A 144,179-nucleotide genomic window follows, 5' to 3' on the forward strand; every position below is an offset into this window, starting at 1 on the left:
TAGAGCAATGCAAAACTAAACAGAAGTTCTAAGAGCTTGGAATTGGCTTAATCATTTAATAAGCAAACTTCTTAGCCTAGAACATTATGTCTTATTGTAAACTATCCATTATTAATATAAAATAATGACATTTGAATAAAATAAATTTTTATGGATTATCTGCCATGCGAAAATTTGTTTGTAATTTAATGCTGTCTTACTATGAAAGGCATTTTTTTCTTTTCTGTCAAAACTAAATCCATTAGTTCAAACCTAAACATGTAAATTCTATTTTTAAAAGGTCACTACAAACAGTGCCATGGTAACCTATGGATCCAAGCTGAATCAGGTTGGCATTTTTTTAAAACAAAAATGTCTTTAAATAGAATAGCAATTAAATTGCTTCTTGCATTTACAATTTAAGATAACACTATAGAGTCTCACTATGTATATGACTCACATGACTCAGAGGATCTACCTTTATGACACCTCTTCCTGAATGTACTGTACATATTGAGGACTGTATCAGAACAAGAAGTTGCCAAATAATGAGAACTTTTTACATTTGAATATTCAATAAGTAGAGTTTTTTTTTCATAACTCTAATCTTTTTGAGATCTAAAAAAAAAAAATTCTGGAGTTAAGCATTAAATAAATCCTAAGGATTGCAAAGCTCTGTTAACTTTATAAAAAACGTTTTAAAGTACAGACTTCTTTACACACTTGCTACTACTTGAATTAAATCAATTTCAGAGAAATAGAGAACATTCCTAACATACCATTAACCTTTGCTGCTGTGTTCGTTCTATTCATTTCAATGAAACAAATCTCGTTTTGAAAGACCATGAATAGAATCCTTGGACAAATTCTTCTCTATACCGTTCTGTTTTCTACTCTTGATTCCAAAGTATTATGATTTATTTTGGCAGGTAACTTCAGTCACAGAGATAGATAGGGTATAGGATGTTGCTATAGACTAATTAGAGAAGCAATATTTCCCTATTAAAAGCATCTTCTCTTCTGCAACACGCACTACTGATAATTTCACTGCTAATATGTCATTGCATTCTTGACTATATCAGAATCATAGAATCAGAAAATATTTATCTGAAGGAAAATATTTAATTATTTTAACTGATATCCTTTATTAAACAGATGGGGAAGCAGTCTCTGAGATATGCAATTATTTGGCCAAAGCCATCTGGCCATACTGACAGTAATAGATACAGGACTAAACGCCATTTTCTGATTCCCATCCAGTAAACATTTGCCTCGTTACTCTGTTTTCAGCATGATTATCAAAAGTACTTAGCTTGAGATAGTGATTTTGATCTTCTCTTTAAGTTTCTTGTCTACCTAGCCAGAAGAATATACCCAGGTACAGCAGGATGTATCATCATTTTGCAGAAATTTCACCTTGTCCTGCAAGGATGAAATCTGGCCGAGTCTATTATCCATACACTTTTGACCACAGAGCTGCAGCTGACCTGAATGCCTTTTGGACTAAAGCAAGTCCTTGTTACTTCAGCAAGCCAGGGTCAAATTTCATACAACTTTTCTGCTGGAATAGTTCCTATTGTTGGTAAACTGCTAACAGTGCACTTGTTTGGGGGCTACCTGCACTACCAGATGTGTTCTTAAACACTGGAATATTTCTGATAACCATACCCATGTTTTCATGAAAGAATGCGCAATACCAGAAGGTACATATGGAACCCCTAGGAATAAAAAGTTTATAATTGTTAGGGACCTACAAGTTGGACATATAGTAGTCTGGGTCCAGGGTTTTCAAAGTCCCCCCAATATAGCCTTTCACTGAGCTTCCCAGTTTAGTCCAAATAATTCAAGTTCCATTCAGTCCTTGTTTTCAGATGGACTTCCTGAAGGCAAACAGTTCAAACAGGCTGCTTGCCCATGACACCAGTTCTGTCCCATGATGCAAGGATGACATCTTTAAATGTCTATCATGGAAAAAGCAGGAGCTGAAGTCAGCCCCTATTCAACTTCAAGTAGAGAATGGCTTCAATCAGAGAATGGTTTGTAGAAATTCAAAGCACTTGCAACTCCTTCAAAAGCATTTGAAAAAGTTGTACAAAGCAGCAGGTTAGGAGAGCTGCATGGGAGGTTTCCTTCTGGAAAGGGATCCAGAAGCAGTTTCTGAAGGGCAAAGATAATTAAAGCTCCTCCCTCCTCTTCCCCAAGAGTCTCAAGTGTTTCTATCCCAAGTGCCATGGGTTTTGTTTTCCTGCCTGTACTACTTTTCTGGCTGCCAAAATGTGATATACCAGAAATGGAATGGCTTTTAAAAAGGAAAATTTATTAAGTTGTTAGTTTACAATTCTAGGACTGTGAAAATGTCCAAATTAAAGCAAGGCTAAGGCATCCAGGGAAAGATACCTTGGTTCAAGAAGACCAATGATGTTCAGGGTTTCTCTGTCAACTGGAAAGGCACATGGTGAACTTTCTCTCCAGGCTTCTTGTTTCATTAAGATCCCCCAGTGACATTTTTCTTCTCCATCTCCAAAGGTCTCTGGCTGAGTGGGCTCTTGTGATTCTCATGACTCTCATGCTTTCTCCAACAATGTTTCCTCATTTGAAGGATTTCAGTAAATTAATCAAGATCCACCTAGAATGGGTGGAGTCACATCTGCCTGTAATAAAAGGTTAATACCCACAATTGGGCATCTCCCATCTGGAGATAATCTAATCAAGTTTCTAACCTACAGTCCTGAATAGGAATTAAAAGAAAAGGCTACCTCCACAAGATGGTCAGGATTAAAAACATGGCTTTTCTAGGGTGCATAATCCTTTCAAATTGACACACTCTTCCCTCCGGGCCCTGAAAAAAGGCATGTTTTTCACCATATATAAAATATATTCAGACCATCACATTATCAGAAAGACTTAAGCCATTTCAGTAACAATACAAATACTATAAAAAGTCATAAACAGTATAAAATCTCATCAAAGTCAGCTACAGGCATGGTCTGGCCTAAGCTGGCTCTAGACCTATAAAACTCAGAACAAGTTATCTGCTTTCAACATACAGAGGAGGGATAGTCATAGGATAAATGCCCCTATTTCCACAGGGAGAAATTGGAAGGAACACAGGCGTCACCAGACCCAAGCAGTTAAACAGCCTGCAGGGCAAACTCCATTAGATTTCAAAGTCTGAGAGTTATTTATCTTCAGTGCTTTAGAAAGTAGCAGTTTCACCCTTTCCGAGGGACTACACAACAGCCCACTGCTCTCTGGATGCAACCTTGGTGGACACTGGGGAGACCACCTTTTTTCTTAGCTCCACCCTCTCCAAGCATAGGGACAGTACCCGGCCTCTGCCATCTCTGCTCAACTCCTCCATTAGGTGGAAGCCATGTTTCCCCAATCCCCAAGAAATGTACACTACCCCTTCCAAGGCCTGAGGCAGCACAACGCTTTCACTGCAATGAGCTGGTAGGCCCATCAAACTCACCCTTTCCATGTACTTGCATGGGTCCATTCTCCTGGCCCAAAGCTTCTTGACTTCAAATCCCAGCCTCCATGGTTCTGCCTCTGAAGACATTTTACCTTCACTTTTTCCCTTTTCTGAGCCCCCCTGTTGAGACTAGCAGCAGTTCTGTTTATACAGGTCCCAAAGCACTCTTGTTGACTTTCTATGTAGTAAGCAAGGATCATGCCCATCAGACAGAAGGCGTTTCCACAAATCCTTCCTGGATAACTCCATCTCCAATCCTGGCTTTCTCTGAAATGGGTGGCTGTTTCCACATTTGGTTAAATCCTGACATGGGGCACCATTCTCTGTGACTTCACTTTCTGGAAGCCCAGAATTTTCCAGAACATCAGCATCAAATTGAAGTCTTTGTACCCAAGAGTTCAGTTCTCAGCTTATCTCTTTTCTGCAGCATTTTGCTATAAACTGCAAGGAGAACCCAGGCTGTGCTTTCCACATTTAATTTGGAAATTTCTTCTGCTAAATATCCAAGTTCATGGCCTTTAAAATCTGCCTTCCAGTCAAAGTCATTAGTCAATTTCGCCAGATTATCTGCCATTTTAAAACAAGAGTCACCTTCCTTCCAGTTTGCAATAACACACAACTCATTTCTGTCTAGAGCCACATCAGAGTTATCTTTAGAGTACATATTTCTATCAACAGTGTCTTCAAAGAATTCTATGCCTTCTCTATCAGGCTCTTCACAATTCTTCTAAAATCTTCCACTTATCCATTTAAAAGCCATTCCAACATGTTTCATATTTGAAAACCAGAGCAGCACCCCACTTCTCTGGTACCAAAATCTGTTCTAGTTTGATAGTTGCTGGAATGTGATATACCAGAAATGGAATGGCTTTTTAAAAGGGAAATTCATTAAGTTGCTAGTTTACAGTTCTAAAACTATGAAAATGTCCAAATAAAACAAGGCTATAGCAATGTCCAATCTAAGGCATCTAGGGAAAAATAACTTGATTCAAGAAGGCCCATGATGTTCAGGGTTTCTCTCTCAGCTGGAAAGACATATGGTGAACATGGCAATGTATGCTAGCTTTCTCTCCAGGCTTCTTGTTTCATGTAGCTCCCCAAGGGGCATTCTCTTTCTTTATCTCTAAAGGTCTCTGGCTGCATGGGCTCTTGTGGTTCTCATGGCTCTCAAACTTCCTCAAAAAAAGCTTTTTATTTTCTCCAAAAATAAAAATCCTTTTAAAGGATTCCAGTAAACTAATCAAGACTGACATGGAATTGGTGAAGTCATACCTCCCTGTAATCAAAGGTTAATACCCCAATAGCGCATGTCACATCTCCATGGAGATAATCTAGTCAAGTTTCCAACCTACAGTGCTGAATAGGAATTAAAAGATGCTACTCCACAAGATGGATCAAGATTAAAACATACCTTTTCTAGGTGCCTAATCCTTTCAAACTGCATTCCCCAATCCCCAAGAAATGTACTCTACCACCATTTTTATAAAATCTTTGAGTCCCCTTTAGATCACTATAACTTCACATTTTTTCAGTCTAAAAAGTTTGGATGCATGAAAAAACAAACACTTTTTTCTTACACTTTAACCATGGTTAAGTCAAGTCCAAATCTCCAAACTCCCTTTTCAGCCAAGATGTCCTGGGATTACTGTTAAAAGAAAGATACATCATGTCCAAGGGACTGGTCAGAGTAAAATCCTGTGATTTTAAGCTGTTCAAACTATCTATATTATTCCCCACCCCCTTTGCCTTCATCACGACAAAATAAAAAGTCTAACCAGAAAATCAGTCTTTTTACTTATACTTTTATGTGCCATATGCTTTTATCATATATCTATTATCATTTAAACAATTCTATACTATTACATTTCTTTTACCAATGAGGAAATTGAAATTCAGAAAAGTTTATGACTGTTCCAAGGTTACATAGGTAGTAGGTATTCCAGTGTGAACTCAGTTCTGACTGCACCCAAATTCTGTGTATGTTCAAAAATCTTTAAATTGCTTTATAGAGTGAACTAAAGGCAAAAGAGGAATGAGTTGACGATAGGGAGAGATGTCAGAAGAAGCTTAGAACGTACATTCTGAAATTTGCTGCCCTATTTGAAGTAGGATATGTCTACTTTGATCATGGATAGATAGATCAGGTCAAAGAGAGAGGGAAAAGAGTCAGAGGGAGATTAGATAGTTTGAAAGATAGATGATAAAAGATTCTGAATGACATTTTGTTTGAATAAAGGAGTATAGTTTTTAAGGAAAACATTTTTATTGTTAAATATAATATATACAAAGAGAAAAAGAAAAAGCAATGATTTTCAAAGTAACTTCAATAAATAGATACAAAACAGATTTCAGAGTTTGTTATGAGTTACCATTCCATTATTTAAGATTTTTCTTTCTAGCTGCTCCAAAACACTGGAGGCTAGAAGAATTTTTTTGTGTGTGTGAAAAATAACATATATACAGAAAAGCAATGAATTTCAAAGCACATTGCAAAAATTAACTGCAGAACAGATGTCAGAGTTTGGTGTGGGTTACAATTTCACCATTTTAGGTTTTTACTTCTAGCTGCTCTAAGATATTGGAGACTAAATGAAATATTGATACAATGATTTAGCAATCATACTCTTGTTAAACTCTACATGTATAACTCCAAGGCCAACTTTGAGCTTTTTCTCACTCTTTAGAAGTATTTGGGTTATGCACATTCTAACTTTTTCAAGTTGGAAGGGGCTGTCAGTAATATGGAGTAGGGGGATGGAACTATTTGATGTTCTGGAGAGGCTGCCCACTCTGCATTTCAGGACTTATCCAGGGATCTATCTGGAGGTTGTGGGTTTCTGGAAAGTTACCCTAGTGCATGGAATCTTTATAGAATCTTATATAATATCATAGGTGTTCTTTAGGATTGGCTGGAATGGTTTTGTTAGAGTTTGGCAAGTTATGGTAGGTAGCAATGTATAGCTGAAGCTTGCATAAGAGTGACCTCCAGAGTAGACTCTTAACTCTATTTGAACTCTCTCAGCCACTGATATCTTATTTGTTGCACTTCTTTCTCCCCTTTTGATCAGGATGTCATTGTTGATCCCAAAGTGCCAGGGCCAGACTCATCCCTGGGGGTCATCTGCCACACCGCCAGGGGAAGACCCTCATCCCGGGATGGCATGTCCCACATAGGGAGTAGGGCAATGGTTTCACTTGCACACTTGGGCTTAGAGAGAGAGAGGCCACACTGAACAACAAAAGAGGTCTTCCAGAGGTGACTTTTAGTCATATATAGATAGGCTAAGCCTCTGTGCCACATACACAAGCTTCACAAGAGTAAGCCTCAAGATCAAGGGCTTGGCCTATTAATTTGGACGTTCCTAATGTTTGACACAGTATCTGGGGTTTCCCCAGTGTCAATGTGTAATAGTTCCACATTGTTTCTCCCATCTCTCAAGAAACTTTGCCAATACTTGATTATCTGCTTAATATACTCTGGGATGTGTCTAGGCTTACATTAAGCTATACAAGATTACAGGCTCTCATTTTTATTCTGGGCTGTGTTTGGATTATTTAAATGAGCTATCCAGACAGGTTGAGTTAGATTATGTGCCACTGAAAATCTAGGTTTTGGATAAAATAAACCTTTCTTCCATTGGTCTCAAAGAGTAGATGAAGTTCAAAAATATAGGCAATGTCCTCCTTACCCATGTATTCTGAATTACCTTAGTCCTCACCTGGTCAGCTTTGTTCTTATCTCTAAATGCCAGGTTTTACATATATAAAACAGCCCCTCAAAATTACCACTCCAGACTAAATGTGACTGCTATAAAAGCTTATAGTCTAGGTTTACCCAGTTTTCTTATAAGTATTTTATAAATGAGACCATATAATACTTGCTCTTTTATTTCTGGCTTATTTTGCCCAACAAATGTCCCACAGGTTTATTCAAAATCTTGCATGCCTTGCCTAAGACTTACTTCCAGAGGATCTCTGTTGTTGCTCAGATGTGGCCTCAGTCTCTCTAAACCCAACTCTGCAAGTGAAATCATTGCCCTCCCCTCTATGTAGGACATGCCATCCAGGGGTGAAAGTCTCCCTGGCAACATGGGAGAGAACTCCCGGGGATGAATCCAGACCTGACATCATGGGATCAACAATCACATCTGACCAAATGGGGGAAAGAAGTGTAATTAATAAAGTATCAGTGGCAGAGAGAGTTCAAATAGAGTCGAGAGGCTACTCTGGAGGTTGCTCTTATGCAAGCTTCAGGTAGACCTTGCTACCTATCATAACCTGCTAACCCCCAACCAGGACCATTCCAGCCAATCCTAAAGACACCTAGGGCAATTTATAAGATTCCACAAGGGTTCCAGAAACTAGAGTAACTTTCCAGAAACCTAAAACCTCATATGGGTCCCTGGTCCAGATAAATCTTGAGACATAGCCCAGCCTCTCCAGAACATCAGATAGTTCCATCTCCCTACCCCATATTAGTAACAGACCCTTCTAATATCAAAAATTTCGAATTACTATAGCCCAAACAACCCTGATGAGAGGTATGGAAACATCAAAGGTGATGGTGGAGTTATACACAGAAGATAGGACTTAACAAATGAATATGAATGCTGAATCATTAAAATGATATCTCTTTTGGTCTCCAGTATTTTAGAGCAGCTAGAAGTAAAAACCTAAAATTGTGTAATTGTAACCCATGTCAAAGTCTGAAATATGTTCTACAACTATTTGTGGTGCTGTGATTGGAAATTTATAGCTTTTTTCTATATATGTTATTGTTCACAAAAAAAGAAGGAAAAAAAGTTGATCATGATGATAAAAAAGTAAGCCCTCTAGCCTCCTATATTCTGGCACACCTAGGAGGAAAAATATGAGAGTATTGTGTGGTAGCCCATGACAAACTCTGGGATCTATCCTATAACCACTTTTTGAAGAGTGCTTTGAAATCTATTGCTTTTTTATTTCTTTGCTTTGTATATATGTTATACTATACAATAAAAAGTTTAAAAATATCTTGCATGCCTCACAACTTTGTTCCTTTTTGTAGCAGCACAATATTCTACCACATTTATACACTATCATTTGCCAATCTATTTCTCAGTCAATGCATCCTTCAACCATCTCCATTCATTAGGAAGCATGTCTAATGTCCAAAGTCAACTGTACATCAACACTCTCAATTCTAGATAATTTTACCATTCACAAGAGAAAGATAACCAAAAAATACACCCTAGCCAAATAGAAAATCTAAGCCTTCCCATAACTCTTGTCCCTCCCCCCATTATTTACCCCTGGTGTTGCTGTGGTACTGTTGATGTTTCCCTGTTAAACATAGCCCATAGCATGCAATAACAGTTTTCCCCCTATACCCTGAACTTATACACTCTTTGTACAAGATTCATAGCTTTGAAATAGCTCATGCAAGAACTTATTTATATTTGTAGTGATATTTGGTGGGACACATGGATCTATACAAACCTTTTCAATCAGGTTCATCTTCAATATGGTAATTTTATTTATTGACCCATTAGTAAATGGCCTTTACTACTATCTATTCCCTTACATTTGAGTTAACCTCATTAGCTAACCATTCACCCATCTCTAGCTTCTGAGTATCTCTAGGTCCCCTGTATTCAGTATTATAAGCCTTTGATTTAGCTTTACCATGCAGTCTCTATCCTTTTGTGTCTGGCTTATTTCTCTCAGCATTGTGTTCTCAAGGCTCATCCATTGTGTCATGTAATTCAGGATGTTATTTCATCTTACTGCTGCATAATATTCCAACATATGTATATACTACATTTTGTTAAGCCACTCATCTGTTAATGGGCTCTTGGATTATTTCCATCTTTTGATGATTGTGAATAATGCTACTGTGAACATTGGTGTGCAAATGTTTGTTTGTGTCACTATTTTCAGCTTTTCTGGGTATATACCAAGTAGTGGTATTGCCAATTCATAGGACAACTCAATATTTAGTTTCCTAAGGAATTAAGTGGCCTTCCATAGTGGCTATACCATTATACATTTCCACCAGCAGTGCATAAGTGTCCCAATTTCTCCATATCCTCTCCAACATTTGTAGTTTCCTGTTTGTTTAATAGCAGCCATTCTTATAGGTGTAAGGTGCTATCTCATTGTACTCTTGAGCTGGATTTCCCTTATAGGTAATGAAAATGACTGTTTGTTCATGTGCTTTTTAGCCACTTGTATTAGCTCTTCAGAAAAATGTTTATTCATATCTTTAGCCCACTTTATAATTGTGTTGTTTGCTCTTTTGTTGTTGAGTTGTATGATTTATTTATATATAATGGATTTCAAACATTTATCTGATGGGTGATTTCCAAATATTTTCTCAGATTGAGTTAGCTGCCTCTTGAACTTTCTGATAGAGACTTTTGTGACACAAAAGCATTTGATTTCGAGGAGTTCCCATTTATCTGTTTTTGTTGTTGTTGCTTGTGCTTTGATTGTAAAGTTTAGGAAGCTACCTCCTATTTTTAGGTCTTGAAGATGTTTCCCTACATTTTCTTCTAGAAGCTTTATGGTACTGGTTCTTATATTTAGGTGTTTGATCAAGTTTGAGTTAATTTTTGTATAGGGTGTAAGGTAAGGGTCTTCTTTCATTCTTTTGGCTATTGATATCCAGTTTTCCCATGCCCATTTACTGAAAAGACTATTTTGTCCCAGTTCAGTGGATTTGAGTGCCTTGTTGAAGAACAGTTGACCATAGATTTGGTGGTCTAATTCTGCCCTCTTTTTTTTTTATTAATAAAAAAAATTAACACAACATTTAGAAATCATTCCATTCTACATACACAATCAGTAATTCTTAATATCATCACGTAGATGTATGATCATCATTTCTTAGTACATTTGCATCGATTTAGAAAAAGAAATAGCAAGACAACAGAAAAAGAAATAAAATGATAATAGAGAGAAAAAATAAAAATAAAAAATAAAAAAATAAACAAAAAAATATATATATATAAAAACTACAGCTCAGATGCAGCTTCATTCAATGTTTTAACATAATTACATTAAAATTAGGTAGTACTGTGCTGTCCATTTTTGAGTTTTGTATCCAGTCCTGTTGCACAGTCTGTATCCCTTCAGCTCCAATTACCCATTATCTTACCCTATTTCTAACTCCTGATGGTCTCTGTTACCAATGACATATTCCAAGTTTATTCTCTAATGTCGGTTCACATCAGTGGGACCATACAGTATTTGTCCTTTAGTTTTTGGCTAGTCTCACTCAGCATAATGTTCTCTAGGTCCATCCATGTTATTAGGTGCTCCATAAGTTTATTCTGTCTTAAAGCTGCATAATATTCCATCGTATGTATATACCACAGTTTGTTTAGCCACTAATCTGTTGATGGACATTTTGGCTGTTTCCATCTCTTTGCAATTGTAAATAATGCTGCTATAAACATTGGTGTGCAAATGTCCGTTTGTGTCTTTGCCCTAAGTCCTTTGAGTAGATACCTAGCAATGGTATTGCTGGGTCATATGGCAGTTCTATATTCAGCTTTTTGAGGAACCGCCAAACTGCCTTCCACAGTGGTTGCACCATTTGACATTCCCACCAACAGTGGATAATTGTGCCTCTTTCTCCACATCCTCTTCAGCACTTGTCATTTTTTGTTTTGTTGATAATGGCCATTCTGGTGGGTGTGAGATGATATCTCATTGTGGTTTTGATTTGCATTTCTCTAATGGCCAGGGACATTGAGCATCTCTTCATGTGCCTTTTGGCAATTTGTATTTCCTCTTCTGAGATGTGTCTGTTCAAGTCTTTTTCCCATTTTGTAATTGGTAATTCTGCCCTCTTGATTCTAATCCATTGATCAATGTTTCTATCTTTGTACCAGTACCATGCTGTTTTAACCACTGTGGCTTTATAATAAGTTTTAAAATAAGGAAGTGTTAATCCTCCCACTTCGTTCTTCTTTTTCAGGATGCTTTTATCTATTCAAGGTTTCTTTCCCTTCCAGGTGAATTGGGTAACTAGCTTTTCCAGGTCTTCAAATTAGGTTGTTGGAATTTTGGTTAGTAATGCATTGAATCTGTAGACCAATCGGTGTAGAATTGACATCTTAACTATATTTAACCTTCCTATCCATGAGCAGGGAATGTCTTTCCACCTATTTAGATCTTCTTTGATTTCTTTTAGCAATGTTATCTAGTTTTCTGTGTATATGTCCTTTATCTCCCTAGTTAAGTTCATTCCTAGATACTTGATTCTTTTAGTTACTATTTTGAATGGAATTTTTCCTTAATTGACTCCTCAGTCATTTCTTGTGTATAGAAAATTACTGATTTTTGCACATTAATTTTGTATTCCACTGCCTTGCTTAACTTGTTTATTAGCTCAAGTAACTTTGTTGTAGATTTCTCAGGATTTTCCAAGTATAGTATCATGTCATCTGCAAATAATGAAAGTTTTACTACTTCTTTTCCAATTTGGATGCCTTTTATTTCTTTTTCCGGCATGATTGCTCTAGCTAGAACTTCTAGTACAATGTTGACTAATAATGGTGACAGAGGACATCTTTGTCTTCCTGATCTTAGGGGGAAAGCTTTCAGTCTCTCACTATTGAGTATGATGCTGGCTATGGGTTTTTCAAATATGCCCTTTATCATATTGAGGAAGTTGTCTTTGATTCCTACCTCTTGAAGTATTTTAATGAGATAAGGATGTTGAATTTTGTCAAAGGCTTTTTCAGCCTCAATTAAAATGATCATATGATTTTTCCTTTTATCTTGTTAATGTGCTGTATTACATTAATTGATTTCTTGTGTTGCGTCATCCTTGCATTCCTGGTATAAACCCCATTTGGTCATGATATATAATTCTTTTTATGCGTTGTTGGATTCAGTTTGCTAGTATTTTGTTGAAAAGGAATAAGAAAGGAATTCCTTTCTTATAGTATTAAAGTGATGTTAACTTCATAAAATGAGTTAGGCATTATACTGTTTTGCTCAATTTTTTTGAAAAATTTGAGCAGGATTGGTATTAGTTCTTTTTGGAATGTTGATGAAATTCCCTGTGAAGCCATCTGGCCCTGGAGTTTTCTTTGTAGGAAGAGTTTGATGACTGATTGATTCTCTTTACTTGTGATTGGTTTGTTGAGATCTTCTATTTCTTCTTGAGTCAGTGTAGCTCATTCATGTGTTTCCAGGAATTTGTCCACTTCATTGAAGTTGTCTAGCTTGTTGGCATATAGTTATTCAGAGCATCCTCTTATGGTTTTTTTTTTTTATTTCTTCAGCGTTTGTGGTAATGACCCCCTCTCATTTCTGATTTGTTTATTTGCATCCTCTCTTTTTTCCTTTGTCAGCCTTGCTAGTGGTCCAACAATTTTACTGATTTTTCTCAAAGAAACTACTTTAATTTTATTGATTTTTTTCTATTGTTCCTTTGTTCTCCCATTCATTTAACTCTGCTTTAATCTTTGTTATATCTCTTCTTCTATTTGCTTCGGGGTTAGTTTGCTGTTCTTTCTCAAATTCCTCCAGGTGAGCAGTTACGTCCTTGATTTTTGTTCTTTTTTATTATAGGTATTTAGGGTAATAAATTTCCCTCTTAGCACAACTTTTGCCATGTCCCATAAGCTCTGATGTTGTATTCTCATCTTCATTCATCTCCAAATAGCTACTGATTTCTCTAACAATTCCTTCCTTGACCCACTGGTTGTTTAAGAGTGTGTTATTGAATCTCCATATACTTGGAAAAGTTCTCATTCTTTGGTGGTTATTGATTTCCAGCTTCATTCCACTGTAATCAGAGAAAGTGCTTTGAAAATTTTCAAGGTTTTTAAATTTATAAAGACCTGTTTTGTGCCCCCAGCATATGATCTATCCTGGAGAATGTTCCATAAGCATGAGAGAAGAATTATATCCTGGTGCTTTGGGGTACAACGGCCTACATATGTCTTTTAGGTCTAATTCATTTATCAAATTGTTTAATTCCTCCATTTCCATGTTGATCCTCAGTCTGGTTGTTCTTTCTATGGAGGAGTGTGGTATATTGAAGTCTCCTACTATTGCTGTTGAAATATCTAACACTAATTTCAGACTTGCTAACGCTTGTCCCTTTTACTGTGGAGCTCCTTGATTGCGGGTATAAATATTTATGGTTGTTATTTCTTCTTGGCGAATTGTCCCTTTTATTAATATGTAGTGCCCTTCCTTGTCTCTTATGATGTCTTTACATTCAAAGTTTATTTTGTCTGAGGTTAGTTTAGCTACTCCTGCTTTCTTTTGGTTACAGCTTGTGTGTTACATCTTTTTCCATCCTTTCACTTTCAATCTCTCTATATCCTTGTCTAAAGTGAGTCTCTTCTAAGAAGCATGTAGCTGGATTATATTTCTTAATCCATTCTGCCAATCAGTGTCTTTTAATTGGTAAGTTTAGTCCTTTAACATCCAAAGTTATTGTAAAGGCATTTCTCGAATCCACCATCTTATCCTTTGGATTTTATTTATCAGATCTATATATTATTTTCCCTCTTTCTCTTTTTACCCTTTAAGTTAAGTCTTACTGGTATTCTTCAATTCTGTGTCCTCTTCCAGATACCACTCTCCTGTCTTTTTTTTTTTGGTCAGCAGAACTACCTTTAGTATTTCTTGTAGGGCCAGTCTCTTGTTGATAAATTCTTCCAGCATTTGTGGTTTCTTTTGTATGTAGTAGATTGTTTTTCTCTTGCTGCTTTGAGAATTCTCTGCTTCTCTTCAACATTTGGCAGACTGATTAGTATGTGTCTTGAGGGAGGCCTATTTGGATTTATTCTATTTGGACTTCATTGGGCTTCTTTGATTTGCATATATATGTCCTTTATAAGGGTTGGGAAGTTTTCCCCCATTATATTCTCAACTAATCTTCCTAGCCCTTTACTATTCTCTTCTCCCTCTGGGGCACTGATTATTCTTAGATTTGTGCTTTTTTTTTTTATCCATCATTTCCCTGAGATCTAATTCAAATTTGTTTCTATCTTTTTTGCAATTTGCTCTTTAGTGTGTTCAAAATCAGCTGCCCTTTCCTCTAGTTCATTTATTCTTTTTCTATCTCTTCAAATCTGCTGCTGTTGTATTATGGTATATTTTTTATTTGGTCTACAGCATTTTAAATCTATGATATCTATTTTTTTATTTATTCTCTCAAATTCTTCTTTATGCTCTTCCAGTATCTTCTTAATCTCCTTTATGTCATTAGCCATCTGCTGATTTTATTTAGTAGAGTTATATGAACACCTTTGATTAGTTGTTTCAAAGTCCGTGTCTCCTCTGGTGTTTTAACTTGGTCATTAGGATGGGCTATATCTGTTTGCATCTTGATATGCTTAGTGTTCTTCTGTTGCCTTCAACGCTTGTAAATATCTTGCTTTGGAAGTTAATTTCCTTCAGTAGTCTAAGATGTTGCATTTGTGGGACGGGATGTGGAGCAGGATGCAGGGCATAACAGTGTGGTGACATGTTGTAACACAGGTATAGGCATTGGTCGGTGGTGTTATGCAGGTGTCTGTGAACCTGGGGTGTGGGGTATGGGGTTCTGGAGGTGAGGTGCATGGGATGTGGGGGCAGGGTGCAGCTCAGGTAGGCCTTGGAGCCCAGGAGCAGGGTGCGCCATGAGGCACACAGAGGTAGGGTGCAGCAGGAGGGGGATGGGGGAACTGAACAGATGCATGAGGGAGGGGTGAGAATGCGAGGGAGAGAGGGATTATAAAGAGGCACCAGCAGCCTTTTGTGGGCTGATAGATATGTTCATTATCGTGATTGTGGTAAGAATTTCAGGGGGTTGTCAAGATGTATCAAATTACACACTTCATATATGTGCAGCTTATTGTATGTCACTTATAACCTGGAGAAATTTCCTAGACCTGCCATAGGAATTGCCACAACCTGGATGGCTTAGAACAACAATTTTAAATTTGCTAGTTCTGGAGGGCAAGAAGTCTGAAGTCAATATTTTGGCAGGGTAATGCTCCCTCTGGAGGTTCAAGGAGCCTCTCTAACTTCTTGCAGTTGCCAACAAACTGTGGCATTCTATAACTAGTAGATACACCACTCCAATCTCTGCTTCTGATATCAAATGCTGCTTTTCCCTTGTGTCTCTGTCTCTCTTCTTATAAGGACACCAGTAATACTTAATTTAGGGCCCACCATAATCTAAAGACCCTGGTTCCATATAACGTCACAGTCACAGGTTCCTGGTGGACATGAATCTTGGGACACCATTAAACCCAGTACATATCCCATGAAGCTGTTTTTAACAATAGTAAGAAAGAAACAGACCCTAATCTCAGATATAACCTGGTAAAATAGATTGAAGTTGTAGCTAGATCATGAAACATAGAAAATATTCAATAGCTATTTTCTTCATCATTATTTCAGTGTAGTTTCACTGGTTTGAGCATATCCTGAATTTGGAAAATGCTTCCTTTAGACATCTTTCTGTAAAAGAATTTTTTTAAAAAAGGCCCTCTTGTTTATATATAGAAAGGGCAAATGAAATTAGATTGAAACCCAAGTTTTCCATGTCTATCTTCAAATTGGGAATTGACCAGGTTATAATTGATTCCAGCACTCTATTGCATGGGAGTTACTTATACCATCTTCTGAAGCCTACTGAGATTTAAATTAACCAGCTGTTTCCAAGAGAGCTGATTACACTTGCATGTCAGCTTCAAGCACTTAATTAACAATTTTCGGGATTGACCCTTCTTAGACTCCCAGACTAAGAAAAAAAGTGTAGACATAATGACAGGATTTTAAATTTCCTGCATCTTAGCATCAATTAAGGTAAATGTCAGAGTATTTATTACTAGACTTCTTGAAAAGATAGTATCAATGCAAATAATATTGTGAGTAAAGAAATTCATGGGTTGACGCCACTGAGAGCTGTGCTATGCTGTCTCCACACTGATCTTGGGATTTGTTCCTGATGGTTTCATCTGCTCTTTCTGTGCTACAGTTCCCTGCTGGGGTCACATTCATGGTATTAAACAATACCTCCCATGTTACAAAACTCTACTTATCCTCCCAAAGCTCAGAGGTTCACACCCTGTTGAGAAGAACTTTTGGGAAAGATTGGTCAGGTTATTAAATTAAAGATACAGGGAAGGAGGACTTTTATAACATTTGCAAATAGATGGATAAAATTTAATAGTTTTGATTTTATGTAAAACATTAATATTTTCAAGCAAATAGAGCACAATAATCTGTTCATTTATTGCTCATGCAAAACATTAACTTTTGATGGAAAAATCCCTTTGCCCATATGACAGCAGACTGACAGTAAAATCAATCCTTATTATTCAGAGTGTCTGTCCAAGTGGATTTCATCTCATATTTTTCTAATATTTGAAGTCACTGTTTGTTTTTTGTTCATGAAAACTAAATAGATGTGGTATGTCTCACCATTCAAAGCCATCTCTCTCATTGCACTAATAGATGTCTATCTAGCTATTTGGGGTGCTGTCCCCTCAGGTTGAATTCACTATGTAACTTAAATTTTAAGTCAGATCATTTGAAATGTACCATCTAAGTCTTGTGAGGACTGAAGTCAGATATTTTCACACAATTTAGTAAGGAATAGAGAAAAATACAGTAATTTTATTTCATTAAACAGATTAGGTGATAACAAAATGTGAGGCATGTAAGAACAACATACCAGCTAGTCTCAGATATGACTTCCCCTGCAATACCATGTTGTGTAGGCACAAAGAATACAACACCATGTAGGTATAAAAGACATCCCAGATCCTGACATGCAGGGGTGCATACTAGAAGGGAGGACATTCTTAGAGAAAGAAAAGGGAATGAGGGAATTTAAGGTGCCAACTTCCCCTTGATGGCATTTTCCTTGTTGAGTTTTCCTGTACATAGAGAAGAGGTTCAGTAGTCATTCCACTTGAATCTCTATTCTGTTACCATCATCAACCCACCCCACCCATACCTACCCAGTACAGTTAAGCCTGACTCTAACCTCTACAATCTGAGTCCTGGTACAAAAAAGAGTTGAAACCCAAAAATGTTGATGCGATATTGAATGATGGGCTTCAAATGAGCCTACAAGTTTTGTTATTGAATAATTCCTTAATGTTGTACTGCTCCCAAGCTTCTGCAAAGTGAGCGTCAGTGACATTATCAGGATATGATAGGGGTTAGGAAGAGTGGATATTGTTTCTCTGCAAGGACTATATCTAGCAGTGCCAAACTCTAGGAGAACACTGTTTGTGGAGAGCATTTTATTAAGGTAGCACTGAGTGGTTAAGGGTTTTAAAGTTGTAGGAATATATGAAAGCATTGAATATATATATATATATATTCATTTCTCTATTACCTAGAACATGCTTCATTTTTCCATATATCTGACAAACAGTATACAATAATTAATAAATGAATCACTCAATAAATCTGGTACTATAACTTATTTGACTTGATTTCATTCAGTAAACATTTGTTATTGCTATTTATCTTTTTTAATTTCTCCCATTTGGGATTGCAGAATTTATCAAGCTATACAGAAAATAGGAGGAAGTGTAGAATTTGTAATGATTAGACTTTGGAACCTCTATACTTATAATGATGACCTCCATCTCAGGCACATTGGGCTCACTCCAAAAATTAAACCAAGTCTATTCAAAGTATAGGCCAAAATTACTGATTTCTCCTTCCTCTGAGACCTGATCCTACCTCTATCTGCCCCTTAGAAAACAGATCCACCACTTTTATTAAACCAAAAATCAAAGAATTATTCCTGAATCTTCTATTCTCAAACCACCGCATTCATTTTATCATTAAGTCTTACCAACTCTATTTCCAAAGTATATTCCAAATCAAATCACCTTCTTTCTACCGCTCCTGGATAGGACACCATTGTCCATCACATGGATAACTCTAACAGCTTCCCATCTCAGCCAGCAGCCAGAGTGAGCAGATTAAATGTAAATCAGGCTACATCATTCCCTTATTTCGAGCTCTCTAGCACCTTAGAATAAATTCCTTATTCTAATTTAAAAAGAAAGCCATGGTGTTGTCCCTGCCAACTTCCTACAACTTCCTTTTCATCATATACTCTAATCACATGATTCTTTCTACTATCTACTATGTGAAAACTTGTTCTCTCCTTAGGGTCTTTGTATTAGATAGTCTCTCAGATTAGAAACTTTTCTCCCTAATCTTTGTCAGGATCTGTATGTCATTCATATTTTAGTTTAAGTGTCACTTCCTCAGAGAGGTCTTTGCTATCCGACTCTCTAATAACCTCCAAATCACTATCACCCTTACTCAATTCTCTGCACAGTACTTATAGCTATCTAATATTTTTCTTGTTTAATTATCTTTAATTTTTGGCCTTCTATTTTAAAGTATGTTCTATGAGACTATGAACCTTGACTTTCTTGGTTAATGCTATAATCCCAGAGCATAGACAGGTGCATGGTATAGAGTAGTGTGCTGATTTGAAAAGATTTATGTATCCTAGAAAAGTCATGTTTTAATTCTAATCCTATTTTGCAAAGGCAGCCATTTCTTCTAATCCCCATTCAGTCGTGTATGCTGGAAATTTTAATTAGATCATCACCATGGAGATGTGACTCAATCAAGTGTGGGTATTAAACTTGATTAGGCGGAGACGTGTCTCCACCCATTCCAGATGGGACTTGATTAGTTTACTGGAATCCTATAAAAGAAGAAGTATTTTGGAGAAAGCTTCAGCATGATAAAGCCACAAGAATCAGAGAGTCCACCAGCCAGATACTTTTGGAGATGGGAAGGAAAATGCCTCTGGGGAGCTTCCTAAAGCAGGGGCCTGGAGAGAAAGCACACTGAATGCCGTCATGTTCACCATGGACCCTTGCAGCTGAAGAGAACTGCTGAATATTGTCAGCCTTCTTGAACCAAAGTATCTTTCTCTGGATGCCTTGGATTGGACATTTCTATGGACTTGTTTTAATTGGGATATTTTCTTGGCCTTGGAACTGGAAATTAGCAATTTATTAAATTCCGCTTTTGAAAGTCATTCCATTTCTGGTGTATTGCATTCCAGCAGTTAGCAAACTAGAACAAGTAGTAATCAATAAATATTTATTGAATAAATAAGTGGTTCAATTGCTCTTCAGAATAATAATGTGGGATTCCTAAACTTACAGGTAAGCATTAAAAATTGCCGTACAACTGTGTCTCTGTATTTGCCCTGAAAGTCCCCAGATCACTCAAAGGAATAAACAAGTCCAATTGTACATGTCTTTATTTCCTTTTACTCTTGAGCCAATGTTTTGCAACTTACAAGAAGACTATGTTTGATATGTAACCCTCAGAAACATTTTATTAGAATCCACTGTTCATCTGATTCATTCAATCACTAATAACTTGGCTGTGCAGGAAAGAGCCCTAAAGGGCAGCAAAATCAGGAAGTTCATCACCATCACATTTGAATATTCATGAGGTGTTCATGGAAGTAACTATTAACTGCTGAACACCCACATAGGCATAGCACTATGAAAAGAAATGTCTATACCATGACATAGGGAGAACAAGTCTAAAATGGAACACAAAGATTTAACTGCTCTGACTTCCTACAATCATTTTTCCTAAACCTGCTGATTATGGTACGCTATTAATAAGCTTGAAGTGAACTAGAGAAAAAAAACAAAAACACTCAGAAACATTGAATTCTGCATACTTGTATAGATTTACCCCTTTAGAAAATTGTAAAGAATCAAACAAATTTTCAATTTGAATCTCTTTTGGAGACAGATTTATGATACACTTCAACAATCCAAGAAAAAACTATCAACACTACCCTTTTTCTAGTAATCACACGGTCTCAGGGTATGCAGAGTATAAGGAACACTTTGAAGATAAGGAAGAAGTAACCCTTAATGTATCAAGAAAAATTAAGTCATTTTTGGAACAGCTGGTGGTTTTTAATTGGTACTTAGTTTAGAAATACAAAGTTGAATGTGCCTAATTTTATTTGTCCTTTTCAATTGACAAATCATTTTTCATCTCCAGTCAAATTGGTTTTGTTTTATCTTCACAAAGGTCATCATGGTATATTTACAACCAATCTACCAATTTCAGGTAATAAAAGAACCTAAAATCTTTGGGGGCCCAAACTGTGACCTTAAAGACTTTACTTTCTAAGCCAGTCAGCCTTTACTGACTATTCTGCTGACGTCTTTGGTAATGAATCACTATTCACTTTTGACTTTCCCATTCTATTCTTGGCCACCCTCCGCCTCTACCTTGAAATGTGACTTCTCCATTTTTCTAATCTCCATTCCACTCACTCATTGGCACAGCGCTTCTCTCAACAGAAAGTTCTCACACTGGGAAGTATTCATGTTTAATCACACATCTGCCAAGAAAAGGGTAATACTCATTGGCAAGAAAGATTTCAAAATATCAATTTCTTAGTGTCTTGTGAAACTTAAGATGTGTGTAAGGAAGGAAATCATTTGTGTTAATAATAGTTATTAATTTTGCTTTCTTAGCCAAAACAAGCAGCATGAAATTCATGAATGGTACTGATTTCTTTTGACAAGTTATTCAGTTAGAAATTGTTCCACAGTGAGGACTTTTCAGGATGCGAAAATTAATTGGCTCTCCATGAGTAACAGTGAGTATGCATAGTTCCATGCTTAAGGAAAGACTTAAGGCAGTTGAACTCCCCACTACTTAACAGTGGTCAGGCCCTATGCCTCTAATTCAAAAGAATTAGTTGACAGGAAATATCTTATTGTCATAATTGCTCATGGCTGGTGGTGATTTTCTAACAGAGTTAGCTTTTCACCCAAGGGCATCTTATTTCACATGAAGGGCAGTGACTCACAGGAGATGGGGAAAAAAAGGAAAACTGATGAATTTCCTGAATACCTCTGCCTATTACTCATATAATTAGTATTCTACAGTACACATGATTTTATTTTCAGTTGACAATTGAGTGACCAAAGAAAGGTGGTCATTAATCATGCTAAAGGTAGAGGAGGGGTGAAATACAAAGATTTCAGAGACAGTTTGGTTTGGAACCAAGATATGACATATATTAACAGTATGATATTTGAAAATTATTTAATCTCTGAGATTTGTTTTTTCTTTCGTAAAACACATATAATAGTAAAATTGTTTGCCCTATTAATTTAAGAGGATCAAATGAAGTTGCAGAGATTTTTGCCTATATTTATATCAATAAAGGTTTCTATCATTGCTATTATACACAATAATGTTGATTAATAATTTATCAAGCCATTTAAAGTTATAAAAAAGGAAACTAAAGGTAGAGAGGCTTGAATAATTTGTCCAAGCCATAGCTACTGAGTAACAGTCAAGATCAGTACCAAATTTTTAAATCCCAGACCTGTACTCTTTCCACAGGTGTGACTTCTTCCCTTGAGGTTTCTGATATTACTCCAGAGATTCATTAAAGACAATTATACTTCAGAGGCAGAATTGTCATTTAACTCATTGACTATCTCATCAGTTGAGGTAGTGGTGGTCATTCTGGAGAAGAAAGAATGTGTCCATATATTGGAATATGGAAGCAGGGATACTGTATTTTGATGGCTAGAAGAAGAATAGATATCTTCTAGAAAATAAAGAAGCATTTATTGGGTACTGTTTCATTTTATTTGTTTGGAAAGGAGGAGCTAGAAATTGGAGGTGGTTGCAATTTTCACCTACAAAGATTGAGCTTTCAACTTTTCCTATTATAGGAGACTGAAAGTAAGAAGGAGTTTTGGCAGAGATAGTCCAGGTAGCTAATGTAATGTGCATTTAATAGACAATACACACATAACTGATAATATCTAAATGGTTGTTTCAGAATTGCTGTTCAAGCAAGTCAACTATAGGCACACTTTCATTCATTGTGTTTCACAGATGCTATGTTTTTTTGGTAATCAGATATTAAGAAAGTGATATCATTTTTCCAACAGCATATTTTCACTTGGTGTCTCTGTATCACATTTCATTGAAATATGAAATGTGAAATATGATACATTGAAATATTCTCAATATTTCAAATTCTTTCGTTATTATGATATATGTTATATGATCTGTAATCAGTGATCTTTGATGTTACCACTGTAATTGTTTGGGGGTGCCATGAACCATGCCCATTTGGCAGCAATAAATGTATATATTCTGACTGTGCCACAAACCAGCTGTTCCCCATCTCCTTCTTTTGGGCCTTCATATTCCTTGAGACACAACAGTATTGAAAGCAGGCAAATTAATAACCTTACAATGATCTCTAAGCATTCAAGTGAAAGGAAGTCTTTATGAAGCTATAGCTGCCATACACAGTGATTCCTCGGATGGATCCAGGAAAATTAAATAGAAAACCTTCTAGAAACTATTCTCCATTCTCCATTTTAGATGTTATTAAGAACATTCATGATTCATAATATGAATATGGACAAGAGTTTGAAAGAAGTTGATTCCAACTTTTGAGGGATTTAAGACTTCAGTGAAAAAAGTGATTGCAGATGTGGTAGAAATAGCAAGAGAAATAGAATTAGAAGCCAGGCTAATATAAACTATTATATACCCCAGAAAAGGCATGTTCTTCTAATCCAATCTGGTACAGACAGACCTATTATTGGGTGGGACCTTTTTATTAGGTTATTTCCATGGAGATGTGATCCTGCCAATTGAAACTGGGTCTTAATCTGCTTTAAGAGAGGGATATTTTGAAGAGACACAGATGCTTAGAGATGCAGACAGAAATGCCCCAGGAGATGCTAAGCAAGGACCCACAATAAGTAAAAGAGCCAAAACCTGGAAAGAAAGCCCTGGGAATCAGAAGCCAAGAGAGAAGGGCATCAGGCATCACCACGTCCCTTCTCATGTAACAGAGAAACCCTGGGCATGATTGGCCATTCTGGAGTGTTGATGCCTTAATTTGGCATTAGAACATTTGTAAATGTTTATTTACAAATGTAAAAAATTTACAAAGTATATTTGTAACCTAATAACGCCCCTTTATAAAAGCCAATCCATTTCTGGTATTTAGCATTCCGGCAGCATTAGCAAACTGGAACAGAAGTGGAGCCTGAAGATATGACTGAATTGCTGCAATCTCATGATAAAACTTTAAGGGATGAGGAGTTGCTTATTATGGATGAGCAAAGAAAGTGGTTTCTTGAGATGGAATCTACCACTGAAGATGGTCCAGGATGAAGCATGCAGGACCTGAAGGTGAAGATGCAGGACACTGCTGGAATGACAACAAAGGATTTAGAATATTACATTAAATAGTTTGATAAAGCAGTAGGAGGTTTTGAAAGGATAGTCTTCAATTCTGAAAGAAGTTCTACTGTGGGTAGAAGCGCTACATGGGGCGGGCCATGGTGGCTCAGCAGGCACAGTTCTCACCTCTCATGCCGGAGACACAGGTTAGATTCCTGTTGTCTGCCCATGCGAGAGAAAAAAGAAGTGCTACATGCTACAGATAAATCTTTCATGAAAGGAAGAATCAATCGATACGGAAACCTTCACTGTTGCCTTATTTTAAGAAATTGCCACAGTCACCCCAACTTCATCAAGTACCACCCTGATCGGTCAGCAGTCAGCAACATCAAGGCAAGACCCTCCATAGACAAGAAGATTACAACTTGCTGTTGGCTCAGATGATGGATAGCATTTTTGGCAAGAAAAAATTTTGAAATTAATGTACATACATTGTATCTTTAGGCAAAATAATATTGCACCCAATAGACAACATTATAGTATAAACATAACTTTATATGCACTGGGAAACCAAAAGACTTGTGTGACTCACTTTATTGCCATAGTCACTTTGTTGTGGTGATCTGGAATCGAAACTGCAATATCTCAAAGTATGCCAGTAAATCCTTTAATAGATTTGATTGTGAGTGAGTTGATATAAATGGGGATATTTTGAAGTAAAAGAAATTACAAGCATTGCATAGACAGGGATATTTTAATTGCTTGTGGAGGGACACCTTTCAAGTTAGTTTTTTCATTTATCTGTTAACCACACTCCCCACCCCACCCCCAAAAGAAGAGAAAGAATAAAACATTTCTAAAGGAATGAATAGTGGTAAAGAGAAATAGTCCAAGTACCCCCTACAAACAGGAAAAATAACTGAGGAAGTAACAGAGAAAGTACCAATGAAAGACATTACAAGTAGCCCTGAGGAAACACTGAATTAAAGTCCAGATAAAAGAATCTGAATAAAAATAAGGAAAATGAGCAATAGACACATGACAGTATAGTGAATGAAAGAAAGTAAGAAGAGTTGAGAAAACACAGAAGAAAGTTAATGTTGAAGAGAGAGTAAAAGGCAACAACACAACGGCCAGCTCAGAGTCCAGCCATGAGTTCTAGTAATCCATTTCATAGTGTCTAAACTCTTTGGTCATAGTAACTCCACTCCCTATATGCAACTTTTCTGTAAACACATGAAATACAAGGCAGTCATGGCCTGACTATCCCTCTTGTTATAAGTTCTTCAAAACAGATATTTTATTTTTAAGAAAAACATAAGTAAAAAGTTTCATATACATGCTAAAATTCCTAATTCTGTTGAAATCCCATTTTCTGACATATTTTTTTAAAAACGAAGCAGAAGGAGAACCTTCCTATTTCTGTACTGATCATCTAAGCTATTCAGATAAACCATGTCACTTTACAGAAATAGAAATGTAGTCCCAAAAGAGTTTTTAATTTAATGTTATTCCAAAAAAATCTTACCAAAGCAATAAGAAATTACATGGCAGTAAAGAAGTCAAACAAAAGTGAAGGGAAAACAAGGACTATCATCAAATTAATTAGGAAAAAAAAAAGAGTCTGTGTCTAGTTGAATAAATCCAGCTTTATATGATCAACAGGTTTCACTTTTGGTAGTTGTAGGGGTGCTCTGACAGCATTTTTATATAGTTGAATATATAAACCAGTGGATATGGAAGAACTCTATTTCAATTTGCAGATATTAAGATCCATTTTGCTTGAAGCCAGAATGATGGCAATGCTCTTCCCAGCTACCTTAATGAATTTTCAAAGAGTCACCCCCAAAACGGTGCCTAATGGAAACTGTAGGTAGATATGAAGATAATTTTAGAATGAATACACAACAGCTTTAAGCATTTAGAGTCCTAATTATACAATGGATAGACCTGATTCTGTCCATATAAAATGATGGTTCTGTCTATGGCAGTGATCCTTATACCTTATTATGTATTTTAATCACCTGGGCATTTTGTTAAACTACAGATTCTAATTCATTGTTTGGGGTGGGACCTGGGAGTCTACATTTCTAACAAGCTACAGGTGATTCTGGTACTGGCTTGACCCACACAAACAGGACTTCTCAACGTTCAGTTTGCATTAGATTCACCTGAAGGGCTTCTTAAAACACAGATTCCTTAAGTCCACACCCTGTTTCTGATTCAGTAGTTGTAGGTTAGAGCCTGAGAAATTTTATTAAAGCATTCCCTTGTAATGCTGATATTGCTGGTGAAATCCACCAATCTGGTATGCAGGATTTGTAACAGACAATAGAAGCATCAAAGGACACAGCAGGAAATAGCTCTATTCATCATCCAAGGGTCAAACCAATCAGACTGCACCTGAGAAAGCACAGCAAGGCACCTGGGCAAATAAGCTCTTTCAGGTGTCTCAACCACTAATTAGCTCCAATGATTGCAAGCATTCCTCTGATATGGTGGGACACAATAGCTTCTGGAACACAGTCAGCAAATTGTTTCATCAGACAGTGTGGTAGATTGAATTGTATCCCAATTTAGGTATGTTCTTAATCTTAATTTGCATTCCTTTGGATTTGAACCCACTATAAATAGGATCTCCGAATAATTTTTTGGGGGGTTAAGATATGACCCAACCTAATGAGGGTGGGCTTTAATCCGCATTACTGGCGTCCTTCCTAAACCGAAAAAAAAATCAGAAATAGTCAGAGAAAGTCCTTGGAAGGAAACAGAATCTGGAAGAGAAAGGAGAGGACATTGCTATGTGGCAGGAGACAGGGATACAAGCTAAGGAACCCCAACATCACAGCCAGCACTAGAATGTGACAGATTTTGGAGCAGAAGCATCACCCCTTGCTGACATCTGATTTTGGACTTCTCCAAAATTGTGAGCCAATAAATTCCCTTGTTTACACCAAGTCATCGTGCCGTACTTGTCATAACAGCCTAGCAAACTAAGATAGGTGAGTATTGTTAGAGGTTTATAATTTTGCTATCATAGACCAGGAATTGGCTGCCATTTTATTTGTACTGTGTACAAAGAACCAGAGGTGATCTAGTAGCCATTTTTCAGAAAAGACATTGAGAGAGGGGGCGGAGAGGGCAGTTGCTTGAGATCACTCAGTTGATAGCACACTTGGAAGCAGAAAAGAACTCTGACTCCAGTGGTATAAAATTGAATGTTATTTTCCAGTACACTATAATTCTACCCCAATCATTCCTACTTAAACTAGGTGGTCCCTGAAGTGTAGGGTTACATTTTGTGTGTGGGGAAGAATTCACTCAATGTTCTACTGAAAACAGTCAGGTAGCAAATCAGGGATTATTTGCAGCCAGGATATTCAACTCACCCCAATAGCAAATAAAGGGGGAAATTGGCTTTTATCAAGACTCTATTATTTTCAAACACTATGATATGCTCTTTCCCACATATTTAGGTGTGATCCTCCTAACATATTTTTAAGGATGAACACACTGAACCTCAAAATTGAAATCACTCTGCCAAACTCAAACATCTAAGAAATAACAGAGCTATTCATTCTATCTCTAAGGGACAAGTTTAACCATTGTACCATGCTTTTGGAAAATAGCACATTGGAGGAAGTAATGAGATAAAGCTAAAATAGAGGAGTGGTCCAGTAATTTAGAGAGAAAAAAATGACAGCAAAGATTGATTTACTTTGCTCAATCTACCTATAGAATAAGGCAGAATAATGTATACAATATAATTGGCTGCATCTTTGTATTTCACCTACACCCATATATTCAGTCACCCACTAGATTTTCCCATATAAATTCATCATAGGCATATTGAACCAAAGTGTACAAAGCTGAACCTATTTTTCCTCTAGAACATTTTCCTTCTCTTAGGCTTTATTTTAGTAAATGAAAATATTTTATGCAAGGGTGAAAACAGGGAGTCATGGCAACTGTTCCTTCCCCCATACCACTTACCTACCTCTGTTACTAATACCTTTTAGTGTGCCCTTCATACTAGGTCGTAAAACATCTACTCCTCTCCGTCCTACTCCCTTCATCTGAGTTCAGGACCTTGAATATCAGAATATTTTGCTAGCTGATCTCTCAGCCTCTAGTCCCACCTTGTTCCAATCCTCCATAGTATTGTCATAATATTTTCCTAAAAGGTACATTTCCTTGACCACCAATTTACTCAGAGCAAATTCCAAACGTTCCACCTAGCTTGGTTTGCCTTTCATGCCTTTGTCCCAGTAACTCTGTCAGCGTTGAGTCTTTGCTCTCCATGAAGCATACTGAATTACATCAGTGCCCAGAACATAGCATGCTATGTCATGCTTCTGTACTTGCCTACGATTCCAGAGAGGCACATGAAGAGAAGGTTACTCTATAGAATCTGGGCAAATAACTTAAACTGACATCTGATTTTGGACTTCTCTAAAACTGTGAACCAATAAATTCCCTTGTGTACACCAATTCATCATGCTGTACTTGTCATAGCAGCCTAGCAAACTAAGATAGGTGAGTATTGTTAGAAGTTTATAATTTTGCTATCATAGACCAGGAATTGGCTGCCATTTTATTTGTACTATGTACAAAGAACCAGAGGTGATCTAGTAGCCATTTTTCAGAAAAGACATTGAGAGGGGGCGGGGAGGGTGGTTGCTTGAGATCACTGAGCATTTGTTTGCGTGAACTCAATTTACCACCAACGTAGTCACAACACTAGGGAAAATCTCTCTGTTAGTTTCCTTATTTTTTCTTTTCCCTTTCTCCATTTTAGAAAGGTATCTGCAGATAAGCCCTCAGCATTGGAACCGACTCTATAACAATGTTGGGATTTCAATAGCTTAGAAGGTCCTTAGAAACTGACAGGACAGAAACTAAACATCTATGGAGTTGGCCAGTTACTCTAAATCCATAAAGCCTAAAGGAGTACTTCTCAAATGTGAATATGCACATGAATTATCCTCAAACTCAAGTGGGGCCTAATTTCCATGTTCCTAATGAGATCTGAGGTAAGGTTATTGGTGCTGATACACAAATCACAATTTGAATATCAAAACTATTGTCTGCTATAACATACCTCCTGCTGGGCTGGCATTGTGTTTTAAAATCCCCATAATTATTATCCTTTTGCACACATCCTGTGCAAAACCTTTCTACAGTTGATGACATATGAAGTCATGTTTAAAGACAAATCCCTTACCTATTCAGTTATCACTGAGCAGGGACTCTGGGAGCCATTAATGAGATATGTACACTTTGGTTGGAGGGAACAAGGTGACAAAATGATAAATTTGGCACTCAGAGATAGCAAGGAGGCTATATATGCCTTACTATAGGAGTTTGAGGGGTGCAAAGAAAGAAAGGTGGGTGAGGAGCTCCAAACACAAGCATCATTTTAGTCATCATAGCAAAACACTCTGGAACATTGGTAATGGGCCCAGGTAAGCACTTTGCATGTGTTAAATAATGTACATAGTGTTTTAGAAAATAAGCACATTACCTATTTTGCAGTATAGCCTATGAGGGGCTCCAATTTAAAACATATATAAATTACTTTAGAAAACATTTAGAATGTTATTACATATTTACATTTAAAAAAAACTATTAATTTTCTGCTGAGGATGAGCCACAGACATAAGATATTGTTTTGCTTCAGGAATGCCTTTTAGCCACTGACCAGAGCCTCAGCTTAATATGCCTCTTTTCCAACTTGTTGATCCATGTCTCCCTAGAATAGATGGGTTACTTATTTTTGCCCAAAGGCCTAAAACACTTTGATCTCAAGGACACATTTTGTGCTTGGATGGTGTTTCATTTGTTCTCAGGATGACCTGAGGCTGAGTTCCTCCTTCAGACAGCACACTGCACTCCTTTCTGTCAGTGAACCACATTACAGGCAATATTTGTGCCCCAGTCTAACAAATATCAGTATAGAGGTGATCCAGCCCTCGCTATTTTTAAAAAGCACACACAGACATGCCTAATATCTTTGTTAGAAACTTCTTAAAAGATCAAAGACCACTGTTAGGCACAAAGCCCTGGGAGAAGCACCATAAGCTACCCTAGTGGCCAGATGCATTTCTGTCTCTTTAGCTAATCAACAAATATTTGCCAAGGGCTGAGACTGTGCAAGACACTGAATTTATATAAATATAATATATTTATATATATTATATATATAATATATTTATATATAATTCAGACTTTTGGATATGTGTATATATATATATAATCCAAAAGTCTAAATTTCAACCAGGCATAGCATATTAAACCATTTTTATAATAGGTTTTTTGTGTTGGAAGGCATAAGAACACCCATTAAAACTGGGTTCTCTGAAGACCACAAGACGAAAACCAGGTTTTCTAGTCTGTGTTGCAAGGTTCTCCACAGTCTGACTCTGGTTTACCTGTCAGAACTCATCTCCAGTTGTGCCTAAAGGTCACTGCTATAAAGGACCAGCAATACTGAACTATCCATTGTTCCCTGAGTATTCCAGGCCATTTCATATCTCCCACCTTTTGTGCAGACATACCCAGAATGTCTTCCTGCATGATTTCGTCCTAGTGAACTCCTATTCATCCTTCAAAGTCCATTTCAAATATCATATCTTTCTAGCTACGTGATTCTTCTTCAGATTTAATCATTCCATATTTGATGATGATGCTATAGTTTAAGTTTTTATTCTTACATTTGTTTACAATCCCATTGTGATTATTTGCTTACATGTCAGTCTCCTCTGTAAGTGTAGGTAGCTTATCTCTTTTCAACTTTATAACTTCAGAACGTGATATAATGTCCAAAGGTTTATTGGAAAAATGGAAATTTAAGTGCAGGACTTATTGGAAACTTCAGTAGAATCTTATTTCACTGTTGATGAAAGCATGTATCATAGTCTCTTGGAACTGGAAGAGATTTTGTTAGCCATGTAGTTCAGCAGTCTAATGATAGAGATAAGGAAGTCAAGACACTGGGTGCTTTGGTGACTTGCTAAAAGTCACGTTATTGGTTAGTGGCACAGTTATAATTAAGATTCAGGGCGGGCCGCGGTGGCTCAGCGGGCAAAGTGCTTGCCTGCTATGCCGGAGGACCTCGGTTCGATTCCCGGCCCCAGCCCATGTAACAAAAACGGAGAAACAGAATACAATAAAACAAGAAAATGTTTAAAAATGTTTCCCTTTCTTCCTTCCTTCCTTCCTTCTATCCTTCCTTCCTTCTCTCTGTCTTTCCTTAAAAAAAAAAAAAAAAAAAAAAAAAGATTCAGTTCTAGACTGTCCCACTGCTGCCCAAGCATTTATTGAGCCTCTAAGTACATGCAGGTCCATCTATCTACCCAGGTGACTATCTTATGAAATGCTTCATTTTCATGGATTAGGTGCTGTAATTAATATCTTCTCTCATGTAAGTATTGATTTTATCTTGAATAAATAGTGCCAGAAGAATGTTCTGCCCTCTCCTATTTAAAATGGCTAGGTAATGTGTCAATTCCATTTATCAGCAGGTGTCAGGGAAATTATCCATGTACTAAGCCCTAAATGGTGGTGTCTAACATAATGGCCCACTCATAGTCACCCATCACAGGCAGAGCATGAAGACATGGGTCATGCTACAGGCCCAGAGTCAGTAAGTTTTCCCTTTCCCTAAAGAACCAGGCATACAGAAGTGAATAAAAGGAAAGACCAGAAGCTGGCAGCATTCTGCCATTTGTTCTACACCTCCTTTGAGCATATGCAAAGTGGAAAAACAATATGGTACAAAAGCCTGATAATCAAGAGAAAATCAGAAAACAGTTCCTACTCATAGAATGCCTTGTTATGTGCATAAGAAGATTCTCTGATTTTCAGTTTTTCTCACATATAAAATGGGAAAGTTGGGCAACAATAGTTCTAAAAGGTAGCATAGTATGCAAGAGAAATTGTGTTTAATACTTTATGCATATAATTTCATTTTAAAATACAACATAGTCAGCCATTTATGTTATTGTCCCTATTTTATCTATGTGCGATGCTGAGGAAGTGCTAGAGAAAGGATTATAGCCAGGTTTGCCTAAGTCCAAAAATGACATTCTTAACCATTATTAAGCAACATCATCTCCAAAATTATATGATTTAATGGAATTTTGCAATCATCCTGAACGTAGATAGTTTATGACACAACAATGATACTCATTAGCATTCTTCTGAGCAAGTGGTTACTTAATCTTCAACTCACTACACTAGGATTATACAAATTACACTGATAAACATGCCAAGTACAACACAGCAATCTCTACAGCTCGCTGCTCTATTTGATAGCATCTGACCACCTCTGAGACAAAGAGATGGGCAGTAGTCTCTAGAAGTAAGTCCTGTACTGTGCATTTGCAATCCTCAAGTACCCATTTTACCTTCTATAAATTCCCATTTCATTTCAGAAATAAAGGCCATCCACATTGTTCTACTCACAAAGAGGGAAGGATAAGCACATATGTGCATAATTACATGCCATCCCCATATATGAGATGTGGCATTTGAATGGAGAAACATAGTGACAGAAAGGACATTATCAGTCACTGACTCGAAGCTTTAGAAAAGAGGTGACAGACTGTGAGTGGTTTGAGTTTTAAGAGTTTACAAAAGAACCAGTTTATATTTCTTTTCTAGAAATCTTTAACCCATTTTTAGATATTACCCACTGATGTCATAGGTATAAAAAGAAAGAAAAAAACAAAAACGACCTGGATTGGGATCTAAGAAGCCTTTTTCCTATTTTTGCCTAGGTTTTTGGCTTCTGTAGGATCTTTGTTAAGCCGTGTCTTTTCTCTGAACCTCATTTTCATTTATAAAATGAGGAGGTTGAACTAGATTATTTCTAAAGACTTTGCTGTATTCATGTGTTATGTAAGTGCATTGTTAAGTCTGTCACTGAAGGCAGTTCATCAACAGTGACGTACTGATTCATTCATTCAACAAATATTTACTGAAAGCCTAGTGTATCCCAGAAACTGTTCTGTGTGATTAAGATACATCAAAGAAAACAAAACTGACAACTAATGCTTCCCCTTACGTGACTGTGACTTTCATTTTCAAGTAATGTATACAAATCAGAATTCATGTGCTACTTTTGGGGATCAAATTGAATCAAGGAAATGAGATGCCTCTGGAAGTATCTGGAACATTCACTTTCTAGGAATCTGGTTTTGGGCATACGGTTCCTCAACTCCCTGCCAGTGCCAAGTCAAGAGAATCACACTGTAGGTGTGAAGCAGTACACTGTTTTCTAATTCCCCTGTGTCAGTAGTGTATGTGCCAGTTTAACCAAAGACTGCAGTCCACTCTCTTGTTTGGATGAGGCTTCCTTATGTACTGGAGGGCTCTTGGGTCATCCCTACCAGGGTCACCTTAGGTCCTTTCTTTGTCCAGTGTTCTGGCTTCAGTCAAATGTTCCCCTGAGACTTTGCGATTGTTCTTTAAAAGACTTTGTTCTTTCTGTTCCATATCACAAGGGGAGAGCTCATTCGCCTTAGTCACTAGCTACCACTTAGGAAGGAGACTTTTCTAGAAAGGAAATAATAGTGCCCTTTCCAAGGGAGCTTTTACTTGAATTGCAAGGGGGTCTGTCACCAAGAGGTGCAGTCAAGAACTTACTTCAAACTTAGTGGTAGGCAATAGCAAGGTGGAAAGTTAGCAGTGAGAACAATGCACCTTGGATGTATTACCTCAGTCAGGTATTCAATCTCTGATAGTTAGGTTCCAATGAAAAAATAATATATAACTCAGAGTGCTTTTATGAAGATGAAATGAGATATTACATAAATAACAAACACCTGTTATCAGGTATTGCATAAGCAAAATATCCATCACCAATTACCAGGAAAGACAACAAAACATGCAAATAAATAGCCAGCCACAAATTCTTTAAGGCTACTCAAATATAGAAATTGCATATGGTGAGGATAAAGCCCATAGTAATTGATTTGTTAACTTTAAAAATTGAAATCTATGGCCTCTAAGTTCCAGTACAATAAATGCTAGTTTCCTTTCCTAAATTTCCAAAATATCCTACCCAAGGTTCTATCATGTAAACAGCTGTTTCTTCCAGTGGACAATTCTAATTTCCTAGGTCCCAGGAGCACTTATTTCATTTACCAACTCCCTCACCAAATAATCATAAAAACAGTCCTAGTGAAGTAAATGTCAAAAACCAGTTCAAGGGATGCATATGAGTTCAGTGGTAGAATTCTCATCGGCCACGCCAGAGACTCAGTTCCTATTCCAGGCCCATGCACACCAGGAAAAGAAAGAAAAAACAAGTGTGCATGGCCTTAAGCACATGAATCTCTCTAGATCCATTTTTTTTTTCACTGTAAAACAGTAATTTGTAGCTTCTGTACCAATCTTCATAGGCTGATATAAAGATCAAATGTCATATTCTTCAGCTTTCTCAGTTTGGATGTTTATAACTATAAGTGATGTTTTTTACTCTGAGTAACATATTTGAATGCATTCAAATAAAGTAAACATGGTATTTAATTATATATGTTTGCAATGTATGAATCCACATTTCTTTCCTGTTCTTATAAATCGTACTTAGGGAGAAATTAAAACCTGAAAGCTGTGAAAAGCCAGCCATTCTTTTCCTCATCTGATCCTGAAAAAGCAGGCAATGGCCCCATCATGAGGCAATTATGGTGACTACACCATTCGCCCCTAAATAAAATGTGAATAAGAAATCTTGTTGCACAGAGAAGTATTTAAAACATATAGTAATCAACCCCTTCTCTTCTGCTTCTTTCACTTTCCACCTTAGCATATTGTCATTTCTGTTTTGCAAGGCAAAATCAATTCATTCGTAAAAAGAAAAAAAAAAGACAAGCATTTCCTATGTTATTTTGGAAGACTAATATTGCTGGTGGGAAATTCTCAGAGCACCTTTCTTTACAACATTCTAGGTTCTCCAGCTTCATTTCCAGACCAAATATGTCTATTTCTTTTTCTCCTTAATGAAAGCCCAAGTGGATACTGAGCCAGATTATGGGTGGACCAGGTGAAGACACTTTCAAGGTATAGTCAATCTATCATTAATCGGTCATTAAACAACACTGGAAATGAAATGGGAGGGAGAAAAGTGTGCTTATCAGAAATCTCCTCTGAGAATGCCCTGAGTGTCATTGAGCAGAATGCTCCTTACTGCAACTAAAAGCTGGAAGGAAGGGGTGGGAGTGAGGCAGAAGGCTGGGTGACAAAGGATTTCTTCCTGTCCTACTTCAAATCCATGTCCCCAAATAAGCATGCGCAAATAATAACAAACGGCTCCTAAAGTACCTTCTAACAATGCCATCAACAGCAAGGCATTATTTGAATAAGCTGGGTGTGTCTATATATATACACAAACAAAACGAGGAAGCTTAATGGCCTAAAGCAACGTAAATTTCTCTTACAGTTCTGAATGTTAGAAGTCTAAAATAGGTTTTACTGGTCTACCTATTTGACATCAGGGTGTCAACAGGGGAAGAATCTGTTTACTTCCCGTTTCCAATTTCTAGAGTCTGTGTATTTCCCTGGCCTGTGACATCTCCTTGCATCACTGATATCTGCTTCTGTTGTCACACCTCTCACTCTGCCTCTCCGGTCTTCTTCCTGGAGGGACCCATGTAATTGCACTGTGCCCACCTGGAAAATCTCCCCACCTCAAGACCTTCAATTTCATTTCAGTGGCAAAGCCCCTTTTGCCACGTAAGGTGGCATATTTATACATGGCATGTAAGGTGCCATGTAAGGTGGCATATTCATAGGTCCCAAAGGATTAGGTGTGGATCTCTTCAAGAGGACATTATACTGCCTACCAGTTGGCTATTCTGTTTTGGAGGGAAAAGGGCATGGATTTATATCCTGAATACACCATTTATTAACTGCAGGGATTCACACAAGTTGCTTAAAATGGTAAACTGCTGGTTCAAAAGCTATAAAATGATGGTCATAGTTTATCTACCTCACAGGGTGATTGTGAGAATCAAATCATCAACTTACATGCAGCTACTTGATAAGGCCTGACATACTGATATACATATTATTTGCTAGAGTGACGTTTCTCAAACGTTAGTGGTTAATGAAGCCTTTTTAAAGAAAAAAATTGTCTTTTCAGTATTGATAAAATTTTTAAATTTTATTGTTACTTAAATAGTATAACATAAAAATGGATAAACTCCTGTTTTGCTTGTAGCCCTTATACAAATAGCAAAACAATTTTTAAATTAGATACTAATCAATATAAAAAGTTTAGCATTTTTTATTTCCTACAGTTTTGTGATGCCTCTACCATCTTTCAATATTCGACTATTGGGAAAGTTTGAGTACAGAAGAAAGATTTCACATTTTCAGCCTGGTTATGCGCGTAAAAACAAACACAAGTGTTACAATTACATGGCACTTCTCTAAGATGCTCCTGAACTACATTTTCCAGTACATAAGCACGAGCCATGTATGAATAGTTTAAATTTAAATTAATTAAAATAAAATAAAATAATTCTTCAGTTACACTAGCCACATATAGCTAGAGGCTACCATAATGGACAGTGTAAAGCTAGGGTGGACAGCACCAGTTTAGAATTTATATTTACATTTATATATCTCTTAAGTCATCAATAAAATAGAAATGCAAAAATTGAAAATTCTTATAGAGAACTTTGTAACCTTAGAAGGCATTCACAGATCCTCAGAAATTGAAAGACCCCCATTAAGAAGTACTATAGGAGATGGTAGATACTCAGAAAAGGGATTATTCCTGTTTTGATAACCACTTTTCCCCTAGCTTATTGCTTAATAAATACTGGTTGAAAGATTAAATCTCTGACTTCAAAAGCAAGCTGTGTATACAAGTTACGTTCTAAAACTAAGAAGTTCTGTAATGGATTGAATATATTAGGGATAAAGATAGGAGATAAGTTTATTTAGGAAACTTTATGTTAATTCATTTAAAATAAGTGGTTTTCACATAGCTTATTATTCCATCATATGTTTGTTATAAGAGGCTAAACTTTCATTTAGGTCTGCCCTTTTGAGCAATTGAGTTAACTTCTCCAAGTTCACATTTCTTAGTTAATGACATTGTACCTCACATTATTGTTAAAAGACACTGCACAAGATATCACTATATAAAATTGAAAGCAAATAACATTTTAATTATTGGTGTGATACAAATAATGACTAACAATTGTTAGATTAAGATTATTCTGATAAATGATTCTTGAGGAATGGACGCTGTCACAATAACAAACTCCACGGAACCTAGGACAGCCTCAAGGGTACCACATGTTAATTATTGACATGATGGTTTTGCCAATCTACTAACCTCATTGTAGAGAATATATGTGTCTCTGAAAAGTCATGTGCAAACTGAAATTTTTAAAATTGAATCCTTCTTTAGTTAAACTAGGGTATTTGCTATGCAGAGGAACTCTAACCCTTGTAATTGTTTTGTATTCACATAGTGAAATCCTTATGTAATTTGAAAAATTATCCCTCTTCTGTTGGTGCTATAAATTTGTTTTTTTTAAACAAACTTTTAGTCTGAAAATTATAAGTCTAAACATTTTGTCTGCTTCTTATTGTGTAAGCTTCGTACTTGGAATTAAAAAATCCTTTTGTAATAGAAATATCTCTGATAGACTATTATTGTCATTGCTGGAAAAATGAAATAAGGTTATAATATAAGCAGATACAATGTTTAGACTTATAATGAAATAAGGTTATCCATGATGAACTATATGTTATCCATATGAAATACATGTCTGTACCCTCCTTTACGGAAAATAAAGGCATTTCATTACTTGCTGTTTGATTTACAAAAATTACACATTTTATTGTTTGTAAGTCCCATGAATGTGCCTGGTGAAATATAATGGAATATTTATATTTCACTTGAGAATAATATAATATATTTGAATTTCTCTGAATTTGAAGGGAACAGACTAAACTGTCTGCTATCAAAATGCAAATGTAACATCATTTTGCCAGTAACCTATCCTCTCTAGCAGGCAATATAGAGCACAATAATTTAATTTATGCTGGAAAATGATGCTTTCGATTAGCACAGATTTCACTTTCAAAAACAGAATAAAGTGTTGACTTAGAAGTAAACTCAGTCCTCATCTTTTAAAAGATTTGGTTTTTCTTACTTAGGATTCAAGTAATTCTAAAAAGTATGTAAGAAATAGCTATCTTTCACCTAACCACCATCAATTTTAGGCAAACACAGTTTGATGTGAACAACAAAACATAGACTATGTTAATTATTTTGAGAGCCAATGACTTTTAAAGAGCCAGATGCCTTTCACTTCAAAACAATCTCAGAAGCTGGAGGAATACTGATGTCCTTGAACAAAGTGGCAAATGTAAAGCATATTACTGGCTGCCATGGGGATTTAAATGGTATGTGATAAAAATTATTTCTATTTTCCTACTTTATAGTTGTCTTCTGAAAACAGAAATTCAATGAACTTCCTCAAACCTTTTATGTTTTCTTAGGTCTCTGCTTTCTTACATGCTGATATCTCTAAATGGAATGCTCTCCCTTTGCCTCCACTGCATAATCTTGCCAGTAACCTACACTTTCTAGCAGAAAATATAGAGCACAATAATTTAATTTATGCTGGAAAATGATGGCTTTTTTTAGTTAACATCTAAATTACATACATATATTTTTTCCAATATGAGATTTTTGGGAAGCTTTCTCTAATAAGAACAACTTAATCTGGTCTATGAAAATTCTTTCAGGTCATCAGTTTTCTCAGAAAATTGTCAGACAAATTAGGAATTAATTTGAGTAACGTGAATTAACATTCATACAGTTAATTAATCACCCATCATCAAAGATTCACATGAAACCCTTTTCTTTTGCCAAATGTGACAAAGTTTCCGTAGCTATGGAGTAAGTTAAAATTTGGACTATATGTTTTATACGTGCACTAATCCTTTGATTTACTAAGAAAATATTGCAATGTTGTAGAATTTTATCTATCAGTAAGTTCATCAAAATTAAAAGAAGACTATATTTAAAAGGCAGAAATGCAGTTACAAGTTCCCCTGGAATTGGACTGACAACTTCTTTTAAACTTGGAACATCTATAGTTGTCTGGAGAAATCTTCTAAGTAAGGGATAAAAGGTGTCATTCTACATTTTACTGTTCTTCCAAAATTTCATTTGTGAAATAACTAATAGGGTACACTGCCTGCAATACTGAAAAGAGGCAATGGTAGCAGCCCCAAGGAGACTGATTTTATATCAGCTTTACTCTTCTGGGTGTGAATCATTCATTCATATACAAATAGTATTTAAAGTTGTTGAAAAAGAAAGGAAGTTATTTAGACTAAGATGTTAGTGCTCCCATTTTCACAAATGTGCTTTCAGATTTATCTTTACATTAATAATATTAAGATATTGCAAAGCAGAGATTTAATTACACTATCCAAACAAGGCAGTAAATTTGTGAGTATATTTAAACCTATCATAAATAATTAAAGCTAAAATTATTTCCTCAAAATAAATGAACCAAGTAAACTTGTGTTGCTGTGGCCTTGATTTAATAACATAGAATTTTTCAATCACTCTCTTGCTTATCTAATAAATATTTTAATCTTTGATGATGTATCCCGGGGTTCTAGTTTATTTCCTTATTTTAATAATATAGGATACATTTTTCATGAAATGTTATTTAAAATGGCATTGTGATCAACAGATACATATTAAATATTCACTGGGATCATTTCAAGCACAAGACTTACTGCTCAAGTTTCATCAAACTATCTGCTTTCTAGAATAAATTAATTACAGGTTCTTGGGCAAATGGCATTGCACAGAGTTGGCCTAATGACTCCATAATGTTCCCAGCTTTGTGGGACCCAGTCTGTTCCCATCTCCACAAGCAGCTCCCCGTGACCTTAACTATGTCTCTTCTTCCCAAACAAATTTAGGTAACATGATACCTTCCTTCTTTAATTCATTCAATAATTATTGAGTGCAACTGCATGTTTGACACTGTGCTAGGCCTGGAATATATTACCTGCTGTCAAGTGTTTACACAATAAATAATTTTTCACTGATAATTTTACCAACATGATGAATGCACTATATTAGTTAATGGTAAAACAGTAACAAGGTCAAACATTTGTCTCTCATTCACGTTACATGCTGGCAGCTGTGGGTTGGCTGCTTAACTATTCCCTATGGTAATTCTCATCCCAGAAGCCTAGCTTAAGAAACCGTCCCTATTTCCAGCCAAATATTCTCATAGCCGAGGGAGAAGGGCAGGAGCTAACTGTGCAGTGGCTTTTAATGCTTCAGCTTGAATGTGATATACTTCACGTCTTCTCACATCTCATGGGACAAAGCACGCCAAGCACAATATCAGTGGACAGAGATGTAAACGCCTCCCATCAAGGGTATTTCAAGTCACAAGGCAATGGTCAAATATATGTAACCTTCCTATAGGACATGGGGGAGGGGACATTGGAAGACAATGAAATGACAACTCTAAATTGCTGAAAGAAAAAAATGTCAATCCTGAATTCTATACCCACGAAGATATCTTTCAAAATGAAGGCCAAATGAAGACATTTTCAGGTAAATAAAACCTTTGAGATTTAATCTTCAGTAGTCACTAGAAGAAATGCTAAAGAAAATTCTTTAGACTGAAGGGAAATGATGCCACATAAGAATTTAGTTCAAAAGGAAAAAAAAAATAGAAAACAACAGTCAAAATGGTAAAGATGAAAATAAATATAAAATACTTTATTTCTTTAAGTACTGTAAAAGCTAAATGATAGTTTAAAGTAAAAGAATACAAATATTGACTTTAAAACATATAGAAAAGTAGGCTATTTGAAAATAATGATACAAAAGGATATAAAGGAGTCATAAATGGATTTAAACTCTTGCAAGATACCCACATTAAATATAAAGTGGCATAATGTTTATTCAAAGTAATAAGTTAACAATGAATATTATAATCAGAACAACCACAATAAATATGACAAAGAGGTATAACTATAAAATAAATTGAGGTGTCAGAGTGCATTATTTTTTTTTTTTTTACATAAAATCTATATATTTTTTTTTAATTTTTTTTATTTTTTTTATTAAAGGAAAGAAAAAAAAAGAAATTAACACAACATTTAGAAATCATACCATTCTACATATGCACTCAGTAATTCTTAACATCATCACATAGATGCATGATCATTGTTTCTTAGTACATTTGCATCGATTTAGAGGAACTAGCAACACAACAGAAAAAGATATAAAATGTTAATATAAAGAAAAGAAATAAAAGTAGTAGTAATAGTAAAAAACAACAACAACAAACAAACCAACAAGCAAACAAAAACAAAAAAAACCCTATAGCTCAGATGCAGCTTCATTCAGTATTTTAACATGATTACTTTACAATTAGGTATTATTGTGCTGTCCATTTTTGAGTTTTTGTATCTAGTCCTGTTGCACAGTCTGTATCCCTTCAGCTTCAATTACCCATTGTCTTACCCTGTTTCTAACTCCTGCTGAACTCTGTTACCAATGACATATTTCAAGTTTATTCTCGAATGTCCGTTCACATCAGTGGGACCATACAGTATTTGTCCTTTAGTTTTTGGCTGGATTCACTCAGCATAATATTCTCTAGGTCCATCCATGTTATTACATGGTTCATAAGTTTATCTTGTCTTAAAGCTGCATAATATTCCATCGTATGTATATACCACAGTTTGTTTAGCCACTCTTCTGTTGATGGAGATTTTGGCTGTTTCCATCTCTTTGCAATTGTAAATAACGCTGCTATAAACATTGGTGTGAGAGTGCATTATTTAAAAATAATCCTAAAAGTGTCAGGAAAGAAGGGACAATGAACACTGGAGACAAAAGAAAATAATTAACGAGGATAGAATGAAATACGATAATAAAAGTAATTATACTAGGTTTTGATAAAATGGCTATTCCTTAAAATATTACCAAGAAGAATATATTTATAGAATATATTCAAAGAGGATATATTTGTTAAGCATAATAACTAAGCATATTCTGAAGGAAAATGCATTCAGAAGCAGAAGATACTTGTAGCTGTTGAGCATATTCAAGAATGATATTCCTAAAATGAGTATTTAACAATTCACACAATTGCCATTAAGCTAAGTGATCCTTAGGAAAACTAACCTTTCAGAGACATTGTGGGAAATGATTTTTCAGGGAATTAAAACTAAAGCTGACTGTTTCGCTGTTATATATTTTATCAATTAACTATACTTTATAACATCCCAGCACTTAGTAGCTTAAAAGAGCAAACATTTATTGTCTCACAGTTTCTGTGGTTCAGCAGTCTCGAGCAGCTTAGCCAGGTAGTTCTGACTGAGGGTCTCTGGTGAGATTACAGTCCAGCTATCAGTAGGGGCTGCAGACATCTGAAGGCTGGAGAATCAGCTCCTAAACTCACTCATATAGTCACCGGCAGGTGTCAAGCCTTCCTGGATGTCGGCCTTAGAAATTCCTTGCTACATGGGCCTTTTCTTAAACTGCCTGAGCTTTCCTACAACACACCCAGCTTCTCCAGAGCAAATGATCCAAGAAAATGAGCAATGACGAAGTTACAATCATATATAACCTAATCTTGGAAGTGATATACCATCACTTCTGCCATGTTATATTAGTCACAAACATGAGCCCTGGTAAAATATGGGAGAATCCTAGACAGAGGTGTGAATTCCAGAGGGCAGGGTTCACTTGGCAACTCTCTTGGAGACTAGCTCACATACATGCCAAGCAGTTAGCAATGTGATTCTTTTCCAGAAGGTACTCAATAAATAACTGTTGAATGAATGGATTAATGAAACAAGAAATGTACACAGCCATGAGACTGGGATGATTAAAATGCTTGTGGTATGCAGTGACTGTCCACAGATTATTTTTGTGGCAGAATAAATCATTTGTTTAAATCTTGCCACAGCTAGAGCTAGTTGGCCCAATAGGAAGGCGTAATTCTGTCCAGAGCACTTTGGGGTAGCAAAAGGACTCTCCATTACATGCATATTTCATTCTAAAGCTTAGATTCTCTTGACCATAACCTAAGAGTAGAGATTTAAACAAATAAAAGATAAATGGTTGCACATAAATATTATAAAACTTTGGGATATGGCAGGTAAATGCTCTAGAATTTTAGCAGGAAAGCTAAAAATTTTCTGCACATAGAAAGGAGATAGGCGTTTATTTGGCCTAAACAGCCTAAGTCACACAGTTTGTTGAAACTATTTAGAACATTGGTGATCAAAGAAAAATATGATGTAGTGTTCCGGTCTGCCAAAGCTGCCAGAATGCAACAAAACAGAGATGAATTGGCTTTTAATAAAAAGGGATTTATTTAGTTGAAAAAAATGTATAGCTCTTTGGAGGAAAGGCAGCTTTCATCTGAGGTTCTCTCTTACGTGGGAAGGCACAGGGCAATCTCTGTTCGCCTTCTCTCCAGGCTTATGGGTTCCAACAGCTTTCCCTGGGGTGATTCCTTTCTGCAGCTCCAAAGGTCTAGGGCTGAGCTGCGAGTGCTAAGATGAGGTATGCTGAGCTGCTTGGGCTGTGCTGCATTGAGCTCTCTCTTTTAAGCTTCCCATGAATTAAATTAAACATCACTCATAGAGGAAGGCATTCCCCTTAGAGACTGCAGATGTAATCAGCGACAGATGAGTTTCACAAGCTAATGATTCAAATCCACAGCAACAGAATTAGGCACCATCAACTGGCCAAGTTGACAACTGAACCTAACTACCACATGTAGTTTTACAGGATAAGGTACAAGAAACATGGAAAGACCACATTGAGTCCTGGTTTACAAAATGTTCATATGTCCTGTCTTTCTCTTTGTTAAACCAGCCTACCCCACTGACAGTGTGGCTGCAAGGACCGAAGTTGAGACTGAAACAGGGGCTCAGCAGATGGTAGGTGCCTGCAACCCACACATACTTACTCTGGGGGTGGGGTACTCAGGGGCAAGTAATCACACCTGGAAAACCTGTAGATATTTCCTATGTTTCTAGAACAGAGCATATATGAGGCGAAATGAAATCCTAGTAAGGTGAAATGCTTAATTTAGGAATAGCATAACTGGCAGCATAGAGGTGGCATTATCTATGCATGTGACTTGGTCATTCCATTGGTTTCCATCTATTAGTAGCAATCGTATGTTCCATCAGCTTTTTATCAGTGGTCAATATGTCTTATAAACTATTTGTAATCTTTACTTTGTATAGTAATTGGTTGAGGAGATTATTAATCTAATATGTTTTATAAACTATTAATCTAATATGTCTTATAAACTATTTGTATTCTTTACTTGCTATAGTAATTGGTTGAGGAGAAACATTGTAAAATAGTTCAAGAATCCACTAATATTTAAATTACAGTAAAGCCATATTACATACCATTTTAGTTTGCTAAGCTACTCAAAGCAGATACCATAAAATGGGTTGACTTGTAACAATAAGAATTTATTAACTTGCAAGCCTACAGTTTTGAGGCCCTGAAAAGGTCCAAACCAAGGCATCACCAAGGCAATGCTTTCTTCCCAAAGCCTGACTGTCTATGATATTGGACTCCTCTGTTACATGGCAGAGCATATGGCAGCATCTGCTGGTCTCCCCTTCTCTTCCAGGTTTCATTGCCTTCACCTTTTTGCTTCTGTGGCTTTCTCTCTATCTGAATTTCATCCTCTTGTAAAGCACTCCAGTAAGAGGATTAAGACCCAGCCTGATAAGGTGGTTAACCTTAACTGAGTTAGCCTCAGCAAAAGGTTCTACTTACAATGGGTCCACGCCCAGAAATGGGGTACATAGTTTCAAACCACCACAAACACATAACAACCAAGATAAAATAAGTCAAAATTATCATACACATGGCAAAACTTTGCTTTGCATAATTTCAGGAAATCTTTTAGTAAATGAAGATTGTACAGTGAAGTACATGTAGGCTCTGAATGAATGTAAATGATTAGCGGATGGACATTTAAGTTATTTGTAGAACTTTCGTCTAGGATATCCCACAATATCCAAAGTGGGAAAATATTCCTACAAATAAATGAGCTATGCGGGAAGTCCAAAATCTCTATTTTCTTGGAAGCAACATCCCTCTCTTTCTCAACTTAGAATACCTGAAGATTCATTGACTTAGAGAAGCAGAAATGTACTTGAAGATTTAATGAACTCATGAAATATTAGTGCCTTAAATTATCTCCCAATCGATTCATTGCCCTAAGACAGCACAGTTGTAGAGCTCTGGCTAAGATCCAGGGAAGAATATATGTGATTCTGGTTAGAAATAATGGTGAATTTCAGTTTAATAACGTTGTTGATATTTGTGGGATATATAGGCATCTACTTCCTATTGACATCACTATTATAAAATTTTGACCCCTCAGTACAATCCCATAGGAGGTTGAGAACCACTAGATATATTAATGATTCTTTATACTAGGATTGGCAAATTATTTCCCCATGGGGTAAATCCTGTCCACCATCCCTTTTTTTTGTTACAACCAAGAAAATTTAATGCAAAGTGAAAGTACATATTCAAAGCAGATGAGCATGGGCATTCTTCAGAGGAGGGAAAGTGCTCTGATGTCAGGATCCTTGCATTATAATGATTTGGAGGGGTCCTTCCCCCTCTGGCTATGCTAATAAGGGATTGATGAGCTGCGCTTTTCATTGGTTCTTTTCCGGCTCAACCTAAGTGAGGGCTAGTTGTGTGCTCATTAAAAGGAACTTCTTATCCTAGGTCTTAGAGTCACTTCCCCCTCCCTCTTTCCCTAACTGCCTCATTTCCTCTCAGAGAATTCCATCCCTTAATCTTAAGGGGTTCTGAGGGGAGGAGATGAGTCTCCTGACAACTGCTTCCTGCTGACAGAGGGGGCATTGTCCCTACCTATAATGGGAGTGGAATTCTCTGGCTCATATCTAGTGATTCTGTTCAAGGGACAGATTATGGTGGATACACTCTGCACAGACTATTCTTGTGTCTCCTGTAGTTCCAGCTCTCCCAATCTTTATGGTTGTTAGGAGTAGGATTTGGAACAGGATTGTTCTTCTACTCCAGTTTGGGATGACAGATTGGAAATCTAAGGGTGGTAAAGATTCATTTCCACTCTTAAACTTGAGTACTGGGGCCACATATACTAAAGTGCATATCCCTGACCACTGCAGGTGTAGGCTAGGTTAGTAGGTTTATACCCACAAAGGAAGGATACTCCCTGATTGGGGTCTAGGGACACAGTGAATGTTAGAATGCCTACTGGTTGGGACAACTCATTGCTGGCTGAGCTGGAGTTTGATTCGCTTATGGGTGACACGCCCTCCACTGTATGCACTGTACCTTTGTGGTTACCAAGCTTGATGCCATCAGCCCCTGGGAGTTCTCAGAAATGTTGAGACCTCAACAAGTTGCTGACACCAAGAGGGTTCTTCACATAGCTGCAGGAAAGAATTCAAGGCTTAAGTCAGTGCTTATAGCCAAGAAAATTTTCATGCATAGCAAACATGCTCAAAGAGGTGAGCGCAGGCATTCCTGAAAGTGGGAGAAGCCCACTGCTTCTTTTTGTAAACCAATTTTTATTGGAATACAGCCATGATTTTTCATTTATGTATTGTCTGTGGCTGCTTTCACACTTAAGTAGCAGAGTTGACTAGTTGTAACACAGATCACATGGCCTGCAAAGCTGGAAATACTTATCATCTGATCTGGCCCTTTATGGAAAATGTTTGTTGACCCCTGCCTTAAACTAATGGGAGCGATGTAAAAAAAAAATAAAAAAAAAAAAGTGCATGCGCATGGAAGTATATTGAAAGGCAATTAATAGTGAAGTTATGAGTATACAAATTGGGAAAGTAACATCCTTTCGCACAAATTTTTGTACTTCCAGAGCTCCTTGCTTAGGTTAGTGGCTTTGACAATAAACTGATGACAATACCACACAAATAATTGTTTCGAAGACATTTGTAATAATTTAATATCCTACCTTAAGAAGACATACAAGGGTACATGGGTGGTTCAATGGTAGAATGCTTGCCTTCCATGCGGGAGACTGGGGTTTGATTCCCAGACCATGTACCTGCCCCCCCTCAGAAAAAGAGGCATACAACATTTTCAGTAAGATTGTTATATTTTATATGAGATTGAGAAATAAGAAACTTATGAATAAGTTAATCTGAGTCAAATATTTTGATCAACAATTTAACATATTAATGATCTTAATATGATTCAACTATTTGGAGTTGGCGAATTAGCAGAAGAAGTAATTATAGCTGGTAGACTTTCACTTATGCCCATGAAGATTAACTCATAGAACTGTCTGATACTGATGAAACTATGAGTACATTGCCAGAGGCACACAATGGCCTATCCTGTAATAACTGAGTTTCAAAGAGAAAAGAACTTTATTGCAAAGTGCAAAGCTAGGAAAATATGTGGCTTATAAACCTCAGATATGTCTCCCCAAACTGCAGCAACTCTGAGTTTTATAGTGTTATACAAAGGCCAGAAAGCTCAGGCTAATGGCTCCAGTTGACAAAGTTAGAGATAGTCTAATCATTGAGTATGCATAGACTAATTACAGGCTTAGTCCCAGGAAGTATGTAAAAAAAATGTGGCCTTAACATGATGATGAGCACTGTATTAGTATTATAATGATTTTAAAGTATTATAATGAGGTAAGGTCGGATATAGCTTAAGGTATAAGCTACTGTGCCTGTCAGGCAAGGCAATTCTGGTTAGAACTAGCTTCCGCTAATAAAATAGCTTTAAGAATTTGAGTGAGTTGGCTCTGAACTGACTCAAGTTCCTTCGTTAATAAACATTGAGGGTCTTTCCATGAGATCATAAGACTTCAAAGTTGTAAAACAAGATAAGGGGGTAAAGTGAGGCCAGTCTCAAGTTTTCATGAGGCTTTACAGTTACAAAGTAAAAATTATGCAGTTACACACAAAAGTATCATCCTCAAAGCATCAAGGCATCTGTGTTACAGTTCAGTGAGTTACAATAGTTACAAATATCTGTTTCTGGCTGTATCAAAAGGTTAACATATACGGGGTGTATCTGTCGCAGGCACACACCTTGTGGACGTGGATGGGGATATGCTTTCTCTGTATGGCTCAGGAGCCTTGGAATCTATGGATCAGAATTGGAGGGTTTAAACAGCAGGAATGGTCACAACAATCTCCTTCACTTTTATAGAATTTGATGAAATTGTCCAAGTGCTTCCCAAATTGAAGATCAGGTTTCCTAATTCTCTGCACCTTAAATTCAAGGAAATAGATCTTGTAATGCTTCAACAGTTAAATGCACTAGCACAACTTTGTCTCATCAACCAGTTGACAGTTGATCCTCAAGGAAATCCAGTTGGCAGTTTTACACCCTGGAAATATTATGTATTATTTATGCTGAGCCATTTTAGTATGCAGAAAATAAGCGGAACAGAGGTGACACCAAATGATATGATAATGACTGAATGGCTCTTTGGAATCCTAGCACATGTAACATCCTCTGAGTTACCCCAGTACCGTCTGATTTCAATTCTAGATGATGCCGGGAAGAAGCATTTCCAGTATCTACTAGATACCAAAGGGAAAAAAACCTGGTATTGTCAATGAAGAAAAGAATGGCAGTAAAAGACTTTAGAAAGCCCAAATTGTGCTACACTAAATTATGTCACAAGAGAATTTTATAATGAAAAGCTGGAGGAAATAAAAGAAAAAAAGAAATTTTGCAAGATGTATATAGAAAACCTAGTGAAGGAAGCTACAGAAATCAACATGAAAAATGAGGCTTTGCAGAAGCTTTGGCCACAGATGTTCATTGAGCTTGTTAGGGATGCAGTCATAAAAATCCGCAATAAAATCTCCTATATGAAGCTCTGTCTACAGCAGATAACTGACCAAAAATAGAAATGGTTTTTATTTACAGTTTATTTTAGCAGGGTTTTCTTTTTTTTTTTGAATGTTGACAATATACAGGATAAACATTAAAATAACAACAAAACAACACTATCCTTCAAACTAGAAAGACTAGCATCAATGCATCATTGCCTACTATTCCCAGAGTTAAAGGTCGGGATGAAAGAAGGAAAAAGGGAGGAGAGGAACAGTTTTTAGAGGTGGTTTGGGTCTTGAATAGGTACTGCATTTGCAGGTTGCTTTTATTGGTGCCCCTGCTATAGCCCACAGCACATCACATTTGCTCATGGTTCAGCAAGAGTAGCTTCTACCCAGTTTCAGCTGATAATTTTCAGTTATTCGCACTTTTATTTTTGCCATGATTTCAAAGCCGAAAATCTGTCCTTTTTTATGAGCAAAGAATAAACATTAATAAATTAGTAAAGAAACAAACAAATCTGGGTTACAGTTCAGTGGGTTTCAGTAGTTTTGGCTATTTACTTTTGGCTACTCTACAATATACTAGAAAGTAAGAAAGCATCTAGATAGTGATTGTGCTGGTTTGAAGGGAAGTATGCCCCCTAAGAAAAGCCATGTTTTAATATGGATCCCATTTCTTAAAGGTAGAATAGTCTCTATTCAATGCTGTGTATTTGGGACTGTGATGGGATCATCTCCCTGGTTGATGAGATTTGGTTAAGAACAGTTGTTAAACTGGATTAGGGGATGACATGTCTCCACCCATTTGAGTGGGTCTTGATTAGTTTCTGAAGTCCTATAAAAGAGGAAACATTTTGGAGAATGAGAGACTCAGAGAGGGCAGAGAATGCTGCAACACTACAAAGCAGAGAGTCCACTAACCAGCGACCTTTGGAGATGAAGAAGGGAAATGCCTCCCGGGGAGCTTCATGAAACCAGAAGCCAGGAGAGTAAGCTAGCAGATGACGCTGTGTCTGCCATGTGCCCTTCCAGCTGAGAGAGAAGCCCTGACTGCGTTCGCCATGTGCCTTTCCAGATGAGAGAGAAACCCTGAACTTCATCGGCCTTCTTGAACCAAGGTATCTTTCCCCAGATGCCTTTGATTGGACATTTCTATAGACTTGTTTTAATTGGGACATTTTCTCGGCCTTAGATCTTTAAACTAGCAACTCATTAAATTTCCCTTTTTAAAAGCCATTCCGTTTCTGGTATATTGCATTCCGGCAGCTAGCAAACTAGAACAGTGATTCAGTAACTATATAATTTATTAACTCGTAACTTTTAATTACATATACACGTAAATGAGTGAATCTCATTGAGTGTAAATAAAGCTAATTTATTTTCAAAAAGAGAACCTATATATAGACGTTTTAAGTTGTGGTATTTAGAATCAGTTTTATGAACAGTTTTTTCTTTACCGCTAATATTGTTACTATTTAAGGAAAGTTATTTATCAGGAACATATAACAGGATCCATAACACTAGAGTTCCAGACTATTGATTCATTTTCTCTCTGTTTCAAAAAGAAAAAAAAAATCCTGCCACTAGCACTGATTACAAGGTCTGCCAGTTGCCCTGTAAGAATATTATCATATTTGCTCAGGAAAGAGACAGCATGAAAGTGCTACCAACAGATTTATGGATGCCTCTACCACATTAGAGTTAATATACGTCCCTCTTCTGAAGAATTTGATCAGACATTTGCTGTTACTTCAGTGAGCCATCTGGTGGTGAGTTTTCAGAGACGGAGAACTAGAATTCTCACCATACATTACTTATCATTGCACAGTACCATCTGCACAAGAACAAAAGTCTGGCCATGGCTGCAGGACTATTGTGTTCCAGCTACTCATTGTTACAAAAAGCATTTTCTCTCTACACAGGGCTTTTGAAAGAAAAACAGATCTGTCTGAATATGAATATATATGATAGAAAAATATTAAATTGAATGTATTTAAAATTCCGCCTTCTTGAGGAGAAAGGAGTCTATATGTCCTTGGAAATGAACATTTTCCAATGTTTCTCAATAGGATAAAACCCAAAAAGTTTTAGAGAAGTAAAATTCCTTTACATGAGCGAAAAATATGAAAGAAAAATCCTAGAATAGTGGCAAAATAGCAAGGGCAATGTGGAGGACTGTGGGGTTTTCAGACTTTAGTGTATATCACATTCACCGGGAGTGTTAAAATGCAGATTGCTGGGCTCCACCCCCAGAATTTCTGATTCAGTAGGTCTAAGGCAGGGCTCAATAATTTGCATTTTAACATATTCCCAGATGATGCTAATGCAGTTGATCCAGGATTCTCACTTTGAGAACCACTGATGTAAAGGATCTTCAGGGTTTTGCTTTGGGGTTGCATGGAATAACTTTCTGTGTGACCAACCAAAGGGGTGCTCTTTGTTCTGAAGGACAAAGAGTTTCCTGGGATTTGGAACTTTTAGTGCTACAGCGGGGAAAGTCTCCAGCAAACTGGGAAGATCGGTCACCCTACATCATATCTCCAAGGTATTTTCAGCGAAAAGCTAAGCTACTTGTTAATGTTTTGTAGCAAAGATTTTTGTGTATTTTCTTTTTAATTCATTAATTCAAAGTTAATTTTAAACTATGGTTTGTCTGTTTTTCATTGATATGTTGAGATTGACTTCAAGGCTAGGAGTTGCATTTTGGCGGTTATTATCTGTGATAATCAGTATACAGAACCCTGCTGTAACTATAACTAATTGTTGCCTAAAATTGAGTAAACAATGCACCATTACTATGACTCAAGTTGCCAGTGTTTTGATTCAGCAGGCAAGTAAATAAGGGGCTTAGGAAGAGGTAGGATGGTCTTTGGACTCTCATTTGAAAGTGTATATTTATGCAAAATCCTCCGTTATTAAAATGACAAACCTTGGGAAACTCACTGTTTAGGAGTGGGTGTCACACACAGAATTAAATACATAAAGTGTCATGTGGGTTCATCAAATTAGGAATGTCTGAATGGATGAGGATGGGCTAGGGTATACATCAGTAATAAAAGTAAATTCATAATGGCTTAAACCAACAAATATTTATTTCTTGCTCACACTACCTATCCTTGGAATACCAACAGAAATTGCCAGTTTTTGGCATTCGTTATTACATCATTATAATTCAAGTAGATAGTACAAAATAAAGAATTTAAATGATGCTCAATGGCAATGGGTTTGTCCACTGTAGAAGAACTCTTTTTCACAAAATAAATATATAAGGAAAAAAGGAGGTTGGAATCCTTAATGGAGAATATAAGTTGAATGTCAGTTGGTTCAGTTTTCTAAACATAGGTCTAATGAAAAATAACACATTATAAAAATCCCCAAAGGTAGCTATTTTAATGGAAAGTCTTGATTTATGGTAGACCTTGGGAAAGTTTTTATAGGTTATCAGAGATGTGGTAAACCCAGACTGAGCAAGTGACAACCAGTTCATCATTTTGTAGTTAGTAAAAGTAATTCACTAACAGACTGGTGAAATATTCTGTGAAGGCATCTATTGGGCCCAAAGGATTTCTTAGTATTCTTAGGTAATATGTTTTGCATCAATGATTTCCACATCTTTAGATTATTATTCAGTGGTTTGAGATGCTGTGCTGGAATCTCATTTTTTACAGTGCTCCCAAGGAGATTTTGATGTATTTAGTCTGCACAGTGGACAATTTTTAAAAATGAAACCTGTACATTGAATTTGTTAAACAGAAACAGACAGGAATGGAAAGTGAATATAAAGTTATTGGAACTAGTGAAATATTCAGTTCAGCATATATTGCAGATTATTTTCAAACATAAATCTATGGAGTTACTTTATTACTCTGGTCAGGTATTCTCATTTTGCTCTGCTTCTGCCACTATTTTCTGTGTGACTTCAGATAAGTCACTTATTTGAAGCTCAGCTTCTTCTATAAAATGAAGTCAAATAGGTTATTAAAGATCCCTACCGGGCGGGCCGCGGTGGCTCAGCGGGCAAAGTGCTTGCCTGCTATGCCGGAGGACCTCGGTTCGATTCCCGGCCCCAGCCCATGTAACAAAAAACGGAGAAACAAAATACAATAAAACAAGAAAATGTTTCCCTTTCTTCCTCCCTTCCTTCCTTCTATCCTTCCTTCCTTCTCTCTGTCTTTCCTTTAAAAAAAAAAAAAAAAAAAAAGATCCCTACCATTTCTAGAACCCCATATTTCCTTGAAACTTTGCATTTAATTTAAAGGAGCACATGGAGGCATGTATGGGGGTAGATATTTAGTGGAAGAGCTTCGTGGCAATTATCATGGAGAGAAATGTATATCCTAAGCACCTATCCTTGTTCTTCTACCTTCAATAAAATGCCCTCTATTTGAGAGGAGATCCAGTAGGCTGTAGGGTATGTGCATCAGAGGTTTGAACCTCCATGATTGAGGAAGTCATTACTCATGGATCATTCCAACCTTTTGAATCTATCTGGGGATGATCTTAACTAGATAAATAGAGCAATGAATCAATAATAATAAAATGTGAGATACCAGGGGCAACAAAGGTGATCATCACTTCAGATTTGGTGCCTAACATCATTTTATTGCAGTGTGTTTTAGTTTTATTATTGCTAAAGAAAATACCATGCACTGGGCTGGCATAAACAATGGAAATTTAATAGTTCATGGTTTTACGGCCAGGAGAAATCCAAAATCAAGGTACCATCAAGGTATTGCTTTCTTCCAGAAGACTGTCAGGTTTAGGGGGCTGGTGCTGGCAATCCTCGGTCCTTGGCTTTTCTGTCACATGGCAATACACATGGTGGCCTTTCCAGGCTTCTCTGGTTCCACTGACTTACAGCTTCTGGCTGCTCCCTGGTGCTTTCTCTTTCTATGGTCTTCCCTATAAGGCCTTCAGTAATAGGATTAAGACCACCCTGAGCAAACTGGGCTACCCCTAGTTGAAGTACCTTATCAAAAGGTCCTATCAAAAGGTTCACACCCAAAGGAAATGATTAGGTTTAAGAATATGTTTTTCTGCCATGCATAGCTCCAGACCACCACATAGTAGTTTAAATATGTTCTCATGCTCACCACTTATTCATTCTGTACTCCTCTTATCAATGAGGAAATGGCAGAGATTGAATACAGAGGCAGGCAGTTTAATTTGAGAAAGTTGCCTAAATTGGGAGATACTGAATTAACTTTAACCCAGAGGAACAGTTGAACTGAAAATCCTGAGATTTGTAACCCTAAACTACTATGACTCCTTTATGATGTAGTAATTCACTCCAAAGCATCCTGACTGATGTTACCTGGAAGATAATTCTCTACAAAACATTGCCAACCATGCATTCTTCTAATACTTTCTCTTACCTCCTACCCATCACCAAACCCCCAACCCCAGAATACAGGCTTTGTGTCAAGTCTGCACAACCTATAAAAGTCTACAAATTTAACTGCCTAGTCTATGAAAGCCATTCGGGAACCACAAACACAAGTGACATACTGCCACTCATTAAGATGCTCGTGCTTATGATTTAATAGGAAAAAGAAAACGTGAACTCAGCCAATTATAACAAAAGGCTGTCTCTGAGAATAGAAGCAATAGAAATATTAACAAAAACAACCAAACTTTTCAGATACAGAGAATCCTTTCTTATCTAAAACACTCCAAATTCTTAAAAAACTATTTTCCCCAACCCCCATACAGACTGTGTTCTGTCTATCGGAGTACAGTACGAACATCAGCTTAACTAAATCCTTTTCGAAGTGTCGACGTTTTGAAACAGGTCTCTCTTAACCTAAAAAACATCCTCTATTAATTCATCAGTGGAGGGTCTCTACTTTGCTCCTACAACCAACGCTCACTCCCCACCCTTTAAAGCTGATGAAATAAAATGTTCCGGAATTGAGGATGTTAGTAATTCAGATCACTTGTGAGAAATAGCAATGCCTGAGAGGTGAGGGGTGAAGGGGAATTGTACTCTTTTAAGAAAGAACCTGGGGATTGCAAATGTGGGCAAACACTGCCACCTCCAGGTGAAAGTTGGGAATAAGCAGGAAGCGAGGACAACATTCTGAAAGCTCAGAAGCTGGTTTTGTTTCAAGCTGCAAACCACGCAGCCTCACGTGCATATCCGAGACACGCCCCTCCCGGAGGCTCTGACGATTCTGCGCGCCCCAGGCAACGTGATTGACGGAGCAACAGCCCGGTCCGTTACTAAAATAGGTCACTCTGGAAACAATAGCTCGATCCTTCCGGTAGCTCAGAGTCCGCGCTCTCCCAGCATGCTTTGCCTTCCGGCTGTTCTCAGTTCCGCCGGTCCAGTCCCGCCTTGCGCGCCCATTTCGATCCCGAATCCCCAGCTCGTTACCGGGCCCAAGAATCCCACACAGGTTTTCCAGTCTGGGTTCTTGGGCTGTGGCAATGGGAGCAGGAATGGCGCAGCTGGAGGGTTACTACTTCTCTGCTGCTCTGAGCTGTACCTTTTTAGTGTCTTGTCTCCTTTTCTCCGCTTTCAGCCGGGCACTGCGAGAGCCCTACATGGACGAGATCTTCCACCTCCCGCAGGCGCAGCGCTACTGTGAGGGCCACTTTTCCCTCTCGCAGGTGGGAGTCCCCAACCTGTCCCTATCCCAGGGCAAGGCAGGGGAGGCAGAACCGTCCCAACCGCAGTGCCTATCCTTAGTTGCCCTTCCCAACCTGGAAACCTCAAAGGAAAGGCTTAATCTTTTGTTTTTGTGTCTGACGTCTGTGGGATATTTGTTAAGTGAATGAACCGTAGATCTGTCTCCTGAGAATGAATGGTGAAGGAAAATAAATAACGGGCAATTTAGTGTTTGCCTATCTTTTTGGCAACAGGATATACCAGTTTTTCCCTCCAGTCCCACTAAAGGCGTTGGGCTGCTCCTAGGAAATGTCAGAAAACTTCCCTTTAATTCACCGGTCAGGCACCTTACTGTGTGTTTTGGAAGGGAGGTGAGAAGGGGTGAGGGAACTTCTGCCCCAGGAGATGACAATTTACACTAATTTCATTGCTGAGTATTTTTAGGAACTTTCTGTTAACTGATTAATCTGACAACCTGTGAAGTTGCAGCATTTTTAACATATATTTGACTGTACAACTACACGGTGTTAATGGGCCAAGCACTGTTAACTGTAGGCACAAAAATAAAGTAGACATCCCTCCTCTTCTGGAAAAGCAGTATAGGCTAGTGGTTAGAAATAGAAAGACCTGATTTTAAAATCTTGGCTCTGTTATTTACTAGTCATGTGACCTTGGATATTTTCTGTCTCAGGTTACTAACCTTTAACAGATACAATAATAGCATCTGCTATGGGGAGTGGGGTACGGGGATGATGCAGGATTACACAGGGTTTAGCACAGTTCCTAGCTCAGTAAATTTTATTATGGAGCCTGTGGTCCAATCTTTCTAAGCACCACTTTCTCTCCATATCCCATCAGAGTTCTAACTGATGTTTACATGCTTTTTAAAACTCGAACTTTTGCATTTAGACATCAAAATAGCAACTTTACAAGGAGTAGATCTTGGAAAATAGAAACTGACTATAAGTTGTTTTCTGCTGGTTATTGATGTCTTAGTAATTACAAAGCAGGCGTAGGGAAAAAAAACGCAAACTTTTTCATTAAAGAAAGCATCTTATCTGTCATGTCCTATTTAACTGTTATAGAATCACTTCTCAAAATGCCTGATTGTTGATAAAAACAAAACTTGAGCATATTTGTATCTGTCTTGTAGTTACTACCTCTTGCTTTTCCTTCACTGTTTGACCTTTCATTTTTAAGTGGGATCCCATGATTACCACATTACCTGGCTTATACCTCGTGTCAGTTGGAATGGTCAAACCTGCCATTTGGATCTTTGGATGGTCTGAACATGTAGTCTGCTCCATTGGAATGCTCAGATTTGTTAATCTTCTCTTCAGTGTTGGCAACTTCTATTTACTCTATTTGCTTTTCCGCAAGATTCACCCCAGAAACAAGGTATGTTTTCAGAGTAATTTATTACAAGTTTATGGACAGTCAGGTCCACAATTATAATGAGCTGGTTTTATAAGATGAGATGAAAAGTATTTTTAACATTAGTATTTGTATATATTTTGTAAAGAAATCCTCACCTCTATTTTAGAAGAAATTTGTATATAAATACTTTAGAATGCTTGTTTATTTGTAAAATCTAAAAATATCTGTTAATGAACTAAACCTAATATTTCAGTAAATATTTACCGAGTTTAATCTGTGTATTAGGTACTGGAAATACAGAGATGAATAATACAGTCTTCCTTGCACAACTTAGGTCTTTGTTAGAGGTAACAGACTTTGCCTAAAGAATTTTGATGTGGTTCAAGAATGCCAGCCCCTGAGGTAGCTTGCCTGGAGGAAGATTACCTGGGTTTGAATTCCATCCCTGACCCTTACTAGTTGTGCACCCTCAAGCAGGTTACTCCACAGAGCCTCAGTGTCTTTATCTTTTTTTTTTTTTTATTAGAGTAGTTATGGGTTTACAGGAAAATGAGGCATAAAGTGCAGGGGTCCCATAATACCACCCTACTATTAAAACCTTCCATTGCTGTGGTATATTTATTCAATTGATGAAAACATATTTTTATAATTGTATTGTTAACTATAGTCCATGGTCAAACTTACGGATCACGATTTGTGTTGTGTGGTTCCATGGATTTTTTTTTTTTTAATTTTTATTCTATTACCATATAAATAGTCTAAAATTTCCCCTAACCTCTTTCAAATGTATAATTCAGTGCTGTTAATTACGTTCACAGTGTTGTACTGCCATCACCGCCATCCATTACTAAAATAGTCCGTCATTCCAAATAGGAAGGCTGTACATTTTAAGCCTTAGTTCCCTATTTCCTATACCTGTACCATGCCCTGGTAACCTGTATTCTAGGTTCTGACTCTTTAAGCTTGCTTATTCTAATTAGCTCATATTCGTAAGATCATACAATGTTTGTCCTTTTGCATCTGATTTATTTTACTCAATGTGGTGTTTTCAAGATTCATCCATGTTGTTGCATGTATGAACTTCATTCCTTTAAGACTGATTAATATTCCATTGTGTGCATATACATTTTGTTTATCCATTTATTGGTTGATGGGTACTTGGTGTGATGGTCAGGTTCATCACTTGGTATCTGGTATATAGCTATTGATCTGGCAAATGCTTTTTTCTCAATAGCTGTTAGTAAAGACCACCAGAAACAGTTTGCATTCAGCTGACAAGGCCAGATACCTTCACTATTCTCCCTTAGGAATGTATCACCTCTCCAGCCTTATGTCACAATCTTGTCTGCAGGGATTGCTGTTGTTTCTCCCTTCCACAAGACATCATACTGCTCCATTATATTGATAATAGCATGTTGATTAGACTTAATGAGCAAGAAGTAGCAAATACTATAGGCTGATTGGTAAGGCGTTTGTATGTCAGAGGATGGGAGATAAATCCCACAAAAATACAGGAACTTTCCACCTCACTGAAATTTCTAGGTGTCCAGTGATGTGGGGCATGTTGAGATATCCTTTCTAAGGTGAAGGATAAGTTGCTTAGTTGCTTCATCTAGCCCCTACTATGACCTAAACAGAGACTCCTAATTGGTCTCTGGATTTTGGTAACAATGTATTCCTCATTTGTGTGTGCTACTTTGGCCCATTTATTGAGTGACCAGAAAAACAGCTAATTTTGAGTGGGAACCTGAACAAGAGGAGGCTCTGTGACAGGTCCAGGCTGCTGTACAAGCTGCTCTGCTACTTGGACCATATGATCCAGCAGATCCAATGGTACTGGAGGTGTCAGTGGCAAATAGAGATGCTGTCTGCAGCCTTCAGCAGGCCTCTATAGGAGAATCACAATGCAAACCCTTCGGATTTTGGAGCAAAGCATTACCGTCTGCTGCAGATAACTACTTTCCTTTTGAGAAACAGCTTTTGACCTGCTACTGGGCCCTAGTAGAGACTGAGCACTTAACCATGGGCCACCAAGTTATCATGTGAGTTGACTGAGGAATAGAAAACTTGAGCTTGGTTTACAGATGATTCTATATGAAATGCAAGTACCACCTGAAAGTGGACAACTGCAGCACTGTAGCCTCTTTCTGGGATGTCCCTAAAGTACAGTGGTGAGGGGAAATCTACCCCACGGGGGGAACTTCAAGCCATGCACCTGGTTGTTCATTTTGCTTGGAAGGAGCACTGGCTAGAGGTGCGTTTGTATACTGGCTCATGGGCTATTGCTAATGGTTTGGCTGGAAGGTCACAGACTTGGAAAGAGTATGATTGGAAGATTGGTAAGAAAGTGGTCTGGGAAAGAGGTATGTGGATAGACCTTTCTGAGTGGGCTAAGAACATGAAAATATTTGTGTCCCATGTGAATGTGCACCAGAGTGTGACTTCAGCAGAGGAAGGTTTTAATAATTAAGTGGATAAAATGACCCATTCTGTGGATACCAGTAAGCCTCATTCCCTAGTCACTCCTGTCATTGCCTTTTGGGGTCATGAACAAAGTGGTCATGGTGGTAGGGATGGAGATTATGCATAGGATCAGCAACATGGACTTCCACTCACCAAGGTTGACCTGGCTATAGCCACTGCTGAGTACCCAGTCTGCCAGCAGCAGAGACTGACACTCAGCCCCCAGTATGGCACCATTCCCCAAGGTGATCAGCCTACTACATGGTGGCAGGTTGATTACATTAAACCACTTCCATCATGGAAGGGGCAGCAGTTTGTTCTGAGTAGAATAGATACATACGTCATTGGGTTTGCCTTCCCTACACATAGTGCTTCTGTAAAATCCACCATGCATGAAATTACGGAATGCCTTATCTACCATTATGGTATCTCACACAGCATTGCTTCTGATCACAGAACCCACTTTACAGCAAATGAAGTATGGGAATGGGCACATGCTCTTGGAATTCTCTGGTCTTACCATGTTCCCCATCATCCAGAGACAGCTGGGTTGATAGGACAGTGGAATGACCTTTTGAAAACTTAATTATGGTGCCAACGAGGTGGCAATACCTCGCAGGGCTGGGGCAGTGTTCTCCAGGAGGCTGTGTATGTTCTGAATCTTTCTCCTATAGCCAGGATTCATGGGTCCAGGAATCAAGGGGTGGAAATGGGAGTGACATTACTATCATTATTACCTCTAGTGATCCATTAGTAAAAGTTTTGCTTCCTGTCCCTGCAGCCTTGAGCTCTACTGGTCTACAGGTTTTAGTTCCAGAAGGGGGAGTGCCTCCACCAGAAGCAGCAACAATGATTCCATTGAACTGGAATCTAAGGCTGCCTCCTGGTCACTTTGGGCTACTCATGTCCCTGGGTCAACAAGCCAAGAAGGGGATTACTTTATTCTTTGGGGTCACTGACCATGACTATGAGGGGGAAATAGGACTGCAGCTACACAGTGGAGGTAAAGAAGAGTTTTCCTGGAATATAGGAGATCCCCTAGGGCACCTCTTAGTACTACCATGGTCTATGATTAAAATCAACGAATAACTGCAACAACCCAATCCAAACAGGACTACCACTGGCTCTGAAACTTCAGGAGTGAAGGTTTGGGTCACCCCACCAGGCAAAGAACCACAACCAGCTGAGGTGCTTACTGAAGTTAAAGGGGACATGGAATGGGTAGTTGGAAGAAGGTGTGATAAATATGAACTACAACGACTTGATCAGTTATAGAAACAAGGACTGTAATGGTATGAATATTGCTTCCTTGCTTTATAATTAATATCTATATAGTTATACATAAATCAAAATATCTTTGTTTTCCTCTATTTTATCCCCTTTATCATGTGACAAAGCTGTTTTGTTCACGTTATAGTATTTAAGTTGTAGGATATCAAGTTTAAGAGTAAATATTACCCAAGGATTTGCACCCTATTCTGAAGAGATTTGATGAGTTTCCAGTTGTATGTAGGACAGTTGAGTATTGTTGGGTGATGAAAAATATGTGTCTGTTATTGTTTTCTATTTAGAAATTAAGTATGTTTAAGGTGATGTGTATAGCTGCCAAGTTGACAAGGGTTAGACTGTGGTGGTCAAGTTCATGTATCGACTTGGCCAGGTGGTGGTGCCCAGTTGTCTGATTGAGCAAGCACCCACATGTCTGTTGCTGTGAGGACATTTCAGCGACTTAAATGATGACCACATTGGCTGCATCCCCTGTAGACACTGCAGAATGTCTTCTGCAATGATTGAAGCTTAATCTAATCATCGGGAAGGCTTTTAGGAAGGATTCAGAAGAGACAGTCATTCTTTCTTCTTCAGCCAGCCAGCCTCTCATGAGAGTTCATTGAGGACCTTCATTGGAGCTGCCAGTGTGCTAACTCCCCTACAGATCTTGGACTTTACATCCCTACACTTGCAGGAGACACTGTTGTATATTTTATATTTATGGATATCTCCTGCTGATTCTGTTTCTCTAGAGAACCCTAGCTAAAACCTTAGGTTGCTTCCTTCTTCTAGCAATTGTGAATAATACTGCCATGAACATGGGTATGCAAGTTTCTTTTGAGTCCTTTCTTTCAATTCTTTTGGGTATATACCAAGAAGTGGGATTGCTGGAAAATAGGTAGTTCTATACTTAGCTATCTGAGGAACCACCAAACTGTCTTCCACAGCAGCTGCACTGTTTTACATTGCCACTAGCAAGGAATGGTCTTCCTGTTTCTCTACATCCTAACACTTTTAATAGTAGCCATTCTAGTGAATATGAAATGATATCTCATTGTGGTTTTGATTTGCATGTCCCTAATGGCTAATGATGTTGAACATCTTTCCATGTACTTTTTTGGCCATATTTGTATCTTTTTTTGAAAACTGCCAAGTCTTTTTCCCATTTTTAAGTTTAGTTATTTGTCTTTTTGTTGTTGAGTTGAAGAATTTCTTTATGTATTCTGGATATAAAACCCTTACTGGATAAGTGGTTTCCAAATATTTTCTCTCATAGCATAGGTTGTCATTTTACTTTCATGATCAAGTCCTTTGACGCATAAAAGTTCTTAGTTTTCTTGAAGTCCCATTAATCATTTTTTTTTCTTTTGTGCTTGTACTTTGGTTATAAATTCGAAGAAACCATTGTCTAGTACACGGTTCTGAAGATACTTCTCCATATTTTCTTCTAGAATTTTTAGAGTACTGATTTTTATATTTAGGTGTTTGATCTATTTTGAGTTGTTTTTTATAAATGTTGTGAGGTAGGGGTCCACCTTTATTCTTTTGCAAATGGAGATCTAGTTTTTCCAGTACCATTTGTTGAGGAAATTATTCTTTCCCATTTAAGTAATCTTTGTTCCCATGTCAAAAATCATTTGGCCATGCACAGGAGGGTTGGTTTCTGATGCTTACTAGTTGTGTTTCTTAGGGCAGTTATCCTTTAGTGCCTCTTTATCTTTTAAATGGAAATAAATTAATAGACTCTACCTCATAGAATTGTTATGAAAAACAAAGGAGCCAAATAAATGGAAGGTACTTAGAATAGTGTCTGACATACTAGTAAGTACTCAATAAATATTAACTATAATAATTTTAATTTAAAGGGATGGTTTCAGCAGTGTAAATTAAGATAGAGAAGTAGGCACAAAACCGAGGATACAGGGAGAAGCAGAGGAGCACTGATTGCAGCCTGACTGAGAGGGAGGGAACTGAGTGATATTGGGTGGGCCTCCACAGAAAAGATGATGCCTGAATCAAGCCTTCAATGGACAGGGCTTTAGGTGGGGAAGGGATCCTGGCAGGAGAAACAGCATCAGCAAAGGCTCAAGGGCCACAAGATGCAGGAAATTGCTGTTTGGAAATGCAGGGTTAGAAAGTCCAAGGATGTGTGGCTGGAGAGGTAGGTAGGAGCAAAGTCATCAATGTCCTCATATGTCATGGAGAGGACTTTGTGAACTTTATCTTGTAGGTAATGGAAAACCATTAATTTTAATTAAAGGAATAGCATGATCTGGTTTGATGATTTAGATTAAGTGGAGGATGCGATTTCAGAAGGTAAGAACACTGAAATTCTGAAAGAGTCTGTCAGAAAGGCTAAAAGAAGATATTTAACTTTAGATTGGGCCCATTATTTTCAGGAAAATCCCTGTACTTCCATCATGAAATGAATAGGATCACTAGGCATAGTAGGATAAATGCTATATGCATGATTGCATTCTCTCTAGTGTAGAGTGTTGATATCCTTAGAGGATACTGATGGTGATAACTAAGTGCTTTTGAAAATGCTAAGACTTAAGCTCAGGGCAATAGAACTACCTATACTGTATTCCATTCATCTCTGTGTTCCCATAGAACTGGGTTCAGTGCCTTGTACACAGAAACTTCTTAAGTATTTTCTGAATGAATCAAATATTTTGGGCCATAAACATTTTGGCACATATGTGTATTCTTTTAGTGGCTTCCAAACTGATAGGTGAAACTGAAAACATACCAAGAAGTGGTCTTATATGTGTATGTTATGGTTTTTTGTGTGTTTGCAAAGCCAGAAATAGGGTTTATATTGAATGATTTTATTTAAATAAGGTTCATATTGTCTTCTCTTTTTAAAAAATAAGTATCTTGTTAGCTTAGCAGAAGTAATACACTTGCTTTATTGTGAAAATAATTTAACTGTTTTTTCTGCCTTCTAGGCTGCCTCAAGTATCCAGAGAATCTTGTCAACATTAACAGTAGCAGTATTTCCCACACTCTATTTTTTTAACTTCCTTTATTACACAGAAGCAGGATCCATGTTTTTTACTCTTTTTGCCTATTTAATGTGTCTTTATGGAAATCATAAAACTTCAGCCTTGCTTGGATTTTGTGGCTTCATGTTTCGTCAAACAAACATCATCTGGGCTGTCTTCTGTGCTGGAAATGTCATTGCGCAAAAGTTAACTGAAGGTTGGAAAACTGAGGTACAAAAGAAGAAGGAAGAGAGGCTTCCCGCTATCAAAGGGCCATTTTCAGAATTTAGGAAAATTCTTCAGTATCTTTTGACTTATTCTATGTCCTTTAAGAACTTGAGTACACTTTTCCTTTTGACTTGGCCTTATATCCTCCTTGTATTTGTGTTTTGTGCTTTTGTAGTAGTTAATGGTGGAATTGTTATTGGTGATCGGAGTAGTCATGAAGCCTGTGTACATTTTCCTCAGCTATTCTACTTTTTCTCTTTTACTCTTTTTTTTTCCTTTCCTCACCTACTGTCTCCTAGCAAAGTTAAAATTTTTCTTTGTTTAGTATGGAAACGAAGAATTCAGTTTTTTATGATTACCTTAGTGTCCTTATTTTTAATTTGGAAGTTCACTTATGCTCATAAATACTTGCTAGCAGACAATAGACATTATACATTCTATGTTTGGAAAAGAGTTTTTCAAAGATATGAAATCATGAAATACTTGTTAGTTCCTGTCTATATATTTGCTGGTTGGAGTATAGCCGATTCATTGAAATCAAAATCGATTTTTTGGAATTTAATGTTTTTCATATGCTTGTTTACTGTTACAGTTCCTCAGAAACTGCTAGAGTTTCGTTACTTCATTTTACCTTATGTCATTTATAGGCTTAACATACCTCTGCCATCCACATCCAGACTTCTTTGTGAACTGGGATGTTATGCAATTGTGAATTTCTTTACTTTTTATATCTTTCTGAACAAGACTTTTCAGTGGCCAAGTAGCCAGGACATTCAGAGATTTATGTGGTAATATCAGGGTTATTTTGAACTTGAAAAGCAGATTGAATATTAGGACTATTTCCACAATGAACAACTGAACAGGTAGAAAATAGAATTTCTCAAAGGCACAATGGTGAGCCTCAGATCACTTATGATCAGATTTTTGGAATTTAGATATTAAAGAGCTGGGATAAGTTTAAGACCTGCTCAAAAAGCCACAATAATAATGGGAAGATAAAATTATTTATAATTAGTTCAAGATATCTTTCTGCTACTGCTGGTCAGTCAAAAGCTTGGGAACTTTTTATACAAGTTTAAGAAAACTGAGTTTGTTTCATAGTACTAAAACTTATTTATTAATCTTATGTTTGAAAGCAGTAGCTGACAAATTATTTGAAAACTATTTACCTGAAGAATCAGGCAATATTCTTGATTGAAAAGTTTCTTAATATTTCAGTAAATACATAGAAATTTACTTATAAGGGTGAATGTAATTGCATAAATAGTAAATGTTATAAATTAGGGGCTCATATTTGTTTAAGGATGGAGTTATCTGTTCTTGTTTAAAATCTAGAAATGATGAAGCTCTTTCACTAATTCCTAATATGAAGTACATGATGGCCAAAGATAAATCATGTTGATAATGCTTTTTTAAAAGGATTTTTCTTTCTGAAATACGTAAATGTATTAGTTTCTTAGGGCTCCCATAACAGGCTACACAAAATTGGTGGCTTTACACAGCAGACATTTCTCTCTCAAAGTTCTGGAGGCCAGAAGTCCAAAATCAAGGTGTCGGTGAGATTGGTTTTTTCTTCTGGAGACTCTTAAGAGAGAAACCATCCTTCCATGCCTCTCTCAATTTCTTGTGGCTGTTGACAATCCTTGGTATTCCTTGATTTGTAGGTGCATTACTCCAGTCTCTGCCTCTGTCTTCACATGGCCTTCCCCTCTGGGTCTGCGTCTGTCTGCTCTGACTTGTAAGGACACAGTTTCATTGGATTTCGGGTCTACTCTAATCCAAGATAATCTCATTTTGAGATCCTTAATATAATTACATCTGCAAAGATCTTTTTTTCCAAAGAAGGTAATATTTAAAGGTCCTGGGTGGGTGTATCTTTTGGTGGGACACTATTCAACCCACAGTATTTACCAAAGGAGATTTTAGAATAAACAACATTTGCAGGAGATCACTTCTTTGCTGAGATCTCTTAAATAAAACTACTTTACTGAGTGGTTAAAAAAAAAAAAAGACCTCAGATCATATCAATGTAAAGCTAAAAGCAACTAACTGGTATTACTCATTCCATAAATAAATAAATAAATAAAAAGAATCAGAAGGAAGTTTAGAAATCCTCTAATCTAGTTTTGTTTCATGGAATACGGAACAACTGCTCAGGTAGGAATTTTTTGCATTGTTCTTAGATCCTTCATCTGAGTGCACTTCATGAGTTGCCATTCTGTTACAGGAAAGTATTATTTGGACATGTTAATTTGACATGTGAACTTAGAACTGTGAATAGAATTCATTCTTTTAATCTAATTTTATGTTTCTAACCTTTTTTAATGGCTAGAAGTGGAAACAGATTATTTTGACCTCAATGTTGGATTGTGTTCTCTGTTTTAAATGGAATTGGAAAGTTTTCTACATGTACAAATGTAAAATTACAAGGTTGTGAAAATTACTAGGATAGTTATAAGTAATGCAGAGCAGTCTTTTCCTATACTCTTTTCAGTACTTAGAAAATGATGAATTATTCAATTCAGTCATAACTAAGGATTATAGGATGAATGTTTATGCAGACTTTTGAACTTAGATAAGAGATGCTTTGGAAAAAATCATAATTCAGAGGTAAACTGGTTAATCGTACATGTTTTCCACAAATTATATAAAATTTAGTACTTGGCATTTTAGTAAAGAATCCCACGAATTAAAGGGTACTGTTTATTTTTACTAATTATTTATTTTAAAATGGATGCTTATTAATACTTTTGAGCTTAAGATAAATGTTTTGGTTAAATTCTCTTAGGCATTTAGAAGGTAGCCATTTTCTGGTGAATTTTCTAAGATTTATAATAGCTAAAATGATTATGTAAGAAATATAGAAACTCAAATATTGTAAGCACATCTGATCTTTTTGCCTTTAATTATTCAAGATCCTTTACCAGACACAGCTCTGCATAATCATTCCACTTAAAAAAAACTGGGAGAGATAATCATTCCTTGCTTTTAGAAATATCCTAAATTACATGTACATTTTTCTAGAGTTGCCATATAGATATTTTTGACAGAAGTTTTAAAAATTAGACTTTATTGAATTTTTTGATTAAAAAGTAAATACAAAAATAGTGTATTGAAGCACTACAATTGTGGCTCAGTGGCAAGAATTTTCAAGCTCCAGCTGCCGAACTGGAGACCCAGGTTTGATTCCCGGAGCCTGCCCATGCCAAAAAGGAAAAAAAAATATATCGGCATACTAGATAGCCCAAGGAGCCTATTGTTCTAAAAGTTTGTAAATAGGATTATTTTAAAGAATATCATACAAAGATCTAGCTCATAAATTGTTTTAGCACCAGTAATAAATCTTTTTTAACTCGTTCTCCTTTACATGTAATCTGTGATGGTATGGAGTATTTTTTTGTGGCATTAGTAAGGTTATAGTGTACTGCATCTTTTATCACAATTATTTATGTTTTCTCTTGGTGGATATGCAGAAATATTTTTTAACTACATCTAAATATGTATTTACATGATTTGGAAATACGGTTTACTGAGTTAAAACATTGCATGTCTTATAGCAAGAGAAACTATTTTTACTCTCTGTCCTTTTCCTTCCCTTAAAGTTATTTCTGGAATGTGGTTAGTCTATATTAATGTAAAAACGTAACAGTACTTCTAGTTTGAACTTAACTGCCACTCTTCATGACATTATTTGCTTCATGATTGTCTGAAGAAAGGAAATCTTCAGTTTTCATTTAGAACCCCTAAGTAATGGATTATTTTTTAACTCAATTTTAATTAAAATACAATGAATAGAAAAGAATAAATTAATGTTTACTAGATTAGAGAGCATTTTTTATCTTTGAAACAATTAGAATTCCATTTAAAAAGGAAACAAGAAAAACTTGTCATTCAAACATGAAGTATGTTCAAATGGAAATTTAAAATATCGCATAAAAATTAGAAAAAGCATTGAACTTGGGTGTTAGGATTGCTATTCTTGGTCATACCTGTGCATCAATTAGGCAAGTGGTTTATTCTTTGGTCCTCATTCCAAATGAGAATAATATTTATTCTCATTCCAAATGAGAATAACTCCAGTCAGTGCCTGTTATGAGTCTAATTTCAAAAAGACTTCAGTTCCTAACATGTACTCCTGAAGTTCATAAGTGTGTGGTGTGATAAATCTTCAGTAAATGTATGCTAAATGAAGTTTTTAGTATAGAAAGGAATGAATATCATAAAGAAAACACAAAATACTATATAAACATAAGCTAATTTTAGGTAATAAATTACATATTTCTTAATAAGAACCACCCTAACTCTGCCCAAATTTTCTGATGTAGTGTCAAAATGTTTTTTATTTACTATTGTGATCAACACATGTTTTATAACAAGATGTGATTTCAAAATTGGTATTTATATAAGAAATAATAACCAACTATTAAATTATAATAATAGTAGAACTGTTGATGGTTATAAGATTTTAAAAGGAAAAGAAATTTCAACAAATTACAGTTATTTTATGTCACTTTAGTTAGGCTACATTTTACTACCCTAGGAATAACTTAAATTTTCTTGGATTTAGAATACTTTTTTATATTTAAATGTTTACATGGCAAATATTTCCAATATATTAAAACTTTTTTAGTTGAGGAAAGTATAATAAAAATGGATAGATTGTCCCACCCATGCACTTCCCAAACAAACAAGCAAATAAACAAAAAACCAAACAAACAAAAATTCGGCAAACAGTGCTGTAGTAAGGGGATACTCACATGGAAAAGCAATGAAATGTGAATCCTACCATACAGCATAAAAAAAAAAATGGATAGATTGGAGATATATTTTTTAACACAAATCCATGAAGCCAACATAAAATCTTCGAGATTTGAAAATTAATTTCTCAGGTAAGAAATTCTGTCATAGAGAAGTAATCCAATTATATCTCTACATTGTACTTTTTAAAAAGGAGGTTTTGTTAATTTAATGTTAACTTAATTTGACCTCAGTCTGTCACTATCAGACCAAAGGAAGATATTGTTTGGATGAGAAAAATATTAAATATTATATTGGTTTTTCACACTGAAACTTGAGTTGTTTCATTTCCTCGCACATATATATTTCAGTGACACATACAGGATGAGGAAGAGAGGTGAAAAAGTAATAGAAATTTTTGCTGTCTTTTGTTGAGCATCTACCATGTTCTAAGGCATTATATTGGCTGATTTACAACTATTATCTCATTTGATCCTATTCATGTTCCTATGAGGTAGTTGTTGATTCCTGTTTGACTATTGAGGAAACTAAAGGTCATGCATGTCAGGTAATTTATCCAAAGTCTACACTGTTGTTATATGAAAATACATTAGTCTGACTCCCAAGCCTGTGAAGTTTTTCAGTGAGAGGTAGAATATAGACAAAGAGGTAATAGCTTGTCTTTAATCTGCATTGGCCAGACCCTTCATGACATACTTTGCATTGGATGCATTTTTTTAGATACTTCTATTAATAAATCTTAACATTTATCAGTAAGTAAATATTGATAATAATAACACAAACATTCCATACATGGTATACAATCAGTGGCTCACAATATCAGCACATAGATGTGTATGGAGGCAATTGTTTTTAAAAATGCCAGAACCTGTTTAAAGATCATGAACAAGGTGATGAATTTTTAAGTTGTGTTGCAGGAGAAATGGCTAAGGAATATGGCATGTTAAACTTGGAAAAAAAGATTTATGATTTGATAAGCTTTCATAATATTTGAAGAATATTTGGAAGAAAGATTGAACTTATTCTGTATTGTCTAAATTATAGATCAAGGGCCAAAAGTTACATTTCAATTTATGAAAAATGTACATTTCTAGGAGTTTAGTCTCTTCAAGGGAATGGATCCATAAGAAAGTAAGTTCCCTGCTCTTTGTTAGCAAGTTTCTATTTATTAGGGATTCTTGAGAGAAATTGGATAGCAAGAAAATAGCTGGAGTAAGGTTACTTTTTTAAGATGTCATACAAGCAAGCCTATGATCATAAAGTCATAAATTTATCACGGTGTTTTTTGTTGTTTTTTGGGGGTTTTTTTTGTTGTTTTTTGGATTGTTTTAATTTTTTTTTGCTAAGTTCTGGTGAAGCTTGTACTTATCATGACTTGCATGCTATGATAATGTTTTAAATTTCTGAACAAAAATTGCAATTTAAACTATTCTGTTCTATGAGCCAATTTGAGATACACAACTTAGTAAAAAGTATTTTAGATACAATGCTTGAGAGTACTACTAAAATCATGGCATTTAATTTCTTTTCTATTATTTTTCTCTTTTAAATTAGTGAAAAGAATGTGCTTCTATATGTAAAAATTTCCTCCCCCTTAATGACAAGCACTATATAAATTTTGTATTCAGTGTCCACTAGGTGGCAATATTGTGCTACATTTTCAGTATTCCTGTATTGTCTTCTTTTACTAGTCTGAAATTAAACTTTTAAAAAGTAGTTTATGTTATTTTGAACCACAATGTAATGCATAGTCTTCTGTGTATGTTTGTTATGGTGTTATTCAAAGTCTTTCTTGAATTGTATGACTCTTAAGGTAAATGTTTTTTTTTTAAAATCACTTTTGTCTTTTGTCATCCTGTATTAGATGATTTCACCTCATATAAATCTTCCCATATAACATTGTTTACTTCAGAAGGTATAGTCAGGATCTTTTCCTAAAAAAATGGTGATGATACATTGAAAAATCATGTAGCATTGTATTTGGCACTGTTTTAAGTGCTTTATTCATTTTATCATACTTAATCTTCATAATAACTTTATTAGTATTGTTAACATCAGTATTAACTGATTAGTGTCATTGTACTCATCAGGCAACTGACGACATTTTAAATATTTTGACTAAAATTGCATAGTTAATAACTGATTCAAATCTAAGCAGCCTCACTCCAGAATCCATGGGAAGGGCACAAAGTCTACATTTATATTCATAGCATTTTAGAAGTAGAAATAGTCATGCAGAATGTTGTGATAATCCTTATTTTTTAGGGCAGGAAAATGATTCTGGCTCTTCTAGAGGCAGATAACCTTCGGTCTGCCATTGTCTTCTATTTTTTTTTTTCATCACCTTGCCTCAAAGTGGTATGTATATGTGTACATGTATATTTAAGGGAAGAAAAAATAAAATAACTTAGGCCTGGTGTCTTAACCCATATTAATTTACATTTACTGTTAAGACCTTTGTTTTAATCTGAATGACTCCGGTTACTAAATGTAGGAGTACCCTTGTTTCAGAATTATTTAGTCTCTCAAAGAGATTGCTGCTGTGTGAAGCAAACTGGTTAAACGTTACAGACATTGGTCTTTTTTTTTTTTTTTTAATCTGTCTGGAAGAGTGGAATCTTTTATTTTTAAAAAGTCTATGAATATGTTCTAGATGCTTTTAGATTTTATATTTTGTCAGATGTTTACTTCTCTAAAATGGAAATATTTGCTCAACTTATGAAACTGTGTTCATATCATTTAAAAATGCTTTTTGTGTAAACGTTCTTTATAAGAATAAAAGACCTTTTCACTTTTTAAAAAGCTAGTTCAAATACATTTTTATTTTTGTTTGTAAATAAATTCCTGTTTTGTAATTATATAATTTACTGTGTCTATTTTATTTTAAACTATAGAGCTAACAGCTTTTTTTTTTTTGCTTATTCTGTAGTACTACCCATTTTTCTTTGTCTGCCACCCACCTAATCCTAAACTTTATTAGTTTTCTTGAAATAATAGTAACTAAATACTATCTTTTAGGTATCTGGAATGAGAGCCCATCAGTAGTCTGGGTGTGTATATAATCTCATACTAATCCTAAGAAGTGGGTTGTACCTAATTAAAGAAGTAATTTCTTGGCCAAACTTTACCAGCCAGTAGGATGTAGAGTAAGGATTTGGACCAATATCTTTATTTTTCCAATATGTCAAGTGGCCTCTAGGAAAACATGCTTTAAAGACATCAGTTATAGAAGCGCAGGTAGTTCAGTAGAAGAATTCTTGCCTGCTGTGCAGGAGACCCGGGTTCAATTTCTGGCCCATGCACTCAAAAAAATATTCAACAAATGGTGCTGCAATAATGAGATATTCACATGGAAAAGAATGAAATGTGATCCCTGCTGTATAGCATATGAAGAAAAAAAAAGACATCAATTATGCACACTTAGAGGTAGCATGGACATGGGATGATTATTTTAATGTGGATTGCTGAAAGCGCTTCCCAGGTTTTGCCAAACCAAAGCGAAAAGGGATTATATGAGGCTTTCAACAACCACCACTACAAGGGTTAATATAGAAAGCGGAAGCCCAGTCAATAAGCTTTGGAGGTTAGGACTATATGATAAACCATATGCTTAAAAAAGTAAGTTTTGTAGAAGCCTCCAAGAATGAGCCAACTTTTGAAATAGTCATCATTCAAGCGATGACTATGCTTTCTGTGATCAGTCTGTATTTATCACAGAATCTCCCCTACCCCTATTATTTCTAAGTTTCAAAGGAAAAAAAAGAGAAGTGTGGCATTACATGCTTCGAAAATCATCATTAGAAAACTTAAGTACACCTACTTCTATGATCTATTTCCACCATCAATAGCTTATCTAGACTTCTCTCTGGTTGTGATCCAATTGAAACCCCCAGTCAATAATGGATCTCCAAATCTTGTTTCCCACAGGTCTGATGAGATAGGACTTGTAGGGAGTGCAGGGAAGTTGAAATTGTCTAGTAGGAAGACTATGGTCCTCATTTTTCCTACTGGCCAAGAACTGAGTTTTGATTTTTATCACCCTACATACCAGACACAAAAATCCTATGAACAGTTAAGCAGCGGTGACAAAGAATGCTCTGGAGGGGCAAGACAGCTAGCTGACAAAAGTGCCATGATTAAAGGTGAATTTCCAAATATTGGAGGACTTTCTGTATGTCTTACTGTTACTCATTTCTGGTTTAATTTTGTTGTGGCCTGATGACATTCTCTAAATTTTTAATCTTTTAAAATTTATTGAGACTTATTTTGGCCAATAACCTGGGCACTTGAAAAGAATATGTATTGTGTTTCTGCAAGTATTGAGCACAGTTCTATAAATTGTTTTTTGGTATCAAGTTATTTGATGGTGGTGTTCAAATCTTCTATGGCCTTACTAATCTGTTTTTTGGCTAGATATTCAATCAATTGCTGAAAGAAAGGTGGTGAAATTTCAAAATATGAATGTGAACTTGTATTATCTTTCCTTCATTTCTGCAATTTTGCTTCATGTATCTTGAAATGTTGTTAGTATAATCATGTTTATGATTGTTGTGTGTTCCTGTTGAATTAACCCTCATCAATATGAAATGTCTTTATATCAATGGTTATACTTTTTACCTTGAAGTATACTTTAGCTAATAAAATATAGCCATATAGCTTTTTAATGCTTATTTTATATGAAATATCTCTTTTTCACATGATAGGGTTGGGGAGGGGAGAATATGAGGCAGGAGACTGAGTTCAATCACTCAAATAATCTATCAATCGTGCTTATATAGTAAAGCCTCAATAAAAACTGGTCACTAAAGCTTGGATGAACTTCCTAGATTGTCAAAACTCTGTGCCTGTCGTCATACATTAATTCAGGAAGGTAACACATCTTAAAGACAAAGGAAGCTTTGCATTTGGAACACTCCCAGGCTCTGTCCTATGCATCTCTTTGGCTAATTTTAATTTATATCTTTTCTCTGTAATAAACTGTATCTGTGAATACAGTAGCTTTTAGTGAGTCTTGTCAGTCTTTCTAGAGAAATATTGAACCTGAGTGGTTTGGGGAATCCCTGAACGTGGAGTTGGCATCTGAAGTGAAGGAAGTCTTGTGTAGATTCTTCCCTCCAACTTTATAGTTGGATCCTAATTTCTTGCAGTTGGGATCAGAGGTCCTAGGCAGACTTGGCAACCTGGAAGACTACTCTTGACCTTGCGGATTGACTGATTTCAGGTATTAAGCCGATCCTACATTCCTGTGATAAATCGCTTTGCCTTCATGTATTAAACAAGACTTTCCAATATTTTGTTAAAGATTTTTGCATCTACCAGTGATATTGGATATTGATTATCATGATTATCTAATGTATATAAGAGTGGGTGTTTGCATAGAAATAGAAATCACATCTGATTGAAGAGTCAAATACTTCATGGAAGAATTGGTATTTGAGATTATACTTGATGGAATATGTGCAGATGTGCAAAGCATTCCAGGCAGAATGAAGGGGTATAGACAGAAATTTCACAATAAAACTACTCTGCACATGAAAAGTAGATGATAAAACAGTGGCCAGCATTTATAGAGTGCTCCCTCCATACCAGACTGTCTGTTTAAAAAGGGTTAATGTATTTCAGTCTTTTAACAGCTCTATAAGGCAAATATTTTTGTTATCCCCATTTTACATATCCAGAATGTGAGGCATGGGGAAATGAAATAATTTGCTCAAACTTAATGTCTAGGAACTGAGGTTCAAATTTAGGAAATATGGTTCCAAAACAAGCTCTTTTAATCAGATCACTATACTGATTCCCTCTACCCTAGTATAATCTGAGCCTGTACTTCAAAGGAACTGAAGTTATTTTCGGCAGAAAGAAAGAACAATGTTCTGCTACATGCAGTGAAAAACAAGGAGAACACATATCCAACTCAAGACCCCATGATAAGTGGGGTGTGAAGATAAACAGCTATTATTTTAAGAGGGGAAGGCCAGATTTCATTTAAAACAAGGAGATGCAGGGAAGGTTCTGTGACACCTCAGCCCTCCCCACTTAAATCCTGCCATAGGTGGTGCAGAGACCAGGGAATGCTTTTAATCAGGAAATTAAAGGCTTTTAATTCTCTGAATGGTATTGAAGTCAAGAGGAGAAATGTGGTCTTCTCAGGAGAAACATTGGAGAGGAAGCAGAGATTTTATCAGTCTTTCTCAACAAGAATGTTTGTGTATTTTACAGCCTATTAGTCTTTACAAATCTGGTGAAAGAACCAAATTTAGATGAAGAAACCTGGACTGACTGGATGATGACTCTAAGTGATACTTTTTACATGCCTGGTCTTACAACTGGATGATCAAATATATTGTAAGGTTTCAGAGTTTGTAAGTACGACCCAGGCTAGGAGCAAAAGGGAAAGACTACCTTGATCTACAGAAGTGATACTTAATTGTCCGCATATAGAAATCCATTTCTTGATGATACCGTTTTAATCCCTTTCAAAATGCAAAAAGTAATATGTTAAAGTTAATCAGTAATTAACATTTTGATGTTATAAGGGAGTATTTATGTGTGTTCCCTCTATCCTTAAACCTGTTCCCGCCCCTTGTTGCCTGTCTGCACATGAATAAAAGAGTGTGCAAATGATGAACATGAGAACTTAAGGAAAAGGAGGAAGAAAGGGAAATGTGAAGACAAAGAGTCAACCAGAAAGGATAGTCTGGAGAGGAAACATTTCTTCATGTATCAGTGACTCCAAGAATCACTTTCTGTTACGATGTTTCTTTTAGGAGACACATCTCTTATAGAATGAATACTGAAGACTGATATGAGAAAAAAAGAAGTAATAAGATCTGGGTTGAAAGACCATCCTGATCTCTGCTGGCACAGTAAAAATTCATAGTAATGTTAATGCTTTAGTGAGGATAACTGTGATGGGCAACTTTTAAGTCCATTTTGCTAGTTTTGTCTTCAGAATGCATTGTCTTAAATTTCACTCAAGGTGGCAAACTTGGACATCTTTTCAAGACAGGAATTTTTTAGCATTTTATTTTACCCTCATAATGTCACAAATATCAATGGTTTTAGATTGAAAGGCATTGTTTGAACATGTTTAGCTCTAAGCAAATGTATCTGTTTAATTTTGTCATTGAGCATTTTGAAAACATGATCAGTAGAAATTTGAATCCTATTCTCCATAATTAAGGGTATGTGGAAACATTTTAATTTTTTACAGTATTCTATACTGTTCTTTGTATTTGAAGTACCAGTCACAGTGGTAATTGATAAATAACTTTTTTTTGTATGCTGAATGGTGGGCTTACATTTCATTATTTTTCCATGTGAGTATCCGTTATTGCAGCACCATTTGTTGAATTTTTGTTTGTTTTTTGTTTTGTTTTTGCTTGCTTGCTTGTTTTTGGGAAGTGCATGGACCAGGAATCAAACCATGGTCTTCCACATGTCAGGCGAGAATTCTACCACTGAACTACTCTTGCACCCCCAGATAGATAATATTTTAATTAATGTATGAATTAGGTATATATACGTATTTATGTATATGTTCCATAAAGCCTCTGTCAATGGGGAATTTTTGTTTCCCTTCTTTCTGAATATTAGACATGCAGCCAGTCATTCTCTGACAGCTGTGCTATAGAGCAGGTTACTTGATAAGGAAAGAAAGCAAAGTAATTGTATTTGTACTGCTATGTGAATGACAAAGAAGGTGAATTTTTTAAATGGTCATGAATTTTAGCTGAAGTAAATGTAATTTGGAAGTTTTTGCAAGTGTCCAAATGGTTTTAAGTTATGTATTATGATTTGCTATCTAGCTTGTGGTATATTTTTATTCTGTATAGGTAGAAAGTTAACTGGACTATTTCTGAGTCTTTTCTGTTTGTTACAATAATGGATTTTTATATACATTTCCCCTTATTTTCATATATGAAATACTCTAGTATTGATCCTGTATTAATCTGATCATCCAATGAGATTTCCCCAGTCTTGAGATAAATAATTTAGTTTTGAAGATCATAAATATATTATCATGTGATCTATGAAACTCTAAAAGTACTCTTATTTTCCTAGCAAATTTCCAGTTAAATATTTATCATTAAAATGTAAGGGATGAGTATAATTCTACTTTATTCCTAATCCGATTTTCTGCTATTGGGAATAAATTCTTATCAAATTATGGAAATGGTACAATTTTTAGAAGAACGCTAGCTCATTATCAAAATAATTGGCAAGAATCTAATAAGTAGTCATAATAGAATGTTCTCACCAATTATTTTTAAGAGTTTAGCAATTTTAGCTAAATATTTGATAAAAGTAAATTAACCAGAATCAAAATTAGACTTATAAAGTTCTTGTTTGTAAATATTTTGTAATTAATGTAATAACGTCCCACTAATAAAAAAGAAAGGGATTGAATATAAGAAAACTAACTTTCTATTTCCTGTCTATTAAATTCTGATAGACTGTCCTTTGTCTAAAGTAGTAAGACAGACGTAAAAGATGGAACATTCGATTTGGAATCAGAAGAAATATATTCAAACTTCTGGCTCTGCCATAGACATGCTTTGTGATCCTAGGTAAATGAACCTATCAGGACTGAATGAGAAAAGAAAATACATATGAAAATGTCTGATAACTAGAAATCACACACACACACAGTGTAAGGTATATATACTATTAAATGCAACTAATTCTACACATCAAATAGTTTCATTAGCTTTTATCATAATTTACTGTATAATGTTAAATATTATTAGGTCATTAAATCATTGTTTACCATCTACAGGAGATACGTGAAAGAGTTTTGATGCTATTTAAAAGGAAATTTCTTTAACTTGAAAAGATACTGGTTTTGATAACATTTTCTATGAAGTATTTTGTATGCTAGTTTCTAACTACAGTTAATGAGCTTGTTGTCTCCCAAAAATGTAATAGTGATTCACTTTTATTTCTAAAAAAATGGACATATGGTACATTATTTAGAGTTACTTTAGCTGGGCTCTTTAATGATTTAAAGAAGAGATAATTGGAGTCAATGGAGGGGACCAGGAAACATTAGTTAGAAGAGATTGTTCTCTCCATCCATGTAGTCTGTTACTGTGTGTCCCACTGCTTATAAGACTGAAATGTATAGCAGATCTCATGGAAAAGTGAGATACCAACAGTTCAGTGTCATATGGGATAAAACCTGAGTTCAAAATATCCACCTCCTTTGGTTTTCTACCTCCTTAGCCCCACCCAAACACAGAGAGGTTGTAATAGGATGTGTTTGTTTCCACTCCCATTCACAACACACACAATAGGTAGCCTTTCACTTTGAGCCTTACTCAGACTCACTCAATATAATCCATAAATATTTTTCTTTCACTCTGATGCTAATTGCCAGCACAATCAGTTGTGATCAACACAGCAGAATCAGTTACATAAAAGATGTAAGTTACACATTGCATCAACTATATTCAGAAACAATCCTCTGAGGACTGTTATATACACAGAAGGAGGTATGAACAGGGTTGGCATCTATACTCATCCAATATAGGAATAAAACATTCTATTTATAATAATGAGAAACATTTTAAACATAATTAATATAGGTATGCAGGTATGGTTTTATTTCCCAATTTTCTTTTAGGGCTTTGATCTAGTTTGAAAGCTGTTTAATTAAGAGCTGTTGTCTGTCTGTTTAAATGAGTTTGGGGGACAAGACAGTGGCATAGGGAGGTGTGGAATTTAGTTAATTCTCCAGAGCAGCTTGTAAATAGCTATGAACTGTATGGAACAACTGCTGGGTGGCAATAATGACAGGATACACTGTGTAAACCAGTCTGGACCAGGTACAACAGCTGAGATCCCATGTGGAACTGTAAATCTCCCAAGCCACAGAGGCTGGTGCTCCTCCCCCACAGGCACAGCAGGCTGATTTCCAAGGGGAAAGGAAATTGACTTTACTAGTAGCAAGGGCTTAGCTTAACCAATCTCCAATTGTGGAATTAATCAACAAATTCTGACTACTGAAAACAGATCCTGAGCACAGATAAACCTGGAATAAGAACTAAAGGAATAAGGAGTTTTTGCCCTGGCAGAGGGGGCAGGACTGATGGGGGTAAAAAAAAGAGAGACTTTTTGAGTTGGACAGCACAAAATACTGGAAAAGTGCTGGACCCAACAAAAGGGGGCACAAAGAACCTGGGGATACGTATAACCATTTACCAACTCAAGTGTTTGATTGGCAAACCCAAGGAGTGGGGTCCAGCTCTGAAAAGACTTTTTGCTTTTTTTTTTCACTTCTTAACAGCTCATTAGATACAACTCCAAGCAATCTTAGGCTCCAGCACTGCTCCAGGAAAGGGCAGAATTAGGGCGTGTCTGAGAGACAGTAACTAGTCAGGTGAAATGGGTTAATTTACTAAAAGTGTACCTTCCCCAAGAAAAGGCAGGGCCCAGCTCAAGTGAAGGCTGTCATTCTGGGAATTCAGGCCCCAGGGGCTAGAAAACAGAAGCAATCAAAGCCCACCTACTACCTTACCCTCTCTCTCAACCATACCCTTGGCAGGAAGAGGATGCTGAAATAAAAGGCACCACATCACTTTACACTGGTGGGAAGCTGTAGGCAGGTAAGGCCACCTGCTGGGCAGGATAGAAAAAGCACAGAGTCTAGAGTCTTCATAGAAAATCTGACAACCTGTTGGATCTCAACCTCAGGAAATCTGAGGTCGATAATACCTGAGGAGACCAAAAAAAGGGGGAAAAATCTCCAAATACAAAGGGCAAGAAGCAGAAAAACAAAAACTGAAAAATTTTGATCAGTTAAAAAGACCCTATGCTAGATGTCTAGAAAAAGTTGAACTGAATGCCAAAGAACAGATAGAGAACAAAGCCATCCATCAAGAAAACCCTAGGCAAAAGAGTGAAAAAAAACCTCCAGCATAAACTAACTAAGGATATCAAATGCTCAGATGCCAGTAAAAAAAAATATATCCTCCCAGGAAAATCGAAGATATGGCTCAATCAAAGCAACAAACAGCACTTGAATTGAGATACAGGAGTTGAAACAACTAATTCAGGATGTTTGAACAGATGTGGACAATCTCATCAAAAATCAAATCAACAAGGATGCACAGGTGGCTCAGTGGTAGAATGCTCACCTTTCATGCAGTAGACCTGGGTTCAGTTCCTGGACCATGCACCCCCTTTCCCCCCAAAAAAATCAAATCAGTGAGTTGAGGGAGGATATAAAGAAGACATTGGGTAAACATAAAGAAGTACTCAAAAGTTTGAAAAAACAAATCACAGAACTTATGGGAATGAAAGGCACAATAGAAGAGATGAAAAAAACAATGGAAACCTACAATAAATTTGAAGAGGCAGAAAGGATTAGTGAACTAGAGAACTGGACATCTGAAAAAAGTAGAGTGTACCCCAAACAGAATAGATCCAAATAGACATACTCCAAACACTTACTAATCAGATTGCAAGTGTCAAAGAAAAAGAGAGAATTTTGAAAGCAGCAAGAGAAAAGCAGTCCTTCACATACAAGGGAAGCTCAATAAGACTATGTATGGATTTCTCAGCAGAAACCATGGAGGCAAGAAAGCAGTAGTGTGATATATTCAAGATTCTGAAAGAGAAAAACAGCCAACCAAGAATTCTATACCCAGAAAAACTGTTCTTCAAAAAAGGAAAGGTAGATTAAAATATTTTCAAACAAACTGTCACTGAGAGAATTTGTGACTAAGAAATACTAAATGGAGTACTACAGGCAAATACGAAAAGACAGGAGAGAGATCTGGAGAAGAGTATAAAATGAAGACTATCAGTAAAGGTAAAAAGAGAAAACAAAATTAGACATAACGTATAATATCCAAAAAACAAAATGGTAGAAGTAATGCCTTCACAGAAATAACATTAAATGTCAATGGATTGAACTCCCCAATCAAAAGGCAGACTGAAAATATCAACACTACCACAGCAACACCGGGGTAAATAATGGGAGGGGAACAAGAGTTAAGGGGAAGTTTAGGTTTTCTATTTGGTGAGGGTATATTTATTAGTTATCTTGGGAACAATGAAATTATCTAAAATTGAAAGTGTTGCTGGACTGTTGACTCTGGACGCTATACATGATGCCCAATGAATTGAGGCAGCTGAAGGATGCACTGACTGGGAAGAGATTGATGAGCAGTGGTGTATACATATGATCACGTATTGTGCTGCTACAAAAGGAATAAAGTTGTGAGGCATACAACATCATGAATGAAACTGTGGGACATTTAGTGATGCAAAATAATCCAGAAACAAAAGAGCAATTACTGCATGGTCTCATTTAGAAAATATTTATAAGAAAACAGTGGCCTAGATTGTAAACTCTTACAGCAGCCACATTTAATCCAGACTGGTAATTGTTATTTCTGGAGTTTGAGAGGCTGAAATATGTGTATATACGTGTGTGTGTGTGTGTGTGTGTGTGTGTGTGTGTGTTTGTGTAAACCAGTATTTAGAGGTAAGAATGAAGCTGATCAGATTGGGATTAAGGTAATTCAGAATACCAGGGTAAAGAATACATTGCTTGTATTTTAGAACTTCATCTACGTTTTGAAACAAAAGCAAGAAAGGTTTATTTTGTCCAGAGCCTAAATTTTCTGTAGCATAATCTAATTCAACCTGTCAGGCTAGATCATCTAAACAATCCAAACACAGGGAGCCCAGAATAAGAATGAGGGCCTTAATCCTGTGCATTTTAACATAATGGATACATTCCAGAATATATTAAGCAGATTTTCAAAAAGTATTGGCAAAGTCCCTTGAGGGATGGGAGAAAAAATATGGAATGATTAAGCTTTATTACTGGGGAAACTTCTGATACCATGTTAAACATTAGGGACACCCAAAGCAATAGGCCAAGCCTTTGATCTTGAGGCTTGCTCTTGTGAAGCTTATGTATGTAGTTTACCTGTAGATAAGCCCAAAAGTTACTTCCAGAGGACCTCTTGTTCAAATGTGGCCTCTCTCTCTCTCTAAGCCCAACTCTGGAAGTGAAATCTTTACCCTCCCCCCTACATGGGACAAGACATTCAGGAGTGAAAGTCTCCCTGGTGCCATGGGAGATGACTCCCAGGGATGAGTCTGGCCCTGGCACCATGGGATCAACGATGACATCCTAAACAAAAGGGGGGAAAGAAGTGTAACAAATAATGTATCAGTAGCTGAGAGATTTCAAATAGAGTTGAGAGGCTACTCTGAGGTCACTCTTTTGCAAGCTTCAGTTAGACATTGCTACATACCATAACTTGCCAAACCCCAACCAAAACCATTCCTGCCAATCCTAAAAAATACTTACTGCATTATATAAAATTCTATATAGGTTCCATGCACTAGGGTAAATTTCCAGAAAACTACAACATCTAAATGTGTCCTTAGACCAGATAAATCCTGAAGGGAAGAGGGGCCAGCCTCTCTAGAACATCAACTAGTTCCATCCCCCTATCCCATATTATCAGTAGCCCCTTCCAACATGTAAAAGCTTGAATGAGCATAACCCAAATACCCTTGAAGAATAGGAGAAAGATCAAAGGTGATAATGGAGTTAAACAGAGAAGGTAGGGTTTAACAAATGAGTGTGATTGCTGAATCATTATATTGATATTCCTTTTCGTCTTCAGTATCTTAGAGCAGCCAGAAGTAAAAACCTAAAATTATGTTATTGTAGCTCATACCAAACTCTGAAATATGTCCTACAACTAATCATTGCAATGTGCTTTGAAATTTATTCACAAAAAAAAAAAAAAAGAAAAGCAAATATTTCTTCTAGCCTCCAGCGTTTTGGAGCAGCTAGAAGGAAAAATCTGAAATGGTGGAATGGTAACTCATAACAAACGCTGATATGTGTTCTGTAACTATTTGTTGACGTGTACTTTGAAAGTCATTGCTTTTTCTTTCTTTTCTTTGTATATATGTTATATTTAACAATAAAATACATTTTTTAAAAAAGATGTAGACTTACAGAATGAACCCATTCTATATGCTGTCTATAGGAGAATCACTTTAGAACCACTGCCAAAAATGGTTGGAAGTGAAAGGTTGGGAAAAGATATTTCATGCAATCAGCAATCAGAAAAGAGCAGAGATAGCTATATTAATATCTGACAAGTCAGACTTCAAATGTAAAACAATTAAAAGAGTCAAAGAAGGACACCATGTATAATAAAAAGAACAACTCAACAAGAAGACAACAATCATAAATATTTATGCACCAAGCCAGAGTGCTCAAAAATATATGAGGCGAACACTGACAACACTGACTGGAGAAGTAGACACCTCTACCATAATAGTTTGAGACTTCAATTCCATACTATCATCAATGGATAGAACATCTAGATAGAGGATCAATAAGGAAACAGAGAATTTGAATAATACAATAAATGAACTAGACTTAACAAATTTACTGAACATTATACTATGCAACGGCAGGATACACATTTTACTCAAGTACTCTTGGATCATTCTCAAGGATAGACCATATGCTGGGTCAGGATTCAAGTCTTCATAAATTTTAAAAGATTGAAACTATACACAATACTTTCTCATATCATAATGGAATGAAATTAGAAATCAATAACAGACAGAGGGCCAGAAAATTCACAAATATACAGAGGCAAAACAACACATTTGTAAGCAAACATTCAGCTAAGGAAGAAATTACCAATCAGTAAATATCTCGATGCAAATGAAAATGAAAACACAAAGTATCAAAAATTTTGGAATGCAGCAAAGGCAGTGCTGAGAGGGAAATTTATTTAAATTTCCTTAAATGCCCATATTAAAAATAAGAAAGAGCAAAAATTGAAGAATTAACTTTTCACTTGGAAGAACTGGAAAAAGAATAGCAAACTAATCCCAAAGCAAACAAATGGAAAAAAATAATGAAGATTACAGCAGAAATAAATGAAATTGAGAACATGAAAACTATTGAGAAAATCAACAAAACCAGAAGTTGGTTCTTCCAGAAAATCAGTAAAATCAACTGACCCTTAGCTAGGCTGACAAAAAAAGAGAGAGAGAGGATGCAAATAAATAAAATAAAAATGGAAGAGGGGACATTGCCACTGATCTCACAGAAATGTAGGAGGTGATGAGAGGATATTATGTGCAGCTAGATGCTATTAAATTAGACAATGTAGATGAAATGGACAACTTCCTAGAAATACATGAACAACCAACATTGACTCAAAAAGAAATAGATGACCTCAGCAAACCAATCACAAGTAAAGAGATTGAATCAGTCATCAAGAAGCTCCCAAAAAAGAAAAGTCCAGGATGGACCAGATGGTTTCACATGTGAATTCTACTAAGCATTCAAAAAAAAATTAGTACCAATCCTACTCAAACTCTTCAAAAAATTTGAAGAGAAGGAAAAGTTACCTAACTCATCCTATGATGCCAACATCACCCAAATACCAAAGCCTGACAAAGATACTACAACAAAAGAAAATTACAGACCAACCTCTTTAATGAATATAAATGTAAAAATCGTCAACAAAATACTTGCAAATTGAATCCAGCAGCATATTAAAAGAATTATACATCATGTCCAGGTGGGATTTATTCCAGGTATGCAAGGTTGGTTCAACACAAAAAACCAATTAATTTAATACACTGTTTTAGTTTGTAAAAACTGCTGGAATGCAATAAACCAGAAATGGAATGGCTTTTTAAAAGGGGAAATTCATTAAATTGCAAGTTTATACTTCTAAAACCATGAAAATGTCCAAATTAAGGCATCCAGGGAATGATACCTTGAAATAAAAAGGCCATGAATCCAGAACACCTCTGTCAGCTGGAAGGGTACATGGTGATGTCTGTTAGTTTTCTCTCCTCATTTCATAATGCTTCTCCAGAGACATTTTCCTTCAGCATCTCCAAAGAGCTCTGGCTGTGTGGGCTCTGTCAGTTCTGGTGGCTGTTTAACTTTTTCACAATATGGATCCCTCTTAAAGGGCTCCAGTAAGCAACACCCACTGTGAATGGGTGAAGACACATCTCCATGGTAACCATTTGTTCTAGTTTACAAGCTGTTGGAATGTGATGTAATAGAAATGGAATGACTTTTTTAAAAGGGAATTTATTAAGTTGCAAGGTTACAGTTCTAGTGCCATGGAAATGTCCAAATTAAGGCCCTAACAAGAGGTTACCTTCACTCAAAAAAGGCTGATGAAGTTCAGGGTTTCTCTCTCAGCTGGAAGGGCACATGGTAAATGTGTGCTAGCTTTCTCTCCTTTCATGAAGCTCCTTTAGAGGTGTTTACCTTCTTTATCTCCAAAGGTGTCTGGCTGCATGAGCTCTAAAGCCTTTTCCAAAATGATTCCCTCTTAAAGGGCTCCAGTAAGCAACCTCACCTTGAATGGGTAGAGACACATCTCCATGGAAACCATCTAATCAAAAGTTACCACCCACAATTTGATGAGTCACATTTCCATGGAAACAATAAAAAAAAAACCACCCAGAAATATTGGGTGAGGATTAAAGGGCTTGGCTTTTCTGGGGTACACAACAAATTGAAACTGGCACACCAACTAATCAAACATCACCACCCACAATTGGGTGTGTCACATCTCTGTGGAAACAATCAAGAAGAGCCCACCCAGCAATGTTGAATGAGGATTAAAGAACATGGCTTTTCTGAGGTACATAATAGCTTCAAACTGGCACATTCCACCCTTGGACCACAAAAGGACATATTCTTTCCAAAGGCAAAATACATTCATCCATAACAATATCAAAAAGCCTTAGATCATTTCAGTAACAATACAAATACAAATCAGAGTCAGCAGCGGTACAAAATCTCATCAAAGTCAGCTACAGTCTTGCTCTGTCCTAAGGCAAAATTCTCTGGCTGTCCAAATTAAAGCACCCAGAGAAACATACCTTAAATCCAAAGAAAGGGGCCAGTGATATACACCATATCAATAAGTTAAAGCGGAAAAACAACAGTCATCTTAATTGATGCAGAAAAGGCATTTCACAAAATTTCCCATCCTTTCTTGATGAAAACATTCAAAGGATAGGAAAAGAAGGGAACTTCTTCAACAAGATAAAGGGAATATATGAAAAACCCACAGCTAATCTCATCCTCAATGGGGAAAGACTGAAAGCTTTCCTTCCACACATCAGGAGCAAGGCAAGGATGCCCACTGTCACCATTGTTATTCAATGTTGTGCTGGAAGTTCTAGCCAGAGCATTTAAACAAGAAAAAGAAAGAAAAGGAATCCAAATTGGAAAGGAAGAAGTAAAACTCTTACTTTTTGCAGACGACATGATTCTATAAGTCAAATATCCTGAAAAATCTACAGCCAACTACTAAAGGTAATAAATGAAAAGTCACAGGATTCAAGATCAACACCCAAAAATCTGTAGTGTTTCTTTACATTAGTGATTAGCAATCTGAGGAGGAAATCAAGAAAAAAAATCCAATTACAATAGCAACCAAAAGAATCAAATATTTAGGAATAAAATTTAACTAAGGAAACAAAAGACCTACACACAGAAAACTACAAGAAATTGCTAAAAGAAATCATGGAAGACCTAACTAAATGGAAGGACATATAGTACTCATGGATTAGAAGACTAAACACAGTTAAGATGTAAGTTCTACCCAAACTGATTTATATATTCAGTGCAATACCAATTAAAATTCCAACAACTTACTTTGCAGAAATAGACAAACCAATAATGACATCTATTTGGAAGGGCAAGGTGCCACCCAAATAGCTAAAAATATCTTGAGAAAGAAAAATGAAATGTGAAGTCTCACTCTACCTGACTTTAAACCATATTATGAAGTTATAGTAGTCAAAACAGCATGGTATTGGCATAAAGATAGATATACTGACCAATGGAATCAAATTGAGTATTCAGAAATAGATTCCTCATTTATGGGAAATTGATCTTTGATAAAGCAGTCAAGCCAGCCCACCTGGAACAGAGCAGCCCCTTCAATAAATGTTGTTTGGAGAACTGGATATCCATTTGCAAAAGAATGAAAGAGAATCCATTTCTCACACAAAATGTACCTCAAAATGGATCAAAGACTTAGACTTTACAGTTCAGATCATAAAACTTTTGAAGAAAATCTAAGGAAATATCTTATAAATCTTGTAATGGGAAGTAGTTTTCTAGACCTTATACCCAAAGCATGAGCATTGAAGAGAAAAATAGATAAATGGTACCTCCTCAAAATTAAACAATTTTGTGCATCAAAGAACTTTGTCAGGAAAGTAAAAAGGCAGCCTGCACAATGGGAGACAATATTTGGAAACCACATATCAGATAAGGGTTTAATATCCATAATATATAATTCAACAACAAAAAGACAAACGACCCAATTTAAAAATGGGCAAAAGACATGAAGAGACTTCCCAGGAGAGGAAATACAAATGGCTAAAAAGCACATGAAAACATGCTCAACTTCACTGGCTATTAGGAAAATGCAAATGAAAACTGCAATAAGATATCATCTCACACCTACTAGAATGGCCATTATGAAAAAAAAAAACAAGAAACAAAACTAAATGACATGAGCTGGAGAAGATGTGGAGAAAGAGTCACACTTATCCACTTTTGTGGATATAAAATGTTACAACTTCTCTGGATGGCAGTTTGATGGTTCCTCAGGAAGCAACATATAGAATTGCCATATGATTCAGCAATCCCATCACTAAATATATATTCAGAGGAACTGAAGTTAAGGACACAAGCAGATATCTGCACACCGATGTTTATAGCAGCACTATTTACAATTGCCAAGAGATGGAAACAGCCCAAATGTCCATCAGTGGACAACTGGCTAAACAAGCTGTAGTATCCTCATACAATGGAATATCATGCAGCTGTAAGACAGAATAAAGTCATGAAGAATATAACAATGTGACTGAACCTGGGGGACATTATGCTGAATGAAATTAGCCAGAAACAAAAGTACAAATACTGCATGATGTCGCTAATATAAACTGACATTAATGAGTGAACTTTGAGAGTTTAAGTAAAGAACACAGGTTATCAGGAGATAGAAAAGGGGAGAGATTGGACATTTGGTGCTGAAGAAATACAGATTGTGCAACAGGACTGATTTTAAAAATTCAGAAATGGATAGCACAATACTATATGATGATAACACAGTAATATAAGTACACTAAATGAAGCTGAATGTCACAATGGTTGAGTGAGAATGGTTGGGTCTACTACGAAACCAGAAGGAAAGATAGAGGATAAAGACGGAGACAATATAACTTAGGAATGCCAGGAGTGAACAATGATGGTGATTAAATGTACAAATATAAAACCTTTTTGCGTGGGGGAGAACAAATGAATGTCTACATTGCAAGGTGTTGAAAATGGGGTGGTATACAAGAAAAATACAATCAATGTAAGCTAGGGTCTGTAGTCAACAGTAATATTGTAATATTTTTCCACATACTGTAACAAAGGCATTATGCCAAAACTAGAGGTCAACAAGCATGGGGTATGAGGGAGGGGTATGGATTCTTGGCGGAAGAAAAGGAAATGTCTTCATATAGATTACAGTGGTGATGGCATGTCTACTTATTTAGGTTGGAGAGTATGGTGTGTGAATAAAACTGTTTAAAAATGAACTGAGTGAAACAAGTGCTAGAGAAAATGTGAAGAAAGAGATGTACCTATTCACTCTTGGTAGGGAAGCTGGGTGGTGCAGCCCCTCTGGAAGACACAGTGATGGTTCCACAGGAGACTAGGAGTGGGGTTGCCATACGATCCTGCAACCCCGTTGCTAGATATATAACTGGAGGCACTGAGATTGGGGACACTGATAGACACTTGCACACTGATGCTTATGGTGGCAGTGTTTGTGGTTCGCAATCGATGGAGGTGGTCTAAGGGTACAATGACTGAGAAATGGAAAGGGAACTGTGGTGTTTGTACAGCGGACTACTGAGCAGCTGCAAGAAGGAATGAAGTTTTGAGGCCTGCAGTTAGGTGAATGAAGCTTAAGCACAGTATGCTGAATGAAATATCAGAAACAAAAAGACAAATAACATCATGCCTCATTCATATGGACTAACTATAGTACACAAACTTGAAGAATTAATGTTGAGAGCATGGGTTATCACTTGGGACCTATTGTAAAGATTCCTAGGTTGCAAGCTCTTACAGCAGTCACATGTATTCAGGAGTTGTAACTTGTTTCTAAATTCTGAGATACTGAGTTGTTTGAGTATAACCTGGTAGTTCCCTGAAACTTCGAGTATGTATGTGACACCTGAGACTCAGCTATGAAAGTCAGCATTATCCCATTCAGCAACTGTTAAAAGAGTTGAAAAAGTGATCAGACTTTGACTAGAGATATAAATGAAGCTGATCTGGATAAGACTAAGGTAAATCAGAATGCAAATTATCTTTTCAAGGTAAAGGATGATATGGTCCATATTTTAAAACTTCAACTGCCATGTGAAACCAAAGGAAGGGAAGTTAATTTGCTGCAAAATTTATATTTTCAGTAGTACGTTATCTACTTTAACTTGTGTGGTCAGTTTATCTGAACACCATAATTACATGGAATCTTGAATAGGGCATAAGATCTTTTTGGTTTGTACAGTGTGATGCCCTGATATAACCCAGAGTAATTTGGGGCAGAGAATAAAATGTATTTGCCAAGTCCTCTTGGAGGATTGGGATAAAAGGAAGAAATATTCAACTTCCCCACCTGGGGAACTTCTGATATTCTCACAAGCAGTGGGGACAACCACTTCAACAGGCTGAGACTTCGATCTTGGGGTTTGACCCTATGAAACTTATTCCTGCAAAGGAGAAGCTAAGTCTATTTATAATTATGCCTAAGAGTCACCCCCAGAGAACCTCTTTTGTTGCTCAGATTTGGCCTGTCTCTCTAAGCCAACTCAGCAGGTAAACTCATTTTCACTTTATTTCTTTTCTGGGGTGATGCAAATGTTCTAAAATTGATCATGGTGATGAATACACAACCATGTGATGTTATTGTGAGCCACCTATTGCATACTATGAATGGACTATATGTGTATGATTTCTCAATAAAAAAATATATAGTTTTAATTTATATCTAGCCACTTTCTGTGGTGCTTTTATTTCTGATTCTTTCATCTGGGATTCAACTAATTTTATGCTGAGAGGCCAATGTATTTTTCTAGTAGAATGCATTCGTAGTTTAAAATGAAAATAGCATACATAATATCATCTCACAGAAATTCAATTTATAGCAAGAGTTATATGATTAATGAAATTCAATTTATAGCAAGAGTTATATGATTAATGCTCTGTGTATTCCTTTTATATAAATGTGTCAAAATGTTTATTGAGAATATATATGTATTAGTTAGAAGCATTTAACATGCATTTATAAATAATGTTTGAAATAAACATTTTCTTAGAATTATGTGTGTGCATATAGTAAATATAAAAAGAAATCCTCTACTTTATATTGTTATAATTAGGATTAGTTACAGTAAAAGTTTAGGGATCCACAGTGATATCAAATATTTGACAAATATCACCACTGATTTAAAATTAAAATATTCTTGCATATAAATGTATAAAGGGAAATTTATGACCAACTTATAGAAAAGAAATTGAGACTAAAGATAAAAAGTTATTGCTCTTTGCAATATCAGCAATTATAGATATAGCTCATTACTGCTTTTCAAACAGTACCCTTTGTCTTGTAATTACATTGATAAATTCTTCAGGCAGCTAATTCCACAGAACTGTGCTCTGAGACTATGTTGGAGCTCTGAATCACCGCGGTTTGGTCTCTAAATGGCCTACCACCATACCTAATTTTTTCACTTTCCACATCCAGGCATGTCAGATAATTGTAAATAAGTGGTATTTTTTTGTCCTTATCGATGGCATAATGATCTTATGTTGCTGGAATGTGAATAGATTTTTCTTCTATTTTTACTAGTGTTGAGAGATGCTTTTCATCCACATAAATAAATAGGGCTTTTATTTTATGTCAATTTCCCATAGTGGTCTTCTGACTCAGAAAAAGAAGTCCATTCACTCATCGTTAGGTGTGCCATTTTTCATATCGTTACTTACATTGCCAATTAAATATACAATTCTTTTCCTTAATGGGGATATCCTTGTGGTTTCTGCAAAAGGTGGTTTTAATTGTAATGATTAACTCATGCATAGTTTGGTATAAGAAGTTATCCTTGTCAATTCTGTGGAATTTGATATTCATAATCAATACTTGGTTTTCATTGTTATAGATCACAAAATAAAGGGAATATTGATAAAGTCCATATGCCATAGGGGCAAATGTGAGGCTAGTCAGTGATTATCAGATAGTTTTTGCTCCATAACAAACCAACCCAAAACCCAATGCCTTAAAACAACCATTTGGTTCTTGATTCACTGGGTCAACAGTTTAGACTGGGCTCAACTAGGTGATATTCTGGTGATGTCAGCTAGGTTCACTAATGTATCTGTGTTCAAATGGGCCATTTTGCATGCAAAAGCAAAATGAAGTTGACTGACAGCTGACTGGGGTGGTGGGGGTGACCAAGCCCAGTGTCTCTTGCAGGCTAGCTAGGGCTTCTTTGTAGGGTGGTTGTCAGGGGCCCTAAGGGCAGCAAAAATGGGCAGGCCACAATACACAAGTAGTTTTCAAGTCTCTGCTTGCTGTATGTTTGCTCTTGTATCATTGGACAAATTAAAGCACATAACCAAGCCCAGAGTCAGTGTGGAGGGGCACAATCCAAGAGCTTGGAAGAAGGGAGGGGAGGAACATGTGGTCATGCTTTGAATCAATCACAGATGAATTTTTGGAAAACTGATTCATGGACTCCTACTTTGCTGTCTTAAAAAGTATAAATTTATTTGTAATTGCAATTGATATTAGCACTTTAGTGTCTAAGCAAGGATTTCTGCTTTCTTAAGCTGTCAAATGATTAGTACTAACAATTTAGCTCACCTTCATGATGTTCAATATTTTATTTTATTATATATTAACCTACTCATTCTCAACTTTTCATATCAGTTTATACACTATCTGTTGATTCATGGGTTGAAAATATGACTAAACATTTGACTTGAATGTGCTATATCGCATTGAATTATGTTTGACAGCAAATAGCAAAAATAAAAATAAATAAATAAAAAACTTCAGTCATAAGTCTTAAATGAGTAAGTTGCAACTATCACCAGAACCCTAACTTTTCCTCTTGGTGCATTTTAAATGATTCATTCATTACACTGACGTTAGTAACAGGTGGTGATTTTATATATACGTATAATGTAAGTGATTATATGTGTGTGTGTGTGTGTATGTATGTATGTAAGTAAACAAAATAGTTCCATTGTGGGTTTACCTTTATTAAAATGATTAATCTGGGGTCTAAATATGTAGGAGCCCCTTTGAATTATTTTCAGAATTTTGAAATCACACATTTAAAAAAAATTCTGCTTCTTTATCATAGAGCTATAAATACTTACCTATTTCTTTTTCATTTTCCATGGTTTCCTCCCTTCCTATTTCACTTTGCTTAGCATCATCCAATGCTATTTTTCTGTCCCTGACGCCAATGCCAGAGGATCCTTGGGTAAAAGACCTGGTAGAAATGGATTCTGTACTATATTGAAGCCCAAGAGCCTGATAAGCTTCCAGTGAGTTTGTGATCTTGCTGCCTGCTCCATCCAGGCGTCATTAACTTAGTCCTGTGTTCCAAGGAGGACCTATTAGTGGTGAGTAACAGAAATAACTTCAAAACAAAACAATTTCCTGGATGATCAAAGAAAAAGCCACAGGAATCTCAGCCCTTTTTAGATCCTCAGTTAGGACTGGTCCTCAGAACTTTTTCTTTTTTCCTGCCTCTGCCTCTGGTATTTATTATTCTCTCCTACTACAACCAGATTTCTCCATTCAGCAAGGAAAAATGATCAAAATGAGCCCTATGACCATTTCAGCTTAGCAATCATAGAGGAAGAAAGGTTTATTCCATCCATTACCTTTAATAATTATTAAGATTCCAGAGTTGGAGACACTGGTTATCATCATTAAATACAAATTATTGAATTTTCATGTGTGCCAAGTGGTCTTCTATGTGCTTTCTATGATTAATTAACTTAATCCTCACAGGAACAATTTGAGACAATCATATGAAATAAGCATAATTCCTTATTATGTGCATTTTACAGGTGAAGAAATTGAAGAATGAAAAGATTATATAGCTTTTCCAAAGTCACACAGGTATTAAGCGGCAGAGCCAGGATTCGATATGAGGAGGTCTGTTCCAGAGGTGAGGCTCTAGTGGTTTTGATATTTGGGGCAAATAGTGCTCAACTGTTTCCCAAATGTCCAAGTGGACTCCTCTGAAGGAATGGCAATTTGTATTCTAAAACAGTTCGATATAATCGACTATGGATTCTCTGGTTTCTAGTTTTTTGTACATGTTGGTTTTTTCCTTCTTTTTTTTTGGACAATGTGTAATTCAGGACTGTTACAGTTGGAAAACAATTAACCTCATGTTTATCTAGATAGCTGGGAAATAAAAGGACTAAATATAATTTTGAAGGGAGAATAAATGATCACATAAAAAACTTTTATGGGATTCATTCACCTTCATGATGGTTGTCTCTGAGCTTTGCATTACTTTTGTTCTTTATATGGGTGCTATCAACTTTACCAAGAATATTTATTTTGCTGTAATTTTATGAAGCAGTATTACAAATATTTTGAATTCCTGGATATAGATAAAGCATGCAAAGTCAGTAAAATGACATAGTAATTTATAAAATAAAGTTCACTACTGTAGGACAAATTCTTTGAATTATGGAGCAACAAGATTCTGTACCTTTTTGAGCAAGCCAGATTTCCATCAGCAGGGGAGTTTATTTTTCTGTCAATTCTTTTTCAGCTCTGATTTCTTTTCAACTGATATCCAGCTTCTTTTCTTTATTATTATTTTTTGAGCCGCACAGAACATGTCAGCCTCCTCATTCTGAAAATTCTTATCAGTAAAAAGGCTGGAAAAAGGTTATATGGGTTAATGACTCTGTCTCACTCACCTCTTAGCTGTTTCATCAATCCAGGAGCAATTCCTTTTTTTCTGACTACGGCCCTTAGCAAAAGGAAACAAAAAATCCTTTTGAAATTGGTCATTGCTCTTAAGATACCATAAACAAAGAAAATGAGCAAACTCTGAACATTCTGAGGTGGGTTCTCCGCTAAAGTATTGGTTTATCTACAATCTCCAGAGACTTTATTCAACTCTATATAGATATATTGTTGGGAATGCTAGATGAATTCACATTCAGAAAAGAATATTTTTTTGTGAAATAAAATAGCCACACATAGTAAGTTTTGTGCAAATCAAAGTTAGCACAGATACCAAAGAACATGTTTTTGCAAATGTGTTTAGAGGTTCTTGCAATATAGAAATTTCTCCTATATTTTCCTGAAATTTTTACTTAATGATCACGCAATACATGCTTTGAATTATTGGTCCTGCCTTCACGAAGAGGAAGAAGAATGGCATTTATTGAATAACATCTGTGGGCTAGAAATAGATATTCATTTGACATATTTACTTTTCAGTGTTCAGGATAGAGCAGTGAAATGAGCTGACAAGGTCCCTGTATTCAAGGAGGGCGCATTTTAATAGAGGAGACAGACCACAAGGAACAAGATAATTTCAGACAACAGTGAGTGCTGTGAAGAAAATTTAAAAGAGATGATATGATAGAGAGTGGCCAGAGGGAGACCCTTGAGAGGCATAAAGGCATCTCTGAGAAGGAACTATCTAGGTTGGATCCTGAAGTCTAAGGTGGAAACACCTAAGGGAAGGGTTAGGGGAAGAGCATTCCAACAAAAGAGGAGAACAAATGCAAACACCCAGAGACCTTTACAATTTTTTCTCCATTAATCCTTACTAGGTTCCTCTGAGTACTTAGTATTCACCTAATTTTATAGATGTAAAATGGAACCACAGAACTTACAAAACTAGCTTACATAAGGTCGCCAAATAGTAAGGGGAATGCCATTATAGCAGTTTAGGATAGCCTGACCACAAAACCCATGCTTTTTCTGATACCCAAGCTGTTTCAAAGAATCTAAGGATAGACTCTGGGATCTGTAACTACCATACAGATCCCAAACTCTGGAAGAGTGCTTTGAAAATTATTGCTTTTTTTCTTTCTTTGCTTTGTATATATGTTACGTCAAACAATAAAAACAATTAAAAAAAAAAGAAAGAAAAAAGAATCTAAGCACAGATTCAACATATGTAGCATAAGGAATTTTAAAGAAAGAGATGTTCCTACTCTAAACAATATAAAATCTATATTATGATTCCTCTCTTCATTTTATTTGTACTCAGAAATATGCAACAAAACTCTGTCTGTCCATTCATTTCTTCATTCATTCAATAGATATTTTTGAGCATCTACAGTATAACTACAATATTTGTATTAAGGGTTTGGGATACAATTAAGGAACTATGTTCCTTCAAGAAGTCTTTTTAGTATACCATTTGAGAATTCTAGCATAAAATCTGTTCTACCAAAAGCTTCATGGAAGTACATAAAGCATATTAGAATCTCAAAGGTCTCTCTTCAGTTCCCTTCAGTCTTTAGCTTTTAATATCCCACTCAGTACATTTGGAAGCCAACCCCCTTTCTACTGTCTTGTAGGTGTGATCGGAAAGATGTAGCTGTAATCTTTACATTAACTTGTACAATAAAACAGTAAAAAGCAGTTCTTTGTAAGGTATTGAATTATTTAATTTCTGAACCTGTCTCTGAACTCTGGGAAATTCCAAATGAAAGAATTTAATATCTTCAATTCATCCTTGCCTTGTTCTGCTATATTCAGCTATTTTTGTTGTTGGATTTCTGGTGTGTTTCTGGGCTTACGTTCTTATCGTGTAATAGCCATATAAGACAGCAGTGCAGCAAGACAATGAAGGCATGTATACCTACCTACTTCCCTTAATTACGTGAATGCCTTTGCTAACGGAAATCTACGGTCATTTAAATCAATGTCTATACTCACTATTTAATCATAAATGTTCTCATACCTGGAGTCTAAAGAAGTAGAAACAGTAATTTGAACATACTAAATACTCAATATTGCTGAGAGGAAAAATAAATGCTGGCACCTATAATCTTTTTGTAGTCTTTACTTTCTAGTGCAATATTATGTTTTTATTTCTTATTATATAATTTAATTAAGAGGTAAGGGACCTAGATAATGTAACCTACATATGCATTGTAAGGACTTTGGCTTTTGCTCAAAGAAGATAAACAACCACCATTGGAAAGTTTTGAACAGAAGTGACATGACCTGAACTACATTTTAACAGAACAAGTCTGACTGCTTTTTTGGGAACAGACGGGGACTGAGAATAAAGCATGGAGATGAGGTAGGAGGCATAGCAATCTGAGTGAGAGATAGCAGTGCCTCTGTTTGGAGTGATAGAATGTTCCATGGACCATAATATAGACATCAAGCTGGCAAGAACTTTTTTTTTCATCCCTATGTGCCCAGAGTCCAGAACCATTTCTGAAGTATAGCATGAGCTCAGTAATGCTAGTTGAATAAATGGATGAAGGGATAGATAAACAATAGCTGTTTGTTGTGTTTTTAACAGCTTCTCTATTCTCCCCATCTGATTATTACTTAGGTTTAAGATCTAAGGTACTTTCCTCATCATCTTTTTAAAATTAAAGAGAAAGAAAAATTAAGCAATCAAATTTTAATTGGTTAATTTTAATTGAATTCAACAAGTCTTTTTTAGGTACTTTTGTGTGATGACTTCTTGGGGATATTAAGCACAACAGATGCCAACAAATGTTCCAAGACGGGGAGATGAGATTATTGCTTAGGGTCAGGGCTATGCCACAGCACCACAATTTACTTTAAAATTAAAATTGCTACATAGAATTTAATTTCCTTCTCAGAAGGGCAATAGCCTTTTCAATGATTCAGTCTTATCTTTTTCTGCTTTCTATAAATGGGACCATGTGACTATAACATTACAAAGTACCTAAATGGAGGGTTATATTTGAAAAGTTTGGCAAGAAAGGGCCCAAGAGTATATTTAGTATGTAACTTTTTCTAAGAAAGCAGAGAGATACAGAAGTGCAATAGCACACACATTTAATTGTTTGGGTTTACAAAAATGAATGCTGAATAGATACAGAAGCAACTAATGAGATTATTGCCTATAGAGGGGCAGGAAATAAACTGGATAGATGGAGAAACATTTGAAATGACATTTTTATATTATTTTGATGATTGATGATATGAATTATTATCTACTCAACGAGTGAAAAAAATAGCATTAAAAAAAGAAGAGCTTGGGGAAACTTTTGAAGTGAAGTAGAAAATCACTTCAAAAGTGTTTATTTTGACTCTGACCTAGACTTCATATATTGCATTTTTGGGCCCAGAACACTCAGATAATGAAGTATATGTGAGAAACATTAGTAAATAATAATTGATCATGCTTTGCTCATATATTTTTCATTAAAGAATAAAGGAGTCTTCGTTCATGAGGACACTAGAAAGGCTGCTTGAGAAAGCCAATCTGTGAGGATACCTGGGAGTTCTTTGGTCTTCTGAGATGCTAAAAGAAGTAAAATTCTACTATGAAAATTGTTCTATTATATTTCTGTTTTAAAGAAGGAGTTACAAGAATCTCAAATTTTGCAACTTTCTGTCCTATCCCTATTGCATTGCTGAACAGGCTCCAGGGTATTTTAGGCTATGGCGGGTGTGAATCCTTTCAGCAGTAGTTTTTTTTTTTTTTTTTGATATATACATATATTTTTATTGACAAATCTTCACACACATACAGCCCTTATGTGGTATACAATCACTGACTCACAATATCATCACTTAGTTGTGTATTCATCACCATGATCATTTTTAGAACATCTGCATCACTCCAGAAAAAGGAAATAAAAAGAAAAGAGAAAAAACTCATGCATTCCATACCCCCTACCCCTCCCTCTGATTGACCACCGGTATTTCCATCTACCCAAGTCTTTACCCTTTATCCTCCCTTTATTATTCATTTACTTTTTACCTTTATTATTATTATTACTATTTTTACTCATCTGTCCTGGATGAGTAAAAGGAGCATCAGACACAAGGTTTTCACAATCACACGGTCACGCTGTAAAAGCTATATAGTTAAACAGTCGTCTTCAAGAATCAAGGTTACTAGATTGAGCTACAGCTCGACAGTTTCAGGTACTTCCTTCTGGCCATTCCAATATACCATAAACTGAAAAGGGATATCGATATAATGCATAAGAATAACTCTGTTTGAAATCTCTCAGCCACTGACTCTTTATTTTGTTTAATTCCTCTCTTTCCCCTTTTAGTCAAGGCTTCCTCAATCTCATGATGCCAGGTCTGGGCTCATCCCCAGGAGTCCCATCCCACATTGCCAGGGAGATTTACATCCTTGGGATGCATGTCCAACATAGTGGGGAGGGCAGTGAGCTCACCTGCTGAATTGGCTTAGAGAGAGAGGCACATCTGAGCAACAGAAGCAGTTCTCTGGGGGTGACCCTTAGGCATAATTATCAGTAGGCTTAGTCTTTCCTTTTCAGGAATAAATTTCACAGGGGCAAGTCTCAACATAGAGGACTCAGCCTATTGGATTGGTTGTCCCCACAGCTTGTGAGAATATCAGGAATTCCCCAGATGGGGAATATTAATATTTCTTCTTTTCTCCCCAGTCCCCCAAGGGGGACTTCACAAATACCTTTTTGTTCTCTGCCCAGATTACTCTGGGTTATATCGGGGATCACACTATTTTTAGTTACAAATCAACACAATCTCATGCCCTATTCAAGATTCCATGTAATTATGGTGTTCAAGTAAAGTGACCATACAAGTTAAATTATATAATGTGCTACCTAAAATGTAAATTTTACACCAAAAAAAGCCTCTCTCCCTTTGGTCTCACACATAAGTTGGAGTTTGAAAATGTGGGCCATACCCGACTTTACCCAATATCCTGATTTACCTTAATCCTATCCAATTCTGCTTCATTTATATCTCTAGTCGAAGTCTGATTACTTTTTCAGTTTTCATAACAGTTGCTGAATGGGGACATGCTGACCAGGTTATAAACAAACAGCTCATTATCTCAGAATTTAGAAATGGCAGTTACAACTCCTGAATATATGTGATTGTTGTAAGAGCTTACAATCTTGGAACCCATTCTCTCAACTTCAATTCTCTGAGTTTGTATCTTATAGTTAGTCCATATAAGTGAGGCATGATATTATTTGTCTTTTGGTTTCTGACATTTCATTCAACAAACTGTCTTTTAAGTTTCATTCACCTAGTTGCATGCCTCACAACTTCATTCCTCCTTGCAGCTGCTCAGTACTCTGTTGTATGTAAACACCACAATTCTATTCCTCAGTCATACCCTTAGGCCACCTCCATCCTTTGTGCATCTTGAACACTGCCGCCACACACACCAGTGTGCAAATGTTCATTTGTGTCCCCACTCTCAGTTCTTCCAGGTATATCTTGCAATGTGGTTGCAAGATCATGTGGCAACCCTACCCATAGTCTCCTGTGGAACCATCACAGTGCCCTCCAGAGGGGCTGCACCACTGAGCTTTCCTACCAAGAGTGAATAGGTACATCTTTCTCCACATTTTCTCTAGCACATTTCTCTCTGTTCATTTTTAGTTTTATTTATACATCATACAATCCAACCTAAGTAAAAAGCCATGTCTTCACCACCATAATCTATATGAAGACATCTTCTTTTCTTCTGCAAAGAATCCATACCCCTTCCGCGATATCCCTCTGCTTTTGGCATAATATTTGAGGTAGAAGATTCTGGCCCCTGCAGAGTGAGCCTGAATTAGCACTCCGATGTTATAGCTACACACAGAACCTCCATATTTGTTGGCAACAGCTGTGAAATCTACCCCTGTTCTCCTTTTTGAGTAAGAAATTTCAGCAGTCCAAATAACACTCTACCCTTGTTTAGAGTTTTGTATTTTTCAAAATGTTTTCACCTACTTTATTTCATCTTATGAATTCACAGAACCTGAAAACTGGAAGTGGACTCAGATGCTATGAAACTCCCACCTAACAGATGGATAAATTCAATCCAATTGATAAAGTGACTACCTTGCTCAAAATCAATTAGCTAGTTAGCATCAGAGCTGAAACCAGTATTCCATTTTTCTGTTTCCTAACCCAGTGCTCTTTCTCTTATTAATGCATAGCAACCTCAGTTGTTTTCTTGGGTCTCCTCCATCTTTTTAGTCTTCTTATTTTGTTTCTTATTTCCCTCCTTGGCCATATTCCAAATTTAATAATTTCTTCCTATTTTTGTTGATGTCTTCAAAACTTTTTTTTTCCACCACAGAACAGCTACATTTTCATCTTTAGTTTTTCTGGCTTATTCACTGAAAAATTAGAGTTGTGTTCTCTGTCAATGCTATGATATTGTTGAGTTGTTTCCTATCAGATTTGTCACAAGCTGGAATCTTCTTATATATATATACCTTCTATCAGTAGGCAGAAGCTAATGAATCCTCTGTCGTAAATCTGGCAAGGAATTGTTTCTTCAAGTGGTAACTGATACCAGGCACTTTGATAAAAATGTTCAGATTTTCTGCTACATTGTGTTAAAAAATAAAACAACATTTATGCCTAAATTCCGTTTTAGAAAAATGGAAAGAATTATATCCAGGTGAAGTTCTAACCTGATGAGGTTTAAATCAGTTGAAATATTATATCTGCAAAATTTAATGCTTGGCATACTTAAAATTCAGAGACATGCTGAAAAATTAAAACAGCAAAGACTATGATCATTTTGTAAAGATGCCTGTTCTCAAAGGAGTCTGCTTCTATTCTGTTTCTTCATTTGAAATTTGTAAATCCCATAGTTATCAAAGGGCTTCTTAAATGACTCATTCTCGGGCTATTAGAAAGAGAATACTGAAAAATGTTACTTGAGAACTTGTGGAACTTTCTATTGGCTAATTAAAGATATATTATTTTCTTCCCTTACTGGAAATCCCACTAAATTCTTCCTTACTTGATATTGCTATGATGGGAGTTAGAATTATAAGTTTTTTCCTCACTCACCCATAAGTTTATCCCTAATCTTCTGTTTTCTTTTCTAAAATGGGGAGAAAATTCTCTCTCTGATGTCCAACTAGGCTATATGTATTCTGTAAAACGTTTTGCTAATTAAAAATGTATGTACATTAACTGACATGAAAATTTTGTATTCTTAGATTGAAGAGAAAATTTTAACTAAACCTAAAAAGATCTCATTTTTATCATCAACAATAATAATTACTATTTTAACCATTTATATTAAACTTTAGAAAACTATGGATACTTGTTTTTGATTATATGTTACTTGTTTCAAAGAAAACATTTTTCTAAATAAGTTATACCTATTATGAAAGACTCCTCGTCTTCTGCAGCAAACCTGCTCCTGGTAACTAAAGTAAGAAATGTCCTACAAAATTAAAGAGCCAGAAAGATTTTAAGTGTCCAAGACCTCTAAGTTTTAACATAGGAATTTTCATTGAAAAACATAGTCAATGAGTTTCATCTAAAAATATTTTTGTGCTAAAGTTTAAATTACAGAAAGAAGAACACTGTATTTAGCTATCTCACCACTTAAAGGGATTGAGAAGAACTCAATGCTTCAATATGGGCCAGCCACACAAGCAAAATCTTCTAGAAAGATGATTTACAAACCTTACACCTTTCTGCAAAAATTAACACAAAAATGAATCATAGACCTACATATAAAATACAAAATTCTAAAATTTCTAGAAGAAAATATAGGAGAAAACCTACCTGATGTTGGGTTTGTGGGTGAGTTTTTAGATATAATACCAAAACATCATCCATGAAAGGAAAAGTTAATAATTTGGACCTTACTAAAAGGAATGGATTAAGATTAAGAACATGTTTTCCTGGGGTACATAGTTCAAAGCCACCACAACTACTTTGTGAAAAGCACTGACTGGATTTTGTGGCAGACTTAAAAGATAAATAAATAAAGAGAACAGTAGCAAAACTTGTTCCTTACTTCTCAGTAGTAAGACTTAGAAGGTTATCTTGTAAGTAAACTCTGAAAGCACTCAGGAGCTATGTAATTCTGCCCCGTGTTATTTATTTATTTCTGCCTTTCAAAATAGCTAAGAGAATGAAAAGACAAGTAATATACTGGGAAAAACTATTTGCAAAACATATCTAATAGGGACTTGTTTCTAAAATATAAAAAGAACTCTTAAAACTCAATAATAAGAAAACAAATTACCAAATTAAAAATTCTGCAAAATATCTGAATATATGAAAAGATTCTCAACATTACTTCATAGTAGGAAATGCAAAATAAAACAACAATGAGATGCCATTATATATCTATTAATGGCTAGAACCCCTCCCCCCAAAAATGATGACACCATTACTATTGAGAATTAGGAGCAACAGGAACTCTCATTCATTGCTGGTATGAATGCAACATGGTACAGTGACTTTGGAAAACAATTTGGCAGTTTCTTATAAAGCTAAGCATAGTTTTGCCACTTAATTCAGCAATTGTGCCCCTGAGAATTTTCCCAAAGATTTAAAAACTTATATCCATACAAAAACCTGCACATGAATGTTTATAGCAGCTTCACTTTGATAATTGCCAAAGACTGGACACAAACAAGATGTCTTTCACTACACAGATGGACAAACAAATTGTGGTACTTTCATATAATGGAATACTATTCAGCAATAAAAAGGAATGAGCAATCAACACATTCAAAGACATGGATGAATCTTAAATGCATATTTCTAAGTGAAAAAAAACGGTCAACAAAGGCTACATGCTGGATCATTCCAATTATATGACATTCTGGAAAACATAATATTACAAGGATGGTAAACAGATCGGTGTTCTAATAGTTGAAAGGATTGAGGGAAAGGGTTAAAAAGGTGAAGCACAGGGCAGTGCGATAATGGCTCAGTGGCAGAGTTCTCACCTTGCATCCCAGAGACCCAGGTTCAATTCCTGGTGCCTGTCCATGCAAAAAAAAAAGTGAAGCACAGAGAATCTTCTAGGGGGTTCCAAAGTATTCTATGTGGTACTGTAACGGTGGATACAGGACATTTTACATATATCAAAATCTATAAAACTATACAGTACAGAGAATAAATCTTAATGTATACAAATTTTAACAATCATTTAGGAAGTTGGGGGATCCCAGGATGGAATGTAGGATGTGACAAAAGACTCTAACTATATTGCAAATATATCAAACCACATTAACGAAGGAAGTGGGGAAAACAGGTTCTGAGCTGAGTAGCACTGAAAATCCGTGGTGTCTGTAAAACTACAGGCAGAAAAGGAACTATAAATAAGCACTTTATTCTAGTTGTTAAAATACTGTTTCCCATAGCAGTTAGTTAACAATGCTGAAACCATTCTACACTTATGCTGGAATAGAACAATTAAATAAATGGAAGGCAAATGGTGAGATTCAGTTTTTTCACCATTGAACTAAGATAAGCAAGCAAAGGGAGGATGCCCATTTTTAGTTTAATATAAATGCAAACAGATTTGGAAGTATTTATAGATATTGTTCTACACAGGTTAGTATGCACACATCTATTTCCTTGCTCTGACATCTGAGAGGACCTAGAAGCAAAAACACCCAAATAGCAATGAGCACTAGTACTCAAAATTTGGTTAATACCATTATCCAATAAATAAAGCCAAGGCCCCTTGGAAAAATGGCTGATTCTAGTACTAGGGAAGGAAATATACAAAATGAATTTGAACAACCTTGTCCCAGGAAGTAAGAAAGGGCTAGTGCTAATGAGAAAAAAAAAATTCCATGATGATAGAGGTATGTTAAAGGAACTCACTGAAAGAGTTCCAATGGTCAAAGCTAGACTAGGGTGAGCAACAAAATAAGTAAAATAATTATGATCCAAAATATCAAATGTGTCCATGAATCCATACTAATATAAATAAATGAGTGAATAGATCATTAAATGTGAGAAAACAGACAAATCTAAGCAGAAGAATGAATAATCTATGAAGATACTCTGCCGTCAAGGAAGTACGTACAACCTAAGTCCCCACTCCTTCAGTGTGAGCTGACCATCGTGGCTAACTAAAGTGTACATCATGGGAAGAGGGGGAAAAAGAAGCCACTTTATAGTGAAGAAACCAGACAAATACCACATTGTCCACGTGATCAAGATTATCACTGTGCTAAATCAAGTTGTTAGTATGGACCTTTGATAAGCTGCAGTGAGAATGCCACTTTACCCCAATGACGTGGAAGAGACTTGCTTAAAGGAAAAGAATATTCTGACCTTAGAAGTATTTACTTCAATTTGTTTTTGCACTATACGCTTCTTAGCTTTTGTACGCAAACAACGTTTATCATAGTTCTTACCAGTATATAAATTGTGCACCTGCCTGAAATAAACTTGTCTGAAGACTGATGTCTCCAGATCCCCTGAAAAAAAAAAAAAAAACCCATAACCCCAGACTAATCCTGAGAAAAACATTAGACAAATCCCAGTTGAAGGACATTCTGCAACATACCTGACCATCACCCTTCAAAACTGTCAAGGTCATTAAAAATAAGAACTATCTGAGAAACCGTCACAGCCAAAATATCTATGGAGACATGATGATTACATCTAACATCCTAACTTCCATGGGATCCTGTGCAGGAAAAGGTTACAAGGCAGGGGGAAAAAAAAAAAACTAAGGAAATGTGAATAAACTATGGACTTTAATTAATAATAATATATTATTATTATAATTAATAATAATGAAAAATAGTACCATGCTAATAATGTAAGATGTTAATAATAGGGGCAACTGGGTACGGGAACTCTGTACTATTTTCACGTTTTTTTGTAAATCCAAAATAATTCTAATTAGTTTATTTGCACAATTATGTGGAGGATGAAAATAGCATGGGACTTGATGAGAAGGATACAGTGTGGTAGATGTGTCTCTTTTTTTATTTGAAGGAAATTTTTCTCTTTTCAGTTTCCTCTGCCTATAACAGGTGAAGGGGAAAAAGTCTTCCTATTTTCCATCAATATTGTAAACAAAGTCTGATATTTAAGCTACTTAAATTCTTAAGCATCTGGTGCTCGCTTGTGTACTCGTTGAGATCATCTTACAGAAGAGAAGGGAATCAGATAATAAAATTTTGGAATTTCATTTCAGTGTTGTTATTTTCACTCAAATTTGAGTTGGGGGGAATGTCGTGACTAAATTTTTTGGGTTATAGTGAGAGCAAATAGTAATGTTTGCAAATAATAGCAAATCTTAGGAAGGTGTAAGTAATCTATGGGTTACTCATTTTGCAGCTGGCTTTTCACCACATCAAATGATGAGGCAAGGTAAGCAGAGGCTAAGTTTATTCCCCTAGATCAGACTATCCAGAAATATCAAAAGCCACTGGTCTTGTTCCTGACGTATCATTCCAAATCAGTTGTGATTACTGGAAAAACCAATGCTCCATTCTTCTGTACTTAAAACTATTAGTGCAGGTTCCAGCAAAATATTGACTTACTTTCACCACTACATTTTACAATGGTTTTTCAAACTTAGAGACATGGAATAAAAGGTCTACACCATCAAAATTGGAATAACAATTTTGACTGCAGGCGTATCTCGTTTGGAAGAAATCTAGCAGAAATAAATTGGATACTGTTGTAGGGTATTATTTAAGGCAAGCCCACACTAACATTTTCAGTGATTTATATCTGAAGGTTATTGAATACTTAGCCTGCAAAGGAAAGCATTCTTATGGAATATTGCCGATACTTGATAGCTACAATACCAAAGAGTTAAATAATAATATGATTCTTTAGGAAGAAAATAAAATATTAATATATATGTTAGTTAGGTGCAATGAAGTTATTCTAAGGTGCAGGGGATGGGGTAGAGAATAACCATTCCAGTGACATACTGTGAGATAAGCCATGGAGATTCTAGAGCATGTGTTATATTCATGGGGGAATCATACCAGCTTTGCCAGAATAGATGGTTCATGAAAATTTGGAAAACTGGATGGAAGTCTGATTGTGGACAGCTTTGCACATCAGCCAGAGGATAAAGACAGCTTTGCACTTTATCACATTGGCATAGAAGGTTGTAGAACAAGTAAAATGTGAAAAAGGCTGTAGGATTGTTATTGCAGTTATATTGCAGAGGAAGAAAATCATAGTAATTAGCAAATGACTTTAGACTCCCACATATCTAGATGGGAATCCTGGCTCCATGTGAACTTGGGCGGGTTACCTAAACCCTTTATTAAACCCCAGTTTCTTCATAGGACTTATGAGAATTAAATGATATATTTTATATAATATACTTGGCACAGTAACTGGTTCAATATACAGAAACTAAAAATTGCTTTTCAGACAAGGGATTCAGATGGATGAGAGGCCAGAATTTGCAGTACCATAACATTAAAGTAGCTTAAGGTAATGCCAATGAGAATGAAAAGCAAGGAATAAGTAAAAATTCATGACTAACCAAACGAATGAAGAACAAGGGGTCAGTAATTTCGACCAACATTACGGTTTGAATTACCACCCTACTTGAAGTCCCAGACCTACATTTTCAAAAGTCTACTGGGCATTTCCACTTAGATGTCTCATAAATACATCAAACTCAAAGCCACCATCTTTTTCTCCAAATAGGCCTTCTCTCACTGAGTTTCCTGTCCTGTTAATTGTACCTCTAGATCACTCAGACTTGGAAACTTAGAGTCATCATTTGTCTTTCACTTGTAAAACCCTGTAAAAGTGTGTTGTATGAAAGGAGAGGAAGCATTTTTCCTCTAAAAGGCTGAGAAAAACCTAGTCACCTGAATGACACCTGCATGGTTAACCTATTGCCACCTACTTTGTGGCATCTAACCATGGTTTTTATATAATTATAGATAAAAAAATTGACAAACAACATTAAAATTAGCAACTTTTTTTTCACCAAAAGATACAATTAAGAGAGTTAAAAGGCAACCTAGATAATAGAAGTTATTTGATGCACATGTATCTGATAAAAGAATTATATACAGAATATATAAGAAAGTCTTACACTTCCTACTACTTATTCATGTGAGAAGGATGGAGGGGGGAGGGGGAGGGAAGGAAGAAAGAAAGGAAAGAAGGAAGGAACGAACAAATGAATGAAGCAAGGAAGGAATGAAGGAACGAAGGAAAGAAAATGCCAATTTTACCAATCATTTTACAGAAAAGCAAATGAAATCCACAAAGACTACAGACCCACCAGAATAGCTAAAATGTTAAAAAAAATAATAATAATAAAAAAACAGAAAATGCCAAGTATTGATAAGGATGGAGCAACTGGAGCTATCCTGTAATACTGATGTGAATGTTAATTGGTAGAAATATTTTGGGAAAATGTTTGGCATTATCACTAAAGCTGAACATCTGTATACTCTATGATCCAGAAATTCTACTTCTAGGTATATTTCTGAGATAATTTACCCTTAAACTGAACCAGAACATTTGTTGTTAATCTATCAAAAGCATGTACAGGAAAGTTCATGGCAACGTTATATGTTATTGCTCCAAACTGGAAACTGCCCAAATGCCCACCAATAGATGAATGGACCAATAAATTGTGGTTCATTTACACAATGTAATACCATACTGCAATAAGAATGAGCCAATTACATTTACACACAAAAATGCGGAAAAATCATACAAGCATGATGTTAAGTGAAAGAAGCCAGACCTGAAGGCATATCATGGCTAATTCCATATATATATAAAAATAAAAGCAGTTCAAAATAATCCATGTTGCTGAAGGTCAGAGAACGGGTAGAGGTAGAAATAGCAACAGTTTTCTGGAGGGTCCCACTAATGTTGTCTTCCTTGATCTGGGTGCTGATTTATGAGGATTACATGAATTTTTATGCATCTCAGAATAAACCTAACGTGCAGTTTTTAACATGTATATTATACTTCAATTAAAAGTTTCAAAAAATTTCTGTCAATTTTACCTCTTTAATGTTTCTCACCTTTGTTTGATGCCTGCTTAACAGTCATTTACCATTTTATCCGAGGCCCTTCTTACCTTGAACTAAATGACTGTAGTTAGTTTTCTATACCACTCATCTCTCCTTCATCTCATTTTAATTTCACTTGACAGATTAGCCTTTCTCAAGAGAGCTCCAATCATCCAACTCCTTATTGGCCATGACATTAAGTTTAAATCCTTAATATGCCTTTCAAGGGCCTCCATAATTTATTTCTGAGATAATTTACCCTTAAACTGAACCAGAAGATTTGTTGTTAATCTATCAATGACTTTGAGCACTTCCAGTCTAACACTGCTTTTCTCCTTGGAGAAGTTTCCACCACCCTCTGGGTTAAACCTGTATTTTTCCAGGCCCAATTCAAACATCCCTGTTTCCATCAAACACTGCTATTGGCTACTGTCTCCCACATCCCTTTGGAATGCGATCTTTCCCTCTTGTAGGAGTCCCGTGAGTATATCTCCTCTAGCAGACTGCTTTATCTTCCACAGTTTATAACATTTTTTGTCTTAATCTCCCCCGTTTGATTCAAACCTCCAGTTGGAGAAGAGGAGTTTGGTTTCACTCTTTTTCCCACCATCCACCTCTGTTAACTGAAATTTTTGCACACAGTGGGTTTTAAATGTGATGGAATTAGAACAACTTAAAAACTGTTTGTACAGAACTAAGTTTTTAAAATTCAGTTCCCCTTTAATTTGTAATAGCAATCATAAAGGTAATTTGATCAAATAACATAATACAACTGGCTAACATGCCATACATTAAAGGTGCTGCTGTCTGCCTTCTTCCAGAAAACAAAACTGCAGAGAATTTGATCATGACTCATAATGCTGGAGAAAATCATTAAACAAAAAATAAAACAAAGTTTGGGCAACATAAAAATGTAACAACTATATATTTTTCACCAAAATCATATAGAAATCATTGAAATCAGGGTGATTTTTAAATTCCGAAATGAAGCTGCCTCTTTATTCTCCGTAATACTCTGAATTTTAGTCCATTGTTACTAGTTAGATTATTATACCTCTGTTTTGTCTTATAGAATTGACTTGCTGTCTTTAGTAATACCAAGTTAATATTATTAACTATTTGAATGCAAAGTATTTTAGTCCAAAGCTAATACATGGCTAAGATGTTTCCTTTTTTGGTGGATAGAGAGGTTCAGCAGGAGTGTATGACATTATGTCTAATATTTGAAATGAGCCATCATTTACCTGGTTTCACTAGAAAAGCATAAAAAGAAAGGAAGCTGTGGTAGTTAGATTCAGTTGTCAGCTTGGCCAGGTGAAGCCACCTAGTTCTGTTGCTGTGAACATGAACCAATGGTACGTGAGCCTCATCAGTTGCTGATTTACATCTGCAGTCAGTTAGGAGGAATGAATGGTGTTTGACTTAACTGGCTGGTGCTTAAATGAGAACACTCAATGTAGTACAGCCCAAGCAGCTCAGCATACTTCATCTCAGCACTCGCAGCTCAGCCCAGGCCTTTGGAGATGCAGAAAGAAGTCACCCCAGGGAAAGTTGTTGGAACCCAGAGGCCTGGAGAGATGGCCAGCAGAGATCATCCTGTGCCTTCCCACATAAGAAAGAATCTCAATCGAAAGTTAGCTGCCTTTCCTCTGAAGAACCAACAAAATAAATCCCCTTTTATTAAAAGCCAATCCGTCTCTGGCATGTTGCATTCCAGCAGCTAGCAAACTAGAACAGAAGCTTATGTTTTTATGCAGTTTGTTCTTTTGAGATTGAAATGAAAGAATAAAATGAATAGGCAGGTTGGGTAGAGTGAATAGAGAAAGAAAGAAAGGAAAAGAGGAAGATGATACAGAGAGTATTAGCACTTTCTCATACCCTGTGATATCACATTATAGCGACATAATTGCCTGGAAAGATCAGGTATTATTAACAACACAGTTTTACCCATGAGGAAACTAATGTTCAGAGAATTTATATGACTTGCACAAGGCCACAAAGTTTATGTGACAAAGCTGTGATTTAACTAAGGGAAGTTTAAGAAAGAATAACTTTCTTTTAGAATGGTAGTGGGCAATTGGCAATAGCTGAGAGTGATTATCTTTCAATCTTGAAGTTGGTTTCCTTAGAGTCTACTGAATCCTCTATCAAATTAGAAAGTTCTGAAAAGAGAGGGTAAGAAAAGCGTAAACTAAGCATTGTTTAAAACTCTGCATTTCTCTCCATAAAGAATTATAGTCTATCATCCATTAAGGAACTCTGAAATAGAAATCTGAAGGCAATTTTAGTTTTCATTCTGCCAGTTTCTACTTGCATAGTTTTGTGAACTTAAGCAAGCTAGTTTGCCTTTTACGTTTCCTAATTTGTGAAAATGATGTGTACCCTACATACCTTAACCTAATTATTTTAAGGATAAATGATGTTACGAATGGACAATGTAATCTACAAAAAGCTTTTTATATATACATTATTATAATTATACATTTTGAGCTTGTGTAAGATGATATTTTTAGGTAATAAAACTGAAAATGGAATGTATTTAAATTCCATAAAAGTGATGAAAGGCTAGGAATCATGCTTTTGAATTTTAAATACTGCTGGAACAATCAAACAACTTCTTGGACAATTATTATTATTGTGAAACTGAAAAAGGCTGCAGAACCGTTTGATGCCCCAGCTTGCTCTGATGCCACATTCAAAGAAATATCAATCCAGAATAAAAAAATAATTGAAAGCAATTTAGTATTTGTATTGCTTCCTTTTATGTAAAAAAATCACAACAGTTACATTCATAGCATACAACTAAACTTGAATTTTTCAATTTTTCTTTCTCTCTCTCTCTATCCTTAATATCTCATACACATCTCATTAAAAGATATTCATTCTTCCTCTACTTCATGTTTATGGAAATTCTCTGAATCTCAGTCCATAAAGGTTATTATTTTCCACAACCCTCTCTATTTCCCCCTTTCCCATATCTATTCTTATCTCTTTCTTTGGTGAGTAGTTGTGGCCCACTTTTAAGGTGAGTACAAGGTGACCCTATAGGTTCTCATTTCCCTCTTTTATCCATTACCTTGATCTGCATAAACTTGGTAGCTAATACAGGACCCTTCCTTAATGAGTGCAATGCCACAAGAGGGCATAGAAATTAAAAGATCTATACTTTTCTTCTCAATACAACTACTGTCTCAGTTTCCTGCCTACCAAAACAAAATACCATGCAATAGATAGGTTTAAACAATGGGAACTTATTAGCTCATGATTTTGAGGCTAGGAGAAATCCAAAATCAAGTATCAGCATGGAAGCCACCGCTTAGTGGCAGCAGAAAGAGAATAGATACAGATGCTTTTGAGTGAGATTATGAACAGCTTTCACAGTGAAGTGTATTTTACCCATGCTCGCTAACATTCAAAGTGAATGCTTTCAGTTCTCCAAACCCCTAAGTCTTCCAAACAAGGCAAATTTTGCTCCTTAAATTATTTTAGAGTGAATAGCAAAGCATTAAAGCTTTTAAAATAACAACTGTGTTATTTAGAGCTCTAGATAACTTTTTTCCAATACCTAAATATTATTAAATTTGGAAGTCCCTGATATCTTGAAGGATTATTTTAGAACTGAGACAAATCTGAAATCAGTGGTTGCTGTTGTTTTTACCTTTCAAAAGTGAAGAGATTTCCAATGGCTAGTTCATTGCCATGGGTACATCATTAAAAGTAGCACACAGTACTCATTTTCGAGTCAAAACAATGTGCTCACAACCACACTGGGTATATCAGTCTTATCTGAACTGGGAGTTGGGGTGGGGGTGTGAGGGATTGGGGGACAGGGAGGGGAGATCTGTGGACAGGCAGGGCACTAGGCCCAGGCAGGAGGGCAAGTTAGTTCAAGATCCTGGTTAAAAAAAAAACAGAATCAGGATCCTGGGTGGGTATGCATTTGAAAATGTGATAAAGATCAGTATTAATTTTTAGTAAAATATAAACTGAGATCTGAAGATTGAGAAACAATTAGTCAATCAAAGAGAGATGGAAAAAGCCACCCAGATAGAAAATTGAGTATGGAAAATAGCTCAATGTTGTAGGAGTAATGGCCTTGTGCATAAATAATTTAGGGCATCACCTTAAATGTTTTTACTCTAAGTACAATGAGAAGCCATCGGAGGCTTTTCATCTGGAAATTTGCATGATCTGATACAGAATTTTTCAAATATCCCCCTGGCCACTATACAGATAAATTAGAGTGGTTATAAGATGTTGAAGTATTACAGGTGAGAGATGATGGTAATTAAGTCTGGGATGGTATCTGTGGAGATAGTGAGAAATGGGTGGATTCAAGTTGTATTTTGAATACAGAATTGCTAGGATTTTGGAATGAATCAGATGTTGTGGAGAAGTGAGTTTAAGAGAGAGATATCAAGAATAGTTTGCCTGGTTTTAGCAATTGCCTAAAGGGTAGGTGCAATTATTATACCTATAAACAGAGTCTTAAATAAGTTAAATAACTTGTCAAAGATCCTTTAGCTAGAAGAGGGTTGAACTGGAATTCGAGTCCACATCTGTTTGACTCTTAACCACTGTACTGCTCTATTTTTAAAATACTGTACTTAGAACTGTAAAATTTTACAGCAAAAATGAGTGACAGAGATCATTTAACTTCACCCCCTCATTTTATAGATATGAAAACTGAGGCCAGAGAGACATGACAAATCTCTTAATTTCAAAAGAATAATTTCAGTTTATTTTTGAATAAGAGGAACCTCGATAAGCATTTTACCAACTATCTACAGGAACAGAACAAATTTCTCTGCTGATTAAGGGTGCCCCTTTGAATAGCGAAAATCAAAATCATTAGCATTTCAAATAACGGATTTAGCTAAACTTCTCTCCATCAGGTGATTTTTGTTTAATGAAACACTGCAAAGCATGAAGCTTTACATGATTGAAGTTAGCTGTAATCAGCTTTAAACCTTGACTAACAGGGAGGAATTTCATTTTAGAACAATGTTACTTAGAATAGTGGTTCCCATGCTTACACCTTTTCTTCCTCGTATAGTCTTACTCCTCTTTTCTCCAAATCCCTTCTTATTTTCAGGATTTCCCTTATGTGAATACTCACAGAAGATATATACACACAAACAAACATCTCACACAGTATATCTTGAAAATGACAACCAACATCAGAGTTCTTTTTGATACTCTATAGGCCAAGGTGAGGATCAAAGCAAATTTTAAGTGCTGCTTAAATTTTAAAAAGGCTTCTTTAAGAGGAACCAGGAAGAATGAACCGCCTGCCCCCTATCCCCGCAGCATCATCACCATAACTCCACTACCACCTCCTCAACCAGGCCAAACATCTGATCTCAGTCTTCATAAGGCACTGAGATAGGATATGAAACAAAGCATGGGAAAAGTTGTTGGAGTACATCATTCTTGGATTATTTTCAATGGAATTCTCATTGGATTGGTAATCTGGAAATCAGAATTTTCATAAAGAACAACATTAATCAGTTGTCTGGCTTTGGAGAACTCATAAATATCGCTAATCCTCAATTCTCCTGAGAGAACTGGCTGAAATTATTTCTGAGACACAGCACAATATGTTGGAAAGAACCCAGCCTTTAGAGTTAGGCAGATTTGATTCATATCCCAGTCCTGCTAGTGAATAACTGTGTTACCAACTTAAACTTCTCTGAACTTGTTTCCTCACCTATAAAATGAGTCTTACATTGTTTAAATAATCCTTCGTGGAAGGATTTAAAAAGATAATGTATATAAAGTATGGGATATGTGGTAGATTCTCAATAAATATTTTATTGTCTTCCTGGATATGCCCTGGAAGTTAAAATGTGAGAGAGGCAGTGCCACCTCTTTTGCTAGTGATGGTGGTAACGCTGGTAGTGGAAGAGCTCTGCAGTTGATTACTTGAAAAAACATTTGAGTGCTCAAAATTTTATTTAGCACTAGGATAAAAAGATGTCTGTTAAACAGTCCATGCTCACAAGGAACTCACAGTCTAATCAAAGCAAATATTGTAAGGCAATATGATAGGGTCAGTGATACACTCCACATAGGATATCATGAGCACCTGGACGAGGTCTGAAACCCAATCTGTGGCTGATTCAGGGCACATGAGTTTCTGGTCTCTTCCATCATTTGCTATAGCCACTTCCTCTCCTGGATTCATCAAGCAATGAATGCCTTCTTGAGCTACAATAGCCCCATGTGTAAAAAATAAGGAACTCAGCAATCATCTTGATATACAAAGGCTGTTCTTGAGATGTTGCAAGGGCTTGAAGTTATATGGATGCCAAAAAAGTATGTTCTTAAAGTTCCTTCATTCTAAGTAGGTGAGCAGGATCTTAAATTCAGATGTCATCCATCTCATTCAGGGTTGGTCTTCATCCTCTTAGTTGAGTCCTTTATAAGAAAATGAAATTCAGACAACGGAAAAACAAAAGCCATGGAAGCAAGAACCTGGAAGCAATGAAACCTGGAAGAGAAAGGAGAGACTGCAGATGCTGCCATATAACAGACGGTCCAGGATCGCCATGGCCCATCTTCAGGGAGATGCCGTCAACTTTGGATATTTTGCTCAGCTTCAGAACTGTAAGCTTGTAAATTGATAAATTCCCTTTGTTAAAAGCCGATCCATTTCATGGTATCTGCATTTCAGCAGCCCAGAAAACCAGAACAGATGCTTTGATGCTTCACATGGTTTTGGGAATTTCATTATACTTATTTGTCAAAGATTTTATTTAGATCTTTTAGGAGATATATTCAGAGGCCATATCACAACTTCACTTCAAAAATTCCCTTAGCAGCTATGGCTCTATTGCACCTGGTAAAAAATGGTTTCAATTATCATTATATTACAATGCAAAAGGAGTCATGTGCTGACTGAAGGCAAGGGAGAAATTCTGAAAGGCTTTTGCCCTTATGCGATATTAGAGAATGTTATTGTTGTACAGTGGTGTGCCACCGAAAGACATTTAAACAGTGAGAGGCCTATAGTTGCTTCTCTGGCAGTCTTTTCATTTTTAAATTTCTCTGTTCTGAAGCAGTACATTTCTGATGATGTTGGCTTTCTTTTTTCCCTTCGATTTTCCCCATTCTGAAAAGGAAGGGACTGAAAATAAAATATTACTTTATATTTTCAGAAAAAAAAAAAGAAAGAAAATATTTGAGCTGGTGTGATGGATTGAATTGTGTGCCCCAGTTGGACATGACCTTGGTCTTGGTCTGTTTTCTGGGGGGTATGGACCCATCATAAACAGGATCTCTTGAAGATGTCATTTTAGTTACGGTGTGGCCCAACTGATTGGGGTTGGGCCTTGATCTGGATTCCTGGAGTCCTCTGTAAGTAAAAGAAATTCAGACAGAAAAAAGCCACAGGGAGGAACTCCACAGTAGAAGGAAGACAATAAGAGAAGGAACCTGGAAGAGAGAGGAGAGGTCCTGGCACTGAGATGGGAAAGCCAAGGGGCCTAAGAACTGCCAGCCAGTCAGAGTGGTACCATACCTGAGAGAAAGCAAGCCTTCTAGCTTCAGAAACTGCGAGCCAGCACATTTCTGTTGTTTACACGAAAACCGATTTGTTTTGTGATAGCAGCCTAGCAAAACCAAGACGGCTGGTTAATTAGGCAAATCAGTACCATGAGATACTTGGGATTATTAAACTGGAAACCTGAAAGTGATAGGATATGTCTTGGCAAATAAGTTAATGAGACGTTTAAGTAGATGCGCTCATGTAGAAAACTCTTGTCATGAAAGATTCTGAGGATATTTTTATTTAAAGTGACATAAAATTCCTACGCAAATGAGACTCTCATAACAGAAAAATGTGTGAACACCTACCAGAAAAATAGTAAAGTTGTTTTGTCATAATACTTTTCTGTCCAATTTTTGTAAGAAAAGAAACTGTCTTTTATAAGTATAAATGTGGGTATGTGTGTAGAGAGACCTGGGAAAACAGAACTTCATTGTCTGTTGTTATTTAGTGCCAACCACAGGAGCCCCACTGTAGAGGGAAGTCAATAGGAAATGCTTACAACCAGTGGGGGTTAATTCCTAGGGAATTGATTCGTGGTGCGAAGTGATAAGAAATGCAACCTCCAGCTTTCAGCATTTGATATCCGTGGCTCTGGCACAAGTGTCGTCAGCCGGCCCATCTCAGCCAAGACTCTGCCAGGCCCTCGGTGCTGTATGCATCAGGGGCAGAACAGAGAGCCTCAGAGGCCTCGCCCTCCTTTTAAGTCAAGACTTCATAATGTGTGATAACAACAGATACAATGCGTCTCTCTCTAAACTATTATCTTGTACTTCTCTTTTGATACCAATTATGTTAATTGTGGAAATGAGTAGAAAATAGGTCCCAATTTTCAAAAGTATGTGGTAAAGGATGTTGTCTGATTGGGGGAAAAAAAAAATGAGTCCTAACCATGAAAGTTTGAGAAACTCTATGTTAAACCAAGACGAGTTAATCTAAGAGCATCTTTATTTACTGTAGGAATTTTCCAAGCCTTGAATATGCATCACCAGATGCTAAGCTGGCAGGGAGGGGAATATAGTGTTTCTCATCTTTAGTTGACTAAGGAATCAGTAGCAAAATTGGTTTGTTCTATAGGATAAATTCTAGAAACACAGCCTCCATTTCCCTTAAAACAAAAAGCATTTTCTCCTGTTTCCTGGCAAGTGGGTTTAAGCTGGTTTGGCTAAAGAATATTTAGATCATTGGGTGCAAGAATGTTTAAAACCCTTAAAACTTTGGGCACTGTTCTTTGCGAAGCCTCAGTCCACATCTTATCAAAACTTTTAAAATATCAAATTTCATATTAAATAACATGTTTCGCTGTAAAATTATTTCAAGGATTTAAGAAGATTGCTTTTTCAGACGATAAAATTAATAAACAAAAGTAGTACAAGGCAAAAACCTGAAAAAGGAAAGAGCCTATCATAAAGAGATTTGGCCAATAGCAGAAGCATTAAGAAAAAAGGGTGCCAATTGGTAATAGTCATTAAAACACTATTTAGGGAAAAAGGTTTTCACCAAGGGAACTAGTCACACAACTGCAGGGGTCATGTTTACAATAAATTGCCATGTAACTGGTACCTACTAAAATTATGCCACATGGCAGTTTTGTTACTGCTTGGCTTGGGAACAAACCTGTCCTGTTCGGGAGGCAGGTGCTTCTGTGGAAAGGCATATTTCCACCTCTCAAAACAGGAGGCCATTAAGCACCTCAATCAAACCACCATCAACCTCTGCTCTGATTCCAGGATCACTAAGCAATCTCCTGATTATAATTTGACTTCCGATGTGGCTTCCTACAGAGAAAGAATATGATGGTCAGAGAAATGAGTATCTCTTCCCCTTTGCCATTATTTTTCTCATTGTAAATGAAATCAGCACTGATATGATCCATTAGTCCACCGTAAGCTTTGTCATAGTGAATGACATCTCTAAGTTTGATTTAGTCTAAGTGACAGACAAGACCAAATTTTTAGTTTGAAAAGCTGAAGATCAGACTCTCACCTACAATAATTTTGCAAATACAGTACAATTTTTTTTAACTTTCCTAAGAACAGCCGGTGGGCCTCACCTGGTATCGCCATAGTTCAAACACCTTTTGATAAAGATGGGGTGATATTTTGGATAGTAGATAAGAAACTATGTTCAAGGAGAATCTGACCAATTAAAGGCAGTTGGCAAAGGAAAAAGAAATTTAATATCCATTACATATACAAAGATACTTAAAAGGACATTGTTCATTAAATTTCAAAACTTCCTGGGGTATGTTAATGTGATTCCCAACATAATGAAGAGGCAACAGATGCTGCCTTAATCCACCCAGCAACTGGAAGGAGCCAGAAGTGGATCACAGGATTATAGGTTTTGCATCACATACTTGTACACCAGCATCATGGTAGTAAGGTAATTGGAAGAAATTCACTAATATGTCCGACTGGAGAGTGGGAAAACAGCTGAAAGAAGGCAGTTTTACAAGTGTTTAAACTAGACATGAATGGTGATAAATGATAAACACTGTAATAAAATAATGCACTCGTTCATCAAGACTCACATCATGGCTAATTTACTCGATGTATTTTGCTTGTCACTTGAAGTTGGGATTGTTTGTGGACATATCTAGTCCCTTAAAAATAATCTTTTACTTGTAAGTGACAGGAGACATACCCATACAAAGCAGCAGAAAGAGATCTGTGAAAAAATGGACTATGGAGGGTATGCAATGATTCATATGAAAAGGAATTGTGTAATTTGCAAAAAAAAAAAAATTAGTAGATGGTTCAAGATGTACACTTAAAAAAAAATCAGGAAAGTGGATATCCAGTCGGGCAGGTATCAATTTCAAAGGAAATGTGTGGCATTTTTCCATATCAAAGGATCAGTTAGAAATGACTACCCCAGCTGGGTCTCTATTGCCATCCAATAATCAGAAACTTGGCAAAAGTGACTTCACATCGATCGCAGTGTGGTTGCTTTTGACTAAAAATGCCATTGCGATAGTTTTAATTAGAGATATGTCAAATAATTCAGTGTTAACAGTAGTGTGGAAGAATCAGCAATGGTTACAGTTTGAAAACCTCTGTGGACGTTTATGCCATGTATGGAAGTCTCTTGGCAAATTTTAGTGAGCTGAAAATAATTCATATTATGTCTGCTGGTCATTAAGTCATGTCCCATTGTGTTAATGCCAGGACTAAATGGAAAAAACAGATGTGGCAATTAAAAACTAAAAGTGATACCCATTTATTTTTGGCTCAGAATTACTACACATAGCAGTATTTTTTTTTCTTCCTTAGCCAAAGAGATGGCATGTAGAGAGTAACTATTATTTTCCTGCTGTTTATGAATAGTTCATGAATCATGACCAACACTCAACCACCTGCATATTTCTATTTTTAAACCATTTAAAAATATATTCATTTTCTGATTTTTCGTACTTCTGGAAAAAAAAGTAATATGTATGTTCCCATGTTTTTCTAGCCATTTTGGCTAGAAAGCAGAAAGCAGTTAAATAACAGAAATAAAATAGCAGCTTTGAATAAGCAGTGTTCTCAAAGTGAAATTCACATGAACAGAGATAGAGAGTGAGTAAGATTGATGTTTCCAAAGTCTGTTACACTTACTAAAAAGTTAAACTGGCCATGCCCTTATTTGACAGTATGGATTACAAATCCATTTTAAGAAGACCAAGAATAGCCTAACTATCCTTCAGTCAGTCTTACTTTTGAAGATTTTTCTACAAGGTAAATATTAAGGATCTGCATTTTACAAGGATTTTGGAGATTTTTCAGGAAATTAAATCATAAGATACAGCATCCCCTGTCATTGACCTTACTGCAATATAATTAGGGGGATAAGACAATACTTAACTATAATTCAAAACAAAGTATGATAAGTATCATATTAGAGGTAGGTGAAAAATGCTTCGTGGGCCCATGATAATAAGACTCAGTAAATGCAATCCCTGTTAAAATCCCAGCTGCCTTCTTGCAAAAATTGAAAAGCTGATTCTAAAATTCATATGGAAATTCAAGGGACCCAGAGTAGCCAAAACAATCTTGAAAAATAAGAATGAACAAGATGGACTCACATTTCCTGATTTCTAAACTTACCACAAAGCCACAATAATCAAAAGAATATGGCACTGGCATAAGGAGAAGCATATGGGTCAACAGAATAGAATTTGAGAGTACAGAAATAAATGTTCACAGTTATGGTCGATGGATTTTTGAAAAGGATGCCAAGAACATCGAATGGGGAATGACTAGTCATTATAAGAACAGGTACTAGTACAACTGTATATGCACATACAAAAGAATGAATTTGGACCCATACCTCATACCATATACAAGATTAACTAAAAATGGATCAAAGGTCTAATTATAAGAGCTAACCCTTTTAAACTCCTAGATTAAAGTATAGCATAAATTTTTGTGATTTTGGATTAACGATGGTTTCTTAGATATGACATGAAAGCACAAGCAACAAAACAAATAGATAAATTGGACATGAATGAAAATTTAAAATTTTGATACTTTACAAGACACAATTAAGAAAATAAAGGACCACCTACCAAATGCACAGAGAAAATATTTGCGTATCATAGATCTGATAAGAGACTCGTATCTGGAATATATAAAGAACATTTACAAGTCAATAATTAAAAAAGAGAAATAAACCAATTTAAAACAAAGGATCTGAATAGATAGTTCTCCAAAGAAGATACACAAATGGCCAATAAATGCATGAAAGGATGTTTGACATTTTTCAACAGAGAAATGCAAGTCAAACCACAATGAGAAACTACTTCAAACCTACTAGGTTGGTGGCAGCTAAAAAGACATTAAGTGTTAGCAAGGATGTGAAGAAATGGGAAGTCTCCTTCACTTCTGGTGGAAATGTAAAATGGTGCAGCCACTTTCGAACACAGTCTAGTAGTTACTCAAATGACTAAACAGAATTACCATATGGCCAACAACTCTATTCCTAGGAGAGCAATGAAAACATACGTCTACACAAAAACTTGTCCGCAATGTTTATAGCAGCATTATTCATAATAGCCCCAAAGTGAAAACCACCCAAATGTCCATCAGCTGATGAATACATGAACAAACTGTGCAATATCCATACAATGGAATATTTGACAATAAAAAATGAAGAACTAATACATGTTGTAAAATAGATAAACCTTGGAAATAGTATGCTAAGTGAAAGAATCCAGTCACAAAGATGACATAGTATAGTAGTTCATTTAAACGAAATGTCTAAAACAGGCAAAGGAGCAAGTAAGTTAGTGCTTGCCAAGGCTTGGAGGTGAGGTGGGAGTCAGGGGTTTATGGGGAATGACTGCTATTGGTTAAGTAGTTTCTTTGGGGGATAATGAAAATCTTCTGAAATTTATGATGATGATAGTTTCACAATTCTCTGAGTATTCTAAAAAGCATTGAACTATACACTTGGAATAGGAGGATTGTTTAGTATGTGAATTGTCTCAATAAAAATATAAAAAATGAGTAAAGAGTAAAACAATTCAAAATTTAAAAAAATATATAATTTCAGTGTATGGATATGCATAGAAAAATATGAAACATTTCTAATTCTAATATCCTGAAGACCAAAATGTAATAGAGATGAGATTACATGAAAAGATAACATAGACAAAGCAGTCTCCTCACACTGAGCCATAAGACACTTTATGTATTCTTAAAGTTCTGGGAATCCTAATTAATATAATTAAAAAAACAAGGAAACAAATGAGCTCTAATTATCACAAATTAAGAAAAGGAAAAGCTATTGAGTTGGGATTAAACGCAATATTCTTTGTAGAAAACTGAGGAGAATCAACAACTAGAAGTATTAATATAAAGATGATAATTAAAAACTCTATAAAACTCAATAGCTACTACCTCACACCTATAAGAATGACTGCTATTAAACAGATATTACAAATATTAGAGAGGATGTGGAAAAAACTGGGACACTTATGCACTGCTAGTGGGAATGTATAATTGTACAGCCGCGATGGAAGACAGTTTGTTAGTTCCTAAAAGACTAAATATTGAGTTGCCCAATGGCCTGGCAATGCCACTACTCAGCATATACCCAGATGAGCTGATAGCAGCGACACAAACAGGCATTTGCACACCGATGTTCATAGCAGCATTATTCACAATCACCAAAAGATACAAACAGTCCAAGTGCCCAACAACAGTCGAGTGCATAAACAAAATGTGGTATGTACATATGATGGGATATTATGCAGTTATAAGATGAAATGACATCCTGAAGCACATGAGAAAATGGAGGAAGCTTGAGGACATAATGCTGTGAAATAAGCCATACATACAAGGATAGATGCTGTATGATTTTGCTTTTATGACCTTGTAAAGGTAAACTCAGAGACTTATAATACAGAGCATAGGGGACCTAGAGATATGCAGAAGCTGGAGATGGGTAAGCAGTTAGCTAATGAGGTAGAACTCAAATGTAAGGGAATGAATAGAAGTGGAGGCAGTTTATTAGTGAGTCTATAAGTAATATTGCCATATTGAAGGTGAACATGATTGAAAGGGGTTGTATAGAACTATGTATTCCACTGGTTAACACTGCAAACACAAATAATTTCTTGCATCAATGACTTCAAAGGTATGAATCTTGCACAAAGAGTTAATAATATTGGGGTATGGGGGAAAACTATTATTGCGTGCTATAGGCAATGTTTAACAGAAAGACCTCAAAAGTACCACAGTAATAACAGGGGTAAATAATCGGGGTGGGGGATGGGGGACGAGAGCTAAAGGGACTTTGGATTTTCTATTTGGTGAGGGTGTATTTATCGGTTATTTTCCTCTTGGGAGCAATGAAAATTGTCTAAAATTGAAAGTATTGATGATTATACCATTAAGTGAAGATGACGTGAGACATGGACATTATACATGATGTCCAGTGGATGGAGGTGGCTGAAGGATACACTGAGAAGTAAACTGGAGAACTGTGCTATATACACATGATCAAATATTGTGCTGCTACAGAAAGGAACAGAGTCATGAGGCATCCAATTTTTGTGAATGAACCTGTGGGACATCATGTAAGCAAAATAAGCCAGAAACAAACGAGCAGATATTGTGTAGTCTCATTTAGAAAATACTTATAAGAAAACTTGGGCCTAGATTGTACACTCCTATAGCAGTCACATTTAGTCCAGAGTGGTAATTGTTATTTATAGATGTTGAGAGGCTGTGCTATACATATATAACCTGGTATTTCCCTGGAACTTTCGGTACCTGTGTGACACCTAAGACTCAGTATTGGAGTTCTGCATCTCTAAAGGTCAGTCAGCATTGCCATATACAACTGTTAAAGACATTGAAAATGAGATCAGGCTTCAATTAGAGGTAAGAACAAAGAGGATTGGGTCAGGACTAAGGTAATTCAGAATACAAGAGTAAAGAGGCCATTGTCTGTATTTTGGACTTCTACTCTATGAGAGCAAAGGAAGAGAGGATTATTTTGACCAGAATCTATATTTTCCATAGTACACAATCTAACTTAATTTGTCTGGATGGATCATTTAAACAACCTAAACACAGGGAGCCCAGAATGGGAATGAAGGCTGGTAATTCTGTATAGCTTAATATAATGCCTGGATACATCCCAGAGTAGGTTGAGCAGATAATTAGAAAGTATTGGCAAAGTCCCTTGAGGGATGGGAGAAAAAATATGGGACTATTAAACTTTACCACCAGGGAGATCTCTGATACTGTCTCAAATATTAGGAACTCCCAAGAAAATAGGCCAAGCCTTTGATCTGGAGACTTGCTCTTGTGAAGCTTATTTATGTAATGCAGAAGCTAAACCCACCTTTAGTTATGCCTAAGAGTTACTTCCAAAGGACCTCTTTTGTCACTCAGATGTGGCCTCTCGCTCTCTAAGCCCAGCTCTGCAAGTGAGATCATTACCCTCCCCTATATGGGACAGGACATCCAGGGGTGAAAGTCTCCCTGACAATGTGGGATATGACTTCCAGGGATGAGCATGGCCCTGGCATGGTGCGATTGACAATGCCATCCTGGCCAAAAGAGGGGAAAGAATTGTAACAAATATGGTATCAGTGGCTGAGAGAGTTCAAATAGAGTCGCGAGGCCACTACGGTGGGTACTCTTATGCAATCTTCAGCTAAATATTGCTGCTTATCATGGTTTGCCAAACCCCAACCAAAACCACTCCTATCAACCCTAAAGAACACCTAGGGCATATCTAAGATTCTAAGATTCCATGCCCTAGGGTTACTTTCCAGAAACCTACAACCTCCAGATGGGTCCCTAGGCCAGCTAAGTCCTGAAACCCAGAGCGGCCAGCCTTTCCAGAACATCATATAGTTCCATCCCCCTATTCCATGTTTACCACAGCCCCTTTCAACTTGAAAACTTTAGAGTGAGGATAGTCCAAATACCCCTAAAAGAGCAAAAGATTTTAGGGAGAAAGATCAAAGGTGAGGGTGGAATTATAAAGAGAAGATAAGATGTAACAAATGAGTATGACTGCTAAAGCATTATATTGATATTTCTTTTAGTCCCTAGTGGCTTGGAGCAGCTAGAAGTAAAAAGCAAAAGTTGTGAAATGGTAACCCATAGCAAATTCTGAAATCTATTCTGTAACTAATCGTCACTGTGTGCTTTGATATTTATTGCTTTTTTGTCTATATGTTATTCTTCACAATTAAATAAACCTCAATGTTATATTATCCAACAACTGTAGTAAGTTAAAAAATATAATGGGAAAACAATCTCTTATTTTATAAATGGTTGGAACATGAAATGAAAAAGTATTCCATTTTTCAAAGCCACAAAATATTAAAAATATTAAATTATATGGAATTGACCCAGAAGAAATATGTAGGACCTATTTCAATAAACTATAAAATTTTACCAGTGTCTTAGAACTTGATTTCCTATATAGAAATCTGATTACTATACATATTTCAACTATCCTCAAATTAATTTATTAGTTTTAATGCAATTTCAGACATGATCCCATTGACCCTTTTCTTGCAACTTGACAAAGTGATTATAATGTTCACCTGGAAGAATAAATTGGTGATAATGATATCAAAAATAATTTCCTTCAGGAAGAGATATTAAAATATAACAATGTAAAATAGTAGTATATAAAATAATATGTTCCTGTGATAACAATAGAGAATCATATTAATGTACCAAATTGAAAAGCCCCCAAATAAACCCTAGGATGAAGAGATTTTTCAATCTAATTTTGATAAAGATGACATTTCAAATGAGTAAAGAACCATAATTTAACAAACAGCAGCTGTCAACTTATTAAGTAATTAGAAAATTGGAAAAAAGCAAGTCACCATTGTTTTTAAGATACACCTTTATTTTATACACTGATAAGGAAACTGGAAACTTGAGTATACTCAAAATGCTTTCATATCACAGAGACTTGTTACTTTTTACCAGGGTAAAGCTGGCACATTGCCTGTTTTTGTAATTATTTTACTGTAACACAGCCAAACCTATTCTCTTACATATAGGGCAGGGCTGTTTTGGTGCAACCATGGCAGAATTGAATAGTTGTGGTCAGACTGGATGACCCACAAAGCCTAAAGTGTTTATCTGGGTTTCTACAGAAAAGCGTTCTAACTCCTGCTCTATATTTATGGAAAGAGCTACTTTAGGCTTCTTTATATGGAGACTTTTAATTGTATATCCCTTTCTACTGTAAATATAAAGTATTAATGTGATTAATTAGTTAAAATAAAAATAAAACTTTCTCCCACCCAAAGTCCAGCTCTTCAGGTTTACATTTACATAAAGGATTGTCCATTTCTACAGTTTTTCCCATAACAGTAACCTCTATCTCAAAGACTTTTGATAATATAGCATGTCTTAAAAGTGTATCCTAACTATTTTTTCTGGTGTTTTCTTCCAAGCTTCTGCCACCCATTCTTCAGCTTCGATGTTGACGGTGACTTGATCTCATCATACAGACTCGCACAAGGAGTGTAACTGGACCGACGGTGACGGTGAGACTTCGCTGTTTACAAGAGAGATTCCGCTGTCAGAAATGTTGAAATATGAAAATTTTGTGTCGGAATTAGTGAAATATAGTCAATATTTTTCTTATACCTTCTATGAATAAATTCTAGGTAGGAATAAAGTGTTAAATACATAAAAAGCATAAAACAATCAGAAGAAAGCATGGGTGGATATGTATGTAATCTGGTGGTAAGAGGCCTTTTTCTAAAAATAGTGTCATAAGGGAAAACATTGATGGATTTACAGCATGATCTTGGGCAGGTCACTTAACTTCCCTGTCCTCAGTTTCCATATCTTTAAAATGAGGACAACAGAATCACCTACTTCATAAAGTTTTGACATTTAAATGAATTGACATTTAAAGTTCTTAGAACAAGGTTTGGTATAAATGTGTTATATAATTTTGAACTTTATTATTGACCAAAAATGGAAGGCTAGTGTCTATAAAAATTCAATGCACATCTTCTCTGCTATGTAGATATTTTTCATAAATTTATAATTTTGACTTGCCCCCCAAATAAAGCTATCTTCACTTTGTGTTCACCACATTTTAATTGTAGTGAATTAGAAATTTCATGACTATGATACATCAACTAGTCAGGGTTTCACATAACCCATCAATCTCTACTCAATTTGAGGCCTAAATAATTCTTACATAATCCTAGACTGCCTTTGCTGTTTGATTGACTATGTATAGTTTTTTAAAATTTCTGGCTCCTTGTTTCTTATTCATATTGGGAATAGTCAATGACAGTTCAAGGGGGATATTGTGTGTCATGTGAGTCTGTGTTGTATGAGTGCATGTGAGCCAACGTGAAAGCAGGCAGCAGCTTATAACTAAGCTGCTCTCCCTACAATTGGAGAGTTGTCTTAACCCCTTTCTGAGACAATTCATAGAGTAGGAGGACAGAGGTTATGGCTGATAATAAAATCAACTTACACCTTTCACACAGATTAATGCCATTATATTATGCAGCATTCCTATCCAGGCAATCCTATAAGAAGGCAAAAAAGCCTCTCTTGAGCAGATGTAAATTTAAACAAAAGCGTGGAATTTGTATATTTTAGTCATGCTCCCTTAGTACAAACATGTAGTTAACCTAGATTATAGTGCTTTCTGGTAAACCAACCTGGAAACTGATAATATTATAGTGTTTCTCTATTCTCATAAGTAGTAAAACATTTTCATATTCTGGCATCAAAGAAAACTTTAGTTTCTATGTGGGGATTTCTATAAGAATCTTTGGTGGCACCATGCTTTGATTTTAAATAAAGATAACAAAAATAACCCCATCAAGATTAAAAGCAGATTAAAATTTAAAAACTATCTAAAATGAATGTGTGACAGATAATGTCTTACTCTCCTTCACATATGACGAGATTATGGAAGTGAAAGAATGAACACCGTATCTGGGAAAAGATGAACACAAATGACTAGGAAGTTAAAAAAGAAATACCAATAAACAATATGTATTTTTAAATATGTGTATCCACTCTAGAATCAGAGAATTACAGCTTAAAATGATACATATTTCACTTATTATATTAGAATGATTTTAAAATAAGCAATAATAATGATGACTGATAGTGTAATGAATTCCAGAAAATAGAAAATTTTATACACTGCTATTGGTGTCACTGCTCTTTGGGGTTTCTTGTAGCATCTAAAAAAAAAAATCTTTAAAACGTGAATGATTCTATACATTAAAATGTACCTTTGGAAAATAATAGGAAGATTGGACATATACTTAAAGATATGTACATAAAAATTCATTTCAACATTATACACAATGTTGAATAACTGAGAAAGAGCTCACTTCCCCCACATAAAGAATGTGTTAAAATTTGCTACATCTTCTCAGTGTTCTGTTCCCTTTCTCATCAGGGAACTTAAACCCTGGCACTGGGGAAAAGTAAGGGCAAAGGAATCAAGTATAACTGTCCAGTGTATATGAAATCACATTCCTCACACCATTATCATCCCACCTCTTAGCCTGGTTGATAGACATCTCTTATGCTGACTTTTCCTCTTTTAGAGGTTTTCTTCCTCCAAACTGTTTGAATCCTTCATTAAAAAAGTATCTCTATCGCTATTTCTATCTCTAAATCCATATATATTTCTGGGGATCTAAAAGGTTGCACACATGAACAAGGCTGCAAACCTGCCAGGAAAGGCCTAAAGGACCTTAATCTCTTCTGTGTGAACTCGAGTCCCCATGCAGGTAAGAAGTAAAGGCAGTATGAACTGCCTGAGCATTGAAGGTACATCCCCAGACACATGCAGAGTTCTTGGAAATAATGGCCAAAAACTGTTCCAACCCCTACAAAGGACAAAAATATATATGTCCAGGAATCACACCATACTCCAAATAGAATAAATCCTAATAGACCTAGTCCAAGACACATACTAATCAGAAAGTTAACTGGCAAAAAGAAAGAGAGAATCCTGAAAGTGCCAAAAGAAAAGCAATTCATCATATACAAATGTTCTGTAATAAGAGCAAATGTCAATTTTTCATCAGAAACCATCAATGTGAGAAGGCAGAGGTATGATATGTTTAAGGTACTGAAAGAGAAAAACTACCAGCCAAAAATTCTTTATCATGCACAACTGTCCATCAAAAATGAGGGAGACTTTAAAATAGTCACAGATAAATAGAAACTGAGAGAGTTCATTAACAAATGATCTGCCATACAAGAAATACTAAAGGGAGTTGTACAGGTTGAAAGAAAAAGACAGGAGAGAAAGGCTTAAAGAAGAGTGTAGAAATGAGGATTATCAGTAAGGATGACTAAAAGTAAGGAGAAAAACAAAAATTAAGATATGATATATAAGACCAAAGGATAAAATGGTTCAAGTAAATACTCCTTTATGATAATAACATTGAATGTTAATGGATTAAACTCTTCAATCAAAAGACACAGGTTTGCAGAATGGATAAAAAAAAATGTATGATCCATCTATATGTAGTCTACAAGGGATTCAATTTAGATCCAAAGACACAAAAAAGGTTGAAAGTGAAAGGCTGGAAAAAAGATAAACTACACAAATAGTAACCAAAACTATAGCTGGGGTAGCTATACTAATAGTGGATAAAATAGACTTTAAATTCAAAACTGTTAGACAAGACAAAGGAGAACACTAAATATTAATAAAAGTGGCAATTAAGAAATAGCAATCAAATATTTTTGCACCTAACAAGGGTGCCCCAAAATACATGTGACTAATATTGGCAAAATAGAATGGAGGCATAGATTCTCTACAATAATAATTGTAGAATTCAATGCACCACTCTAATCAATAGATAGAACATCTGTTTAGTCTGAGGACAATAGAAAAACAGAGAACTTGAATAATATTATTACTACCTAATAATCTAGATCTAACAAACACATAGAGAATATTACACCCCCCAACATCAGGATATACATTCTTTTCAAGTGCCCATGGATCATTCTCTAGGCAAGACCCATATAGGGTTACAAAACAACTCGCAATAAATTTTAAAAAATTGAAATTATACAGGGCACTTTCTCCAACCGTAATGTAATGAATCTGGAAATCAGAAACAGAGAACTGGAAAGTTCACGAATATATGGAGGTTAAATAATGCACTCTTAAACAATCAGTAAGTCAAAACATTTCAAGAGAAATCCATAAATATCTTGAGATGAATGAAAATGTGACTACAACATATGAAAACATATGGATGCAAAAATACAGTGCTGAGAGGGATACTTCTAGCCCTAAACACCTACCTTAAAAAAGGAGAAAGAGCTAAAATAAACCTAAATGCCCACCTGGAGGAGCTAGAAAAAGAACAGCAAACTAATCCTGAAATGAGCAGAAGGAAAGAAATAAGAACCAACACAACAGAGATAAATGAAATTGAGAATAAAAACCCAATGAGAGAATTCAAAAAAACAAAAGTTTATTTGAAAGGATCAATCAAATTAACAAACCCTTGGCTATGCTGACAAAGGAAAAAAAAAAGAGAAGAGGCAAACAAAACCAGAAATGAGACTAACCCCACAGCAGTAAAGAGGGCCATAAGAGGATACTATAAATGACTGTATGCCAACAAATCAGATGACAATCTAGATGAAGTTGAAAACTTCAGAGGAACACACAAACAACCCACACTAATTCTAGAAGCAACAGAAGGCATCAAGAGATCATTTAAAATTAAAGAGATTAAATCACTCCTCAAAAGCCTCTGAACAAATAAAATCCCAGGACCAGGTAGCTTCTCAGGTTAAATCTACCAATCATTCCAAGAAAAATTTATACCACTCCTACCCAAAATCTTCCCAAAAACTGAAGAGGAGGGAACACAACCTAACTTATTCTATGAAGCCAACATCACCCTAACACAAAGCCAGATAAAGGGACTACAATAAATGAAAATTATAGATCAATCTGTCTAATGAATACAGATGCAAAAGTCCTCAACAAAATATTAACAATTTGAATCCAATAGTACATTAAAAGAATTATACACCATGATCAAGTGGGTTTTATCCCAGGTACACAAAGGTGGTGAAGAACAAGAAAATCCATTAATGTAATACACCACATTAACAAACTGAAAGGGAAAGAAACCATACATGATCATCTCAGTTGACACAGAAATGGCATTTGACAAAATCCAGCACCCTTTCTTGATAAAATCACCTCAAAAGGTAGGAACAATAGGAAACTTCCTCAATATGATAAAGGACACTGTGCTCGTTGAAGTTGTTATATACCCCAGAAAAGCCATATTCTTTAATCCAATCTTGTGGGGGCAGACCTATTGTTGGGTGGGACCTCTTGATTAGGTTGTTTCCATAGAGATGTGACCCTGACCATTCAAGATGGGTCTTAATCCACTTACTGGAGTCCTTTAAGAGGGAGACATTGTTGAGAAAGCACAGACACTTTGAGACAGAAAATGCCTTGGAAATGCTTAGATGAAATACAGAGCTTGCCCCAGAGAAGCTAAGAGAGGATTCATAGAAGTTTAGAGAGTGAAACACCCTGGAGATGGTAAAAGAAGACCCGCAGGAGACAGAGAAAGCCACGGAAATCAGAACCTGAAAGCAGCTGGAACCGGGAGCAAGGACCAGCAGTCACCAGTCATGTGCCTTCTCAGGTGACAGAGGTGTCCAGATGCCAGCAGCCTTTCTTCAGAGTCCAGGTGTCAACTTATTGATGCCTTAATTTGGACATTTTCATGGTCTTAGAACTGTGAATTTGTTACCTAATATACATAAGGTAATGGATCAGTAAAAGCTGGTCCATTTCTGGTATTTGGATTCTGGCAGCTTTAGCAAACCAAAAGAGGCATATATGAAAAACCTACAGCTAACATTATACTCAGTGGTGAAAGACTGAAAGCTTCCCCTCTAAGATCAGAAACAGAGGATGCCCACTGTCACCACTGTTATTCAGCATTGCACTAGAAGTTCTTGCTAAAACAGTTAGTAAGAAAAAGAAACAAAAGGCCTCCAAATTGGAAAGGAAGTAAAACTTTCACTATTTGAAGATGACACCATCCTATTTATAGAAAATCTAAAAAAAACTACTACAAAGCTATTAGACCTTATGAATGAGTTCAGCAAAGTGGTGAGATACAAGATCAATGCACAAAAATCAGTGGTGTTTCTAAAATGAACAACCTGAAATTAAGAGGAAATTAAGAAAAAAATGCTACCTACAATTGCAACCAAAAGAACTACATATCTAGAAATAAATTTAGCCCAGGGTGTAAAGGAATCATTCAAAGAAAACTATAGAACATTGCTAAGAGAAATTAAAGAAAACCTGCATAAATGGAAGAACATTCTGTGTTCATAGATTGGAAGATTGACTATCTTTATGATCTTTATGACTAAAGATAGTCATAGATTGACTATCGTTATGATGTCAATTCTACCCAAATAGATTTACAGATCCTATTCAATTCCAATAAAAATTCTAGCAGTCTACTTTGCATAAATGGAAAAGCCAATTTATCACATTTATTTAGAAGGATAAGGAAACTCAAATAGGCAAAACATCTCAAAGAAGAACAAATTTAGAGAACTCATACTTCCTGACTTTATTACAGTGGTCAAAACAGCATTTAACTGGCATAGAAATAGATTTATTTTCCAATAGAATAAAATTGGGAATTCAGAAATAGACCTTCATATCTATGGCCAGTTGATATTTGACAAGGCTGTCACTTCTACTCATGATCTCTTCAACGAATGGCTGAAGGGAGAACTGGAGAGAATGTGGAGAAATAGGAATATCATTCACTGATGGTGGAAATGTAAAATGGTGCAGCCACTGTGGAAGACAGTTTGGCAGTTCCTTAGGAAGCTAAGTATAGAATTGCAATAAGATACAGCAATCCTGATTCTAGGTCACATCCAGAAGAATTGAAAGCAGGGACTCAAACTGACATTTGCACACTGATGTTCATAGCAGCAGTATTCATAAAAAATTGGAAAGCAACCCACCTACCCATCAACTGATGAATGGATAAACAAATTGAGGTATATACAGTTGATGAAATGTTCAGCTATAAGGAGGGATGAAGACCTGATGCATATGAAAACCTGGATAAACTTTGAGGATATTATGTTGAGTTTAGTAAGCTAGAACAAAAGGAAAAACAAATATTGTATGATCCCACTGATATCATCTAATTATAATAAGCAAACTCAAAGAATTTGAATCTAGACTATAGATTAGCTGGAGATAAAATGGGGTAGAGAATTGGGGGCTGATGCATAATTTGTGCAGAATATCTAATTAAGTGGAGAATAAGTGTTTAGAAATAGACAATGTGATGGTAGTACATTATTATCAGGTTATTAACAACACTGAATTATGTGTGTGAATGTGGTTGAAAGGGGAAGTCTTGGGTCATGTATGTTACTAGAAGGAAAGTTAAAGGATAAAACATGGGACTGTATAACACAGTGAACCCTAATGTGGATGATGACTGTGGTTAACAGAACAAATATAAGAAAGGATCTGTTCTTTCATGAATTATAACAAATATATGTTACTATTATTAGGTGTTAATTATAGAGTGGTATATGGGAAAACGTACAACTAATGCAAACTATGGGCTATAGTTAACAGTAATATTGTGACAAAAGAAGCACGCTCATGCAAAGTGTCAGCATTTTCAGGGGTGTATGTGGGAATGTTGTATTTTTACAGGACTTTTTTGTAAACCTATGGCTTCTATTATTAAAAAAATAATAATTTAAAAAAACATTAGTTTAAGTGACAGGCCCCAGACACAAAGTACTACATGTTATATGATTCCATTTGTATAAAATGTAAATATAAATAAATCCGTAGAGATAAAATTAGTTAGTGATTATATATGACTGGGGAAGGATAAGGGGATGAACATGGGGTTTTTTCTTTTAGGAGTAATGAAAATGTTCTAAAATCAAGTGTGGTGATGAATGCACAATTCTGTGATTATACTAAAAGATATATTGTATATTTGTTGTTTTGATTGTACATTTTGGATGAGTTGTATGGTATGTAAATACATCTTGATAAAACTACTTTGAAAAAACTGGAATGAGAAGAGACATATTGATCAATAGAATAGAATTGATACTCTAGAAAAAGCCCCACCCATCTATGACAAATTAATTTTTGACAGGTTATTAGTACATGTAATGAGGAATGAATAGTCTCTTCAACAAATGGTACTGGGAAAACTGGATATCCACATGTAAAAGAATGACATTAGACCCTGTGCTGGTCTTAGAAAAGGCTTGTTTTAATCCTAATCAATCTTGTGGGAGCAACTGTTTCTCTTAATTTTTATTCAATAGTGTAGGTTGGGAACTTGATTAGGTTATCTTCACAGAGATGTGACTCACCCAATTGTTTTATGAGCTTTTAATAGAAGAGATGTTACTCCACCCATTCCAGGTGGGTCTTGATTTGTTTACTGGAATCCTTTAAAAGAGGAAGCATTTTGGAGAAAGCTGGAGAACAGCAGAACTATGAAGCAGAGAGTGACAGAGCCACAGAGAATGATGAGAGCCACAGAGAATGATGAAAGGTGCTACAGAATGATGAGAGCCAGAGCCCATGCAACCAGACACCTTCAGAGAAGATGAAGGAATATGCCCCCGGAGAACTTTATGAAACAAGAAGCCTGGAGAGAAAGTTAGCAGACATCAGCTTGCCATGTGCCTTTCCAGTTGAGAGAGAAACCCTGAACTTCATTGGCCTTCTTGAACCAAGGTATCTGTCCCTGAATGCCTTATATTGTACATTTTTTAGACTTGCTTGAATTGGGATATTTTCATGGCTTTAGAACTGTAAACTTGCAATTTACTCAATTCCCCTTTTTAAAAGCCATTCCATTTCTGGTATATTGCATTCTGGCAATTAGCAAATTAGAACAGAACCATACTCTTAGAAGATAACATAGGGGCAAATTTTCATGTCCTGGAATTCAGCAATGGATGAAACAATAAAAAAAACAATAGATACATATGACTTCACCAAAATTATGAACTTTTGTGCATCAAAAGAAATTACCAAGAAAGTGAAAAAAACTACAGAATGGTAGAAGGTAGCTTCAAATAATATATTAGATAAGGGTTTAATATCCAGTATATATAAAAATTTTTATAATGTAACAAAAAAAAAGACAAACAGTTCTATTTAAAAATCGGTGAAGGACTTGAATGAACATTTCTAAAAAGAAAATATGCCAGTGGCCAATAAACATATGAAAAGATGTTCAGCATCACTAGTCATTAGGAAAATGCTAATTAAAAGCAAAGTGAGATACCACTTTGCAATCACAAGGATGAATATTAAAAAAAAAAAGGAAAATAAGTGTTAGAGAGGATACAGAGAAATGGAACTCCAGCGCATTGTTGATGGAGATGTAAAATGGTGCAGCCACTATGGAAAGCCATATGGTGGTTCCAAATTTATAAATACCACCAGCACAGCTATTTCACTTCTAGGTATATATCTTTAGAAAGTGAAAACAGAAACTTGTACATCAATATATATATATAGCAGTATCATTCACAATAGCCAAAGAGTAGAAACAACTCAAATACCCATCAACAAATGAATGGATTAAGAAAATGTGGCACACAATGGCATACTATTTGGCTGTAAGAAATCATGAAGATCTGAGACATGCTGTAACACAGACAGACTGTGATAACATTATGTTCAGTGAAATAAGAAAAACACATAAGGACAAACAGTGTATGATATTAGTTATCAGAAATGACTTAAAATAGCAAATTGACAAAGATTGAAAGTATATTAGAAACTACCAGGTGATAGGGATAAGAGGGGAAGGGAAATATTTGGGGATAAAAAGGAATTAAATAAAACTATGAAAATGATGTCTTACCAAATAAGCAGTATAATTAAGAGAAAGAAATTTGAAAAGAGAAGAAGCAAAAATGAATTCTGGAGTTGAAAACTATGATAACTGAATTGAAAAGAAACACTAGCTGAGCTCAATAGCAGAACTGAGCTGTCGGAAGAAGGAAGCAATGAATATAAGGACAGGTTAATTGAAACTATCCAGTCTAAGGTTCACAAAGTAAAAAGAAGGGAGATGAATGGACAGGGCCTCAGGGATGGGGGATGCCATAATACATACCAAAATAGACACAATGGGCATCCCAGAAGGAAAGAGAAAGATAAATGGTCAGAAGGAATATTTGACGATATAATAGTAGAAAATATCCTGAATATGAAAAAAATGTATAAATCTATACATCTTATATTCTCAAAGAACTCATAGTAAGATCAACTCAAAAAGATCCCAACTGAAACATATAATAAATTGTCAAAAGCCACAGACAAAAAGCAAATTTTTAATGCAGTAAGAGAAAAATGACAAGTGATCCTCAATAAGAGTAATAGTTTATTTCTCATCCAGAAGCATGGAGGTCAGAAAGCGATGGGATGGCATTCAAGGTGCTGAAAGAAAATGACTTTAAACTGATAATTTGATATCTAACAATGCTGTTCAAAATTGAAGAGGAAACTGACATTCCCATATAAACAAAGCCTGAGAAAAAGCTCTCACTAGCTGAACTGCCCTACAAAAACACAAATGGGGGTCTTTTCAGGTGAAATGAGGGGAAGGGCAACTAGACAGTAATTTGAATTCACACAAAGAAACAAACAGATAAAGGTAATTATGAAGATAAATATAAAGATAGACCAAATATATTTTTCTTTGTGACTCTTAAAAGTTAGCAGCATAAGACAATGATTATAAAATTATATTTATAGACTTCAGTACTGTATAAAAATATAGCTTGTATGGCAGTAATCTCACAAAGGAGGGTAGAGGAATTTTAGCTGTATTAGAACAGAGTTTCTGTATACTATTTCAATTTTTAGCATTAATTCAAGCTAGATTTGTTTATATTAAGAAGCTAGTTGTAATATTCAGATCAATCACTGAGAAAACAACTCAAAAAATAAGGTAAAAGGAACAGTAAGAAAATTAAAATGACACGCTAGAAAATATCTTTTTAGCATAGGGAAGGCAGTAGTGGAAGCATAGAGAACAAAATTAAAGTCATACAGAAAGCAAATAGAAAAATGGGAGGTCCAAATGCTGCCCTATCAGTTATATACATGTAAATGGAGAAAATATTCCAATAAAAAGCAGAGAGGGTGCTGGGGGGCGGGGCCAATATGGCGGCTTAGTAAGCTACGCGCATCTTAGTTCATCCTCCAGAGCAACTACTAGGTGAACAGAAACAGTGCAGAACAGCTCCCGGGGCCACGGCAGGGAATGGACACACAGCGTACCCCAGTCTGGACTGGCTAGACTGACTGCAAGACTCTGCTGCAGTGAGAACCCCGAGCGGTGTGCGATTCCCCGAGCAGTGGCAGCTGGCGGCCGGAGCACCTCCCTCCCTCCTTCCCGGGCTGGCTGAGAGTCTCGGAGAGGCAAGTTTCCCAAGCCGCGGCGGCCAGCACCCCTCTTTTGCGGGTGGCTTACTGGACCGGCTACGAGTCTCGGATCAGAGGGCTACCCAAGCGGCGGTGGCCGGCAACTGGCGCCTATCCCTCCGCGGGAGGCTTCCTGGTCCGGTAGCGAGTTCCCCAGGCTGCAGCAGCCGGCGACCAGCACCCTTCCAAGGAGAGGAGGGAATTTCCGACAGTGGGAGGGACTGGGTCCAACCAAACACCAATAGGGGCATTAATAATAGGAGCCACAGGGTCCCCTCAAGCCACGGTGGTTGACGCCCCCAGACCAACTGAGAGAATTGGATCGGAAATCCCCAGGCAGTGGAGAACGGTGACGGGGGGGATCCCTTCCAAACACTTGAGACAAACATGTGCCACGAGCGCCACCTACTGGGCAGGATAAGAAAAACAGAACCCAGAGATTTCACAGAAAAATCTTATAACCTGTTGGGTCCGACACCCAAGGAAATCTGACTAAATGCCCAGACACCAGCAGAAGATAACGGTCCATGCTCAGAAGATTGAGAATATGGCCCAGTCAAAGGAACAAACCAATAGTTCAAATGAGATACAGGAGCTGAGACAACTAATGCTGAATATATGAACAGAAATGGAAAACCTCTTCAAAAACGAAATCGATAAATTGAGGGAGGACATGAAGAAGACATGGGCTAGACAAAAAGAAGAAATAGAAAAACTGAAAAAACAAATCACAGAACTTATGGAAGTGAAGGATAAAGTAGAAAAGATGGAAAAAAAAAATGGATACCCACAATGATAGATTTAAAGAGACAGAAGATAGAATTAGTGATTTGGAGGATGGAACATCTGAATTCCAAAAAGAAACAGAAACTATCGGGAAAAGAATGGAAAAATTTGAACAGGGTATCAGGGAACTCAAGGACAATATAAACCGCACAAATATACGTGTTGTGGGTGTCCCAGAAGGAGAAGAGAAGGGAAAAGGAGGAGAAAAACTAATGGAAGAAATTATCACTGAAAATTTCCCAACTCTTATGAAAGACCTAAAATTACAGATCCAAGAAGTGCAGCACACCCCAAAGAGATTAGACCCAAATAGGCGTTCTCCAAGACACTTACTAGTTAGAATGTCAGAGGTCAAAGAGAAAGAGAGGATCTTGAAAGCAGCAAGAGAAAAACAATCCATCACATACAAAGGAAACCCAATAAGACTATGTGTAGATTTCTCAGCAGAACCCATGGAAGCTAGAAGACAGTGGGATGATATATTTAAATTACTAAAAGAGAAAAACTGCCAACCAAGACTCCTATATCCAACAAAATCGTCCTTCAAAAATGAGGGAGAAATTAAAACATTCTCAGACAAAAAGTCACTGAGAGAATTTGTGACCAAGAGACCAGCTCTGCAAGAAATACTAAAGGGAGCACTAGAGTCAGAACTGAAAAGACAGAAGAGAGAGGTACGGAGAAGAGTGTAGAAAGAAGGAAAATCAGATATGATATATATAATACAAAAGGCAAAATGGTAGAGGAAAATATTATCCAAACAGTAATAACACTAAATGTTAATGGACTGAATTCCCCAATCAAAAGACATAGACTGGTAGAATGGATTAAAAAACAGGATCCTTCTATATGCTATCTACAGGAAACACATTTTAGACCCAAAGATAAACATAGGTTGAAAGTGAAAGGTTGGGAAAAGATATTTCATGCAAATAACAACCAGAAAAGAGCAGGAGTGGCTATACTAATATCCAACAAATTAGACTTCAAATGTAAAACAGTTAAAAGAGACAAAGAAGGACACTATATACTAATAAAAGGAACAATTAAACAAGAAGACATAACAATCATAAATATTTACGCACCGAACCAGAATGCCCCAAAATACGTGAGGAATACACTGCAAACACTGAAAAGGGAAATAGACACATATACCATAATAGTTGGAGACTTCAATTCCCCACTCTCATCAATGGACAGAACATCTAGACAGAGGATCAATAAAGAAATAGAGAATCTGAATATTGCTATAAAGGAGCTAGACTTCTCAGACATTTATAGGATATTACATCCCACAACAGCAGGATACACCTTTTTCTCAAGTGCTCATGGATCATTCTCAAAGATAGACCATATGCTGGGTCACAAAGCAAGTCTTAACAAATTTAAAAAGATTGAAATCATACACAACACTTTCTCGGATCATAAAGGAATGAAGTTGGAAATCAATAATAGGCCGAGTGCCAGAAAATTCACAAATACATGGAGGCTCAACAGCACACTCTTAAACAACGAGTGGGTCAAAGAAGAAATTGCAAGAGAAATTAGCAAATACCTCGAGGTGAATGAAAATGAAAATACAACATATCAAAACTTATGGGACGCAGCAAAGGCAGTGCTAAGAGGGAAATTTATTGCCCTAAATGCCTATATCAGAAAAGGAGAAAAGGCAAAAATGCAGGAATTAACTGTCCACTTGGAAGAACTGGAGAAAGAACAGCAAACTAACCCCAAAGCAAGCAAAAGGAAAAAAATAACAAAGATTAGAGCAGAAATAAATGAAATTGAAAACATGAAAACAATAGAGAAAATCAATAATACCAGAAGTTGGTTCTATGAGAAAATAAATAAGATTGATGGGCCCTTATCAAGATTGACAAAAAGAAGAAGAGTGAGGATGCAAATAAATAAGATCAGAAATGGAAGAGGAGACATAACTACTGACCTCACAGAAATAAAGGAGGTAATAACAGGATACTATGAACAACTTTACGCTAATAAATACAACAATTTAGATGAAATGGATGGGTTCCTGGAAAGACATGAACAACCAACTTTGACTCAAGAAGAAATAGATGACCTCAACAAACCAATCACAAGTAAAGAAATTGAATTAGTCATTCAATAGCTTCCTAAAAAGAAAAGTCCAGGACCAGATGGCTTCACAAGTGAATTCCACGAAACATTCCAGAATTAGTACCAACTCTCCTCAAACTCTTCAAAAAAATCAAAGTGGAGGGAAAACTACCTAATTCATTCTATGAAGCCAACATCACCCTCATACCAAAACCAGGCAAAGATATTACAAAAAAGGAAACTACAGACCAATCTTTCTAATGAATATAGATGCAAAAATCCTCAACAAAATTCTAGCAAATCGTATCCAACAACACATTAAAAGAATTATACGTCATGACCAAGTAGGATTCATCCCAGGTATGCAAGGATGGTTCAACATAAGAAAATCAATTAATGTAATACACCATATCAACAAATCAAAGCAGAAAAATCACATGATCATCTCAATTGATGCAGAGAAGGGATTTGACAAGATTCAACATCCTTTCCTGTTGAAAACACTTCAAAGGATAGGAATACAAGGGAACTTCCTTAAAATGATAGAGGGAATATATGAAAAACCCACAGTTAATATCATCCTCAATGGGGAAAAATTGAAAACTTTCCCCCTAAGATCAGGAACAAAACAAGGATGTCCACTATCACCACTATTATTCAACATTGTTTTGGAGGTTCTAGCCAGAGCAATTAGACAAGAAAAAGAAATACAAGGCATTAAAATTGGAAAGGAAGAAGTAAAACTATCACTGTTTGCAGACGATATGATACTATACGTCGAAAACCCGGAAACATCCACAACAAAACTACTAGAGCTAATAAATGAGTACAGCAAAGTAGCAGGTTACAAGATCAACATTCAAAAATCTGTAGTGTTCCTATACACTAGCAATGAACAAGCTGAGGGGGAAATGAATAAACGAATCCCATTTACAATTGCAACTAAAAGAATGAAATACCTAGGAATAAATTTAACTAAAGAGACAAAAAACATATATAAAGAAAACTACAAAAAACTGTTAAAAGAAATCACGGAAGACCTAAATAGATGGAAGGGCACACTGTGTTCATGGATTGGAAGACTAAATATAGTTAAGATGTCAATCCTACCTAAAATGATTTAGAGATTCAATGCAATACCAATCAAAATCCTAACAACTTATTTTTCAGAAATAGAAAAACCAATAAGCAAATTTATCTGGAAGGGCAGGGTGCCCCCGAATTGCTAAAAACATCTTGAGGAAAAAAAACGAAGCTGGAGGTCTTGCACTGCCTGACTTTAAGGCATATTATGAAGCCACAGTGGTCAAAACAGCATGGTATTGGCATAAAGATAGATATATCGAACAATGGAATCGAATAGAGTGCTCAGATATAGACCCTCTCATCTATGGACATTTGATCTTTGATAAGGCAGTCAAGCCAACTCACCTGGGACAGAACAGTCTCTTCAATAAATGATGCCTAGAGAACTGGATATCCATATGCAAAAGAATGAAAGAAGACCCATCTCTCACACCCTATACAAAAGTTAACTCAAAATGGATCAAAGATCTAAACATTAGGTCTAAGACCATAAAACAGTTAGAGGAAAATGTAGGGAGATATCTTATGAATCTTATAATTGGAGGCAGTTTTATGGACCTTAAACCTAAAGCAAGAGCACTGAAGAAAGAAATAAATAAATAGGAACTCCTCAAAATTAAACACTTTTGTGCATCAAAGAACTTCATCAAGAAAGTAAAAAGACAGCCTACACAATGGGAGACAATATTTGGAAATGACATATCAGATAAAGGTCTAGTATCCAGAATTTATAAAGAGATTGTTCAACTCAACAACAAAAAGACAGCCAACCCAATTACAAAATGGGAAAAAGACTTGAACAGACACCTCTCAGAAGAGGAAATACAAATGGCCAAAAGGCACATGAAGAGATGCTCAATGTCCCTGGCCATTAGAGAAATGCAAATCAAAACCACAATGAGATATCATCTCACACCCACCAGTATGGCCATTATCAACAAAACAGAAAATGACAAGTACTGGAGAGGATGTGGAGAAAAAGGCACACTTATCCACTGTTGGTGGGAATGTCAAATGGTGCAACCACTGTGGAAGGCAGTTTGGCAGTTCCTCAAAAAGCTGAATATAGAATTGCCATATGACCCAGCAATACCATTGCTGGGAATCTACTCAAAGGAATTAAGGGCAAAAACTCAAACGGACATTTGCACACCAATGTTTATAGCAGCGTTATTTACAATTGCAAAGAGATGGAAACAGCCAAAATGTCCATCAACAGACGAGTGGCTAAACAAACTGTGGTATATACATACGATGGAATATTATGCAGCTTTAAGACAGGATAAACTTATGAAGCATGTAAGTACATGGATGGACCTAGAGAACATTATGCTGAGTGAGTCTAGCCAAAAACTAAAAGACAAATACTGTATGGTCCCACTGATGTGAACCGACATTCGAGAATAAACTTGGAATATGTCATTGGTAACAGAGTCCAGCAGGAGTTAGAAACAGGGTAAGATAATGGGTAATTGGAGCTGAAGGGATACAGACTGTGCAACAGGACAAGATACAAAAACTCAAAAATGGACAGCACAATAATACCTAATTGTAAAGTAATCATGTTAAAACACTGAATGAAGCTGCATCTGAGCTATAGTTTTTTTTTTTTACTGTTATTACTTTTATTTTTTTCTCTATATTAACATTCTATATCTTTTTCGGTTGTTGCTAGTTCTTCTAAACCGATGCAAATGTACTAAGAAACGATGATCATGCATCTATGTGATGATGTTAAGAATTACTGATTGCATATGTAGAATCGTATGATTTCTAAATGTTGGGTTAATTTCTTTTTTACCCGTTAATTAATAAAAAAAAAAAGAAATAAAAGCACTGCCAAAAAAAAAAAAAGCAGATATTGGCAGAATGGATTAAAAAACAAACATCCTGATGATATTCTGTATACAAGAAACATACTTTAATTTCAAAGGTATAAATAAGTTGAAAGTAAAAATATGAAAAATGTGCATCAGATGTATACCATAGTATATAATTTCTATACCACGCAAATAGCAACTACAAGAGAGCGAAGGTGACTATTCTAAGATCAGACAAAACAGACTTTAAGACAAAAGTATTACTAGAGACAAAGTAAGATATTTTATAATTGAAAAAGTATCAATACAACAGGAAGATATAACAGTTTTAAACATGTATACACCTAAAAATGGGGTACCAAAATAATAAATGGAGCAAACATTATCACTATTGAATGGGAGAAAAAGACAACATGACATTAAATGGATGCCTCAATATCCCACTTTCAATAATGAATCGAACAACTAAGCAGAAGATTAACAATGATATAGAAAGCCTAAACAGTACTATATACCAAGTAGGCCAAAAAGACATCTATAGGATATTCCACCCAATGATAATAGCTGCAAATATCGATATTAAAAAATAAAGGAAGAAAAAGATATCTCAAATCAAAAACGTAGCCTGACATTCTAGGTCACTAAAAATATATTATTATATAAAATAATAATAAATAATATGTTGTATGTATCATATATGTACTCTCCACATACATACACATACAGTTGATTCTCATTATTGCAGTAGTATGTTCTATAAAGTCACTGTGAACACTGGACTAGCAAATGCTGAACTGTTGCTCTTAGTGAAAATACAGGGTTATTTTAGGGAAATATGTCCAGGTAAAGACAGCCTCTGGTCACATTTCCATCAACTAATTGGTACATAATCTTGTTAAAAGTGTATTTCTAAAAGACACTTTATTTAATAAGTATTAGACATTTTAAACAGCGAAATCACCAAAAAAATTTGTAAAACATGGCATTAAATATACCATGTAAAGTCATTGCTTTGTTGTACTTCAGCTAGGGGTGTGCACATTGAGTAATTCACATTTTTTACCACTCTGCAAATATCTGTAAAAGGTTACAAAATCCTCCTCCTGAGTATTGATTTTGTAGTCACAAATACATTTTAGTGAGTAAGTAAATTCACAAATACAGAGTTTACAAATAGTGAAGATCAATTATATATATTTTGAAGCCCTTATATGTTCCAGGAACTATTGTAGGCACCGCAAATGGTAGTGAGGCAGGCTAGGTCAGTCTAGGCTAGTGGCATCTGTAAGCCTTGCAAGGCAGCCAAAGGGTTAAATCAAACTCTAAGCTATAGCCTGCTAGTAAGACTAGTTCTGTAGGAAACTGCTTAACTGCAAGGCCAGTGCACCTGGTATGTGGAAAAGGTAGAGATAAACAAAGAGAGGAAGAAAGGAAGGGTCTCCTATGGGGTAATTGGAAATTTCCACTGTTAAGTTGGAAACTCTCTATTCCAAGTTTTAAGCTCACCAGCACAGTGACAAGCCACATATATAAACCCAGCCCTAGTCTCATGGCAGCTCTCCTATTCCCAAGATACCCTCTCTCACAAGTATGCAACTTACAATAAACTTTTCTGTAAACTACTATTTTTGTCCTTAAATTCCTTTAACGACAAGAGAATGGACCAGCTCCGAGCTTGTCCCCAGCGTGTCAGCCAGTGTTGGCTGGCCTCTGGTAACAGTAGAGCAAAGGAAGCTATGTCTCCCAGGTAGCTTAGGTCCCAAAGGTTAAAATTCCACTCCCACTGGGGGCCTGGGAACCATAAAAAGTAAAGAATGCTGACTTTTATTTTGCAATGTGTCTAAATAGTCTGTGAAATCTGAGGTGGTCTTTGGACTTTCTAGAGCTGTTAGAGGCTTGCATGTTTGCAGATTTCGCACAACAGGCATTATCTCATTCCTAAACTAGCATGTTTTCTCTGTTTAAGCCAAAAACTCTTAAATGTTTTCTATAGTAACATGCAATATCCATGTAAATGAAGACTTAAAATCAGTTATAATTAATTTTAGATGGTGTGATCAAGTATTGATTCATGGAGGTGGTGGCATTTGAAATGAGATTTAAATAATTTGGCAGGGATGCTTGAGGAAGAGGTTTTAGTGCAGGAAAAAAAAAGCAAAATAAAAGCACAATATCAGAATGATATAATCATATTTAAGAAATATCAAATAGTCTTGTTTTATTGTTGCAAAGGAAAGGTGGATATCACAGTACTTATAAATAAGCCTGATCAGAACAGGAAAATGACATTTCATGAATCTCAGTTAAGGAAGTCAACCTGCTATTTAATTGTCTACTGGTTGTGTTGGTGTGAAGAGTGTTTAACTCAACTGCGATTATTTTGGAAGCTGTTGCAGTACTTCAAGTGGGCGGGAGTAAGATGGGGGAAGGGGCCAATGGAAAAGCCCAAATGGAGAGAAGAAAGGATTATTAAAAGGACACTTATTTGAGCTAATATAAACTAAAAAAGGAGTGTATTATCTGAGGATACAGAGATGTCTCTGGTGA

General features: G+C 36.1%; 1 protein-coding gene, 1 long non-coding RNA gene, 1 other non-coding gene and 1 pseudogene across 3 annotated transcripts; all 4 read left to right on the top strand.

Moving 5' to 3' along the window:
- The first annotated feature begins 47,761 nt into the window (after positions 1 to 47,761).
- Positions 47,762 to 48,622, top strand: LOC143690545 (leucine-rich repeat-containing protein 49 pseudogene; annotated as a pseudogene).
- A 6,245-nt stretch (positions 48,623 to 54,867) lies between these two features.
- LOC143691670 (dol-P-Glc:Glc(2)Man(9)GlcNAc(2)-PP-Dol alpha-1,2-glucosyltransferase) lies at positions 54,868 to 68,295 on the top strand. Its single transcript, XM_077170497.1, has 3 exons — positions 54,868 to 55,162; positions 56,361 to 56,558; positions 63,221 to 68,295. Exons 1-3 carry the CDS (start codon positions 54,980 to 54,982, stop codon positions 64,274 to 64,276), a joined length of 1,437 nt encoding a protein of 478 aa, XP_077026612.1. The 5' UTR covers positions 54,868 to 54,979; the 3' UTR covers positions 64,277 to 68,295.
- Positions 68,296 to 71,210: 2,915 nt separating this feature from the next.
- Positions 71,211 to 92,789, top strand: LOC143689885 (uncharacterized). The gene is made up of 4 exons (XR_013178953.1): positions 71,211 to 71,376; positions 76,698 to 76,812; positions 91,791 to 91,985; positions 92,439 to 92,789. It is a non-coding gene; the product is annotated as an uncharacterized LOC143689885 (long non-coding RNA).
- A 13,302-nt stretch (positions 92,790 to 106,091) lies between these two features.
- On the top strand, positions 106,092 to 106,215 carry LOC143643064 (U6atac minor spliceosomal RNA). The gene has a single exon (XR_013156105.1). It is a non-coding gene; the product is annotated as a U6atac minor spliceosomal RNA (small nuclear RNA).
- Positions 106,216 to 144,179: the final 37,964 nt, after the last annotated feature.

This window comes from Tamandua tetradactyla, chromosome 7, assembly GCF_023851605.1.
Source record: "Tamandua tetradactyla isolate mTamTet1 chromosome 7, mTamTet1.pri, whole genome shotgun sequence".
In the NCBI taxonomy this organism is placed as follows: Eukaryota; Metazoa; Chordata; class Mammalia; order Pilosa; family Myrmecophagidae; genus Tamandua; species Tamandua tetradactyla.

Excerpts from the sequence above, each read along its gene's own strand:
- LOC143691670 (XM_077170497.1), top strand. The coding sequence starts at position 54,980 with ATGGGAGCAGGAATGGCGCAGCTGGAGGGTTACTACTTCTCTGCTGCT. Across the intron at positions 55,163-56,360 it reads GCCACTTTTCCCTCTCGCAG|TGGGATCCCATGATTACCAC; the intron begins GTGGGAGTCCCC and ends TTCATTTTTAAG. Across the intron at positions 56,559-63,220 it reads AGATTCACCCCAGAAACAAG|GCTGCCTCAAGTATCCAGAG; the intron begins GTATGTTTTCAG and ends TCTGCCTTCTAG.